The sequence below is a fragment of the Podarcis gaigeae genome, assembly GCF_964106915.1.
Source record: "Podarcis gaigeae genome assembly, chromosome: 8".
NCBI lineage: Eukaryota > Metazoa > Chordata > Lepidosauria > Squamata > Lacertidae > Podarcis > Podarcis gaigeae.
In genome coordinates, this window is record NC_139684.1 from 4872688 (window position 1) to 5012727 (window position 140040).

The window sequence follows — 140040 nt, forward strand, 5'->3', positions numbered from 1 at the left end:
TATCATACCTGCTGCTCGATACAGATTTGCAACTTTAGCCACTCATTCCTGGAGGGGCTCCCCTCTCATGTCTCACAGCCATACTGCCTTACTGTCATCGTTGACTCATCGCCTACCCTTCGTGCAGCCAAGTTGTTGTCCAATATTTGCTTTCAACATCTCCACTTCCTGAGTGCCCGCCGGGGGAGACCTCACCCATGCCCTTTCATCTCCTTTCACCCACAGCAGCCTTCCGGACTACGACTCCCGTCATGCAGCTGTTCTGGGGATAACAAACGGCCAGGCAGAGTGGTTGCTGCAGGAGACAGTTCCAGAAGAGGAGGGGCCTCAATGGCGGCTGATTGCTGGCCAGACCGATGGAGGGGGTCTTGCTGTCTCGTGTCCCCCTCCACTGCAGCTAGGTGGACTGGTCCCAGTTCTGGCAAATGGCAGTCCCTGCCAGTTTATCAAATGCTTTATTGAGGGGGGGTCCAAGCCCCAGACCGTTGATGCCAGGCCATGGATCTTGTCCTCCTTTCACAGTATTGGGACCTCAAGGGTCATCCTGTCCAACCCCCCTGCAATACCAGGTTTCTTTCCTCATAAAACAATTACAGTGGTACCTCAGGTTACATACGCTTCAGGTTACATACGCTTCAGGTTACAGACTCCGCTAATCCAGAAATAGTGCTTCAGGTTAAGAACTTTGCTTCAGGATGAGAACAGAAATCGTGCTTCGGCGGTACAGCGGCAGCAGAAGGCCCCATTGGCTAAAGTGGTGCTTCAGGTTAAGAACTGTTTCAGGTTAAGAACGGACCTCTGGAACGAATTAAGTACTTAACCCAAGGTACCACTGTATCTTTTCTTTTTCTTTCTTTCTTTCTTTTGTAATTTTTAAAATTAAGTTTTACATAACAAATTTAAATTCAAACACCTCAATCACCTCCTCATTTAGGATTCTCTGAATCCCTTGACTTCCCTCTGCCCTTCCATGGTTACCATTATCAATCCAATTTTCCACCTGCTTATCTTATTTCCTCTAAGTTGTTAAAAGAATATTGTCCATTTTTTCCTTATTTTTTTTTTGTCCATTACAGTGATACCTCTGGTTGCGAATGGGATCCGTTCCAGAGCCCCGTTCACATCCAGAAGCAAACACAACCCACTTCTGCGCATGCGTGTGACATCATTTTGACTGTCTGCGCATGCGCATGCGCGAGCGACGAAACCCGGAAGTAACACGCTCCGTTACTTCCCGGTCGCCGCAGCGCATAACCCAAAAATACTTACCCCAAACTGTACAAGCATTACTCAAATCCTGCCAAAGTTGTTAGTTGTTTACAATGGTCTCTTAAATACATTGTGATTTCCACACACACACACACACACACCATTCCTTCTTAAAATTCTTCTCTTCCTGGTTTCTGATTTTCCCAGTCAGTTTCTCCATTTTGGTGTTGTCCATCACCTTCATCAGCCATTCTTCTCTGGTTGCAACTTTCTCTTCTTTCCATCTCTGGGCCAGAAGTACCCTCACTGCTGTCATCGCGTACATGAATAAGTACATAGATTCCGAGAGAGCAGAAAAGACTATTCATGATTATTTTTTCCTCAAAGGGTTGCTGCTGGTGTTATAAGAATGTTAAGGTCATTCATATATATAATGTTCATAAATGTACCAAGCAAACACATACATAAATATATGAATCACATGTCTGAAACCCACAGAAAAAGTCCTGAAACCATTTTGTCTCTCCCCAAATTGACCTCAAATATTTCTCTGCAACTTTGAAGGAAATGGGAAGCCTCCCCATTGTCTCTTTGTTCACAAATCCTGCTTCAAGGGCACATTTAAGGTGTGAATAGGGTGAGCCTGTGACCTGTGACCTGGATTCAGGAATTAAGTAGTTATCATAACAAAAGAGTGGCCAAAACCCAGGTGATGCGATCAGGTAACTTGGCAGACAGGAGATGAGCATCACACTCAAGATTCTGTTTTAGACCGCCCCTTCTCTGATGTATGTATGATGTTTCTGGGGGTGGTCTTGGGCTCCAGGGCGGGCCATTTAAAATGTCTATATAAGGGCTTGGTTCGGGGTCCTCCTCTCTCCTGTGTGTGTGGGGAGCATCCTGTTGCAACAGCTTTAATAAAGATCAGGCTTACTAGCTGCTTTGCTTCTCAATATTCTCTGGTTGGCCTCTGTTATTTTCTCCTACCGAAAGAGAACCTACAAAGGACTATATAAGGGCTCCTGTGTACCCCATAAGGGAAAAGGAGCAGTTTTTGTTTACAACACTGGGAACACGGAGAAGCACAATGGTTTTGAGGCCTCCTCAGCCTCCTGCCACCTTAATTTGTCCAGAGGCGTCCACTGCCCTGTGCAGATTTGTGCCACGATCTTATGCCCTGAGTCCTTTAAGTCCTTTAAGCAGCTAGCAATGCTTAGTTGGATGAGGAGCAAAATATAACCAGCCAATTATATTTGCACCAGTATGGGAGCACCCTTCACCTCTGGCACTGATACGCCTCGCTTGAATCGGCATGTTTGCTTGAAGATCAGTCACTGAGTGTTCACGTTGGTAGTTCAGAAGAATTGCATTCATTGGAGTCTCCCAGGCAGGGTTTTCAAACAGAATCAATATAAATCGTTCTCTCGAGCCGACCAGCCTTCTTCCTTGGCTCCCTTTGAGTCTTTCCAGTGTGTAGTGAGCTGTGTACATCTGGAGTCTCTTAAACTCTTTGACCCTACCTTCACACACTGCGGCCTTTGAACGGGGGACTTTTCCATCCATTCCGAGCTGTCACCCCTTGTTTTATTTTACCGGGATGGAACTTTTGCAAATATCATGAATTAGTTCATGTCTGCAAGAAGTACTTGGAAGATGTAATGTGTTTTCAAGTAGCAAACTGTTCATGTTAGAGACTCAGAAATTGCTTTCTCTGTCAAAGCTTTGCAGAAAGAAACTTCTATTCAGGCTTGCTGGAAGGTAATCTGATTTTAATTTAATTTTATTATTTAGGAAAAGGTATCAGCCGCTCAAAGGGACGCAGGTGGCGCTGTGGGTTAAACCACAGAGCCTAGGACTTGCCGATCAGAAGGTCGGCGGTTCGAATCCCCGCAACGGGGTGAGCTCCCGTTGCTCGGTCCCTGCTCCTGCCAACCTAGCAGTTCGAAAGCACGTCAAAGTGCAAGTAGATAAATAGGGACCGCTCTGGCGGGAAGGTAAACGGCATTTCCGTGTGCTGCTCTGCTTTGCCAGAAGTGGCTTAGTCATGCTGGCCACATGACCCGGAAGCTGCATGCTGGCTCCCTTGGCCAATAAAGCGAGATGAGTGCCGCAACCCCAGATTCGGTCACGACTGGACCTAATGGTCAGGGGTCCCTTTACCTTTACCTTATCGGCTGCTCAATCAGAAGAATATCTATTGAGAGTAAAATAAATAATAAAATAATTATCAATAAAGCACAGTTAAAGCCAGCAGTCTTAAAAAACAAGAACAACCAAATACAGATGACTGAATTATATGCCTGAGTAGGCTGTATTCAGATATGTTTTACTCAGAGTAAACCTTATGGACTTAACTCAGTCACGGTTATTAATCTTAATGGGTTTACTCTGAGCAAAACTTAGTTGTATGCCACCCATATTCTTAAAAGAAGGGAGGCTTCGGCCCAGAATTGGTTGACCTTTTCCCTGAACGGGAGCAAAACCAGCTGGGAAGAGTCCTGTGAGATCCTGCAGAGGCTGCAGCGGGTGAAAGTGTCCAAGGAATGCCTCAGAGATGGGCAGCACAAAGCTGTTGTTGTAAGCAGCCCAGCTATTAAATCAGCCGTGCATCTGACTTCCTCCTACAGGTCTGCTGGAAATTCTCATGCCTTTGGACTCCCACTGACCGGCATCTGTTTATAAGCATTGGAGAGAGGATGCTCAACAAGTTGGAGGCTCCTGTCCTGGGGGGGGGGGGAGGTGAGAGGCCCCTCGAAATCAGTGCGTTCCAGGCCAGAGTGGGAGTGGAGCTTCAGGCTGCTGGCTTGGAGGTGGGCAGACATGCCTGGTCTAAGTGGGATTGGAAGTTTGGGGTTTTTCGGCCTCCAGTCTGAAATCCCAGAGAGTTGCTGCCAGTCAGTGTAGACATTACTGAACAGGATGCTCCAATGGTCTGAACTGGTATACTGATTCCTATACAGTGGATGCTCAGGTTGCGAATGTGATCCATGCGGGATGCACGTCCGCAACCAGCAGCGTCCGCAACCTGCAGCGGTGCGTCTGTGCACGTGTGGGTTGTGATGCGGCGCGCATGCGCAAGGCACGATTTAGCGCTTTTGCGCATGTGCAACCGCCACAACTGGAAGCAACCCATTCCGGTACTTCCTGTTTTCAGCAGTCTGCAACCCCAAAAAACGCAACCTGAAGCATCTGTAATCCGAGATATGACTGTATTGCTATGATTTCAATAGTGCGTCTTCCAGTAGAATTAATAGGTAAAGGTACCCCCCCTTGACCATTAGGTCCAGTCATGACTGACTCTGGGGTTGCGGTGCTCATCTGTCTTTACTGGCCGAGGGAGCCGGCGTACAGCTTCCAGGTCATGTGGCCAGCATGACTAAGCCGCTTCTGGTGAACCAGAGCAGCGCACGGAAACGCTGTTTACCTTCCCGCTGGAGTGGTACCTATTTATCTACTTGCACTTTGACGTGGTTTCAAACTGCTATGTTGGCAGGAGCATGGACCGCGCAACGGGAGCTCACCCCGTCACGGGGATTCGAACCGCCGACCTTCTGATCAGCAAGCCCAGAGGCTCTGTGGTTTAACCCACAGTGCCACCCAGTAGAATTAATACCTGCATCCAAAAAAACCTTACGCATGTAACAGGAGAGCGCCTCTTCAGGTGTGCTTGCCCCCTGTCCCAGCTCAGTCCCAAAATAACTAGTGTAAGCAGCAATGCCTTTCAGGGGGTGAGAACCAGAATGGCTGGTACTTAACCCTCATTTGATCCACTTTCATGTAAGCCTCTGCGCATCACCGAAACTACCAACATGAGCAGTCTTGTTGGAGGAGGAGGAGAACACCAGGGCATTGCCTTTGTTTGCAAAGTGCTTGACGTCAGCAAGTCGTGCTGTGGTTGGATAGATCACTGATCCGTGCATCACTTTCAGCAGAAAGCAAGCACATTTGCTGTGGAAAAAGGCATAGGGAGCTCACCTCTCTGTTGAAGTCTTTAGGACCCTCCCACCTAGTAGGCAGGCACGGGGCGGGGGTGTCAATCTGCTTTTCTGTGGACCACATCAGATTCCAAAGCACTTTGGAGCAGCCAACCATCTCAGCCAGCCTCAAGGAAGCAGTGCTGAAGGCAATGCAGAAATAGTACTTAACAGCAGTTAAACTTCCATATATGCATTAACACACCTCTCCTATGTATTCTGGCATTTCAGGGGGTTGGACTAGATGACCCTCAGTGTCCCTTCCAACTCTGCAATTCTATGATTCTATACACTGACGAGTGTGTGGGGACAGGGGCAGCCCAAGGCACATGCAGTGGGCAAGACTACAGGTGGCAAATTTTGGAGAAAAAGTGTCTAAGACATGAGTCAGCAAACTTTTTCAGCCGTGGGCCATTCCACCGTCCCTCAGACCACATGGTGGGCCGGACTATACAGTATTTTTTTTGGGGGGGGGAATGAACAAATTCCTATGCCCCACAGTTAACCCAGAGATGCATTTTAAATAAAAGCATACATTCTACTCATGTAAAAATATGCTGATTCCCAGGCCGGATTTAGGAGGTGATTGGGCTGGATCTGGCCCCTGGGTTGCCTACCCCTGGTCTAAGATAAATAAAATTATACATCAACATATCACGAAGTCTCCAGGGCTTGCTTTGTTGAATCTATATGTAAATGAGAATCAGGACTTGGTGGGTAAACCAGTAATTGGATTTCTCGTACTGGCAGCACATGGTTATAGCCACATTCAGGAAGGACTTAAAAGGGGCAAACTTGAACATGTGGTACAAGAGACCAGAGGAGGAATGGCCCCACTGGGAAGAGTGCAAAGAGAAGAATCATTATGGTGCATCTGCAGCAGCACAACCAGACACCGCCTCTCTCCCTAGCTCAGTCAGCTGAGCTTGGGACTCCTCATCTCAGGGTTGTGGGTTTGAGCCCCATGCTGGGCAAAAGATTCCTGAATTGCGGGGGGTTGGACTAGCTGACCCATATGGACCCTCCCAGCTCCACAGTTCTATGAAGTCATGAGAGGTGGTCCCCATTTCAAACTGCCTTCAACTCCAGAGGCAGTGTGTCCCATTTTGCTGCCACCCTGCGCCACCCTCACCTGGGAAGCTGAGGAAGCAGTGGCACCGGTGGGGACGTGGCACCAGCAGTGCTGCTGGTTTTGCGTGAGATCTTCCCAGAAACCAGTGGTGGAGGTGACTGGGTGGGGTGGCAGCAGTGCCAAATTTACATATAAGCTAAGCAAGCCGAAAAATATACTTCTTCTTATCTGTATTTCACTGTTAATATACTTCTTCTTAATTGTATTTCAGTTCCACAATTACTTTGATAAAATACGTATTTTGTTATGTGCAAATGGCTTTGTTGTTGTTTAGTCGTTTAGTCGTGTCTGACTCTTCGTGACCCCCTGGACCAGAGCACGCCAGGCACTCCTGTTTTCCACTGCCTCCCACAGTTTGGTCAAATTCATGCTGGTAGCTTTAAGAGCACTATCCAACCATCTCGTCCTCTGTCGTCCCCTTCTCCTTGTGCTGATACCTATTAAAGGTAAAGGGTAAAGGGACCCCTGACCATTAGGTCCAGTCGCGGCCGACTCTGGGGTTGCGGCACTCATCTTGCTTTATTGGCCTAGGGAGCCGGCATACAGCTTCCGGGTCATGTGGCCAGCATGACTAAGCCGCTTCTGGCGAACCAGAGCAGCACACAGAAACGCTGTTTACCTTCCCACCGGAGCGGTACCTATTTATCTACTTGCACTTTGACGTGCTTTTGAACTGCTAGGTTGGCAGGAGCAGGGACCGAGCAACAGAAGCTCACCCCATTGCAGGGATTCGAACCGCCGACCTTCTGATCAGCAAGTCCTAGGCTCTGTGGTTTAACCCACAGCACCACCCATGTCCCAGGGAGGAGGAGAGGCCGTAGCAAATTCCTCTCCCCTCTCCCAATGTATTACCTCATCTATTTATTAGGTCCATAAATTACCTTATAGCATATATTCAACACAAAAAACAGTGACAATTTGTTGTTAACAGAGGATAGCTGGACATATAAAGGGCACCATTACCTTCAGTAGCTTAGGGCCTCGTCAAACCTAAATCCGGCCCTGGGTGGCAGTCTCTTCCGCTTCCACCACCTGAGGCAACTGCTTCGCCCTGCAAGCCAGCCCTGTTCAACTCCCCCCTCCCCCGAGCGATTATGTGTCTCCAGTCTTTGGGTTTCTTCTCTGGACACTGAAGCTTTGGATCGCCCATGTGTGATGATCATTGTACATCTGATGCCTTGGGGACATTCCCAGTTAATGCACCTTTGATTTGACAAGCAGCAGCAGACCGACATCACACATCAAAAAGATTCTCTCTAGACAGCTTCCGAGATGCATCCAACCCAACATCTGGGCTCAGCGACTCAGCCGCTACGTACAAAGGGTGGAATTTGGAGTTCGGTCCTTTTCCACCACTTGTAACCCCAAGAAATGAGAGGCAATCTAATCTTCAAAGGATCCCCTGGGAAGACTTCCATCCAGATGTCTCCCTGACCTGATGAACCCTCTCAGGGCGGCTGCTTTTGGCCTCCTTCATCCTGTTTTTAATATAAAGTGCTCAACCAATATTGACTAAGATGCTGTCAATGTTGGCAGGTCCCACAGAGCAGAATTATCAGTTTTCATATCAGTCTGGCCCAGGGAGACACTTGGCATCTTCCTTCAGAGTCCCCTGGGGAGATAAAGAGCAACAGCTCACCCAAAGAAGATAACAAACAAGAAGTGAGGCACTGGGAGATGATCTCTCCCTGTAAGGCTCAAGTGATGGTGGAGGACCATCTTGGGGATCATGATCACCAGCCTTTGAATTCTGTCTGGAGATGTCTTGTTGGTTGCCTGCACCCTTGTAGCATGTGCTGGCTGCCAATTTGATCCCAGGCCAAGTAAAAGCTGTTACTATTAGCATATAAAGATCTTAGCAACTTGGGACAAGGTTACCCATGAGATCGCCTTATGGAAAGCGTAATGCTGGTGGTCAACAAAAGAAGTTTGAAGACTCTCGCAAGGCAAATCTAAAAAAATGTAGTATAACTGGGAAACACTTGCCTGCGAGTGCTCCAGTTGGAGAACAGCCTTTACCAAAGGTGTCATGGGCTTTGAAGACACTCAAACTCAGAACAAAAGGGAGAAATGTATTAAGAAGAAGGCAGGCTTGGCAAACCCTCACCATGATTAACTCCCGCCCAGAAACCTATGTCCCTTCTGTGGAAGGATGTGTGGATCCAGAACTGGCCTCCATAGTCACTTTATTTCTGTAATTTCTGTAATTTTCACTTAATTTCTGTAATTTTCTTCTACTATGGAACCCAAAGGAAGTGGGATGCACTTAACAATGCATATGAACCCCATGTTCATGAAATTTGTGCATTTGGACCTGATGCACATCACCAGTAATCAACAATGTCAGTTGGCTTTGTGATTATTTTTCCACGTTTAAAAGTAAAAGTAATAATATGAGAACTGGGTCTCCAGGAACTTACTAAGGTTGTGCTAAGGACACCCCCTTAAGCCAGTGATGGCCAAACTTGGCCCTCCAGCTGTTTTGGGACTACAATTCCCATTATCCCTGACCACTGGTCCTGTTAGCTAGGGATGATGGGAGTTGTAGTCCCAAAACAGCAGGAGGGCCAAGTTTGGCCATCACTTAAGCTATGAGACCCCAGGTTTCCTTGTTAATATGAGAAATCCCCCTGGTTAATTTTTTTGCTCCGTATTATAAAAATCATTAAGAGCAAGGACTTAATTGGTTTTCCAATCAACTGGTGGAGGGAAATATTTTGTGATATACAAGTAGTGCGTCCAGATTGAGAAAGAGCCCGCTATATTCAGGGAACAAAACCAAAGGGAACATAAAAAACTTTTGCTAACTATACCATCAAGGAGGATATAAAAAAAAACAGTGAGAATCAAGGGACAAGTTATATATGAAGAAAAACAAATAATGCTCTTGCTTAAAGGCTGAAACTCTAAGCAGAGAGTCTGCTGGATCAGGCCAGAGATCCATCTAGTCCAGCATCCTGTTCTCACACTGGCCAACCAGATTCCTGTGGGAAACTGGGAAGCTTAAATATGCATTGTGTGAAGAAGGACTTTCTTATCTGTCCTGAATCTTCCAAAATTCAGCTTCCTTGGATTTCCATGAGTTCTAGTTTTCTGAGAGAGGGAGAAAAACTTCACTTTCCTCAATTCCAGGCATAATTTTACATACTTCTATCACATTGCTTCTTTCTTGCCTTTTCTCTAATCTAAAATGCCCCCAGTGCTGAAACCTTTCTTTGTAGGGGGGAGTTGCTCCACCCCCTTGATCATTTTAGCCACTCTTTTCCAAACCTGTTCCAACTCTACAACAGCCTTTCTTAGGTGAGGAAAATTATTCAAGGGAACTCCATACCTAATCAGAGAAGCTGGGATGAACTCCAGGCAGGAATTTCCCTTTGCCTGGGAATTGATAGTGTACAACAGAAAGCACTGGTTTTTAAATAGACCTGATTCATATTCTCACCCTGTTGCAACTGCCCGTTCCGTGGGAAGAGGAAGAAACGGAAACGGAAGAGGAAACACTTGGCAATGATGTGGGAAAGGGACGGGAAGCAGCACAAACCAAAGATGGGGGGAAGAAGCAGCACTTGATTCCAGTGAAACAAGAATCACTAGATGGCTCTGGCCTGAATGACATGAGTGACTCATAAGGGATATATGACTAAATATTACAGAGAAGGAAGAAAATAAAAACAGAAGGGTACCAAATGGGAGGCAAAATAACTTTGGAAAAGGCAGGAAGGTCTGCTATACAACAGATTGTGAGTCGAGGACCCGCCACCCGCATAAGAGTATAATAAGACACAGAGACACATTATTTTAGGTTAGTGGGCAAAATTAGGCCACAACTTTTATTGGTTACAGCATGTGACCAATATTGGCATTGGATGAAACAGCAATACAAGACTCCACGGGAGTCATATCAGGGTTAACATCCAGGAGCTTGTTGATGCAAATACAACTGGAAGCTCCCCCATGACATCACCGGGGGTTGTGCCACGGCCCTGGCCACCAGCAGGGCATCGGACAGGATCCACGACCGCTGGATTCCTTTAACGGAATACCCAAAAGAGGAGGGGTAGATGATGGCCCATACTCAATCCTCCAACACAGCACACATATTCCAATGCCTAACCGCCAATACCAGAAAGTTGTGACGAATTGCTATGAGGTAGGCGGAAAAACCAAGAGGGTGGTGCCAATTTGCCAAATGGATAAAAAAGTCCTACCAGGCCCCTTGGGCAACCAAGGCAACCAACCGAAGTCCATAGCAAGGTCAATACGCAAAAGAAGAAGCTGACCTAAGAGGGAGGGAGGGCGGGAGATCCGAAGGAAGCAGGAACAGACTGGGAGCTGAGCGCTGCCGCGGCTGTTTAAATGCGGCTAGCCCCCCCCCCAGCTGGCCCCATTGGTCAGTTGGAAGGCTTGGCCGCGCCAGCAGAAGCAATCAGGAGCAGGGAGCCGAAAACGCCTCCCTGCCCCTGCGGGAAGCTGCTCCCGCTCACAACCCCTCCCCTCTGGGAGGAGGAGGTAAAGGTAAAGGTAAAGGGACCCCTGACCATTAGGTCCAGTCGTGGCCGACTGTGGGGTTGTGGCCGAGGGAGCTGGCGTACAGCTTCCAGGTCAAGTGGCCAGCATGACTAAGCCGCTTCTGGCAAACCAGAGCAGTGCATGGAAACGCCGTTTACCTTCCCGCTGGAGCGATACCTATTTATCTACTTGCACTTTGACGTGCTTCCGAACTGCTAGGTTGGCAGGAGCAGGGACCGAGCAACGGGAGCTCACCCTGGGGCAGGGATTTGAACCACCAACCTTCTGATCGCCAAGTCCTAGGCTCTGTGGTTTAACCCACAGCGCCACCCGCGTCCCAGGGAGGAGGAGAGGCCGTAGCAAATTCCTTGCCCCTCTCCCAACATATGACCTCATGGACAGTAGTACCACAGGAGGCAGCAATGGTCACCAACTTGGATGGCTCTAAAAGAGGATGAGACAAATTCGTGGAGGAGGAGAGGGCTAAAGGCTCCATGGTCAGGGGCAGCAATGCTTCTGAAGACCAGTTGCTGGAAACCACAGGGAGGCCCACAGAGGAGCGCTCTTGTGCTCAAATTCTGCTTGCAGGTTTCCCAAAGGCATCAGGCTGGTTATGGAGAGACCAGGGTGCTGGATTAGATGGGTCAGTGCCCTAATCCTGTAGGCTCTTCTTAGGTTCTTATCCTTAGAGGTGTGGAGCACTGAGGAAGAGCTCAGACACAGCTAAATTGTTGCATTGGTTGTGCTACCACCCCCTTTACACAAAGTGATGGAAGATGTTGATCACACCACAAGGTTCTCCACTCCCGTGGGGAGCCTTAGGGAGGGAGGCAGGGGGGGCAGGGGTTTCTTATTATTCCAGTAGGTTTCATCATTTCTGCATATTCCATAAGTTTTTGTATCCATTCTCCTTTTACAGGGACTTCCTCTTCTTTCCATTTTGGGGCAAGTAACATTCTTGCTGCTGTAGTAGCATACCTAAATAAATTTCTATACAATTTAGGTAGTTCTGTCCCTATAATTCCCAAAAGAAAGGTTCTGGCGTTTTTTTAAAATAAAAGTTATTTTGAACATCTTTTTCAATTCATAATGTATCATTTCCCAGTAAGCTTTAACTTTACTACAAGACCACCACATCTGATAAAAAGAACCTTCTTTCTCTTTACTTTTCCAGCATTTGTTTGATTTAGGTTTATACATTTTTGCCAATTTACTTGGTGTTAGATACCAACAATACCTCATTTTCATATAATTTTCTCTTAAACCATAACATGCTGTAAATTTTATATCCAAATTCCACAATCGTCCCCATGCTTCCATGTCTATATTATGACCAATCTCTATGGCCCAGTGTATCACTGAGGATTTGAAACACCGCCAGTCTCTGCCCCTGGTGCACACACAGAGCAGCCTTTTTTGGAATTTGAGAGCCTCAAATACAAAGGGCAGGCAAGAAGTGAAAGTATTGAAGGCAAAATTAGGAAGAACTTGAGTATGCTAAGGAGTTCCTGCTCTGCTAAGGAGTATGATTCAGGAGTTCCTGCGATTCTGCATGGCTCACATTTTCTTCTCTTCCGCTCATCTCACTTGAAGCAGGAACCAAAACCTTTCCTAGAAAGAGGAAAGCTTCCTCTAGATTTAGGCAGCTGATTCAACCTGTCTCTATTTTAGTCTTGCTCAGTCTGTGACGCAATGTGGGGCATCCACCTCTTCCTAGTTAAGTCTTTATTTGATCATGAAAACATGCATTTGTGATTCATTCCTTCCTTTGTTCGTTCATTCATTCATCCCCTTCTGTAGTATCAGGCTCTTTTCCTTTGACTTCATTTCCTCTGCCTATCACATAGTTTTCTGACTAATGCCTTTCCTGAAATCCCCACTACTGGAATCCCTGAGCAGAATCATTATTTTGCATGAGTGGCTCTTGTGACCCTGGAGTCTCACAGTGACCAGGACAGTGGATCGAAGGCTCCATCATTTCTGGCCTTTGCCCTGGATGCTGGTGATCAGGCGACCCCTGAACTGGAGGGCGGCAGGCAAGAGGCCAGGAGCACAGGAGACGTGCCCTCTAGGAGACTCTAGGGTCACATCCACACCATAAAGTTGAAGCACATTAAAAGCACATGGTGGGATTTTTTCTGGGAAGGCATGCGCTTTGAATGTACAGTGTAGATGTGACTTGCTCTCCAGACTTGGTCTTTTTTAGCTGTGACGCGGCAGCTAAAAAAGCCAATGCAATTCTGGGCTGCATCAATAGGAGTATAGCATCTAGATCAAGGGAAGTAATAGTGCCACTGTATTCTGCTCTGGTCAGACCTCACCTGGAGTACTGTGTCCAGTTCTGGGCACCACAGTTCAAGAAGGACACTGACAAACTGGAACGTGTCCAGAGGAGGGCAACCAAAATGGTCAAAGGCCTGGAAACGATGCCTTATGAGGAACGGCTAAGGGAGCTGGGCATGTTTAGCCTGGAGAAGAGGAGGTTAAGGGGTGATATGATAGCCATGTTCAAATATATAAAAGGATGTCACATAGAGGAGGGAGAAAGGTTGTTTTCTGCTGCTCCAGAGAAGCGGACACGGAGCAATGGATCCAAACTACAAGAAAGAAGATTCCACCTAAACATTAGGAAGAACTTCCTGACAGTAAGAGCTGTTTGACAGTGGAATTTGCTGCCAAGGAGTGTGGTGGAGTCTCCTTCTTTGGAGGTCTTGAAGCAGAGGCTTGACAACCATATGTCAGGAGTGCTCTGATGGTGTTTCCTGCTTGGCAGGGGTTTGGACTCGATGGCCCTTGTCGTCTCTTCCAACTCTATGATTCTATGAACTAGGAGAGATGAATTTGTAGGAGGCAGAGGCTCAAAAGGCCTCAGTTCACTCCCAACTCTGGTAGGAGCAGGTGGATCACTTGGCGTTCTCCATGGTGCCTAGTTGTTGCCCCCTGGCCCAGGGGGATCGGACCAGGCCAAATTCCTTGTGACTATAATCGTTCCCTAGCCTGGTGCCCTCCAGGTTTAATGCTGCTGGGGCTGATGTGAGCCGTAGCCCAAAACATCACCATGGTACCAGGTTGGAGAAGATTTTGCAGCAAAAACACACACATGCCATCCCCTCTGCAGTTTACAGAAATTAACCTGCAACATCTTTGCAAATCAGATTTGCTGAGTTTGTTGTTTTGTTTTACAGTGCTGCCCCCATGGCAAGAAAACACACCCACCCACCACACTGGAAATAATATTTAGCCAACCTTCCAGCTTCTGAAATTTTGGCATGCGCACTCTCAGGTCTATTAGCATCACACCCATGAGGGCTAGAAACTAGACTGTCAGAAAAGAAATCAGGAGCGCTATTATAGTATAAACCACCCGCCATTTGGAAATGTTATGGTTAGAGTATTGGACCTAGGTGACCTGCTCAGCCACGAAGCTCACCTTTGCCTCTCAGCCCAACCTACCTCACAGGGTTGTTGTGAGGATGAAGTGTGTGTTGCGGGGAAGAGCCATGCACACCCCATTTGAGCCCCTTGGAGAAAAAAGGTGGGCTTATAGATGCAGCAAATAATAAATATATAATAACGTAGATAAATAACTCCGGGCAAATCAGTGTGAGTTGAATGAATATGGGCACACACAACTTGTGAGGTGCAATATATGTGTAAAAAGCATTTGCAGCTGGACAGAGAGGATGTTTCCAAAATACTTGAGAGGAAGAGGCTGGGTCTCTGGCCCTTGATCGCTTTCCTCGTTTTTTCTACCTTTTTATTCCCAGGGCAGCCTAATCCTCTCCTTGGAACGCAGTTTATGGTAGGAACTCAAGAGGAAAGCCGCTCTGTGCCTATTTCAGGGCAATCCTGCCCCCCAGTGGGAGACTGGTGTACAATGTACTTTCAGTCCTGAGTTCAGGGTTGGCTTCATCAGGTAGCTGGCACCAACAGAAAGGAAGTTCACCCTATGCAGCCAGATATTTATTTCTGTGCCTAAATTGGTGGGGTTTTTTTTGGGGGGGGGGCAGAATTTAGGTCACAGCCACTGGCTTTGCACCTGATGTCCAAGGGGTCATTTGCACAGGGGTCTAAGCACAGACATCCAGGTCTCGTCCAGATCCCCACTTGTCCCAGGCTCCCTAGGGTTGGGTCCAAGCATTCCGACTGGAAGAAACAACAATCCATGGACAACCTGTTTGCCATCTGTTCCGATTCAGCAGGAAACTGAAGTGTGGATGAGTCCTAAGAGAGACATGTTGCTGTAATACGTTGTAAACACACACACCCTTTTTCCAGTGTATGTGGGGAGCCTACCAGATGCCTTGTCAAAAGATAGTGCAGGAGGTAATCTCTAAAAAAAAACTGGATACATAATACAAAACATAACAAAGATAAAACTAAAAAGTTAGAACATCAACACCAGTCAAATGTACGGGACAGTCATTGCCATCTCCACCAATAATGTTTTTTGTTTTATTTGTAGCTATCTATCCATTTTATTTGTTCATACATTTCTATCCCATGAGCTCAAGCACAGGGTTCACTGTCCATCTTTTTTCTTTTCTTTTTTAATTTTTTTATTTGCTCAACACATAACAACAAAAACAACAACAAAAAGACATATTACACCATAATAAGAATATCATCAGTCGCACATTACAAAGAATATAAATTCTATAATCCATAAACTGTAATGGTCTCTTCCTTTTAAATCTGACTTCCTATCTACTCCATAAATCTAATTACCATTCTTTGCTGCCAATACATGCTATTGCTATCATCTCAAATCAGTTCAAAATGTATTATATCATACACCTATTGCTGGTATCATTCAAATGCCACAACGGATATATTTTAAATGCTTCCCATTTTGAAATAAATTCTTTCCTTGGTTTGTTCTTTAATTTTTCGGATAGGCTATCGAATTCAGCATAGTCAATCATTTTTTGGACCCACTCTTGTTCAAGACAAGAGTGGGTTCACTGCTCATCTTCACCACAACCTTGCAAAGTAGCTTAGGGTGTGAGACGCGATGGGCCTAAGGTCGCCCCAGTCAGGTTCATGGCTAGGTGGAGATCTCCCTGTCCGCGTGACACTGAACCAGGCTTTGCCAACCTGGAGCTGGTGGAAATTGCAGTGCAAAGTCTCTGGAGGGCACCAGGTTGGGAAAGGCTGCCCTGGCCACTGCACCCCGCTCTGCACCATGTGAAACATCCTGTGTGTTTGAGTGTGCACATGTGCAGTCTTGTGCAAATGATACTGTGAGAGGTCCAGAGGATGCCACTTCCATTCGACGCGCACACACAGAAGTCCCTTTCGAGCGCCTAAGCAAGGCTAATGACTTGGAGAGGTTTAAATGAGAATTGGACAAATGGGGGGGGGGGGAGAGAAGGCTATTGATGGCTGCTAGCCATGATCGCTATGCACAGTGCAACCGTCCTGTTCTCACAGTGGCAAGCCCAGGGTGGATTTGATTTAAATCAAATAGATTTAAATCATGATTTAAATTACTAGCCAGTAAGACTTGATTTGAATCATATATATATATATATATATATATATATATATATATATATACAGAAAAATGTTCCTGCTGGTATAATCTTAATATTTACAACCAGATGAAGGTTTCATTTTTGAAACAGTAAGTTTCCAGAGTAGTTTTTACAGTTATATTAAAATCTACTGATTTGGTTATACCATTAGAAATACATAGATAATTATGAAATTATTGTTAGGCTTAACGAGTTAACTGTTTATATTTGGACAACTTTTCTGCTGTACTTTATTGGAAGGAGAAAAACAATCATTTCCTTAATAACCATTTCCTTAAAAACCAACTTAGGCTGAGTTTCAGCACACATGAAAAACTTAAAACAAATCCTTATTTCCTGATGAATAGTCTTTGGGCTATAATGTAACTGAAATAGAAAACAGAAATATTTTTTCCTCAAAAGCATTTTATTATAAAAATCCGATTTAAATTTTAAAAATATATATCCGATTAAAAATATATATCCGATTTCTTTTTTTCATCATTGCTTTTTATCCACCCTGGACCAGCCAGATGCATCAATGGGAGAGCCGTAAGCAGGGTCCCGGCACAAGAGCCCTCTGTCCCGCTTCGGTTTCCAGCAACTGCGATTCCGAAGCATTCCTGCCTCCGTCCTTGGATGCGGAGCGGAGCCATCGGACCACCGCGCTCCCGCTGCGGCAACGCCTCGCCTGGACCTCCCTTGCTCTGCTTGGGGCAGCAGAGCCCAGCTGGCAGGAATCCAACCGGCGCGGCTTTGGGCCAGGCGAGCGGCCTCCCCTGCCTGCCTGCCTGCCTGCCTGCCTGCCTTCCTCGCTGGGGCCGTGCAGTGCCGGGCGCCGGGCGCGCGAGGTTGCTGCGGAGCTGCGCAGGCAGGCGGGCGGGCGAGCTCCGCGGAAGCGCGGCGCGCCTTGACCCGGGAAGCAGTGGCCGGGGGCGGGGAGAGGGCCGGGCTGCCGCCGCCGCCGAGGCGACCTTCCTCCATGCGCGGGGCGAGGCGGCATGGCCGAGGCTCAGCAGCTCCGCGTGCAGGAGGCCATCGACGGCATGGTGCAGGGGCTGGAGCGGGAGAACATCCGGAAGATGCAGGTCGGGCCGCGCTTGGAGCGCACGTGGGGATGTGGGCCGCGGGAACTCGCTGCCTCAGGGCACCAGCCTAGGCTTGAATGGAGCGCTACACGAATTCATGGAGGAGGAGGGGGCTGTCGGGGGCTGCTAGCCAGGGAGGCTGCGCTGTCTCCATGGTAGGAGGCAGCGATGTTTCTGAAGCCCAGTTGCTGGAACCGCAGGAGGGGAGCTTCCCTTGTGCTCGGGTCCTCCTTGCGGGTTTCCCTTTGGGGCATCGGGGTGGCCACTGTGAGAACAGGAGGCCCCTTTGGGCCTGATCCAGCAGGCTCTCAAATCATCTGTGTTCAGAAATGGGAGTGTGCATGCGATGCATAATAGATATTGTGCTGATTTTAGGTCCCTCCCTGGTGATCTACTTGAAGGGGGCAGAGAGGCAGGGTGCGGGTGGGTGTTCTGCAATCCCCAAGCAACAGCCTTCCAACCTGATGCCCGCCAGGTGTTTTAAACTACAACTCCCATCAGCCGCAACAAGTGTGGCTGAACCATTCCAGATGGAAGCTGTAGTCTGCAAGTTCTGGAGGGCGCCAGGTTGGGCAGGCACCCCAGCAAGAATGGGCCCCTATTTGCCACATTTCTGTTAGAATTCCTGCTCCATGATTGCAGTCATGGGATTTTTGTCTTTCACATGGCAATGTATGATTTGACTCCACAAAGTGGGAGGTGACGGAGACAGGATGTTTGTGTTACTGTGTTCCTTTTTTTTTTTAAGTAAATTTTTATTGAGATTTTAAAGGTTACAGAAAAGAGTAAAAAAGACAATCAAAGAAAAAAGAAGAGAAAAAACAATGCATATAAAAAGAACATCATCAAAAAATAGAAAAATGAAAAAAAAAAATCATCCAACCTTAAACTCACTTGCATACATTCACTTATTTCCTTGACTTCCTCACACCTCCCATTTTTGTATTCTAATTCAATTTGGATATTTCAGTAAATCCTTCCAACTTTGTTTTTATCCTACTAATTTATTTTAACATACTATAATTCCCCTCTTTGTATTCTAATTCATATAAATATTTCAACAAATCCTTCACCTTGATTTTATCCTTATATCTTATCTTAATATACTGTAATTTTTCATTCTTTCTTTCACCAAATAACCATCCCTTTTACTTTATTTAATCTTATTTCTCATTAAAACTTATACATCTGTACTTATTCTTAAAACATTTCCCCTAGGGTCAAAGGAAGATTCAATTCCACGATTTCCCCATCTCTCTTTAACGAAAAAACAAAACAAATTATATTGTATACACTTTAAATTCCCCATTTTTCATCCACCAGATCCCCTCCCCGGTTTCGGCCCCTAGCAATAGTTCCATAAATCTCAGAAAACCATCAACCCGGAGATCTTAAATCCGAGGCTCTTAAAAAAAGAAAAAAGGGGGGGGGAAGTGTTACTGTGTTCCGTGAAGTGGGACTATTGTCCTTTTTTCTTTTTCTCTTTGCTTTCTGATGCTAGAGAGAGAGGGAGCCATGTTGCAGTGCTCCGTGTGTGTTTATATGCAAATAAAGTAGATTAGCCAAAATGCTGAGTTGCTGAGGTCTGTCACGCAAGCTGCGAAGACTCTGCGGATCCCTAAGTGTGCCGATGTCTGTTGGCATCGGTCGCTGTGATGTTCGGGCAGAAGAAAGCTTTTGAAGCTCCCGAACGATCGACCAGAGGGAGAGAACATGCCAGTCGGGCATGTGTCTCTGCCAGGGTCCTACTCGAGTGTAGGGTGAGCTCCTGACACTTTCAACCCTGCCCTTCCTCCAGAGTGGTTGTGGTGGTCTGTTTGCCCCCCCCCCCCTTACACCTTGCAACAGGCTCCCCAGTCGCAGATGGCCTCTGTGAGCTTCGCTGCTGGGGATAGATTTTAATACAGGCCAGTTTATATTTTTATATATATATATATATATATATATATATATATATATATATATATATATAAAATGATATTTTATTAAATTTTAACAATAAAGAAATTGTAAAACAAACAGTAGAGAAAACACAAGAAAAAATACAAAAACACAAAAGTACGAGAATACAAAAACTGTAGACAATTAACATAAAAAGGAAAAAAAACAGAAAAACAAAAATCCCTTTTTTTTGTCTTCACCTCTTTAGTTAACTTATTTTCCTGACTTCCTCACGCCTCCCTTTTTTGTATTCCACTTTAAAAATTAATTCAGCAAATTCGTTAACTTCAAACTTTCCTCTAACATCAGTCCATTCTTACATAATCTTTATCTTATTACTAGAACCCCTTCATTTCATTTCAATGTCATCAACATTCAAAAATTTTACAATGTTTCTGTAAATAGATTTTAAATTTCCTCCAATCTTCTTCCACCAAAATACAGGCCAGTTTATAGGGTAGGGGACACTGGGGATTGAACCAAGGAACTAAGGGGGCTGTGGCCTGAAAAAAGTCTGAGAACCATTGCTCTCAAAGCTGCAAACTAAGGCCTGGGGGCCAGATCTGGCCCAATCACCTTCTAAATCCAGCCTGCAGACGGTCCAGGAATCAGCGTGTTTTTACATGAGTAGAATGTGTGCTTTTATTTAAAATGCATCTCTGGATTATTGGTGGGGCATAGGAATTCGTTCATTCCCCCCCCCCCAATATATATATAAAGTCCAGCCCCCCACAAGGTCTGAGGGACAGTGGATCGGCCCCCTGCTGAAAAAGTTTGCTGACCCCTGCTAGTAGTCCCTCTGCTCACCCTGTGACCCTACTGTTCCACAAGTTCCTTTCCATTGGACTGTTTCTTTGAAAACTGGGCTACGGAGCAGGATTTTCTTCTTCCCTGCTGCTAGAGAGAGAATCTTGTGGACAAGAGAAGGATGACAAAGTGGAACCACCATGTTTAGAGGCAGTCTGCCTCTGAATATCAGTTGCTGGGGGGCAAACAGCGGAGGGCCGTCGCCCGCATCCCTTGCTGCTTGTGAGCTTTCCAGGAGCGCCTGGCTGGGAAAAGAGGGTCGCAGGGCCAGACCCAGCGTGGCTCTTCTGAGGTTATCTTACTGACACCTGGCTCTTTCCAGGGAATTATGTTTCGGTGCAGCGCGACCTGCTGTGAGAACAACAAGGCCTCCATGCAGCAAGTGCACCAGTGCATTGAGCGCTGCCATGCGCCTCTGGCTCAGGCGCAGGCAGTGGTCACCCAAGAGCTGGAGAGATTTCAGGTGAGGAGAAAAGGGGGGGTGGGTGTAGGTGGGAGAGTAGCTGGTCAGCGGGATGTTGGACTTTGGTCTCGGTTCTGCCAGACCCTCCAGGGTTGCGCTCTTATCTTTCGAGAGGGCAATGGTCTGGATTGCTCAACCACCAGATTCATGTGCTTAGCATCTTAAACAAATGCATGTCTTGGGTCACATTTGCAGCATACATTTGCAGCAGTATCATACCAGTTCAAACCGTCATGGCTTCCCCCGAAGAATTCTGGGATCTGTAGTTTGTTTAAAGTGCTGAGTTGTTAGGACAGGCATAGGCAAACTTGGCCCTCCAGATGTTTTGGGACTACAGTGGTACCTCGGGTTAAGTATTTAATTCGTTCCGGAGGTCTGTTCTTAACCTGAAACTGTTCTTAACCTCAAACACCACTTTATCTAATGGGGCCTCCCACTGCTGCTGCCACGCGATTTCTGTTCTCATCCTGAAGCAAAGTTCAGGTACGATTTCTGGGTACTATCCGAGGTACGATTTCTGGGTTAGCAGAGTCTGTAACCTGAAGCGTATGTAACCTGAGGTACCACTGTACAACTCCCATGATCCCTAGCTAACAGGACCAGTGGTCAGGGATGATGGGAATTGTAGTCCCAAAACATCTGGAGGGCCGGGTTTGGCATGTCCAAAGTCTGTTTTGGAGGCCTAATCCAGCCTGCTGGTTGGTTTAATCTGGCCCCTGTGGCATCTTATTTCCTGGGGTAAAATCCTAAAAAGAAACCTCAACAACCTCAATCCTTAAAAAAGCTCAATGACTTTGGGGTAAAATCAGAAAACAACTTCAGTCCTTAAAAAACAACAACAAATGGTTAATAACTTGGGTCGGCCCTCACAGCCCTTTACTTCATCAAATCTGGCCTTCTGGATACCTGTGTTAGGAGAACCCCTATTCCCCTAGGAGAGCTACAGTTCCCAGAGTTCCCCAAGAAGTGGTCCACCCTGAGAACTGTAGCACTGGGAGGGGACATGGGGTGTCCCAGCAACTCTCAGCACCCTTGACAAACTACAGCACTCAGAATTCAGGAGGGGGGGGGGGAGGCAGGACTGTTTAAAGTGGTGAATGTAGCCTTGATTTATTCCTGCATTCCCATTGCAGGGGGTTGAACTAGATTACCTGTGGAGATACCTTGCAATTCTACAAATCTATTGTTGTTGTTGTTGTTGAAACAATCATTTAAAAGCTCTTTCAGAGTCCTGTTTGGATGGCAGCTTTCAAGTTATTTTGTTCCACTGATGAAGGCTGTTAATGTAACTTATTCTTAGCCTTGCCCACCTCCAGTGGCATAGCGTGGGTTGTCAGCACCCGGGGCAAGGCAAGTAATTTGCACCCCCTAACCCGTGGATTTGCACCCCCTAACCCCCAGATGTTGCGGCCGGCCCCCCCTGCACCCCCCACGCTACGCCACTGCCCACCTCTGATTTCTGTGTTTGTTTGTTTTGCTAATTATAGGACCGCCTTGCCCGCTGCACGATGCATTGTAATGACCAAGCCAAGGACTCCTTAGATTCAGGGAGCAAAGAGAAGCAGATCAAACTGCAGCTGGACAACTGCGTGACAAAGTGTGTGGACGACCACATGCACCTCATCCCTAGCATGACCAAAAAGATGAAGGAGAACTTGGCCAGCATTGCCCAGTAAACGCCCTGGCTTTGCGGAGGAACGGGAAAGGGAGATAATCAAAATTAAGATGGGCATGATTAACCTTTCTGGAAACATAGAAAGAAAACATGGGGTGTGTCCAGAGTGACTTTTTTATGGTGTGACTGTATACTCATGGCCTCCTGAAGTGCTTGAGAATTTAGGGTTTGGTTTGGGAGGAAGGCTGTAGATTGTCAGATGGTGTAAAAGAAAACAGGCTCCTTTGGCATCAGTGATGTGTGTGTGCACAGATCCGTGTCAAACCCTTTTGTTCTGGTTCTTCCCCACCTTGTAGCAAAGTTGGGTGTGGGGAGGGGAATCCGGAAGGTGCTACCTGGTGTCTCAACAAGACAGAGCTACTGGCTGTCCGCCTCTTTCTTAAGCTGCCTTACAAATATAGACACACAGAAGTTCTGTCTCTGTGGTCTCTTCGGAAGGAGATGGTTTGATATTACATTTTTTGAAATAGCAGTGCTGAAACCAAACTGCCCCCAAATAGGAATTCCCCAAAGCTGAGGGGATTCTTATGCCTTCCGCAGAATCTAGTATTAATCCTTCTTCTGGACATTACCACTTCAGACTGCTGGTTCAAAGGCTTCCAGTGTGGAAGAAGAGCAAATTGGAACCATGCATATGAGGAAGGTTGGGAGAAGGTTAGGCTCAATTTTTCTCACTGAAATGCTAGTTTTCAGTGTGCAGGGGAAGTTCTACCGACCCAGTGAGGAAGGGGGCATTTATGACACCTCCCCACCATGTAAAATGCGGCCTGTAAAGCAAACCGCTTGGATTTTGCTAATTAAATCAGAAATGTGGCTTTCAATGGATTTTTAAACACCTCTGTGTGTTTTGTTTTGTTTTGTTGGGCATTGGAATGACACGGCAACATTTGCTTTTTTCTTTTTATTGGGCACTCCTCACTCTGAAAGTCAGCCCCAAACTAAACACTTATAAAACTTGATTCTTAAATTAAAACCTTGTATTGTTTCTCAGTTTCATTTGAAGTCTAGGCATGAATGCTTGAGCCATTTCCCAAGTTCATTTCAGCTGGGGGGAAATCCTTCATTGGCCACAAAGCACCCACAGTCCTTCAACTCCCTTCTCTCCTTCCCTGCTCAAAGACCTTCAGCAATTGTGAGGAACAGTTTCCCAGTGGAACCTACTGTGGGATCCCAACCCAAGCAAAATAATTATTCCATCCTTTTTTTCATTGGCAGCTATTGACCTGTGTGCTGTAGAAGCAGTGAATGTATTGTGGTAAGGCAGGGGCAGCCAGCGTGGTACCCTTTGGATATTGTTGGAATACAGATCCCATTAGCCCCAGCTGAAAGGGTGATGGGAGTTGTAGTTCAAAACATCTGAAAGGCAGGGTGCCCCTGTACACTCCTGTGAAATGTTACAATAAGGCAGACAAAATAAGCAGACAAAGTTGTCCCTGGGAGGAAGTTCTCATGGCCGCTTTTGCTATCTTGTAATATTTAAAATAACTTCAGATATATGGCTTTAAAGGTATATCATGGTAAAGAGGAGGTATGGTTAGGGGCCAACAGCTTTTTGTGTCTTCCTCTAAGGGATGCAGGGAACTGTAGAGGGCTGGAGCGCTGTAAAATTTGGATGGAGAAGCTTTGTTTATGGAACAGCCTTTGAAGACTCAGGTGTCACGTTCAGGTTTATGCATAACAATTCTACTAAAAGATGTCAGTGGGACAAGTACAATGTGACATATAAAAGCCCCACCTGGCTCCTCAGCACGCAAAACAATAAATAATTCCTTCCTACCCTTGCATTGAAAACATACTTTTTTGTTTTGTTATGCATTATAGATGTGATTAAATTTCTGTGTGCTGATCAACAGTATTGCTGCTGCGTTGAAACGGTTTCTCCTCAATTGCGTCTGAATTCTGTAACAATTTTAATTAGGGTTTGGATTCCCTGCTGCAGAACCAACTAGCACCACATCCTTCCAATCCAATAGTAATGTTTTCCCCTTCGGATGTAGGCGGTAGAGTTGTGAGTGCTTGGATTAGACCCAACAACCAGAAAAATGCTAACCAGCAAACCGCATTTATTGTGAATGTGGGTGTGCTCATTCCAATGACAATTACCCTTTGGGGCTGCAGGAATACTGTTCCAAGAATTAACAAAGCCCCAGCCCCCTATTTCTGCCTTCCTTTCTTTAAACTGTGAATTATTTTCTTAAAGTTGAATTAAAAATGGTTTGTAAAAATGAAAACTGTGTATTGTAGGTATTTTAGCTGTGTTGAAAAAGTGGTATGGGTACTGGGGAGGTGGATGCATGGGAGATAAACTATGGTCACATCCACAACATACATTTAAAGCACACAATTCCCCACGAAGAGGCCTGGGACTGGGACCTGGTTTACTTTGGGGAAAGCCATATGCTTTTAGATGTATGGTGTGAATGTAGCCTATTGCATTTAGGGGAATAATTATTATATTTATTACCTACCCCTCACCAGCAGATCTCAGGACAGGCTATAATAATTTAGAATTAATAACAGTTAAAACAGTTTACAATCACAGGAATAGGGACAGCATTTTAAGCATGGTAATTCCAGGCAGCAGCGGTAAAAGGATGCGATAATAGAAATGGCTTCTGTGTAAGTACATTTGCTTCTAAGTTTAACTTCCACCGCATGCAGCCAGAGATCCTGTGCGCTTTTACTATAAAGTACTAATTATGTCAATATGACTTGCTTTCAGAATAAGCATACTCTGTGCTTTTTTCCTAAAAATATATTTAGGGGTACCCTCATTTTGACTCAAGAAAAAGTATAGTTCAAATTGGGGAAAATAAATACAGTAAATGGACAAAAGTACAAAGATTCACAAAATGTTTCTGCATACCCCCAGAAAAAAAGCACAGAGTATAGTACTCAAGATTCTAGGCAGACTCGCTTCTCTGCCTGTCTACTCAGAAGTAAAACCCACTGCACAAATGAGTTTTACTCTCAGGTAAACGTGTGGCTTAATTTCCCAAGGGCATAATGGAGTCCTTATTTGTCCACTAGCTGGGATGCAATGGGAAGTCTGAAATAAAATACTTAAACCCTATACATAAACATATTAGCATATATGCAAATAAACCCTAAATGCAAATGAAGCATGGCCTGTTGCTTTACACGTGGTGGAAACGAGTCGATAAGACCCACCCGCAAAGGGAACAGCTCGGCCGCTGATTGGTTGGCGGCGGAAAACCGAGGGCAGACCGCGGCCTTCTACTCTGCGCTGATTGGTTGCGAGGACGAGGTAGTCCACGCCCTGCAGGCGTCCCTTGCGTTGAGCTAGTCCGCGCCGGCGCAACAGGCTCCTCCTGATTGGAGTAGAGCGGAAGCTGCGCCGTGACGTCATACGCCGGAACGGTGCTAAGGCGGGAGGAAGACGCTGGTCGCCGGAGCTGCCTGTGAGGAGACACGATGAGCAAAGCACACCCGCCGGAGCTGAAGAAGTGAGCGCGGCAGGGCGGCGGGGGCCGGGGAGCCCGATGGGAAGGAGGCGAGAACAAGCGGGGGGCGGCCGTCGTTAGCGAGCGAGCGAGCGAGCGAGCGCTTGGGCCTCCTCGCTCCCATCATGCACCGCACGCGTGTGTGTCATAGAGCTACGAAAAAGTAGAGCAGCACATGGCTCGGGACCGCCGTCGTTTTCCTCCTTAGGGCGAATTGATCATAGAGCTAGGGAGGCCGTATATCTATTTCTATTTTTCTTTCTAAAGACATATAACTCACCCTTTCCCTGTGTTGAGATGAATTTGACTGCAGTGATGCTTAATTATTCACTCTTATTTAATTTTCAGATTTATGGACAAGAAGCTGTCATGTAAGTTGAATGGCTTTTTTTTTTTTTTGCTCCATTTTGGGAGGAAAAATTTACTGGGACTTACTTTGTCTCTTGTCGTCTTAACTTGTGCTGAATGGCAACCTGCACTCACTTCCCCCATTCTTTGCTTCTGTAGCCGTACAGTCATACCTTGGGTTACAAACGCTGTGGGTTGCGCGTTTTCAGGTTGCAGACCACGCCGAACCCAGAAGTCCCGGAATGGGTTACTTCCGTGTATTGGCACATGCGCAGAAGCGCCAAATCACATCATGCGTGTGTGCAGACACAGTGCTGCGGGTTGCGAGCGTGCCTCCCACACTGATCACATTCGCAACCCGAGGTATGACTGTATCCCGTATGTCTAGTCAGGAGAGTAGCCTAGATTCCCTGTGATGCACAGCCAGCTGCCAAACAAACGTATGAAAGCGAGTTGTACATCTTTCCCCTGGTTTGAACTGGGTTCCACAATTGTGAGCAAGAAAGGCTAAAGACAGATTACCTCCACATCTGTCCATCTTAATTCCATAAATGTTGTCTTGGACATAGCAAACGTAGAATCAAGATAAAGTACCAAGAGGAAGTAAACTAACCTGACTGTTCCTTACAGTGAAATTAAATGGTGGCCGGCATGTCCAAGGAATCTTAAGAGGATTTGATCCATTTATGAATCTTGTAATAGATGAGTGTGTGGAAATGGCACCAGGAGGACAACAGAACAACATAGGGATGGTGGTAAGTAGAAATTAATTAACCTTTTAAAAGTACAGTGGTACCTCGGGTTAAGTACTTAATTCGTTTTGGAGGTCCGTACTTAACCTGAAACTGTTCTTAACCTGAAGCACCACTTTAGCTAATGGGGCCTCCTGCTGCCGCCACACCACCGGAGCACAATTTCTGTTCTCATCCTGAAGCAAAGTTCTTAACCTGAAGCACTATTTCTGGATCAGCAGAGTCTGTAACCTGAAGCGTATGTAACCCGAGGTACCACTGTAGTTGAAACCGAAAACGGCAGCTAAGCTAATGTCATCCATTGCACTTGAGAATTTATCAAAAGCATTTTCTAGAAAAATATCTTTGAGTTAGATTTTTTTAAAAAAAAATATATGCAGGAATTCATCTATGTGGTTTTGCCTGGTACTGTATCAAACTATAATCCAAAATCCTGCAGTACTTTTTTATTGTGTTTTACTGATTTTCAAAGCTTACAAAAGCTACTATAATAAAAAGAACAAGAATTAAACTAAAGAGGTAGACAAAATAAACCTCATAATTCCCCCACCCCACCCACTTTCACAGAACAGTTCTGAAGAATGCCAGGATACTGCTCCAAAGGCATGTTTGCACTGAAGGGAGGCAATATCCATATTCGTTTGTAAATGTCACTTGTTCACAATAGAGTATACCAAAGCTCTACTCATACTTGGCAAAAAGTGGTACAGTGGCTTTGGAACTCATACATCAAAGTAAGAATTTTAGGATCTGTTTGAAAGGCTTCTTCTAGATGACTATTCAAACTGCATTTCTTCATGAAAATATCTTTTTAGCCCCAAGGATTTTACACCACTTTTGAATCTTTGGCAACATCCTTTTCTTAAAATGAGGTCACCCAGAGCAGTCAGTGTGTGTACTTAAGAGTTATGAGGAAAATAAAGAGACCAACCTAAAATAATATTAGAGGCAGTAATCCTGAATACCAGTTACTGGAAACCACAGAAGAGGAGTGGGCTCTTGCGCTCAAGTGAGAACAGGATGCTGGACCAGACGCCTATTGGCCTGATCCAGCAGGCTCTTCTTACATTCTTAAGTGTAGCTGTGGATCTTTTTTAACCCTTGCAGAAGCCTCTTCTCTGACTTCTCCATAACTCCTTGTTTTCTTGTCCCGTATTCCTGGGACAGCTGGTACCTTGAGTTTGGCTAAGGTGTATGGTTTGTGTCTAGACTCCTTCAGAACTGCCTCTTTTCACATGAACTTGTCAAATCTTAGATGCGCCCTTTTCGGCTTTCTCTCCTCCCATTAGTTAACTGGGTAGGAACACGTGAGATAAACTTTGGTGGTTGCGCTGCAGTTTCAGATCTTTCTCCCTAAGGAAGCTCATCTGGCACAGAGTTTGTCCTTTCAGTATCAGGTGATGACTTGCCTTTTATTTTTGGTATTTTAAGTTAGAAGATTAAAGTGCTTTGGGTGATGTTCACTGTTAGTCATAATCATAAATAGACTAATTATAATGAATTGAGTTGTCAGTGGGTTAACTCCCGAGTATGATTATTATTTGTTATTGCCCTTTAAAAGGCTTTGAACAAATAATGTAGGAATAATAACAAAGCTTAAGCACTGAAGTGTAGTGACTTTCTGCAGCTGTCTTTCGTGATGTGGGAAACAGGTCCCTTTTGTGAGTCTGTAATATTCTTCCTTAAGCCACTCAGCAGTATTTGGTTGGTGTTTAACTTTCAGTGTTTTTATTTCTAGGTAATACGTGGAAACAGCATCATTATGCTAGAAGCTTTGGAACGAGTATAAACAAACCAGTGGGACAAGCTACAATGTGGACATTTGTTTTTGTATTGTAGATTTTACAGGCATGACACACTCTTTGTGATTTTTTTTAAATAAATTGTTAAAATTGGATCAACTTACTCTACTGTTTTGAACGTAAATTCAGGGTGGTTTGAAGTCTACATGGTTGACTTCTCAGTGCATTAACAGGTTAAAACTGAGGGCTTCTTCTGTTTTCTTCCATGTAATTCTTTCATCTGATAAACAGAACGAATTGTTGTAGCATGTAGCAGTAAACTAAACTTTTGGCAGTAAGGCTCATCAATTAAGGCACCTTCCCTTTTGAAGAGACTGTACAAGAGCACATTGGGATAACGAAGGTGAACCCATTACATACTTCCTTTTGCTGAGAGACTAAAAGAAATTGCCAGATTTCATTCAGAATTTCTGAATACTAGCAAAAGGTCAGTGCACATAATTTTATAGAATGGTATTCAGTGCTAGCTTTGTGCTCTTTTACCAGGCATGTTGTGACATTATTGTGCCCGATGTGCAAATAGTGGGCAGCATAAGCAGTCTGAAATACATAGGATCAGATAAACTGCATCTAAGCCGTAGGTGCATTTAAGATAATCAATTTCCTACAACGTACTTTTAGTGGATTTAGATTGTGCTTAAAGCAGTCTTGCGCCTCATGGCAAAAGGCTGTCAACTGGATCAACTGTAAGTAGCCTCCCTTAGTAAGCAACTAAATACACACAATCCCTTCTCTTGGGCTACATTTGTATTTTATATCAGACGCAGCTAAACATCAGAAACCTTACTTTGTCTAGCAATAATATGGCTTGAGTTATCCATTATCACAGTGTATAAGATTGCGACTTCTGAAAGGGAGATACATAATTGGACAGTATGACAATACACAATTCGTGGGCATCAGTATACTGATGGAAAAATCGTAACAATTTCATTTAATGTCAACCCTCCTTTTCTTTCAGCTACTTGCTGTCAGTTGCTAATCCACCCCAGCCCAGCACCTGATGGCTCTTGCATGTTGCTAACAAAGTAAAATCCTTAATTAAGCTGCATGGCTCAAAGACAGCTATTCTTTCACTCCACTGTGCCTTGTTGCTATCTTTTCCTGTAAATATAGTAAAAGAGCTTTCAGTAGATGATGCACCACATGGTCTGATACAGCTTGCTAAATCCTCAGATCCACTCTCTTCTCCTCTTCCCCCACCCCACCAAATACAGTATACCAACCTAGATTTCCTCCCCAGCCGTGTGTGTATTCTACCTCAGAGTTCTGTTTTGAGTCTCTCGTGCAAATCTTCTTGATCAATCATGTCTGCCTTATCATACCAGCGATGGTAGGCTAAAAGAGCAGCATTCTTGGCTGCGATTGCGCTCATTTCCATGGCACTTGCAGCCCATTCGATGCTGTTGAGGTAGTACATTTTGTCATGGAGAATGATAGGGGGGCATTTCTCTGGGGGGCTGTAGTGTGGGTAGGCAAGCCACGTCTTCACTTCAACAGAATCGTAAGACGAGAAAAGCAAATTCAGTTGCTCCTTGGTGAGAGGCTTGGGTGAGAACACTTTCCAAACAGCAGGGCTCAGAAGCGGCTTAGTTTTATCTTCAACTGGAGAGACAATGCCAATACAATTGATAAACAACTTTGGGTGCTCCATTGTGAAAATGGCAGTTAAAGAGAACTTTGAAGGATCCTGGTAGCCAAAGTAGGAAGTGTTAATGCGCCCATGGACAAACGTTGCCACAGTCTGATGGTAGGGCTGGGAGAACTCGGGAATGGGTGGCTTGAAGTTGCGGAAAGTTATGTTGGCAATTTTACGCTGCAACGGGGTGGCAATCAGAATGATGTCGTACAGCTCTGACATCAATCCTGACGTAGAATTGTAGGTGACTTCATACAGCTTCGCAGTATCTCCTGGGGGACAAAGAAAGTACTTTTTAAAAAGCAACACTATTTATTTAAAACATAATCAAGAGTAATCCGCCTGATGTAGCACTAGGCCAGTTTTCCAGCAGATTTCAGGTGGCTTTGAAGAGGAAAAAAGTTGTAGTTTCAAATACAAGTAGTCTGTCTGGCTTTTATTATTGACATCTATGCCCCTTCCTTTCATCTACCCAGCCAGTTTTGACTTCCCCTGTCCAAACCAATATATCTCAACCAGCAGATTCTAATGCAATTATTTTTTTCTACTGCATCCCAAGTGTAAGAATGTTGTAGCAAGCTCACCTAAGCGCCCCCTTTTCAGCGTTTTCTCTTCCAGAGCAATAACAGTGCCAGAAATCAGTTGTGCTTTAGAAGCATAAAGAAGGCCAGTGCATACCAGTTTGTTGCCACCTTCTACTGACCAAAGTCCAGAATCGGCGCCTGCCAAAGATACGGCACCTACCAGGGAGGCAATAATAAAATTTCACACAAACCTGCAGAACTCTACAACTAACAGTGAAGAAAAAAGCATTTGAAGATTGTATATCTAATATTAGAATATTTCTTTTTATTATTTCTTTATCACCAGAAGATTCCTGGGGGGAGGGTGTATAAAAGTGTGAATAAAACTTTACACAATGTATATAGTACATACACACACAAATAGGTAATCTACAATAAGCCATAATTTAAGACAGACAAAAAACAAAATAAGGAGCAGGGGCAACCCGTCCTGTTTTGCCACCTCAGGCAACAATGGGAAGGTGCCACCACCACCAAAGCCTCGCTTGCGGAGGTTGCACAGGGGCTTCCAGTGAAGTGTCTTCAAAAGCCGCTGCTGCTGCTCCTTGTTTCCCTGTCAGGGGCGGGCAGGATACCTTCAGGGGGGTTGCTGCCCAAGGGATTCTGCCACCCAAGGTGGCTGCCTCAGCTCACCTCACGGGCACGCAGGCCCTGTATGGATGTCCTTGGGGACTACACACAGAGAGTGTAACTCACAGAGCAGCCTTCCTGGGTCTCATGCCCTCTGAATGACAATCTCCATCATTCCTGACCATGGTCCATGCTTAGAGAATGTCAGTCATATCCCATGTATGGGAGAGTAGAAGAAAGAGGATTGTAGAAAGTTGTGTGTATTTAACTAAAACTAGAATGACTAACAAGGCCTTGTGTCTTATCAGGCCTCTGTTCCTACTCACAGGACTCCTGCTGAATTCTCTGTCCTTCGTGCTTTTGACACCAAGACGCCACAGCAGGCAGGCTGGCTGGCAAGCAAAACTTCTGCTCACATAGCCAGCCCCCTGTTGCCATGCAAATCACCTCATGTACTTTGGGCATGTTTGCAGCAGGTCTGTTCTTGACTCGGATAGTGAGGCAGACAGATGCTGTATTTTTCTGTGTATAACACGCCCCTGTGTATAACACAACCCCTATTTTGGGGGAATCCAAATAAATAAATCCCCCATATGCACTATCCGTGTATAAGATGACCCCCAATTTTAAACTTGAAAAAACAGGGGGGAAATAATAGTTTTATACACAGAAAAATACGGTATTAGAAAGTGAATTTTGTCCGTGAGATCATCATTCAAACATCCCCTTCATGCAGATTATTTCAGGAAGCAAAATGCCTTTCATTTGGTTGTGGCCATCAGGAAGAGGAATTTGGGTATTTTTTATTAAAAGTTACAGAAGCGTCCCCATGAGAATTTGGCCCTCCAGCATCTTTCAATGAAATTTCTAAAGGCTGTGCTTTACAGACATATTGAGTTATTGTAATCTATCCCTGAATATAAGAAGAACCTGTGGATCAGGCCAGTACCCCATCTAGTTCAGCATCTTGTTCTCAAAGTGGCCAACCAGATGCCTGTGAGAAACCCACAAGCAGCACCGAGTGCAAGAGCCCTCTCCCCTCCTATGGCCTCTAGCAGGAGCCATTGGTAACCCTCTCCTCCAGGTAAAGGTAAAGGGACCCCTGACCATTAGGTCCAGTCGTGGCCGACTCTGGGGTTGTGGTGCTCATCTCGCTTTATTGGCCGAGGGAGCCAGCGTACAGCTTCCGGGTCATGTGGCCAGCAGGACTAAGCCGCTTCTGGCAAAGCAGAGCAGTGCACAGAAATGCCGTTTACCTTCCCGCCGGAGCAGTACCTATTTATCTACTTGCACTTTGACGTGTTTTGAACTGCTAGGTTGGCAGAAGCAGGGACCGAGCAACGGGAGCTCACCCCGTCGTGGGGATTCGAACCGCCGACCTTCTGATTGGCAAGTCCTAGGCTCAGTGGTTTAACCAACAGCACCACCCACATCCCATTCTCCTCCAGGAATTTGTTTAATTCTCTTTTAAAGCCATCCAAGATAGTGGCTATCCCTGTGGGAACGAGTTCCACAGTTTAACCATGCACTGCATGAGGAAGTCCTTTCAGGACAGATGAAAGAACATTGAGCTTCATTGGGTGTCCACAAGTTCTAGCATAATAATAATAATAATAATAATAATAATAATAATAATAATTTACTTATACCCCACCCTTCCCAGTTCAGAAAACCGGGCTCAGGGCAGCTAACAACAAATTTAAAACACTTAATTGATGCTACAAAAAACAGGCATACAGTATAAAACGTGAATAACAATAAAATAAAAAATCAGTTTAGGGGGAAAATCCATCCAATAAACATCAGATGATCACCAGGGCTAGCTGGCTAAATTAGTCCTATTTGGGCCAGCGAGGAGACCAGGGGAGAATTAGCTGTGGGATCCCAGAGCGGGTAATCTTCATAAAAAGGGGAGGGAGAGGGAAGGAAGGGGAATAAAAGATCAGGCTAAGTTCCAATTGAAAGCCAGGCAGAATAGTTCTGTCTTACAGGCCCTGTGGAAGGAAGAGGGAGAAAAACTTTTCTCAATCCACTTTCTCTGTGCCCTGCATAATCTTGTAACCTAAAAAGTCCCAAACGCTGGAACCAAGAGTCACTCCATCCCCTTGATCATTTTGGTTGGTCTTTTCTCAACACCTCTTCCAAGTCTACAACATCCTTTTTGGGGTGAGGTGACCAGAATTGCAAATGCAGACACACCATATGGATTTGTATAACAGCATTATGAAAATCAGCAGGTTTTATTTTCAATTCCTTGAACCTTCAAGATATGGCAAGGTACAAATCTGCAAAGAAGCACTGCCACTTACCCACAAAGCTATTGATGTTGGCACCTTGGCCATAGTTGACTCTCATAACTGGAGTCACCATCTCATTGATGAACTTCTGAGAGAAGCTGGTCTTCTGCATGGCCTCATCAATGGTAACATTTAGCATCTGAACAAAGTCAGCCCCTCCGAGGGCATGAAGTAAACCCTCGTTGCTACTGAAGGCATAGTCGTAAACCTGATACCGATAGATCCTTTGTGTAAAAGGGGGGAAAGAATTAAGGTATGTGAAAGCAAAGACTGTGCAGGAGGAAGACAAAGTTAGTGACCAGTATTATTTTTTATAAGACTTTACTTATACAGTGGTGCCTGGGGTTACATACGCTTCAGGTTACATACGCTTCAGGTTACAGACTCCGCTAACCCAGAAATAGTGCTTCAGGTTAAAAACTTGGTTTCAGGATGAGAACAGATGAGAATCGTGCTCCGGTGGCGCGGCAGCAGCAGGAGGCCCCATTAGCTAAAGTGGTGTTTCAGGTTAAGTACCGACCTCCAGAACGAATTAAGTACTTAACCCGAGGCACCACTTTATTGGGTGGTGCCCTTTCAGAAACTTTGCGTTGTTTTCAAACAGAAAATAAATTGACGTTCATTATTGCTTTGCTGAGTGCCACCACTATGCACAACCACATAAGAATACTGACCCTAATTTAATTGCAACTTATTCCAATGCACAGGACTGATAGCTAAGAAGCCTGCACCCCAGATTGCTTTGCTAGTGCTTCCACGTATTTATTTAGGAATCTGTGTGCAGTGTTGATAGGACAGGTTTTTTTTCTTTCTCCCACCTTGTACCTGATTGTAAATAGCAAATAAAAAAGGGGTCCTAATAATGCTGTTGCACACTGGCTTACTGAGACAGAAACTACTGGCAGTGAATCGAGGCTTAAGGGAGAGCATATTTTAACAGGCCTGGAGTAAAGCAATTGATTCCTTAAGAATATAATTTCTTCTTTGTAGGCATCTTCCATTTGGGGGCCCCAGGTAAAAACAGACTTCACTGTGCATCTGATCTTGTATCTAACTGCCTTGCTGGATACTCAGGTGGTTATAGTCATTGTGCAAACTTGTTCTTCTGCTTGCTCCTGAAGCTTTGAAATGGCTGTCAGAAACAGGTATCAGAGAGCGGCTGGGGAAACCAGCTTGACAAGTCCATAGTCTAGAGTGCATTGGGCAGGCAGTATCCTTTACATTTGTGTAATCAATAAATCCTCTTGATCACAGGATAAACCTATGAGATAACATTCCTAGCTTGGCTAGCTAACATGGTCACTGAGAATATGACAGGGGTCAACAACCTTTTTCAGCTGTGGGCCGGTCCACCGACCCTCACACCTTGGGGGGAGGCTGGACTATATTTTTTTTGGGGGGGGGGAATGAACGAATTCCTATGCCCCACAAATAACCCAGAGATGCATTTTAAATAAAAGGACACATTCTACTCATGTAAAAACACGCTGATTCCCAGACCATCCGCGGGCTGGATTTAGAAGGCGATTGGGCCGCATCCGGCCCCCGGGCCTTAGGTTGCCTACCCCGTTGGTACTCTTAATTATTATTATTATTTAGTAAAAGGTGGGCAACATCTAACTTCCTAGCCAGAATGAATAAACCAGGGGTCAGCAAACTTTTACAGCAGGGGGCCGGTCCATTGTCCCTCAGACCTTGTGGGGGGCCGGACTATATTTTGAAAGAAAAAAAACGAACAAATTCCTATGCCCCACAAATAACCCAGAGATGCATTTTAAATAAAAGCACACATTCTCCTCATGTAAAAACATGCTGATTCCCGGACCATCTGCGGGCCAGATTTAGAACGCGATTGGGCCAGATCCGGCCCCGGGCCTTAGTTTGCCTACCCATGGAATAAACCATTCCAGTTTGGGGTTAAGGCAGCCTTTGCCAGTCTGGCACCTTCCAGGTGTTTCAAAAGTATTGGCAAGGGCCGGAGCCCCACAGGTTTCAGGGAAAGGTGCAGTAGCTACAGGTGCCTTGCCAGGGTGGGTGGGGAGAGGGCCTGCATTGAGACAGGCAGACTTACCTCATAAATTTGTCTAGCACATCCTCTACCCACATGTACATCCGCACAGGATTCAGTCCGTAATGCCAGAAGAGCTTGAGAAAATTCCAAATGTACCAGCTGCTCTCCTCAAAGACAAACTCATCTCCATTGTAGATGCCCAAAAGCCCACCTTGACCTTGATGGACGTTAAGACCTGCAGGTTTGAAAGTGCAGCTTGTGAACTGGGAGAAAGTCTGAGTTGACATTAGGGCAGCAGGGTGAGAACTCTGCATCTGTTTGAGATTTGGTGGGTGATGGATGGGTGCACACAGGCCTCTCTATCAGACACAGGATTTGGTGGGAACCCGTATTTTTAAATCTGAACTCCAGTAAGTCTGCTGTTCTGGGACCCGGGTGACGCTGTGGGTTAAACCACAGAGCCTAGGACTTGCCAATCAGAAAGTCGGTGGTTCCCTGTGACGGGGTGAGCTCCCATTGCTCGGTCCCTGCTCCTGCCAACCTAGCAGTTCGAAAGCACGTCAAAGTGCAAGTAGATAAATAGGTACCGTTCCAGCGGGAAGGTAAACGGCGTTTCCGTGCGCTGCTCTGGTTCGCCAGAAGTGGCTTAATTATGCTGGCCACATGTCCCGGAAGCTGTTTGCGGACAAACGCTGGCTCCCTCAGCCAATAAAGTGAGATGAGCGCCGCAACCCCAGAGTCGGCCACGACTGGACTTAACGGTCAGGGGTCCCTTTACCTACGTCTGCTGTTCACTTGTGTCTTTTTCAGAAATCTTGAGGGGGGGGAATGTTCATTTCCTTTCTGCCATGTGACTACAGTCGTACCTTGGAAGTCGAACGGAATCTGTTCCAGAAGTCTGTTTGATTTCCAAAACATTCATAAACCAAAGCACGGCTACCGATTGGCTGCAGGAGCTTCCTGCAGCCAATTAGAAGCTGCGGAAGCTACGTTGGACGTTCGGTTTCCAAAGAATGTTTGCAAACCGAAACACTCACTTCCAGGTTTGCAGCACTCAGGAGCCAAAACATTCAAGCACCAAGGCATTCGCGATCCAAGGTACGACTGTATTGTGGAACTTGTCACACTTTACGTAGATCTGATTCAGATCTCACAAAACCAGTGTTTTAAAACAACAGCACTTGTTGCTGGTTTATTTCCGAGCCTAAATCAAGGTGCTCACAAGAGTATTTAAAGCCGTAAACTACTCACTAAACAACCCCAGGTACATGAAAGACTGTCTCCTTCTCTACTGACACACTTGGGTGCTAAGAATGGCATAGGGGGATGCAGTCCAGGAAAGGGCCTTTTCTGTGGTGGAGAGAAGCTTCTGGCAAGTGTGGAAGACACACCTCTTTACCTTGGCTTTTGACACCTGAGATGTACCCATCTTATTCTTGTGACTGTGGCTTACAGCTTACATTTTGAGCGGAAGTAAAGCAGCGATACCCAGGCTTGTCACACACAGAAACACAGGCCCATCTTACCCATTGAGGCTAGTGGTGCGGGGTGCCAGAGCGGCAAGTTCTGGATGGCGCTAGGCGAGAGTCAGGGGAACACCAAATGAGTGCGCTGAGTGAGCAAGGGTGCATGTGCCACTCCCACTGAGCGTCGGCTCTGTTTTTCCCCTTTTAGCCTGCAGGTACCAAATTCTGCAGGGCGCCAGAGGGCTAAAAGGGAAAAAACCGAGCCGATGCTTGGCAGGAGCGGCGCAGGCCAGCTTGCTCGGTGTGCTGCCTGCTGTGGCCACCGCAGCACAAAGCGTCCAGCTGAGCCAGGAAACACCGCGTTCAGCCTCCGCCTCTTCCCCGCCGGAGGAGCCACCTTCCAGCCGCTGCCCGCCTCCTCCAGCCCTAAAAAAAGGTCAATTCTGGGAAGGGATCTTTGCACCACGGCACCGGATATGCTTAAGACGGCCCTGCACAAACACCCCCAGAAAGAAAATGCCCCTCCCATTTCCTCCAAATTAATTATAGCAACCTTCCCAGACGTTGGGCCCTCCAGATGTTTTAGACTGTAACTGGCTGGAGTGGATAGGAATTGGGAGGTGGGCAGAATCTGGTGGGCAGAGAAGGCTGCACTATAGCCTTTTCACTGGTGTGAAATGGAACCAAAACAGTTTCCACTGGCATAAGAACAAAGGAGCAGGGATGAAACCTGCTCCTAGGGAAAATAAGGTGTCCATACCTAGCTCTTTCACAAAATGTTTCATGTGCAGATTAAGGGGGTGGATGACGGATCCTCCTGCTTCATAGTATTTCCCTTCCAAATTGATAGTAGCCGCACGGCCTCCGACTTCTCCTCTTTCAAAGATATCAATCTGGATGTCTTTACCAAACTTCTGGCGCAGGAAATAGGCTGCAGATGTGCCCCCGACGCCAGCTCCAATCACACCTGGAATTAAGTTAATTTTCCTGTATTTAATTCCTTTCAACAGAACTCAGAATAAGGTAACCTGCATAAGATTCCCTCGGAAGGCGGTGGACTCTCTTTCATGGGAGCTTTTTATGCAGAGGTTGGAGGGCCATCTGTCATGGATGCTTCAGTCGAGATTCCTGCATTGCACTGGGCTAGACTAGATGACCCTCGGGGGTCCCTTCCTCCTCTACAATTCTGTAATTCTATGAGAACATCAGAAGAGCCTGCTGGATCAGGCCCAAGGGATGTGTTTATGGAAGCAAGGGCACAGTGGCCTGAAAGAGTTTTGGAACCACTTAAATACAGTGGTACCTCAGGTTAAGTACTTAATCCGTTCCGGAGGTCCGTTCTTAACCTGAAACTGTTCTTAACCTGAAGCACCATTTTAGCTAGTGGGGCCTCCTGCTGCCCTGCACAATTTCTGTTCTCATCCTGAAGCAAATTTCTTAACCCGAGGTAATATTTCTGGGTTAGCGGAGTCTGTAACCTGAAGCGTATGTAACCCGAGGTACCACTGTAAACTGTAATGAGCAGTGGAAGTCCAGGCAGAAGCTTAATACAGGTGTACCATGGTTTGCAAACAGTCTGGTTTGCATACGTTTTGGGTTACAAACACGTCAAACCCGGAAGTGCATGTCCCAGTTTGCAAACTTTTTTTTGGATTACAATCCATTTTTTGGATTATGAACATTTTTTTTTGAAGGCCCCATTGGCGAAAGCGCACCTTGAGTTACAACCTGCTTTGGTTTATGAACGGACCTCCAGAATGGATTAAAATGTCTCTGGCAATAGTTTGTTTGATTTTTGTTAAAAAAACCACACACTCCTGGATACTTCACGGAAGAAGTAGATCTAGATTAAATAGCAGGGGGAGGGGTGCAGACTGACATTTTGATGCCAAGGGCACTGTGTGATCACTCTGAAAAACTTGCATACCATTTAGGAGCATCACCAATCTACCATAAGCGTATGTCACAGGAGTTCCTGAGAGTAATAATAATAATAATAATAATTTATTCTTTATATCCTGCCCATCTGGCTGGGTTTCCTCAGTCACTCTGGGTGGCTCCCAACAGAATATTAAAAAAACGATAAAACTTCCCTAAACAGGACTGCCTTCAGATGTCTTCTAAAAGTCAGATAGATGTTTATTTTCTTGACATCTGATGGGAGGGCGTTCCACAGGGCGGGCGCCACCACCGAGAAGGCCCTCTGCCTGGTCCCTTGTAGCTTCAATTCATGCAGAAGGCCCTCAGAGCTGGACCTCAGTGTCCGAGCTGAACGATGTGGTTGGAGACGCTCCTTCAGGTATACTGAGAGCTGAAACCTTTCTTTGATCATATCACAGATTTAGTAAACAAAGCTGGGGTGAAGTTGGAAAGGGGTGTTTGAGTAATTTGGTCATTTGTTGACCAAAGCACTGTCCAGAATTTGGATACTTGTGGGCAGTCCCGTGGAGGAGGGTGCCTCTTTCTCCACAGCCCCTCCAACTGGAGGAGGAGACTGCAATGTCATATGGGCAATCTGCACTGCTATGCACTGGTGTATGACTTCCATTCAACACTTGCTCACATAAGCTGAGACTGACCCATCACGATTTAGAACGGCCTCGGTCCAGTAGACCTGAAGGAGCGTCTCCACCCCCATTGTGCTGCCTGGACACTGAGATCCAGCGCCAAGGGCCTTCTGCAAAAATTGAAGCTACAGGGGACCAGGCAGAGGGCCTTCTCGGTAGTGGCACCTGCCCTGTGGAACGCCCTTCCACCAGATGTCAAAGAGAAAAACAACTACCAGACTTTTAGAAGACATCTGAAGGCAGCCCTGTTTAGGGAAGCTTTTAATATTTGACGGACTATTGTATTTTAATATTTTGTTGGAAGCCACCCAGAGTGGCTGGGGAATAAATAAATTATTATTATTATTATTATTATTATTATTATTATTATTATTATTATACATAGCATTTAAAATCCTTTATTTGGACGTGCAGGTCTTTCTCCCCTATAAGTTGTCCAACTGGTGTAAGCAGTTTGGTGTAAGCATTTTCTAAAGGAAAAACTGGACTAGCTTGTTTCAAAAAGCCACATGTGGGTTTCCAACTAGGGTCAGCACATGTTTCACAAGCCCATGAGTCAATGGCGCACACAAAGTCATGTCCCAATAGGGCCAGCGGAACTTTGTGTGGCAAAGCATTATTTGCTTCAAGACGATTTTTAACTTGACACCTACCTGAACTGAAATTTCATGTGAAATGCATGTCTGCACAAGCACATGTCGCAGCTCACGGTTATTGGGAATTGAGTTTCCTCAAAGGGTGAACTCCCAAGTACATGATGCCAGGCTCAGGAGGAGGGGGTGGCAAGAAAAACCCACTTCCCTATTTTCTGCTGGTTGCCATGGCCCAGTAAAAGGGCCTCCCCTTTTGCCTATGCTCTCCTAGGAAGGAAACTAGAATTTTAAAGGTGGCATTTTGTCTGCATTAATAAGATGCTGAAGCGATGTATGGATGTGAAAATTCACCCCACAGAGTTTTTCCTATCACAATGGGGCACAGGGCGGAGAATTTGCATCCGCTTGAAGTTCTCCGCAAGATCTATCTCAGGATCTCAAACTCAGTTTCCAAACTTAGTTGGGTGTTCCTGAAAGCAGATCCACCTCAAAGGACGAATGTGTGGCCAGGGAGCCAGCCCCCTTTGAAATGAAGGGACGACTCTGTTATATCTCATCTTTGTCAAAATCCGTGTGGGGAACCCCAACTTCAAAAACAAAGGCTATTGCAATCAAGATCATAAAGGCAAGATGCAGAGCGCCTTTCCCCTCTTATGCGTGTAGCACTCTGGAAGCTGAGCGCTCTGCACATGCTCCAAGGCACCTTTGCATCAATGCACGAGTGTGCAATTGCAAATATGTGTTTGCGTCTTTGCCCTTCAGCACCTTGTCGAAAAGTAACGAGGCGGCAGAGGGTCCCCTTCCTCCCCCCGCCGCCCCTTTCTTTCCTCCGGCCCCAGCCCCCCTCCGCCACTCCCTACCTATCCTGGCGGGCGGGGGGCGCAGCTCCTGGTTCCCCCGCGCGACTCCCTGCCACAGGGCGGCCAGGAGCGGCAGGGCGCGGAGCAGGCAGCGGGCGGCCATGGCGGCGGCGGCTCGGCGAAGATGGAAGGAGGGAAGTGGGGAGGGACTCTCCTGGGCCCGCGCCCCGCCCCGCGGCCTCTGGGCGGCGGCGGAAACGGGAGGCCGCGGCGCGAGGGAGGTGGCGCGGGCCAGAAGGGTAGACCACTGTTTCCCAACCTTCAGTCTCCAGCTGTTTTCAGACTACAATTCCCATCATCCCTGACCACTGGTCTTGCTACCTAGGGATGATGGGAGTTGTAGTCCAAAAACAGCTGGAGACCCAAGGTTGGGAAACATTGGGGTAGACTGCTGCTGCGCCGGGAGGATCCCTCTGGCAACGCGAGCCGGAGAGGAGCCTCCGGACCCGCGTTTTGGCCCGTGTCTCCCGCCCGCCCCCGCGGAAAAAAAGCCCGCAAGGGGGGGCTCCCTGCCGCCCAGCAGCTGCTCTTGGCGGGTAGACTGTCTCTGGACGAGGAGCTTCATCTCAACTGGCTGCTGTCATCATGCTTAGAGCGCCCGCTGTGGCGCATCTACTCCAGCCTCCTGTTCTCTCAGTTGGCCAAATACCCGCGAGGACCCGGTAGACTGCCTCTGGATGCCTGGATGCTGGATCGGGGCCCAGCCAGATGTTCCCAAGGGAAACCCCGCAGGCAGCATTCGAGCGCGAGAGCAACTCTTCGGAATCTCCCCTCCGGGGATCCAGACCCTGGAGGCAGAGCAGAGCCAAGTTGGTGGCCATCGGCACTGCCTCCTGCGGAAGCGAGTTCCCCAGATCATCATCATCATCATCATCATAAAATGTTTAATAGGTTATTGTATTTTAGTGTTCTGTTGGAAGTCGTCCAGAGTGGCTGGGTATAAATTATTATTATTATTATTATTATTATTATTATTATTATTATTATTATTACTACTATTTAATACAGTAATAATAATAATACAGTAATCAATTGTGTGCTGCTCAAGGACTTTCTTTTAGGTGTCCCGAACCTTTCAACATTCAGCTTCATTGGATGCCCATGAGAAAAAGGGAGAAAAACTTTTCTCTACCTGCTTTTTACATGTTGTTTAATTTTATAAGCTTCTATCATTTCACCTCTTACTTTTTTCCTTTAATAATAATAATAATAAATTTTATTTATACCTCGCCCTCCCCGGACAGAGCCAGGCTCAGGGCAGCTTACACCAATAAAATAAAATCACATTAAAACATAATGGGAGTGCCTGATCAGCTCATCTGTCTCCTGAGAAATCTCTATGTGGGACAAGAAGCTACAGTTAGAACTGGATATGGAACAACTGATTGGTTCAAAATTGGGAAAGGAGTACGACAAGGCTGTATATTGTCTCCCTGCTTATTTAACTTATATGCAGAATTCATCATGCGAAAGGCTGGGCTGGATGAATCCCAAATTGGAATTAAGATTGCCGGAAGAAATATCAACAACCTCACATATGCAGATGACACAACATTGATGGCAGAAAGTGAGGAGGAATTAACCTTTTAATGAGGGTGAAAGAGAGCACAAAATATGGTCTGAAGCTCAACATCAAAAAAACTAAAATCATGGCCACTGGTCCCATTACCTCCTGGCAAATAGAAGGGGAAGAAATGGAGGCAGTGAGAGATTTTACTTTCTTGGGCTCTATGATCACTGCAGATGGTGGCAGCAGCCACGAAATTAAAAGACGCCTGCTTCTTGGGAGAAAAGCAATGACAAACCTAGACAGCATCTTAAAAAGCAGAGACATCACCTTGCCAACAAGGTCTGTATAGTTAAAGCTATGGTTTTCCCAGTAGTGGCCAATTTGCCCTTTGGCCAATTTGGTTGCCGTTTTCCAAACCCTTTCCCAGCTGGACAATCTCCTTTTTCAGATGAGGGGACCAGAACTGCACAACTATCTCCCCTGGGTTTGATGAAATGGAGAGACACACATATTGGGGACATCTCAGTTGAACAACAACCCTATAGGGTAGGCCTGGCTAGACTGAAACTTAGCAACTAGCCCCAAGTCTCCCCTGTGAACTTGATGGCTGAATGCAGATTTGAAGCTGGGTATCACCAATTCTTCTTCAGCCCCACTCACTTCTACATAGGATTGCAGCCCTTGGCACATTTTGAAAATTTAAAATTTAGTGTGTGCCTGCAACGGAGATTGCTGTAATATATTAAACTATTCTGCATACTCAGTGAAAGCAAGTTTGAATAAGATGAACCATAGTGGCTGTTAGTAATGTTAACTGTTGAAGGTTCTACTAATGAAACCTACTGAAATAAATGGGGAAAACTTAGTGATTTCAGAATATTCTGGGTATTCTTAGAATTTTAAGATTTATTTCCTTTGGGTGCTTCTCAGAGTTTCCTTGTACTAGTTTAATTTTCTGCGCTCGTTTCATGCTGTTTTTGAAAAGTGTACAGTATTGGATTTTATGCTGGTCTTAATTTCATAGTCTTTTACCTTGCTTTGCATTCCTTTGTTTTGATTGTCAGTGGAAGCTGCACAGAGAGCTTATGCTACTGGGTTTGCATAAAAAGTACTGTATGCATTTTGCAAATAATCAAAGAACCAGATAAACACTGTTTTCCTCGTTTTGGGGGGTGAGACCCCCCCTGGATCTTACTCCAAATGTAGGATTGCAGATGTCTGCTCTGAAGTCTGTCCCATTTAATTCAGCGGGGTTTATTCCCAGGTACAATGAACGCAGGCTCAGAAGGGGTAGTATTGGCAAGAGAGTGGCGAGTGTCCATTGCCATTTTTTTCACCGTTCCTTTGCATACCTGTGATTTGTTGTTAAATGTTTTGCTTCCTAAGATCTATTTCCCACCCTTCTTCTCGTCAGCGCCGCTGGTGTAGTGGTATCATGCAAGATTCCCATTCTTGCGACCCGGGTTCGATTCCCGGGCGGCGCAAAAGCATTTTGTGTAAAAAACACACAAAAACAAAGCACCACCACAACTAATCAAAGCAATATTATTATTCAGTATTCCACTAGTTTGGCGGGGGGGGGGGCGGAGTTGCATTTCTTTTTATTTGTAAAGGAGACGTGAAGCCGGATTTGCGCGCGCGGGGCTGAGGGTTAAGCTTTCCTAAGATTTAAACCGCATCCTAAGACGCACGGACTGGCTTAGAAATCTCGCGAGAGTAAGCAAGAGAAAGAAGAAGAAGCTGCAAAGAGGCCGGCGGAGGATTACGTCGGGCGCGAGAGAGCGGCCGCGGTTGGCGAGGAGGCGCCAGCGCGCGTGCGCGTTTGTCGGCGGCGCCGCGGTTGCCTTCTTGCGGCGCATGCGCCGACGGTCCTTTCCGTCGGCCGGCCCGGGCCCTCTCTTTGCCCACCAGCGCCATCTTGAGAGGCCAGCGGCGGATTTGTTGTCCGCCGCGCCGTCGTCGGGGCTCCCCGGAGGCCTCCCGCCCCGCACCCCCGCCGCACCCCCGCGCGGATTTGGCCTGCGGCGAGCCGGGCGCGGCTGTGACCAGGCCTGGCTGGAGGGCTGAGGAGGGAGAGGAACCGCCGCCGCCGCCGCCATGGAGGACGAAATGCCCAAGACGCTGTGAGTTGGGCCGGCTGTGAGGCTGTGAGGAGGCCTATTGTGAGGGGGAGGGGTCGAGCCACGTTGCGCCCCCTCCCTCCCTCCCGCCTTCCCCTCCCCCGCTGCCTCTCTCTCTCCTTTTGTGCGGGCGAATATAACCCCTCGGCTCCCCATAAAAACCGGGGCGGGGGGAGGCGAAGGGGGAAGCATTCGCCCCTCTGGAATTATTATTTTTTGGGGGTGGCCTTGGCCTTTTCTCCTCTCAGGCAGCGGGGCGAGCTTCTGTGTTGAAAACCGCTAGTACCACAAATACTGTTAGATGGATCTTATGGGGCGAACGCAGTTGGACTCTGGTGCACAGTTCTGCTCGCCTCAACTCGAGAAAGGATGGGAAAGGGCAACCAAAATGATCAAGAGGGTGGAGCGACCCCCCCCCTCCCCAAGAAAGGTTGCAGCATTTGAGCCTTTTTAGCTTTGTGGCGGAAAGGAGAAGGAAAGAAGCGACAAGTTCATGAAGCCACGCATGGCGTGGAGAAAGCGGAGCGAGGGAAGTTTCCCCCCTCTCTCAACACGGAGAGAGCTCATGTACAGCCAGCGAAGCCTAATGTTGGCACTACGGAACTCGTTCCCGCAGGAGGCACCGAGGGCCACCAACCTAAATGGCGTTAAAAGAGTGGGACACATTCTGGGAGGAGATGGCTATTAACCAGCCCATGCTCTGCCTCCCCAGTTGGAGGCAGCAGTGCTTCTGAATACCCATTGCTGGAAACCACAGGAAGGGAGAGTTGCTCTTTTGCTTGGATCCTGCTTGTGGGTTTCCCAAAAGAGGCATCTGGTTAGCAACTGTGAGAACAAGCTGCTGGACTGGATGGGCCCACTTTGGCCTGCTCTTTTATGTTAATGACTGTTAATATATATACACAGTATTTTATTCTGCTGTTCTTGAAAGGAGCTCAGGGCAGCAGATATGGTTCTCCCACCCCCACACAGCACACTCATTTTGTCCACAACAACCCTGTAAGGTTGGCTAGGCTCAGAGAGAGAGCCTGGGGTGCATGTAGTGTGACTGGCTGAAGATCGCTCAGTGAAGCTTGATGGAGTGTGTGGATTTGAACCTACATCTCCCGGTTCTAGGATAGAATCTAGTATCCATTTCAGATTTGAAAAAACATTTCCTTGTGAAAAACAGAACAGCTGATAGCAGTACAATGAGTGTGTGCATAGCTAGAATCCTTGCACTGGTTATTATCTCTGTAGCACCGCATGCTCCATAGGCAGGATTACAAGTCTCTGGTCCCCAGGGAACTTAAAGAAGTGACTAGAATGTCTTATAGGCCTGCCTGAGGGTTTGCAAAGAACGTGTTGTTGCATATTACTCCAATCTTGTGAGTGGTGTGAGATTCTAGGGGTTCCAGACACTTACTCAGAGTTCGTGTTTTCTTTTGGAGTGAGGAACAGCAGAGACAGTGGCATCTTTATGCTTTATTTACGCAAATATACAACCTGAGCCTATGATGGAGGGGTTTATAGCGTTAACATCCCAAGAGAGTCCTTCTTCTCCCATAGCCACAGCCTGTGGGTAGAAATTAAACATGGCTCTCTCTCAGCAGAAATCAGGCCTGGCTCTCTCTGCCTTTCGAGTTTACAGCTTTTGCATCCAGTTTCTAAGCTCACATAACTCCACTCTCAACTCTGGCCTTTTGTCTTTTTAAGAAAGAGACAGTTGAGGGAGGTAGCGCCCCCCCATTTCCCCTCTGGCACAGAGCCACTCCCTTTGTTCCCTTAAGGACCCATCTTTAGTGGTGCGTGCAACTTACCCACCTCCCAAAACCTCATAACACCATGGACAGCTTCATTTCTGTGCTGAATACATTGGAGGAGGTTTTCCTTCTGATAGCCTGCTTGGTTTCTATGGTGGACACAGAGGTGGAGCATCTGAAACCCTAGAAAGCAACTGCCAGTCAGTATTGGCCAAGTATCTTCAAACTTTTAAGACCCAGGACCCACTTTTATCTCAAACATGCCTTTGGGGACCAATTTCTTAATTTTTTACAATATATTTGCAGGGTGGCAGTGCTACTGTTGTGACCCACCTTCAATTAGGCCACAAACCACTAGGGTCCTGACACACCATTGGAAGACCTGTGGTGTAGACAGTACTGAGCTAAGTGAACCAGTGGTCTGACTATATAAGGCGCTAGCCTGTGTTCCTATGACAGAGCTCTCCATCCTCCCTTGCTAGCCCACTCCTTATTTGCATGGAATTCCATTCACCTACTTGCACTTTTTGATCTCCTGTGGCTACAGCACTAGTAAACAGACTATATTTTCTGATAGAGAGCCAGTGGATGAAGGGGGTGGAAGGCAGGAGTAAACGGAGGAAGAATGTCAGATTAAATCTGTTGCCCATAGTTAGGTTTGGGTACAGTATTTGATGTTTTACTTGCACTTTAAAAACAAAATATGCAGCAGCATTCAAAAATGATACAGTGTTATCCACTTGTAGCTCTGAGTGGCAGAGGCCTCATTTTACTGCATAAGTAGAGCAGACCATCATCTTTCATCTCCCTCTCTCCAACAGTATGCAACCACCAATGGAAGGTGTTTCTTTAGTCCAAAATGTAGCTGATCAATTATTAACTGGGGCTTCCCCAATGGAATGGCAGGGAAGTGTCCCCTACTGCTTGTTTATTAATGTAATGATATTTTCTGGGTGCCCCCACCTTTTGAGGGTGAGGCAGGTCATGGCCATAGAGGGGGGGCTTTTCAGTTCTGCACCATTATTGGTACACTGTCAGGACCTTTTATATATATATATTATATTTGGTGTTATGAAATACCATATGAATTTTGCTAATTCTGTTAATCAACTATTTTATTACGCTGTCTGCTGTTTGTTTTGGTAGCTTATTCTGTTATTATAATTTGTCAGCCACTCTGGCAATAAATACTGAAGGGACATATTTATATTTTCTAAATAACATGAATAATCCTTAGAGACTAACTCTGTAAAGGAGATCTGTATTACCTTCATGCTGCGGATAAGGGTTGTGGCTGAACTACTAGTGGCTTGTTTATTGTCTTTTAACCTCTGTACTATATCAGCACTCTTCTCCACCATCACCATTTTCTGTTTTGCAGCACTATTGCCTTCCTCAGCCCTTTGGACCGTTTGCTTGCTTGCATAGTTTCTGGACCGCTTAATATATTAAATATATATTTAAGCATTATACAGAAAACTGAAGTGACAACTTTATAATATTACAAAAATAGTTACGTATAAAAATGTCACATTAATACAAAGTTCCTAATATATATCAATATCATTTCATTTTCCTTCTGACACCCTCCCTAACAGCCTCTTGAGTTCTCACCCAGGGTCCAAAACAAACTCTTAGTTCACCCACAAAAATCTCACAACCAGAAGAGTTCTTGGAAACAGTGGACATTGCCCTAGTCAGTCACTCTAGAAGACTTTCTTTTTATAGGCAGGCCCAAGGTGGATGGTACTTCCTCAGGCTACCAACATGGGAAAAAGAAAATTCACCCTCTTTGAATTGTGGTTTTACATACCAGGACATAAACATTTGTTCCTTAGCAGATCTTAAAATTAGGTAAATACAACCTCAGATGAACAAAACATGACATATTAAACCATGTAATGATTTATTTAACAAAAATAAAGCCAAAATGGAGAAGCCATGTGTGAATACCCAATGATTGTAGAACCACCTTTAGCAGCAATAACTTTCAGTACGGTAATTGTTTTCTGTATGACTTCATCAGTCACTCATCATTGTGGAGGAATTTTGGCCCACTCTTCTTTATAACGTTGCTTCAGATCATTGAGGTTTGCTGGCATTTGTCAATGCACAGCTCTCTTAAGGTCCCGCCACAGCATTTCAATTGGGTTGAGGTTTAGACTTTGACTGGGCCATTGCAACACCTTGATTATTTTCTTTTTCAGCCATTCTATTGTAGAGTTGCACGACTCAGTTTCGGCCAAGCTTCAGTTGTTGGGCAGGTGGCCTCACATTTGACTCTCAAATACTTTGGTATACAGTATTCATGGTCAACTCAGTGACTGCTAGGCTCCCAGTTCCTGTGGCTGTAGAGCCTAACTCTTGAGTTTCTTGCAATTTCTCTGAGCATTGCACAGTCTGACCTTGGGGTGAATTTGCTGGGGCATCTATTTTCCATTTTTGAATAATCTTTCTCACTGTAGAATGATGGACTTTACATTGGTGGGAGATGGCCTTATAGCCCTTCCCAGTTCCATGGGCAGAAATTATTGCTTCTCTAAGAGCACTGTGGATGTCTTTCCTCCTTGGCATTGTGTGAAAACACACCTGGGTGCTCCAGACCAGCAAACTGCTGAAACTTTGACTTTTATAGATGTGGCCACACTTGCTGATGATCAGTTAAGCAAGTGCATTTGATTAGCAGCACCTTCTGCTACTTAGCTTCTTTATTCCTATAGAAGCAGTAAGGGTGTACTTAGTTTTTCACACATGGCTTCTCCATTTTGGTTTTATTTTTGTTAAATAAATCATGATACTGTGTAATGGCATGTGTTGTTCATCTGAGGTTCTTTTACCTAATTTTAAGACCTGTCAGGCCGCAGATGATTGTTATTATGTCCTAATATGTAAAACTACATAATTCAAAGAGGGTGTACTCCCCCCCCCCCATGACTGTATGTCCCATTTCAATGGTCCTTTGCCTTACTTTTTTACACATTTTATGCACTTTTCTCTTTTTTACCTTTGGGGGGTGTATTGAAAATAGGTTCATAACAATGTCTTTCTTATGACTAGCACATTGTGAGGAAATGCAGGAACCATTGCACTGGACATTTTTGTCTTTTCTTCTTTCCAGTGGTGCTCCTTTCTGCTGCACTCTGTAGCAACAAAAGTTAAATGCCTAGGTCAAATGAAGGCCTGGTAGTTACTAGAGAGACTAAAGCAGTTTGTTTTCACGAGGCGAAAATGAAATGCCTATGTTAGTAGGTATAAATAATTAAATTTTAGGATTGATCATATTGATTCCCTATATAAAAAAGCCTCATTTAACTTAATATATTTGGTGGAAGCATTGATTTGGTTAAGAGAGTAATTGTATGACTGACATGCTTATATCCAGTTTATTTAATATTAACCTAATCATTTTAAAAAACAAAGCCATCGGTTTTGAACTGGGGGGGAAATAAACTGCTTTTATTTTTCTTAAACATTCAACACTGAAAAGAAGTTTAGGTTATATGGCAAGTATTGGCCTTCAAATAGTTGATTAATTATGAATCCCACTTCAGGGAAAGTACAAATTAAGGCATTTGAGAGAAGAGTATGTAAGTTCAAGTGTGTTGAGATCAGGATGCCAAGTGGGGGCTACAGAGTCTAGCTCATGAGCCAGTCCAGACTATGAGCCTGATGTTGGAGATCAGGGGAGCATTGAGGCTGGCAGGTAAGAGCCAACTGACCCAGCTCCCACAGCACCAGCTTCCATAGTGGTCTTTCACAGGAATATCCCCCTGGACCTGAGGACCTAAGCTACTCATATAGTACCTCACCATTCCAGTGATGCAGTGGGTGGGAGACAGGAGCACAGGAGAATTGCCAGAGAGTTGGCTCTTCAGGAGACACTGAGTTGCCAGGATGAGAGGCAGGTTTGAAAGCAGTGGCTCAAAGTTCCCCAGAAGGTTTGCAGCTCTTTTTGGAGCAAAATGTTCACTTGGAGCTCTCCATGGTGCTGGGACTTGCCTTGCTGCTCTATTAGTGCCAGTAGGAGGCAGGGTTGAAAGCCTATTTGTGGCATTGGAGATTGTTCTGTGGGTTGGGTTCCAGCTGCAGAAGAAAGAGTTAACCATCCTATCCACACTGCAATTAGGCTTGAAAGCAACCTTCTGTTGGTACCATTGGAAGGTTGTTTTCAAGCCTAATTGCAATGCAGGTGGATAATCTTTGTGTAACTGGTAAGAAAAGGGTTAACCCTCCCTAGTCAAAATCCCCATAAAAATTATATCCCCTTGGACAGTTGTTTGGGGATTAAGACTGGTGGGTTTACTTGGAGTGTGTGCATGTGAGAGGTCTCACCCATCATCAGCTTGCAGACCCAGAGAGGGTTGGCAAAGATGGAATGCAACTCTTGGTTTTCAAAACATTTTAATGCAGTTTTTCAATTCAAAATTATCAAAATGGTGAACAAAATAATATACACCAGCTTAAGTGTGCATCAGATAATAAAGCGGTGTAGGCTAATAATTCAACTCACAAAGGCAAAATGAAAAAGAGAAAGCTTTAACTTGCCTTTTGATAAAGAAGTAAAAATGGAAATCATACCAAGTTCCTGAGGATGTTTTGGCTCTGACCTCCTTAAACTACCGGTAACCCCCACATATGGCGGAATGTTTTAGCAAAGCCTCACTGGTAGTTCTTAATTCAGGTTAGGCACATAACAGACAAGGTGGCCTCTTAGATAATCAAAACTCATACTATCTTGGTCATTAAAGCTTAAAATCAATACTGTGATTTTGGTTCTGTAGCCACTGCTACTGTTTTAAAATAGGCTTTAGATATGAAAATTGTATTGATACCATTAACCATTAAGACAGTGCATTTTGTACCACATGAAAATTCTGAACCATCTTCAAAGGCAGTTATGTGTTGAATACATATACAGTAGTATCTTGGGTTACATACACTTCAGGTTACATACGCTTCAGGTTACAGACTCCACTAACCCAGAAATGGTACCTCGGGTTAAGAACTTTGCTTCAGGATGAGAACAGAAATCATGCGGCAGCGGCACGGCAGCAGGAGGCCCCATTAGCTAAAGTGGTGCTTCAGGTTAAGAACAGTTTCAGGTTAAGAACGGATCTCCGGAACGAATTAAGTACATAACCAGGCAAGGGTTGATTTATGTGCATTTGATTGACCCGCGATTGCACATGTGTGCCTGGGGTCAAACCCAGAAGTGACACTAAAATGCCACTACTGTAAAAGGGCAGCATGGAGGAGGGCAGAATGCTTTACGCAGGCCCCGCCAGCGTGTGGGGTTCCAGAACGTAACCCCCATGCATAACAAGGATTGCCTGGTGTCTAGAGGCAACCTAAGCATAAACAGTGGTGGATGGATCTGGCCCACCCACCCCAGGTCACTTTTGACATGTTGATGGGGTTGACAACTGTCAGTCATCTGACATCACATGGTTCATACTTTAAAGGAAGAATCAAGTACACAATATTAAGTGCGCTGTCTATTTTTCTCTTCTTCCTTGGTAAGCCTGAATTGAATTTATGCCTGCTGAAAATGGAGTTGCATTTGGTGCTGAATTTTAAATTTGGTCACTTGATGCTGATAGTGGTCAGGTAAACCTGGAGTCTTAGGAAGGATTTTGTGGAGGGATATAAATGGAGAAAGGGATACAAATACCTTACTTAGTTTTCTTATAAATGCACTGTACTACTGCTCTGCAAACTTTTTTTATAGCATTTGTAATTTGTGCAGCAAATATATTGAGTAATACTGTATTGTGGTTTCACCTGTTCTCAGCCTTTAGGTTTAGTAACAGTGAAAAAATCCTCCCTTGTTCTGCACACATTTTCAAGCCTGCTTCTCCCTCTTTTGTTAACTTCTGAGCATCCTGTTCTTGTGACTGAGTGCTTAGTTTTGTTTTAGCTTTGGAAGGTATAGTTACTTTTCTTTTATTAAGGAAGTCTGACTATGATGGTTAGTTTACTTACTACATTTCTGCCAAGGAATCCTAAGTGGTTTAAAATACGAAAACAAATAAAATGCAGTGTGACAGAGTCCTTCAGGCTATGTGTTGCTCACACAGGTCTTTCTTAGGTAGCTCCAGGGAAGATGGGTGAGGGCTGCCCCAACAATTCTCCTTGATAGTTCTGTCAGGAGCTAGTGGTATGGCCTAGACTTCCTCACTTCTCCCTTCCTTCAGGGCAAACAGGTCTTCATTGTTTGAGACTCAGACCTCCATGGATCTAAAATTTGGATAATTTTTGCAGGTATGTGGGGAATTTGTCAAGAGATGTTACCGAAGCCCTAATTCTCCAGCTCTTCAGCCAGATTGGACCATGCAAAAATTGCAAAATGATCATGGATGTAAGTTAATGCAATGGTTATGTTCTGCACAAAAAATGTATTTTAATATAAAAATTGTGGTTTTGAGGATGCTAACAAGGTTTAGATTTCTTCCCCCAGGAGTTTCACAGGTTGTTGCCCTCCCTTTAGAAATTTCAGTAAAACAAATTAAACTGAAGGGTAACTAACAAGTAAAAGAACTAAGAAAAAAGTAGTAAGCTAAAAGTAGTTTTCAAATTACTCTGTTTCCACTAAAAATCATCAGTGTATAATTTACAAGGTCTAAAGATTCAACCCACTTTTTTAACACTTTAGGCATAAAATCTTATTTATTGCTATGGAACTCTCTTTTTCTGCTAATCCTAAACACAAAATAATAGTAATAGTACCTAGGATTGTGGACTTAAATGATGCTGCTTGCTTGGGAAATATCATAAAACAAAACACAGACATTGAGATGGCTCAGCAATGGTTTCTGATAGCTTTCCTTTCTGTGTTACACAGACAGCTGGAAATGATCCATACTGTTTTGTGGAGTTCTATGAGCATCGACATGCAGCTGCAGCTTTAGCGGCTATGAATGGACGGAAGATAATGGGTAAGGTAAGCTCTCAGGTCTAAAGGGTGAGTTGGAGCAGAAGTGTGGCTTTAGGTTGTGGATGAAACCGCTTTTGTAAAAAGAAGAAGATCTAAAGGTAAACTTTTATCCTGTTGTATATAGTAGAACTTTAAATTAAAAAAACACACCATATAGATAAATATAAGTACAGTGAAAAGTTATCATGAAATTCTTTGCATTTTGCAAATAAAATAGCTCGGCAATTAATAAGGGTTATTTAATACCTAATATCACTCAACTTCATTAGGGTGGGAGCATATTTTGCATTAAATATGGCAAAATAATATAAAACATAAATCAAATTTGTCAAACACACTACATTTTGAGGGTTTGTGGGTTATGTAAACATAACTTCCTTGAATATAATTTTAGCAAATATTATTTGTAGGAGGTCAAAGTGAACTGGGCAACAACCCCCAGCAGCCAGAAGAAAGATACCAGCAGTAAGTTCCTTACAATTCTTAGTAATTACTCTTTATTTGCACAAAAGTGTTTTAAATGTTAAGCAATAAGCATCATACAAATATTTGCCCTATTGTTTTGATCATTATCCTAAGATATTATTTAATGTGTTTGTGTTAATAAACTTAAGAACAAATCTAATCTTTGTCATCAGGTAGTACCGTTGTCAACACACTGCGTTCACAAGGTAATTGTATCTTCTTAAACATAAAATGAAATCTCTCAGGGGTATTCACTAACCACCTGAAGCTATTTGGGGGGGTTGTTCTGTTGTCACAAGATTTCTCCCTCCTCTCTCAATGGATCAGGATGTGGACTGTTGCTGACTCTTAAGCCCTTTGACCCCATTAAGCTGCTATTGCTGTAAGAATTCTTTCCCTCTCTGTGAGGGTAAGATAACCAGCTTCCTTCAAGGCTGCTGGCTGTGCTGGGCCATAAGCCCCCCTTGTGGTATATCAAAATTGCTATTCCAATTGGATCATTTTCCCTTCTGCTCCTATGCAACCCAGTGTGTTGCTTCTCTACTTGTCTGGCCTTAGAACTTTAAAACTTTGGGGAAGGATTAAAGTAGACTTTCCAAGGTGGAGATGTAAAGTGTCATGTGTGCATTGAAATCAGTTAGAGGTGATGATAATTAAAATGGGCTTTATGTGAGTATGAAGAAAGTCCTTAGATATGAGATCTTTGTATCAACCAGTTCTTATGTAAATGGCTCTAACAAACTGTGAAGGGATTACTGTTTCCGTTCTGTTGCCTTCAGTCTTAGTTCACTTGCTCATGGATTTCACATACTTTGAATTCACATGGATTCACATGGTGTAAAGGCTGGGCAACCAAAACTGTTGGCTTTTCAGAAAACTGTCAAATACTTTAACATCAAACTGTTGCAATGCAAGGTATCTTTTTGACTGTTCTTCACCAAATATGACTAAGATTGAGCTGCTTGTAATTTATATTGTCCATACTGGTTTGTGTAAATCCTACTCTGTTCTGCTCACAGAACCAGTAGACATATTCAGCTAATTATTGTTAAACTTGTGTATAATTAAGGCTTAAGTCTAGCATTATTAAATAAGGCTGTAATATAATTTTTTGGCTTTGGACTAAATGGACTTAGCTCTCATGGAAGTATAGCTTCTGTTATGAATACCTACAGATATAATTTAATGAAAAATTCTAGTTATATGTAATTTTCTGTAATTGCGTACTATCATGTCTGTTCATGGTTATATATTAAACCATAATGTATTTTGTTATCTGTTAGGTAAAAAGATTCTAGTTCTCATGTAGTTTCCAGATGTATGGAAATTGATACAAGATTATTTTTTTAAAAAAGCAAACCTATCCTGTATTTCCATGAGTTCTCTGCAAACTTGTACATTTCTTTTTCTTTTTCTTGGTAAGACCACTTCCATGTCTTTGTTGGAGACCTCAGCCCAGAAATTACAACTGAAGATATTAAAGCAGCTTTTGCACCATTTGGAAGAATATCGTAAGTAATGCCTTATGAAAGATAATGGGGGCAAGAATTTGATGCTAAAACTAAGGAAAATGTGCTGATTAAGAGTGTCAGTATATTTAAGGATACCTATATTCTCTAAAGAGTTGTATCTTTTTGTAGTTAATCAGAGCTATCAAACAGTTCATCTTGCTTTATTTGAATGTGAATTTCTAGACTTTGGATTTATATTTCTGTATTTTAGACTTGCAACTTAATTTTAAAAACAGTATTGATTCATTTCATTATCCAATTACTAGATAATCTAGAAGGGGTTTTCTAAGGGAAAGCTGATTTCTGGGTGACTTACACCAATGAAAAGGCATTGCGTAGTCTTATAAAAGCAGCTTTAATAAATATCAGATTTCATAGAAGTTATGGCCTATAAGATTTTGGCTTTTTGTGAAATGGGTGCTCTATTAAATAAAATAAACTAGAAATCAGCCTCCAGTATAGTTTCTCGGTTTCAGTCATTGTCTTAGTTTGGAAGGCATGTGAAAGTGTGTGTAACATACCAGGGAACCAGCTGTATTGTTTCCGTGGAGAAACTTTTTTTTAGTTTTAGGACTTGGAAGTTTGCTGTTGACCAATTAGGCTGAGTTGCAAGGTAATATTTGTATATTGTAAGTACTTCATTGGTAGCATTTCCTGATAGATCTGATGTAAATCCTCATCAGTGACTGAATTATAATTGCAGCAACTTGAGAACAAGATTTCTGTATGGAGATCAGTGTAGCATGTTATGAATTACTTGTTTTAGTATGCAGGCAGACCTGCTTAAATGGAAGCAGGATGTAGTGCAGGGATACATAATGTGTCCTCCAGATTTTGTTGGACTACAACTGTCCTATTGGCTATGCTGGCTGCTGGGGTTGGTGGAAGTTGGAGTCCCAATATCTGCAGGCACCATATTGGCAACCCCTGACATAATGTACAGTGGTGCCCCGCAAGACGAACGCTTCGCAAGACGGAAAACCCGCTAGACGAAAGGGTTTTCCGTTTTGGAGGCGCTTCGCAAAACGAATTTCCCTATGGGCTTGCTTCGCAAGACGAAAATGTCTTGCGAGTTCCTGCAGGGTTTTCTCCCTCCCCCCCCCCTTTCCTAAGCCCTAAGCCGCTTATCAGCTGATCCGCTAAAAGCCGCTAAACCGCTAATAGCGCTAATCCGCTAAGCTGTCAATGGGCTTGCTTCGCAAGGCGAAAAAACCGAAGAGCCTCACGGATTAATTTCATCTTGCGAGGCACCACTGTATCTCTTGGACGTTTGTTCTTATCTGTCACTAATTCTTCCAAGTGTTGCTTACTGCTGTGAAGTATATCAACCAACTCTCAGAACTGGTTGGAAGGTAATCTCAAAACTGATAACACAATGAGATTGTAGCCTCATATGTATCAGTTTCCAGAGGGGTAATCATGTAAGTCTCTTGAAACAAAAGCAATTTAGAGCCTTGTGGCATCTTAGAAGATTCACGAATGTATTATGGCACAAGTGTGTTTGCACTCAAGCCAACTTTGTGAGATGCATTATTGTACATATGAGTCACATTCTATATGGCTGGTCAAAAAGGTTCCTTATCCTAGCAAAAAAGGGGGGTGGGAGGGTAACTTACCCTTCCAAAGCCTGTTGTTAGTACCTGTGTACATGATTTGTCCTTACAACCAAGAGCTAAGGAGTGTTACCAAGCCTGGGCCAAATGAAGGGGGAATGGAATTTCTTTGTTTAAAGTTCCTCCTCCCAAGAGGTTCCCTGGTTATACCTGTGTTTGAGGTGTTGGGACATGGAGGCAGGAGCCTGAATGTATTCCTGGATTCCCTAAGGTTTGACTTAGCCTAACAGCTGTCATGGTCACCTGGTCTGTTTCAATGTAATCAACAGCTAGAAGGGCTTGCAACTACTGCTGCAAGACTGGTAGGCCTTGGGGGTTTCCAAACACAGCAGGAACTTCAGGTTGCTGACATGTTTTGAGGAGAAGCATTGCTTCAGGGGAAGATCAGAAAAGCTGGACAATCATATAAAGAAATGTTGGTTAGTGGATATTCTTGCTAGCCTTCTTTGAAGAAGAGTTTTTGCTCAAAACATGTCTCAAACACTAAGGATCAGAAACAAGGAGGGTAAGTAAAGAAGTCCTAATCATACTCACAAACACTAAAACCTTTAAAGGGTGCTTGAGCATAGTAACTTGGAGTACTGTAGAATCAAGGCAATAGATGATAGCAGCCTTGTTCAAGGAAATAATACAGTTGATATACAAACTGTAAAAGTTATCAGTTTCACAGACCCTTTTATGAAACTCAACACTTGGCTCTCAGTACTAAAAGGTGGCCTACCCATATACACTAGTCATCTTATTTAAGGCTACATTAAATAGTTATACTTGCTGCCTCCTAGTAGGGGCTTCAGACCATAGGAGTGAAAAGGTGGGGGCAGCTGGGTAGGAGAATCTGGAATCCCTGCTCCCAAGAAATGCCACTGAGGCCAGCCCACTTCTGTGTAGCATCTGCCCAGAATGTACTTCCATATTTGAGTAAGACCTGAAATTCTCTGGGTTATAGCTGTCTGCTTATACACAAAGTGGTACAAGGTAGTTCGCAGAAGTCTTACCAGTGAAGGCCTAGGGCAGCAAAGGCCGTGATAACAAAGCAAGTGCTAAATATTTTAGTCCCATGAATTTTAGTTTGGCTTAAGCATCTGTGTGACTTTGAAATCAGAGTGCTTCTGGTATGCTTAATTTGATAAAATTAAAATCCACTTTGCTTGCATTAACAAGATTCCTTCTTAAAGTTAAGAGTTCTGCTAGTATTCTGATGACATTCTAGACCAGTGTTTCCCAACCTTGTGCCTCCAGATGTTTTTGGCCTACAACTCCCATCATCCCTAGCTAGCAAGACCAGTGGTCAGGGATGATGGGAGTTGTAGGCCAAAAACATCTGGAGGCACAAGGTTGGGAAACACTGTTCTAGACTACATTTCTGTTGGAATAAGTCCGCAAAACACTTAAGACCTTCTGGTTGGCTTCCTGCTTAGTGATGCAGCTGCATTGACTGGTTGCTGTTGATCTAAGCCTAATCTGTATGGTGGAACTAATGTGTGCTGATATACTAGGAGCAGGGAAGGCAGAGTTAATACTGGGTTGAAAAAAATGCCCACGGACTCTTCCCCACCCCTCCCTCAACCCTCCAAAAATAAGTTGGCCATGAGTGAGCCAAGTTTACTGCCTTGAATTAGGCACCAAGCCTAATCAGGGAGAATGGTTTTGTGTTGGCTCACTGTCTCTCATGAGCACTTTCTTACCTCTGAAGCAGCTGCTGGGAAAGGAAGAACTGGGACTTGACATATTTTTATGGATTCACAGTGGTTTGTCACTTAGATCATTACTTTAAGCCTATGAACTGTATCCTATCAAGTTAATCTCTAGAAAACAAACGTGACACAGATCAAAGTGAAAAATCCCTCATTTTAAAAGTTTTCCAATAGTAAGTGTTCAAAGTTGTTTTTTGAATAGCTGGTTTATAATTCTAAATGTTACAAATGGTCACACTGTTTAAAAGACAAAATATAGGCCAAAGTTTCTTTTCATTTTTAAAGCTGAGAGAAAATAATTGTTTAAGTTCTTGAGTCATTTTCAAGAATGACAGTTGAGGGGTAAGAATAGAGCCGGGTAGTGCTTTAGATTTTTCTGGACTACAACTCCCATCACCCCTGACCATTGGGCCATGCTGATTGGGGCTGATGGGAGTTGGTTATCCTTGGTATAGAGGATTCTCCCCCCCCCCCTTTAAGATGTGCAGAGAGAACCATCCATGTAATGATTAAAGTGGCTGTTCTCAGGCAATTTGTAACATAGCCTTAACTTAGACTAATGAACTCTTCAAAGCATATGTGCATTGTTAAAATTAGGTTATTTTCCATGGAGTGACATTTTAAAATTTTATTTGGGACTTTCAGTGATCTCAGCATTATTTAGCTCCCTTCGTTAAATCAGGTTTCTTCATACAGGATGCAATAGTAGCTGTGTTGAAATTCCCTTGATGAGCGTCTGACATCATACAGCCTCTCGCATTATTGCTGTATAGTGACACTAGTTACACTGCATGACTTTCTTACTATGTTTGTGTGTGTTTGTGTGTAATAAATGCCTGATTCTTGTGGGTTGGGGAGGGCAAAGTAGGCCTGTGTGTTTGAAAATGTTATTGACCATTTAGTCATGTATACAAATTGCCTGAGAAGCATATAGCTAATAGAAACAGAGTTTTCACCAGTGGGGTTTAGCTATTGTAGCTGGGTCTTTTGTCTTTTTTCACTCAATCTCAAATAATAGGGCTCTGGTTATTTTGCAGAATGTCTCTGAAGAATGGACAGCATTGCCATGGCTAACTGCAAGCTACAGTTCACAGTGGACAAACGTTGTAGTTTTTCTATTTACTTTTATAAATTTTTTACTTTATATACTTTGTAGTTTTCAATCAGTCCTGTATGATTGTTAATTACGAATGCAGTCTTTAAAAGATTATTTAATAGTGTATAGTAAAAAAGAAAAAACATGTTAGTGTTTATTTTCTTCCATAATGCAACCATTTCTGAAAATGTCAATTTCTCAAAATTTACAGCTGCCCAAGTCCAAAAAGGGGGTAACGAATTGACCTGAGAAAATTAAAGAATTCAGTTAACAGGCGACGTATGCCTTTTAATTCCTATTTTTTCATTTTTTCTATTTTCTATTTCTAATAAGTAGGTAGAATGTGTTGGCCAATAGTAAGTTTATAAATTGCATGGTTAAAGAGAGCCGTTCGCTAATATGCTAGTTAGCTACATGCCCTCAGTTATTCCTTTGAATAGCTGCTTTGACCATGCGTAGTATTTTTAACAGTATGTAAGAGCATTTTGAACTGTGAACCAACGACTGTAAAATACTTGTTTTAAAGAGCTATTGATTTTGCATGTTTACACAATTAAGTTTAATTTTTTTGCTATTGTGATAAAACATTAGTAAAAGGGAGAATTGCTTTGACTATGTATTGCTGGTGCATTTAAGAAGTTCATTTTATTAAAGGAGCTGCGTGTGAGACATTTTCACTTGGATTCTGTTCTCTTCATGTTTAACTGGCCTTCTCTTTGCTTTTTAGGGATGCACGGGTTGTTAAGGACATGGCAACAGGAAAATCTAAAGGATATGGCTTTGTTTCTTTCTTCAATAAATGGGTGAGTGCATGTTGATTCTTAAGAACCCTTCTTCCAGAAATGAACATTGCCAGACTCTAATGGAGTTCTTAGAGTTCTGAACTAACTTGGCAAGTTAACTCAGAATAAGATACAGATCCTGTGCTCAGGCTTGCATTCTAAAATATAAGAATCGCAAGGAAAGAGGACTGGATGGGGAAAGAAAGAGGATGGAGTTGGGTTTGATGATACCAGATGGGGGTTACCGGGCATCTGAATCCTGTTGATCTATTCTTCCTTGGAGGGAGATGGTACCAGAGTCTTACCCTTGTTTCCAGCAATCACTGTTAAATTCTAATGATCTGCAAGTATTAAATAGTTATGTGCTGGTGTAACAATCAGCATTCTCAGGGCAGCTTAAGATCATCCTATGAAATGGCTGAATAAGAATCTCTTTAGATGATTTCTGTTAACTGCTCTTGGGTTGTATAGGCTTTTTATTTACTTTAAAGTAAATATAAGAGCATCTTGAAGATACTTTTATTTCGTGAGCAAGATTTTTGTAAAGGAAAAACATCTTAGACTACATTTTCCACTGTCAGGACTTTTTTTTGTACTGTATGTAGTTCCATTAAATGGTGCATCTTTAATACATATGACACTTTTAAATCTTGCTTTTATCTTAGGAGAGCTAATTGAAAATATTCTGCCAATAATACTGAATGAAGCTTAATGAATGGAAGTGCACATTAACTTGAAATGCTAAAATAGTTGCTATTGGTATCTTTCAGTCATATCACCTTGTGGTGGTAAAAAATCTACAAAAGTGGTTATCAGCTCTCTCTGTCTTAAATGGTTTGCAGCAGCATAACTTTCTCAAGAGCAGTGAGTTTCTGAGTTAGATCAGTGGCGTAGTGTGGGGGGTGCAGGGGGGGCCGGCCACACCGGCCGCAACATCTGGGGGAGGCACGCTCGTCACCGAAGAGCCTCGGGCGCAGGCTGTAGCAGAGCCCAATGTCTCGCGGAACCGACGAGCTGTGCGCGCGTCCGGGCTGAAGGCGTCCGGCAGGTAGCCCCTCCTCACAGCCCCGCCGCCGCCGCTGCTGCAGCTGCTGGGCCATGTTGCATTTTCCTCGCCTCTCTGCCCTCCTCCTCCGGGCATGCGGCGTCGTTTGGGCGGCAGCGCCAGCGGCAACTCACCTCAGATCACCTGACACGGACCCGCCGCCGCAACCGTGGCTACCTTACCGTAAATACCCCAGCCCAGGCAGCAGCAAGAAGAAGCTGGCAGCGGCGGCAGGTTAGGGGTTAGGGGGCGCAAATTACCTGCCTTGCCCTGGGTTAGGGGGCGCAAATTACTTGCCTTGCCCCGGGTGCTGACAACCCATGCTACGCCACTGAGTTAGATCACTTGTTTCTCCATCTAGGAGCCAGTGCATGAGACTCTGTCCTTTTGATCTCTCTCTGGGAGGAGGTTACAGTCAAAAAACCTCAGCCTTTGTTCTCCATTTGTGGAACACATGCCCTAACGTACTGTGCTTAAAGTATAGTAAAACTGTAGTAACAGTTCACTTTTCCTGACAGCTAAGATTGGTTGAGGGGAGGCAGAATTGCCACATGTTAAAACAATTGTTTGACCCATTCGTATACAAAGCATGGTTGGGAGTACGCTTTACACAAATGTGGGGAAGCAGGAAAGTACAGTCTTCCCCCACCTTACATTCTGCTGCTTCTAAGCAGTTTCTCCCCGAGCCTTGCTTTGATACCAGCCACCCAGGGAGAAAACTGCTGGAAGTGTAGTAAGGTAAGGCAAAGGAACGGAGAGTGGGGAGCTTTGCTTCCACACCCCCATGCTCCTTTTTATGTGGAGAGTAGACCAACTTAACCCCATTATATATGTGACCAGACTAAATCAGAGTAGCATATATGCAGTTGCTCCGCATGTGTAATTTGGCCCTAAATGGCCATGGCTATGCATGGAGCTGCAGGTTCTTGGAGCACAACAGGAAAATTCACACAATGAGTACTATTTAGGTTTGGAGTCTAATTGTCGTCTTTCAGAATTTGATAGCTGATTACCTGTGAACGATAGAGCTTCATATATTTATACCTGCAAGTTGATATTTTTTATATTAAAATGGCACTGACTTAGGTTACTTCACTACAATGGATCCACACTGAATAAAACTTCAGATCCAGCCCATTTTTCTGGTTGTTCTAGGCACCTTTTGTCTCTATTTTCATTTGCCATTTAGCATTCATTTGCATAATGAAGTACTTGGAGCATCTGGAGAAAATTTATGGACAAAAGGGCTATTCACAGAACAGCCTTTAGTAAGCTGCCTTTGTATTTGGAGGGGGGTTTTTTGGTATTATTTTTTGCAAATTTAAAGAGACCACATATAATTGTTGATCTGATGCTTTTGCAGCCTTTGTGTAGTAAAGTGATTCTGTAATTGAAACAAATATTTTTCTATAAATTAGCATTGTTAGTAGTTTTTTTTCTTACAGAGCTGCTTTCTGAAAGTGTTTTGCTTTCTCTGTAGGATGCAGAAAACGCGATTCAGCAGATGGGGGGACAGTGGCTTGGTGGAAGACAAATCAGGACAAACTGGGCAACACGTAAACCTCCAGCTCCAAAGAGTACATACGAGTGTGAGTATTTTAGCTTCCAAAACACACATGGGGATATTTCCTCTCCAGCCTGGAATAAGCTTTTAGAACTGACAGTCTAGGGGTAGGGACAGCCAGTATATTTAATTGATGTGCTGCCTCCCATTAGGTGGTGAGTTTGATGCTCTGAATAGAATTTTGTTTGGGTGGAACACCTTACAATCAGGTTTCGATTGTCAATTGTTCAGGGACAGGAGCCCTGGCCACATAGAATTGTAAGCCTTTGGGGCAGAATGTGGCTGTAAATTGAAACAGTAATTATATATTGCAAAGCATAAGCCATGGTAGTTGCGGGGAATGGACAGCCAATTCTTTCTACAAATGTTTGGGTTTTTTATTTGTGGGCAAATTAGAGACTTGTGTAACCTTTTTTTTCCTAAACAGCAAACGCCAAACAACTATCCTATGATGATGTTGTGAATCAATCCAGTCCAAGCAACTGCACAGTGTACTGTGGAGGTGTTACTTCAGGGCTAACAGGTACGGCACCTCATGAGTTTTTAGTAGCCTTAGGAAGTTGTCCATAACTCCATATCCTGACATCCTTATTTCCGTCTTCTGATTTGCAGAACAGCTGATGCGCCAGACATTTTCTCCATTTGGGCAAATAATGGAAATTCGGGTCTTCCCAGATAAAGGATACTCCTTTGTACGGTATGATACTGTTTGTCTTTCCTGTGTGTTTTTTTAGCAAGCCCATGCCACAGTGTACAGTTTAATGTATTGCAATCCCTTTTTGAAACTGTGACTTAAAGTGTACTCCTTCCAGTGTCCTGCCATTTATGTTGATTATTTCTAAGAAACAGGAACCTGCAATCATTCACATAAAACTTTCATTTGCGTGTCTTGGGGCTGTTGGGTGTTTTGCACCTGATTTTGACATCACAGCTGCTACTCCGATGTTCTTTTTTCAGTATTCTGACTCAATACAGCGGCTGATGGTGGCCACCTTCATTCTCTTTCTGGAAGGCATTGTCTTGCACAAAGACCTTTTTTTTTTAAAAAAAAAAGCCTTGCTCCTGCTATGCCATGATTGCTGAGCAGCCCAATACATCAGGCCTGCAATTTTCCCTGGAGCCCTCACAAGTTTCTTGACTTACTTACATGTTGAATTTATATCCTGCCCTTCCTCCCCAGAGATGTGCCCCCCATGGCCTTGTGCATGTGTCATGCATTGTGAAGGATCTACACACGGTGGACTTGCAATATTGGATAGATTATCCCTTGAAATGAATTGTTGGATGGCTTTTTGGTGGGAGGGATTTGTATTACTTGGTTGTTTGACGGGGTTTTGTATTATTGATTAATTTTCTCAAATGGTTACAGGTTCAATTCTCATGAAAGCGCTGCACATGCAATTGTTTCAGTCAATGGCACAACTATAGAAGGACATGTTGTGAAATGTTACTGGGGCAAAGAAACACCAGATATGATAAATCCAATTCAACAGGTAAGTGTCTACCAAAAAAAAAAAGGATTTTTTTTCCTCCCCCCCCCCCCCCAATAATTATGTTCTGGTAGATTTCTTCATTCTAAATAGTTAGACCACAAATCCCTTTACTGGTTGTTCATTTCATTTATATGCATCATTTCCCACATGTTGCTTAACATGGGATCCAACTGTAAAACATCCACAAATAATAGGGGCTGGAGGTGTAAAAGGTCATTAGAAAATGTGTTGATCTTTCTTCAGTTATTGTGCTCTCTTTGCTGTGGAACGCTTGGAATAAAGGTATAAATTTAAGAGGATTTAAGGAAAATAATCTTAGGGTTAACCACAGACCGAGCAACACATCCTAAGGTGTGTGTACCATTGCTATAGCTCTGACACAAACTTGGGGTTTTTTGGAAAATGGGGAGTGGAGGTGGCATGCTGTATAGAAATAAGTGGGAGAGTGCCAAATCTTGGTGCCTCAGTTACCTAATTTAGCTTTTGTGGTCCAAGCCCCTGCTTGTGCTGCAGAGGTACCCAAGCACAAGCTAGAGTTATCAATGTATTTTTGTGGGCAGCAGAAGTTATGATGGCATAATAAGAGCTTGCTAGATCAGGTCCATGGCCCATCTAGTCCAGAACCCTCTTCTCAAAGTGGCCACCCAGATGCATATGGGAAACCAGGAAACAGGATTTGAGCATAGGAGCCCTTACCCCTCCTGTGGTTTCCAGCAACTGGTATTCAGAACCGTAGGAGGCAAAGCATAGCCATCAGGGCTAGTAGCCATCGATAGGCACCTGCTCAATGAATTTGTCTAATCCTCTTTTAAAGCTGTTCAAATTGATGGCCATCACTACCTCCTGCGGGAGCGAGTTCCACAGTTTAACTGTGCTGCCTGAAAATTAAGCTGTTTAGCTTTCTTACAATAGTTTTCCCACGAGAGGGCCAGAAATTAATGGTAGAGAACATATTTTGCATCTGTAAGATCCCCGATTTATTTTCTGTTACCTCTGACACTGGCTCTGCCTGAGGCCAATGTCAGAGCAGATGTGCCACTGATGTACCACTGCTCTGACTCCTACGGTTGAGTTTCATATGGAACAAATAACAAATTCTTCAGCTCCCCGACATGGTATGATTTAATTATTTAATGTTGTGAAATACAGTCCATACATGTCTTTGGAATGAGCTTTGTTGTATGAACTAAAACACTTTTGTGTTTGTGATTACATGAGCTTTAGGATGCAAAAGGCAAAGGGGCATGTGGCAGTGCAACTGAAAACCATCCACCTTTGCGTGTCTTCCCTGTACCAATGTACTTACTAACTTTGCTTAATTTGAACTTTTTCAGCAGAATCAAGTGGGATACCCACCGCCTTATGGGCAGTGGGGTCAGTGGTATGGAAATGCGCAGCAGATTGGCCAGTACATGCCTAATGGCTGGCAGGTCCCTGCATATGGAATGTATGGACAAGCATGGAATCAGGGATTCAAGTAAGTGTTTGCTGTTTTGTACAGGCTCTGTGCAAAGGAATCTTTAAGGCTTTAATTCTGAAACTTCTCATATGGACCATATTATGTTGGATTCTGAAACAGGCCATTGGACTTGCAGTTCTGTGTCCTTTCTAAGCAAAATATAGACCCTTTTGATCCACATTGCTGTGTGTAGAATGATAGAAGTCAGCCGTCACTCAAACTAATCTATCTTCATATATCTTAGAAATTATTTTGTACATTGTTTATTTGGTGCAGAAAATGGGAATGAATTTCTGAAGGCATCCTGTGTGGTCTAATTTTGTGGGCCTCCACTAGTGGTGGTGGATAAAGTGATAAAATATTTGGTTTAACATTCACTGTTGTCTTGATTCCAGTTCATTATGTCTGTGTAAACTTTCTAAGCTTTATTTCATTTCCTTTTTCATTCAGTCAGACACAGTCTTCTGCAGCATGGATGGGTGCAAATTATGGTGTGCCGCCCCCGCCCCCACCGCCGCCGCCCCCACCCCAGGGGCAAAATGGAAGCGTTCTAACTAGTCAAACTGGATATCGAATGGCAGGTTTTGAAACACAGTGAGAGGAACAGAGAAAGACTCTGGAATAGAACAACTGGTGGCTTTGAGGCTATATATGGAGCATTGTAAAACCCTTTGTTTACTTAAAAAAAACCTATCCAATCAAGTCAGTGCAAAAGTCAGAAAACAGTATTTATTTTTAATCATGAAACTATGTTGTCCACATTTTTTTTAAAACACACACACAGGAAATACTAGATGCTGGATATCTGCCAACTTTTGCCTTCTTTTCCTCTTTTGAGATGTGTTTCTTAAGATCCTTGTTTGAAACACAACTAATCCAGGGATTTCTGCCACTTTTAGATTGGGGCGGAATATTGCACAATATCAAACTTTTTTTCCACTGAAGTAGTGTGCAGTTCTAGTTGCATTCCTAGTATGACTGAAAATGTATATGAAAAGTTGTACAAAAACAAAACACGCCAAAACTGTGTGAGTTCTGAAGGTTTATTGTGATCTTCAGCTTGTGCACAATTCTGTTCTAAAGAGAGCCTATTGTATAAAGTGTCCCATCTCCTCACTTTTGTTATACTGGGGTTTCAAATATAACTTATTGGTTTACATTATTTTGTATCTAGACATTTTTCAAAAAGTGATTTTTGCCTTACTGTCAGCTGTTAAATTATTAAATGGAGGTGGCGGTGGGAAGTGGTGGTTGGCAGCAGTAGTTGTTCAGAGCTCTCCAACGGATCCAACTCTTCCTGTTGTTAGACGTGAGAAGGTGCCTGGGAAATCCCTGTTGGGTTTGTGCAAAGATCTTCACCGATGAACTTCAACCCAGTTTCAGATATTATTAAAAATGTGACACATTCTAATGAACCAGCTTTTCTACATCTCTCAGTTTTTACATTTACATGTATCCTATACCATGTAAACTATTTTAGCAAATTAATATTTTTCACAAAAGTTGGTCAGCTTTTGTATGTCTCCTTCTTTGAAAGGGTAAAAGGCAGAGAGGTCTGTGTGACTTAACGAGTATGATTCTAAACTTTGGCTTTTTGCATGTGAATATCAAATACATTATTAGATTTTGAATACACCAGTCATGCTCTCATTTTTCAAATATGTAGAGAATACATTGGTCTTAGCAACTTCTTACTCAAGTGGAGTAAATTTGACTTGATTTAGCATGTACAGGTAGAGCTCTGATTACTTGTAGCATTGTGCGGATCAGGCCAGGAGTATGAGGAATGCTCCAGTTAAGCCTGAAGGACCAGCTGGATTAAGCATTTTTAATTGTTCAGAGGCCAAAAAAAACACCTTGCTATCCTACCTCCTTGACCTAGCCTTCAGAGAGTGCAAAAAAGAAAGCTACCCCTAGGTGTAATATTTATTTATCCCAGTTCATGTCTGGGCCCATGGAGGTGTATGCTTTTTATTCTGCATTGGTTGTAGTGGAGCAATGTATCAAGGGATTATTGAGTTTATGATATATGGAGTGTCCTATGACAAATGTGTTTTATGGAAATAAGTGACCCTATGATAGAGGGTTGGCTTTGGAGATGTTAAAATCCTATTTGTCTTGATTTCAACGCCTCACCTTTGGGAAGTGTTCCATGATTTGCTGGGTGTGAATGGTGTTCTAAAATTTGAAAGTTTGCTACAAATATAATTTGCAGTGGGAGGGGGTAGAGAAAAAGACAAAAGAAAACTTATGGTGACTCTTGAGAAACTCTTGTCCCTGACTCTGTTTAACAACTGGAATTCTGTAAAGGAAGCAGAACCAGATGGCTTGAGTTCAGTGAAACCTGGCTGTAAAAAACAACAATCAAAAACCAGTTTTTACACTGAAAGCAGGGTCTGGCCCCCCATATGTTTAAAAAAGTGAAGTATACTGAAAAGACAGCTTTAACTCATAGATCACTCTTATTTCTGCCTCCTTGCTGCCTTTTAAACTTACATAAACATATCTTTAAAATTATTTTTACCACCTCTGCCTGTACAATTCTTTCAAAAGAGGACAGGAATAGGTTTGAGGTGAGTTTGGTGCCGCACTGGAATTTCTATGTGTGTATTTTCAGCAATAGAACTGCCCAGGTTTAATTGTCTTAAATAAAATTCCTGTCATTGGAACTGTCTGAGATACTGTTACCTAGTTTAAAAAACACACAAACAAGGCTTTTAATATTATGTCAGTGCTGGTTGCTTTTCCCCTACTCTCTGTTTGGGCATCCAGGAAAGACATGAATTTCAGGTTGTTTTTGTTGAGCATAATTAAAGGCTTAAAATTCTCAAGTTCCTCAGACTTAGAAATGCTTTTAGAAAAATGAATGGATGAGGCCCTTCCAGTTATACAATTGTTACTGCTAAGCTACTTCTGACTAGGATTTTTCATACTTTTCTGGAGGTCACTTCTGCTACATAAGCCACATTAAAAACTAGTTGCTTACCAAGTGTCAGCCTCTTCTGCTGTAACTTCTCCAGTGGCCCTACAAAAAATGTAGGTGAAGCATTTGAGCCTATTTCTTTCTCTCACTATTGCCCTTTTCCTTCTTGTTTTTAGTTCAAGCAGCCTTTCAGTTTTAAAAGGGAGTCTTCTTAAAATACGGTAAATGTAAAGGAGAGTAATGCCCCATACAGATAACAAAGGAGGATAAAGCTGCCTGGGGTATTGTTTTTGGGTTATTTTGTTTTTAAAAGTAGCAGCCCATTTTTGTCTCTGTATGAACATTGAAAGCTTCGTTTGAACTAATGTATTTTGATACTTGTGTTTAGAAGTTCAAGAACTTCACTCCAGAAACCGTGACTTTTGAAAGCCATTAAGATGTTAATAAAAGATGTGAGCTTGCATATTTCATCCTTAACCTTTCGTTTACTTTACTGTTCAGATATTCTAGCACAGGTTTGGGAGAAAAGTGGAACTGGAAAAGGTCTCTTGACTTGCCAAATCTAAATTACCTGCCAGCCTTTTTTCTCTTGGGTGATGAGACTCTGAAGGAGGCCTTAGCAAGAGCAACCAGTGTCTTGGGTAGCCATCCTAATCAATTGAAGGGCTGTTGAGACCTTATTTCACCACCTCTTATGTGTGTTAAGAAATAAAGAGTGGGTATTTGGCACTTGCCTGCAATTCTTCCTTGAGCATCTCTCACCAGGCATAGAGGTGAATGTCCAAACCCATAACTCCTTTGGTTTTTGATTGCAGCATCTTTACTTCACACTGGACAGGTTGTGTTTTTCCAACTCTGGGTGAACTCTTCAGTGACACATTGCTTTGTTTGCTGACCATCATGTGCAAATGTAATAAGGTCATATTTTTCAGAGATCATCAACCACTTCATAGAAAATGGGGAGTTGTGGCATATTATGAAATAGAAGTAGCTGTAACCAACCAAAGGCTCATATTCTCTGGAGCCTTTCCTAAGGGGTATTTCTGGTGTGCAGCCTCTTGGAAACTTCAGGACCTAGACCCAAAGAAGGCTACATACTGAATAGAGGCCTTCACTGCCTCTAGCAACCCATGCAGCTATTGCTTATTTCCTCTCAATAAGTTGCACTCTTGAGACTTTGCAGTTGCGGCCAAGCTTCACTTTATGGGGAGTGATATTGCCACTTTTTTTAACGACAAAGGTCCGTCTAGTTCAAGCTCTGGTTTTCCCAGTGGTGATGTATGGAAGTGAGAGCTGGACCATAAAGGCTGATCGCCAAAGAACTGATGCTTTTGAATTCTGGTGCTGGAGGAGACTCTTGAGAGTCCCATGGACTGCAAGAAGATCAAACCTATCCATTCTTAAGGAAATCAGCCCTGAGTGCTCACTGGAAGGACAGATCCTGAAGCTGAGGCTCCAAGACTTTGGCCACCTCATGAGAAGAGCAGACTCCCTGGAGAAGACCCTGATGTCGGGAAAGATGGAGGGCACAAGGAGAAGGGGACGGCAGAGGATGAGATGGTTGGTTGGTGTTCTCGAAGCTGCGAACATGAGTTTGACCAAACTGCGGGAGGCAGTGGAAGACAGGAGTGCCTGGCGTGCTCTGGTCCATGGGGTCATGAAGGGTTGGACACGACTAAAGAACAATTGCCACTTTAGTAAGTAGGTTTGACATCCTGCCTCGGTGCTAGTCACCCTGCCTCAGAGGGAGAAAACGGAGAGCCGTCCTTTAAAGGCGTGCCAGGGCTTGCCTGAGCGAGGGAATCGCAAGGGGGCATCCAAGCCGCCCTTCAGGGGCATTTTTAACACGAAAGAACATTAAGTAAACTAGGCGAGACCGTTGCAAAGCCCACGCCGCCCCAAAAGCCAGGTAGGTGCAGTTTCGTGCTACGCTTGTAAGGAATAAAGCGCAGCCCTGACCCATCGGCCTCATATTCCCCCCCCCCGCCCCATCCTTTCCCTAGAGCTCTCGGGTCCTTTTACATAAGGAGGAGCCCCGCACGGGACTTCCGCGACCCTGGGAGGCAGCCGGACTGCGTTTCCCGTCGTGCTTTGCGAGCCAGCGGCGCCTCCGCTGCGCCAATGGGAGCCGCTCTTACAGACGAGACCCGCGAGCCGTTTGTAAGGAGCCATAGCGGAGGCCGCTCGCCGACTTCCTCCGCCGGCCGGCCGCCCGCCCGCCCGGCTGGGGCCCGAGGCTGAGGAGGCCGCCCAGGTAAAAGGCGATGCGGCGGGGGCCTCGGCGGGAAGGGGAAGGGTCCTGCTGGGCGCCCGCTGCGGAGGGAGCGGCAGGAAGTGACGTTGGGCGGGCTGGAGGGAGACTCTCTGGCCTAGGCCTCACCTCTCCCGCCCCGCCCGCCCGCCCGCGGTTGCCATGCGACCGAGGAGGGGGCGCGGCCGCTGCCGGCCCGTGACGTCATCGCCGCACGTCGCGCAGCTGCTGCTGGTGACGCCATGCGGAAGGTGTCAAGCGCGGGGTCGGAGGATGGCTGCTTGTCGGGCCGGCTGAGCTGCGCGTCCAAGGGGGCGCAGGAGGGGTGGCCCGCCGTGGGGCCGCCTCTCTGCTTCTCAAAACGCAGTCTGGCTTCTGAGAAGGCAGGGTGCCTCTGAACATGGGCAGAGTGCTTTCTCCTGCCTCCCTGAAGAAGCTCGCACGGGCCACGTGGCCCTGAGCCTTCCCTTTGTGAAGGGAACGAATGCCTCCTCGCCTCCCTCCCTGCCCGGTCTCTGTCCAAGTGAGTCTCTTTCGCCCCTGGAAGCTGCTGCCACCGCCTGCTGGGGGGGCTGCACACGGCGGCGAGGGGGCAGGAAGCCGCTGCCCCGATTTGCCAGGCTGGCTCTGCTGTTGCCGCCGCCGAAGGCAACAATGCGTGCCCGTTGCTGGAGACCACAGGAGGGGAGAGGGCTGATCTTTGGGCTCGCATCCTGCTCGCCGCAGATTCCCACAAGCATCTGGCTGGCCACTGTGAGAGCAGAATGCTGAACTGGATGGGCCATTGGCCTGATGATGATAATAACAACCATGATGATGATTTTATTGTTTGTGCCCTGCCCATCTGACTGGTTGCCCCAGCCACTCTGGGTGACTTCCAGCAGACTCTTCTTATGTTCTTAAAAATGCCTGAATCACTGCTTTCTGGTTTGCTGCTTGTTTCAGGAGTACTACTTGCAAAGGAATGCTATGTGATGACTTACTGGGTGGCTAAAGAGGTGGAAACCTTTGCAAGTTTCACAACAAAATATGTGAATTGATTTGAACCTCTACAAATAATACATTGGAGACTGTTAGGTAGTGGTTACAGCACCATTCCGCAACCTGGTGTCTTAGAGATCATTTGCACTACAACTTCCATTAGCCCCAGAATCATATGGCTAAGCTTCCATTGCTGGGAGTTGTAGTCCAAAACATCTGGCCAGTTATTCTCTCTCAATGTAGCCCACCTCATAAGATTGTTCTGAGAATAAAATAGGTAAGAGGAGAGTTGTGTGTGCTGCTTTCTGGTGCCTGGAGGAAGAGTGGGCAAACGATTTAAAAAAACAAAAACTGCCACTCTCCTAGCTCTGAACTCTCATTTTAATGATCATTTGGCTGGCAGGTGACCAGACAACTTGATGGACTGTGGAATAGTTCATGAACTAGGAAGACTTCTTGGAACCATGGAATGGGGGGAGGAGAAATGAATTATGAGTTCTGGCAGATACTGGGGCAGGGCAGAGCAATCCTAAATGGGGTTGAGGGGATTGAGACAGCAAATCTACAACCACATTCTAAGCCCTCCTACTGGTTCATATCAGGTAGGGTGGGCATTTTGCAGTTTTTCAGTGCTGTACCTCAAGATTGGTGTGGCTTGGGGATCAAGAATCAGGGGCTTTCAATCCAGCCCTCTGTGCTGACTATGATCTGGGAGATTCCCACTCAGGAAGCTCACTTGGCATGACCTTGGGCCAGTCATTGCCTCTCAGTCTAACCTACCTCTCAGGGTTGTTGTGGGGATTAATGAGGAGAGGGGAAACAATATACGCCACCTTGAGCTCCTTAGAAAAAAAGGTGAGATATAAAAAAAATAATTAAATGATTGCCTCCCCCTTGAATTCACCTTTTTGTACTATTTATTGAGGAGTTTTGTTTATTTTCATGATTCTGCATTTGTTTATAGTTTGAGATGTGTTGTGAATAATCTGAAATGCAGGGCATCCCTTAGAGCTAAAAGTAGGCTGGAAGCGATGATGCATCTGGGTTGTGGGGGGTGATGCTTCTAAGTAGGTAAAGGGCCTGCCTGGCTGTCCACTGGACCTTGACCTAGACAGAATCTGATCAGTCCTTTCCTCCTGCACTATTGACAGAGATCGGGAGAGAGAGAGCAGTCCCCAAATCAACATTTGCCTTCCAGCAGCAGCAGCAGTGAGTTCCAATATGTGTAACTTCCTAAGACTCCTCTGACTCAATCTGAAAATGCAAGGGCTAGTGGCAAGATGCACATTTCACATGCATCTTTTCCCCTTTATGACCTCACTGGAACATCACAGCAGAGGTTCCTTGCCAGAAAATGCTGCATTGTGACACCACTGGGCTGATGGTCCGAGTTCTTGCCAGAATCTTGAGAATGATTCATGGCATCACTAGATCCCACCACTTCTGGTCCATCCTCAGTTCTGGGGTCATGTAAAACAGGCACCTAACAGATTATATTACTTTCAACATGGATAGCTGGACATTGGACTGAACAGCACTGGTTAATGATGTTCCATTGGACTTTGGGGGAAGCAGGAGTGGGGATTGGTATGTTTGATGCTGTGCATCAGGGACAGCCAACATGGTCCCCCCCTCCAGGTGTTGCCGGAGGAGAGCTCTTATCATTCTTGACCTGCTGCCACACTGGATTCAGTTGTTGGGAGTCAGGAGTCCAACAGCCTCACTGCACCTAATTTATTTATTTAGGTCACTTTATTCATTCTGCCGTCCTGTAAGGAAGGTTCCTTCCTCCCATTTTAGGAGGTGGGAAACCGAGGCTTTGATTTGCACAGTATAGATACCTCTCCACATACACACATTTTTTGTTGTTGATTGGTAATGTGGCCCACCAAGTCGAACTGGACTGAGATGCCCAAGTTTTGGAGCAGTTCTGCTTAATCTGATCCTCCTTGCAGGAAAGGTCACCTAAGGTTAGCAACCTGGAAAATGAATGTCTGAAGTGATTAGTGTTTTGAACGGAGTTCAGATGTTAATAGGGGTCCTTTGCTTCCAATGCCATATTTATCACTCCAGATTTAAAAGGGCATATAGGGAAAATGAAGACAAGATGAACCAAGCTGTGTGTGTTTCATAAGGTTGAAAAGGTCGGGTGTACCTGAGGGACAAACGAGACCTGACACCTCAGAAGCATTTTTTAATTTTTGTTGAAAGCAGAGTGTTAGGTCATACTGCGGTGGAGGGGGCTAACCTGCCCCCCGACACACACACACACACACACACACACACACATGCTGTAGTTGTATCTGCTGCTGAGATGTGAATATACAGGGAGCTATGATGTCTATATGGTTCTGTCTGTCCATAGCTAACCACAGCTCTTTTTTGTGCTTCCTGCACAGCTGCTCAAAACTGACCCCCTTGCAGCTTCTTTTTAGCAACAACAACAAACAGATCATCTCTGACATCATGTTTGCTTCTGAAAGCCCCTACAGAGCACCATTGCTTGAATGCACTTGGAGCGAGGCATTCCAATTGATCAGCTCTCTCATTTCTTTGTGCCTTCCTTTTGTCCAGGCTGCCTGAAGGATGGAATCAAACCCTGCCAGGAGTAAAGTCCCAGCTTTCTTATCAGACTTGGGGAAAGCTACCCTGAGAGGCATCAGGAAATGCCCCCGGTGCGGCACCTACAACGGCACCCGCGGGCTGAGCTGCAAGAACAAGACTTGCGGCACCATCTTCCGCTACGGCACCCGGAAGCAGGCCGGTGTCGACGCGGTCAAAATCAACACTGGCTCTGATCTACAGGTCTATTCAGTGCGGCAGAGGGACAGGGGGCCAGAGTACCGGTGCTTTGTGGAGCTGGGAGTTTCGGAGACCACCATCCAGGCAGTAGACGGGACCATCATCACACAGCTCAGCTCTGGGCGCTGCTACGTCCCATCGTGTTTGAAGGCGGCTGCACAAGGGGTGGTGGAAAACCAGTGCCAGCACATTAAGCTGGCTGTGAACTGTCAGGCAGAGGCCACCCCGTTGCCCCTGAAAAGCTCAGTCTTGAACTCGTTGCAGGCCTCTGCTGAGACAAAGCAAACCTTATGGCAGTTGGCCACGGAGTCCACAGGGCCCCTAGTTCAGAGGATTACCAAGAACATCCTAGTGGTGAAGTGCAAAGCCAGCCAGAAGCATAGCTTGGGTTACCTCCACATCTCCTTCTCCCACAAGGCTGGCCACAAGAGCAGGGCGGAACACCGTTTCCTCTGCTCCTGCCAGTCGCTGAAGTCCAGCAAGGTGGCCTCTGCTAAGGAAGAGGCAAGCCAGAAATGCAATCACTTCTTTGCCTGCCTCTGTGCCTTTGCCAGCGATGATCTCTTGGCCCAGGAGTTTGCAGATTTCCTCAGCTATGATTCCAGCGGTGGGTAAGGTCAGAGAACATGAGTGAGGCTGAAAGGATGTGGTCAGCAGACAGCTCAGGCCAAATGCATGAAGTAAAGAATCCCCCTGCCATGCCTGTATGTGGGGTGTGTGGGTGCGCAGACTGGAATACCTTGGAAGGGCTGGGCCCCTGCAGCTCACCCTGGGAATCCCACGGACAGTCCCTGTAGGCCAGGCTTAGAAGCAAAGGGAGCTCACTGCATTTAAGCTCACATTTTACGACGAGAAACGCAGAGTGAAGACTCAAACCTTCAACCTCTTCTCTCCTGCAACTCCAGGTCTGAAGTCAACAGTAGGAGCCCAGCTTCTCTGTCAGCCTGAATCCGCCTTGAGCTCTGGAGAGGCGGCTGCCTCCAAGGCCAAAAAGAGGAAAAAAGATGAAGGAATGGGTGAGAATATTAAATTTTGACTTGTTTGTGTTACATGTTCCACTTTGATACGGATGATTCTTACCTGCATTCATAGTGCAGAGTTTGCCTTTCGGGGATCATCATAGCTACTAGCAGCACTTGTTATAGTGCTAGAGCCTTCATTGAGTCCTGTGTGGCTTGGATACTCCCACAATTAGAAGAGACCCATGGGAAGCATTTTAAATGCATTGGGGTCACCAAGGCAATATCCTCCAGACATTGTGGACTACAACTCTCATCACCCTGCCCTGACCGGACCGTTAACCATGTTAGCTGGGACTGATGGGAGTTGTAGTTCAACAACATCTGGCCGGCACCATCTTTGCTTTCCCAGTGCTACTCATTCTAAAGCTGTTGCAACTTTTACTTTTAAGGCACACAAGCAAGTGGCCCCCTCTTGTCTCAAGAGGTGGCAAACACAAACCTGCGCAAAAGTGGATTGAAAAAGCCAGCGGTTGCTTCACTGAAAAGGCAAGGTGAGTTTTCTTTCTGCCGGCTCAGCAAGCTGCAAGGAACGCAAAGCAGACATGGACTGAGAGGGTTTTCCACAAAAGGCCAGTTTTGCTCAGCCTACACTCTACTTTCCAGCTGTGTTCTTTAGTTCCTTCAGCTTTTTGGTCTTCCTGCCTTATATGCATGTCTGGGGAACTGTATTACACTCCCTTTCCTCTCCACGAGGAAATAAATTAATATAAGAAATTGAAGACTTGAAACCTCAGCGCTGACCTTGTCTCTCTTAAGATTCTGAGCATCCTAAAGTGAAAGCTGGTCATTATAAGAACTTTGTAACATTAATAGTTGAGTGCCTGTGTTTGCTTGTTTTCTTTTCCCCTCTCTATCCCTTTTTCCTTTTGTGTCATTCACATATTTTTAGATTGTCTCTTGGTGAGTACTTGTGACCGAGTAAGATTGTCTTCCATGAACACAGCCTTAGGGGTGTGTCTGTAAAAGGCTGTGGAGGCCAATTCTGGATCTGCACATCCTTCCACAGTGGGGACATAGGTTTCCGGGTGGGAGTTGATCGCAATGAGGATTTGCCAAATGTACCTTCCTCTTAGTTTTTCTCTCCCTTTGTTCCCGAATTTGGGCTTCTTTACAAGGCCTTTAGTAGAGGCTGTTCTCCAGTGGGGGGGGGGGGGGGAGTTCAGGTCATAGCTGTCAACGTTTTTCCTTTATTAAGGGAAATTCCCTTATTCCGAATAGGATTCCTCGCAAGAAAAGGGAAAAGTTGACAGCTATGGTTCAGGTCCTGCTTGCAGGTTTCCCAAAAGAGGCACCTGGTTGGCCACTGTGAGCCAGGAGGCTGGACTAAAGACAGGAGACTGTGAGCCAGGAGGCTGGACTAGAGACTGTGAGACAGGAGGCCATTGGCCTGATGTGCTTAGGTGAAAAGTTTTCCTTTTCCTTAGCTTGCAGTCAGCTGCTTGATGAATCGCAAGTAACTTTGTCCTTCCAAGAGTGGTTGGCCAGTGTCACTGAACGCATCCACCAAGCCATGCATTACCAGTTTGACGGTAAGTCTCCTCTGATCTCACCTTTATCGCTTGAATCCTTGTTCATATTATAAGAGGATCATCGGATGGAATGCCCTGCAGTGTCTTGTGTGAGTGGCTTTTGTCTGCCTAAGGCTATTCTCCAGTAGCACTTAGATGGTACTGATATGATTGGAGTCAGGTTGCACTCGACACTGTTAATTTCTTAGGGGGGGGGGGGGAGAGAGAGAGCATTTATGGCTAAATGAAACTGGCAGAGAAGCCCTCTCACTATGTTTAATTTACACGCTGGGCTCAAATAAACTGGCAGCAGCAGAAACCAGATCTAGACAAGGTTGATTGACTGGAGCCAATCAAGAACCTCCTGCCACCTCCTCCTGTACTCCTATACTGCTTTCTGGAGTCACAGACTCAATCTTTAGTGGCACTCCTGGTTCCCAGCTGAACGTAGTGCTGTTGTGAACTGCAGACCCAAAAGAGGGCTTGTGGGAGTGGTTGGGTGCAGGAGTACCAAAGAAAGATGTCGAAAACATCAAAATGGCCAGTTCTAGTACTTCCTTAAAAATTGTGTACACTTACTGCAAATCAGCCTGACTGATCTCCCAGCCGTTGCAGGCGCAGGACCTGCAGCAAGGAGATGGCTTGTCCACCCCCAAGCAACCATTAATATATTCTTTATGCAGAAAGCAGAACACCTTGCTTTGGCCAGGACTTCCCATCACTTCACCTAGGCAGTTGCAAGCAGAATGCCTGCTAAATCTAGGAGCCAGTCAATAAAATATATATGTATGTGTTTGAGCATAGAAGAGAATTGGACTAACTGATAAAAACTGCCCCATATATCAGAACTTTGGGATGGTTGAGCTCTCTTGTCTCTCTCTCACACACCAGTCTCCATCTGTTCACTGGCTGCCCACAAAATATTCACCCAGAGGAAATCCTACATAGCTATCCCATAGCTGTGAGTTTTTCTCTCTTTCACTCTTAAACATCCAACCTCCTATTTGGTTATCTTTGTGAATTATTTCAAGAGTTTTCACCTCAATAGGTTCCCCCCCCTTCCTTTTTTATGATCTAGCTTGAGCCTTGGCCCTTGTTGAAATGTCTAAACATTATCATGTTGTTCCTCTCAAAAGCATTTCTTCATTTGTCCATGTTTTTACCCAGGCAAACCAGAGCCACTGGTGTTCCACATCCCCCAGGCTTTCTTTGAGGCTCTCCAGCAGAGGATTTCTGTTGGGAGCATCAAGAAGCGGATGCCAAATTCGACCACAGGTACTCAACCTTTAGAGCATCTTTTCTGTGGGAAGCCACTTGGGATATTAGCTGCACATTGATGCTTTGTAATAGAAAGGTTGCATTGAGGCGTAAGAAAGCTTAACATGAGTCAGCAGTGTGATGCAGCAGCAAGAGAAGCTAATACTGTTCTAGGCTGCTGCAGCAGAAGTAGATCAAGGGAAGTCATAGTCCCACTCTATTCTGCCTTGGTCACACCCCACCTGGAGTCCTGTGTCCAGTTCTGGGCACCACAGTTTAAGAAGGATATTGACCAGCTGGAAGGTGTGCAGAGGAAGGGGACCAAGATGGAGCCAGGTTGTTGTTTTTGCTGTTCCAGAGGAGAGGACCAGAACCAATGGCTTCAAATAACAAGCTTCTGACTAAACATTAGGAAGAACTTCCTAGTTGTAAGACAGTGAGACTGACTCACTAGGAAGCTGGAGGTTTCTAAGCAGAGGTCAAATGGCCACCTGTCAGGGGTTCTTTAGCTGTGATTCCTGCCTTGCAGGGGTTAGACTAGATGACCCTTTAGGTCAGGCTTCCTCAACCTCGGCCCTCCAGATGTTTTTGGCCTACAACTCCCATGATCCCTAGCCAGCAGGACCAGTGGTCAGGGATGCTGGGAATTGTAGTCTTAAAACATTTGGAGGGCCGAGGTTGAGGAAGCCTACTTTAGGTCTCCTTCCAGCTCTAAAATTCTGGGAACTCTCAGGGACAGTGGGAGCAGCAGCTGAAGGAAGCAGTCCCTTGTAACTGCATGCTGCAGGGCTGAAAGGTCTCTCTGAACAGCCTCCCCTTGTGGCCTCTGAAGAACTTTATGCCACAGTGATTATGACCCTTGTGGTCCCTTCCAACTCTACAACTCATCTGTTTCTGTGACTCCCTTGAGATCACATTTTGTCCCCTTTCTCAACACCATGTGAAAGGGACAGCCAACAGATGCCCTCCAGGTGTTGTTGAACGCCACCTTCCATCACTCTCAGCCAGCATGGCCAAAGGTCAGGAATGATGGGAATTGTAGGGAGCAGCAGCTCGAGGGTGCCGTGTTGGCTCCCTCTGCCATTGGAGCTGGCCACAGGAGGAGGAATGTGGCCGCCATCACACCACCTTGATGGGCTTCTTCCTTTCCAGCTTTTGTCCGGAAAGACGCTTTGCCCCTGGGCACCTTTTCCAAATATACGTGGCACATCACAAACATCTTGCAAGTCAAACAGATCTTTGATACCCTTGAGGTAAGACACACACACCCCCTTGCTCCTTCTTGTCTACGGGTTTTCTCTGTTTTGTGAACAGATGGGAGGGCATTCATTGGGGGGTTGGGGAGGAAGGGCCAGCGCTAGGCATAACATTTTATGTTGCATCCTGGGATTAAAAGTTCGAGGAACTGGCCTCTGGGGGTTAGCATGAGCTTCCTAGAACTATTCTCTTATGATCTACTAGTTGTGATGATTTTAGAAGAAGGTTAGAGAAATTCATGAATTCATGGAGGAGAGGACTCCTGGTGGCTGCTAGCCCTGATGGCTCGACTCTGCCTCCACGGTCAGAGGCAGCAATGCTTCCCAATACCAATTGCTGGAAACTACAGGGTTCCGCAGGCATCTGGTTGGCCACTGTGAGAACTGAATGTTGGACTAGATGGGCCACTGGCCTGATCCAGCGAGGCTTTTCTTAGGTTCTTACTCAACTCCCAGAACTTTGGCACCCTGGTTTCTGCAGGGTGAGGATCAAACTCTGGGCTTACAAAGGGCCTCTTGCAAAGGGATGCCGCTCCTCTCATTTGCCTGTTCAGAAATCCTGTGTTTTCATCTCCCATTCCCAACTCCTCTTCCCAGATGCCTCTGAAAATCACACGCAGCTTCATCCAGAACCAGGATGGCACCTACGAGCCCTTTAAGTGCCCCAAAGTTGAGGTGGAGAGCATCCCAGACACTTACGGGCGTTTGGAGAAGCAGCCAGTCCTCCGGCCTCTGGAGTTGAAAACCTTCCTGAAAGTCGGTAGGTGTATAAGCTGATCCCTTTGCACCTCAAAGGAGCCTTCTTTTCCCACCAGCTCACAGATTTGTAGAGTTGGAAGCTAATCCAACCCTCCTCTTGGAGAAACTTGGGTTTTTTTCACACACAATGGGGAAAGAAGGTCCAAAGTGCTCCTCTTTCTGCCTTCCTTCCTCCCAGGCAACACATCCCCTGATCAGAAGGAACCGACACCTTTCATCATTGAGTGGATTCCAGATATCCTCCCCCAGTCAAAAATTGGTGAACTGAGGATTAAGTTTGAATATGGCCACTACAGAAATGGTCACACCACCGACTACCAGGAGCAGCGCACTTCCCTTGAACAGACCCTGGAGCTTATGCCTCTCACCACCATCACCTTCCCTTGAACTCGTCATGCAGTTCTTGCACAGCTTGGTTTGCACAACCCCTGCCCTGTAGCTGGTCAGCCTTTGTGGGTATCAGCCAGCCATTTGACTGGGGAACGCGCCAGGAGCCGGAATGCAGCAGGGCTTCACTACAAATGACCCACTTCTTCTTTTTAAGCAGCTGCACTAGAAACTTCTGCCTCTTTCCTTTCAAACAGCATTTTCAGTCGCTTCTTGGGACAAAATTAATTCATGCACTCTCCACTTCTACTCTGAGACTCACCTGTGTGCCGACCTATGATTGCTGATTTTTCCCGCCACCCTATTTTGCACAGTTGACAGATTACAGGTGAGGGTGGAGCAGAGGGTCCAGTTGCTCAGCTGCCTTGGCTAATTACCACCCCCTTACTGGCATATTTTGCAATATATTTCTACAATAAACTAAATTGAACCAATTCCAATGTTTTGAGTTCAGTCTCTCAGATAAACACCAGCAAGCTTGAGCCTTCTCCCATTCACACAGTTTCTGCTTTGAGTCACCCCTAGAGTGTACAAAAACACAAAAGCAAAACTGAGGCTGGACTTTCTGGGTTGTTAGGGTCTGTACCCAGTAATTACCTATGCAATTACTGCAAACACCTGCAAGTGAACTGACTTTGCACAGGTTGAATGCATCAGCTGGTCTGTGCACCGGGAACCAAATTCAGACTTCTTTGTGGACAAAGGATGTGTGGAGTTTGCAAACGATAGCACTGCATTCTTCAGCACTTGAACAGAGACACCAAGCAGGGTCCAGGCAAAGTAGAGCACTAAGTGTTGCTCATGGTATGGACGTGATTTAAGCACACACTGCACCGTGGGACACGGGTGGCGCTGTGGGTAAGACCTCAGTGCCCAGGACTTGCTGATCGTAAGGTCGGTGGTTCGAATCCCTGCGGCGGAGTGAGCTCCCGTCGTTCGGTCCCAGCTCCTGCCCACCTAGCAGTTCGAAAGCACCCCCAAGTGCAAGTAGATAAATAGGTACCGCTTTATAGCGGGAAGGTAAACGGCGTTTCCGTGTGCGGCACTGGTGCAGGCTCACCAGAGCAGCGTCGTCACACTGGCCACGTAACCCGGAAGTGTCTTTGGACGGCGCCGGCTCCCAGCCTATAGAGTGAGATGAGCGCGCAACCCTAGAGTCGGACACGATTGGCCAGTACGGGCAGGGGTACCTTTACCTTTACCTGCACCGTGAGCAGCCAGTGGCATTTAAAAAGATATCAGGCAGAATTAGCACTTCCCAGCGACATCAACACCAGCCTCGGGGAAAGTCCCCTGCTTCCCGTTTCTCTAGTACAAATGATCTTAGACCATTCAATGTTGTGAAGCAAATTGATAGGAAAATAGGTGGCACGATGGCATTAAATGTTAGGGAGAGGAGAGGGAAGAACTTGACCAGTGTTAGAAACTGAGATATGAAAGCTAGCAGCTAAATGGCACCTTAAACCTTGGAGAGCCAGTGTGGTGTAGTGGTTAAGAGCTGTAGACTTGTAATCTGGTGAACTGGGTTCGCATCTCCGCTCCTCCACCTGCACCTGCTGGGTGACCTTGGGCCAGTCACACTTCTTTGAAGTCTCTCAGCCCCACTCACCTCACAGAGTGTTTGTTGTGGGGGAGGAAGGAAAAGGAGAATGTTAGCTGCTTTGAGACTCCTTAAAGGGAGTGAAAGGCGGGATATCAAATCCAAACTCTTCTTCTTCTTATGAGTGTAACAATGGAATGTCTAGCTGCTCTTTTTTTTATAACAAGAATACAAAGCTGGAAATGAATGAACTGCAGCTAAAACATTACGTTCATTTTTCACATGGTCTGGTCCTTCACCTGCCCACCCCCCTAATATTCTTAAGAGGGTCTCTTCTCCTGTCTTCAGAGAGTAGCTGGAAGTGGGGAGGCAAAAAACAGGTCCTCCTTCCACTCTGCAGTTTAAATCCGAAATGTTAGGCACAGTACTGCGCCCAGAGCTCAAATTGCTCGTGCTAATGAAATTCCCTGTTGCAAAATGTGCCTAGAACAATGGGAGTTTCGAACACTGAACTTGACCCAGGGGATACTGTTTCTGGCAGCAGCAGACCTTGGTTTGTAACAGGCCTTCCATCCCCTGCTGTTTGGACTGGGGTCCACTGTAAGCAAAATCAAGTTCTGCTTAGCAACACTAGGAGGCAGTGTTGCCCTAAGCAGGAACCACAAAGGCTGCAGTTGGAGGTACATTCAACATCCCAGGCTGCCTTTTTGATAAAAGGACTGGAAGAAGCAAAGGCTGCAATTCTTCTTTACTTCCTCACAAAGGATTGCTTGTCCCAGCACAGTACAGAAAAGAGCATGGTTTCAAACTTGCTGTTGAACAAACACCTCTAACTCTGCCATTTACACTATTTAAATGAACATACGACCACAGCCCCTTTTCCCAGCTCAGCATTGGTCCTTGGCTGCATAAATGGTCAAAGCCCTGCTGAATGTGTGGAATACCGAGGTAACAGTTCTGCTCCTATGCCTTGACGCTTATGCTTGTGGCTGCAGCTTCTGCTATATAGAAACCAGTCCTTCCGAATGCTGATAATGCTTTTTAGACTGAGGCGTTAGCTACTATTTCTGTAACAGGTCAGAGACTCGGTCCAATCATACCTGCTTTAGCCTCAAGTTAAATCTCTAAACTCTACAAATAAAGGTAAAGGGACCCCTGACCATTAGGTCCAGTCGTGGCCGACTCTGGGGTTGTGGAGCTCATCTCGCTTTCTTGGCCGAAGAAGCCAGCGTACAGCTTCCGGGTCATGTGGCCAGCATGACTAAGCCGCTTCTGGCAAACCAGAGGAGCGCACGGAAACGCCGTTTACCTTCCCACTGGAGCGGTACCTACTTGCACTTTGACATGAAAAGTCAAATAATTCTGTATTAATTATGTTATGTACTGAAGTTCTCACCCTGGGCCAGAGGGGGATACTGTAGATCGTTATGCAAATAAGGGATCGAAAGTGACGTTCAGTGATCGGATAGTTTTAGAAAATTGTTACAGTTACGTTGTACTGGAGCTCTATATAAGCAGGCTGACTGAACCCTTCAGTTCAGTTCTGTTCTGGCCTCTGAATAAACAAGAGCTGTTTGAAGCATCGCTATGTCATCTGATATGTTCACCCACAACTTAACAAATTACAAATCAGAAATAAAGTGAAGTTGCAAATAAGTCATGAGACTCGTGTAATCTTACTATGGGAGAATATTTTAATTTTTTTCATTCAGTGAACTTTCAGAGTGGGGAAAATGGAACACACAACATTAACCCTCACCCCAAGCATACAGAACTTTTCAAACTGCAGGTGCGATGCAGAAAGCTGAGCGTGCATATAAAGTCAAGCATTTAAACTCCAACATGTGGGGCAGGGCAGAGGTGGGGCTAGCTGTTTACTTGGGGGTGGGGCTAGACTCCCCGGGGGTGGCACGGTGATGTCACCCCCCTCAGGGATGACACCTAGGGCAGGCCGCCCACACCTGTCGCACCCCCTTCCTCTGCCAGTGGGGCAGGGTCAATTCCAGCGGAAGCAGAAGCATCAGATCTCACTGCAGACAAACCACTCGTCCTCATTTCACTTATGCCCCTTGAGACACAGGGAGGACATGGAGCAGTCGGCCTTGGGAGAGCAGAATCAACTCGCTTTGGTTAGATACGAAATGCAGAAGCCATCTCCATTATTTCCATGCCTTGAAGCCCGGGAGGGGTGAGCGCTGTTGCTTGCAGAATCACTCATCCTTGGTAAAAGGGTAGTGCTTATGGGTCCCCATCCTGCACGGAAAAGCAACACTCCTTAAATCACTGAAAGCCCTGCAGCATCTTCTACCTAAAAGCTTTGCTGTGAGTGCTGGTCGTTCCTCCAGGCAGAGGGCCTTCTTGGTAGTGGCACCTGCCCTGTGGCACGCCCTCCCATCAGATGTCAAGGAAATAAACAACTATCTGACTTTTAGAAGACATCTGAAGGCAGCCCTCTTTAGGGATGTTTTTAATGTTTGATGTTTTATTGTATTTTTAATATTTTGTTGGAAGCCGCCCAGAGTGGCTGGGGAAACCCAGCCAGACGGACGGGGTATAAATAATTATTATGATGATTCCAAAACAAAAAAACCGCTGGTTGTTCCTACCACATACAGCTGTTTCCAAATATAAACAATGCTTACAAAGCCTCGTGTCTGCGTGAAGATGCTAAAGTTAAGTGTGGCAGCATCTACCCTCTGGAACTCCCTGCCCGTTAATATCAGGCAGGCAACTTGGCTGTGCTCTTTTTGGCTCCTGCTAGAAACATATTTGTTTAGACAAGGCTAACCAGACATGTAGAATGTTGCTGTGCGTTTTAATCTGTTTTTGGTTTATTGCTGGTTTTATCTTATGAATGTTTTAAGGAGTTGTTGTTACTGATAGTTTTTTTTTTGTTTGTTTTCTCTCTCTTGTAAACCACTTTGAGGTTTTTGGTGTGTGTTTTTAACAATCAAGCGAGGTACAAAATTTATGAAATAAATAAACAAAGCACCCAACAAAGGTAGTGCTGCCTCCTGTGGTTTTGAGTTGCAGAACGCTCACCCAAAAAGTTGGCCACCCCATGTGAGTTCTGAGGTCGAGGCTCTGCTTAGTCTTTCCCAGCTGCGTTGCCCAGTGGCATAGCGTGGGGGGTGCAGGGGAGGCCGGCCGCACTGGACGCAACATCTGGGGGTTAGGGGGCGCAAATCCACGGGTTAGGGGGCGCAAATTACTTGCCTTGCCCCGGGTGCTGACAACCCACGCTACGCCACTGGCGTTGCCCGTGGCCTCACGTGAGGCCACTGAACACTTGAGTTGCTGGCTCTGGCAAATCTGATGAATGCAGTGGGTGGGTTTATCGCTAAGGAGCTGTGGCCCATCTTCATTGGCCAATCTGACTGTCAGCAACCTCATGAGCCAGAGAGAGCTCAGGAAAGCCACATTTCCCCCATTTACAGGTCAAACAGAGGCCAATGTGGGTGTTTCATCCACCTAGGCAGCACCTTTGCTCTCCATGTTGTGCTGGGAAGGCAATGTGGTGTAGTGGTTAGAGCGTTGGACTAGGACCTGGGAGACCATGGTTCAAATCCCCACTCAGCCATAAGTGACCACGTGCCAATCACTGCCTCTCAGCTTAACGTACCTCACAGGGTTGTTGTGGGGATTAAATGGGGATTAAAGATACTTTGAGCATCTTTAAGAAAAAGGTGAGATATAAGGCAATAAAATAATTACATGTTGCACACCCTAAAGTGTCTGATATTTTCAGCACACAGACTCACCCTAAGATGTCCCAGGCCACAGCTCGTGCCCCACAGTGCAGCGATTCCAGCTTTTTCATTTCTTCATCCGTCAGTCGGAAATCAAAAACCTGTAAAAGAAGAGAAGCAATGACTTTTGCTTGGAAATACTTGGCTTGGCACTGTGCAAGTAGGTGCAGTCTTTGAAAAGGAGAAAATCCCAAAGGATCTGAGGCCTGATATCCAAGACAGAAACTTTAAACCCCCTTACTTTCAAGTTGGTAGTGAAGATATTAATTGATTTTTTAAAAACAGCTTTCTCCTGCACCCCAACTACCTTTTGACACCAGTGTCAGAGGGAGGCAAATTATGCGGGGTTATAAGAGACTTTCACAACCCATGCTCCAAAACTCATTGAAAACTCAGTGTTTGCCCTTACATTTGGCTGAGGTTACAAAGGCGAACCCCTCTCTCTCTTTTGTAATATAAATAAATGGCCATTTTAAGTTGATATTGTTTAACTGTGATACTGGTCTTTTTGGGTGATAACCATCTAAGCAATTTCCACTAAAATTAATGGACGTACTTAGCCATGTCCATTAATTTCCAGTTTATCTGCTCGGAATACAAGATAGTTGAATTATGGATCATGGCATTTCAAGATCTAGCTTAATGCTGCATTTTTATATTTATTTTCATGCGAATTTAAAATATGTGGTATACTCTCAGTGCTTAATAGTCCAAAGGAACAAATATTTATTTTTTTATATATATAAATTTTTATTAAGTTTTTCTTTAACAAATAATTTTGACAACCATGTTTACCAATTTACAGTTTTTGAACTTCCACCAGTACCTCCTTCAATCATCAATTTTTCATATCTTTACACATTTTCTATGTAGTATTGCCGATTTGATAATAACCTTCCATCTCAGTTTCTTTCTTACAATATACCTTGGTTTATCACAAAGCCTCTTTAAAACCCATTAGCGTTGTCTGTTCATCACATACAGTTTTCAGATATTCCGTAAACTTTCCCCAGTTTGGGGGGAGGCAAAGGAACAAATATTTAAATAATCAAGTACACTTTTTCAAAAGAAGAGCTTTGATATCTATGGGCTTACTCGCTCCTTAACAGCAACACGATTCATACTTCAAGTAGCATCCTAAACTTTGGCCCTTTAAGCCTCCAGTCTGCAGCATCTTGAAGCATATAAAGGTGTTAGCAGAAAGAGCTTGACGTCTACTTTACCTTTGAATTCTCAATGATGTGAGCAGGTGTTTGGCTTTTTGGAATAGTGGCGATGCCACTCTGAATGTTGAAGCGGATCAGAATCTGTGGAGACATTGGCGATAAGGAGAGACTGGTCATCGTTTGGACCCTCCATGTACTTGCTGTGTCCGGGAACTGGCAATATTCATGTAATGGTTCTAGGGGTTGCTCGTGCGTAAATCGACGCCACACCTGGCTGGGTTACCTGAGTGAACCCTTTCTGTCCGGACAGCCACTCACTCGTGGCTGTCTCAATCGCTGGCAGAATCCATCAGTGGGCGTTTCTTGAACTTCTTCCAGCAAAGAAGCTCTTTGACGCCTAGTCGCCGCCTACTCTCCCTGCGCAGAAGCCTTCAGCGCAGGGAAGCTTTGGGCTGCGGAGGACCCATGCTCTCCCTGCTGGTCTCCGGCGAGGAGTCATGGAGCCTCCTCTCCGATTCCCCCATATGCCCCCCCTTTTCCACTGGTGCTACGCTGATTTCCTTCCCCAGAAGATGGGCTGCTTCTCTCCCTCCCGGGATGCTCTCCGGAACCCCTCTGGAGCCCTCCCTCTCCCTCTGGTTCCGATGGCAGTTCCCTGACAATTCATCATCACAAACATGGACACCTGCCTTTTTCAAGAGCCAGGACCACCAACCCAGTTTGCCTTGAACCAGCTGCCCTCACCCAGGGGACGGTCAGTGCCCCCCCCCACTGTCAACACTACAGCTACCACAAAGGCCTTGCAAATATTTTTACTGAGCCTTCACTGTAAGCACTTCATGTCTGTGTTTTTAAACAGAAAAGGGAGGTGGTTAGAAATAAATATTATTGATAATAATAATATAGCCTGCCAGCATATGTCCATGGATATTGTTAGTGATGCATGAATAGAAGCAGTCACTGTCTCTGTAGGTACAATCCCCGGCCTCTCTGGGTACAGCTGAGAGATACCTCTGCCTGGATACTGCTGGCCAGTGTTGCCAGTACAGTGGTACCTCGGGTTAAGAACTTAATTCATTCTGGAGGTCTGTTCTTAACCTGAGGTACCATTTTAGCTAATGGGGCCTCCCGCTGCCATCGCACAATTTCTGTTCTCATTCTGAAGCAAAGCTCTTAACCTGAGGTACTATTTCTGGGTTATTGGAGTCTGTAACCTGAAGCATCTGTAACCTGAGGTACCACTGTACTGAGCTAGATGGAGCAATGGTCTGACTCTGTGAAAGGCAGATTTGCTTATCTTCCTTTGTCAGTTGTAGAAAAAGCTTCCCCCACCTGGTGACCTGGGAGAGATTCTTACTCATGTCCCCGAGATACTGCAAGTAGCAGTTATGCAGTGCCGGTCAATTCCGCTTCCATGTAAGAATCTACCATCCCCTTCCTATCTTAGTGCTACAGCTTCTGTGCCCTGGTGCATCCTTGTGAATATTTGGAGCTGTTTTATATACAGGATCAGATGAGATGATGTAGCCCAATATCATCTGCTTTGCCCACAGAGTATTTCCGAGTTTTGCTATCCGATCTTTTAACTGAGGTGTCAGGGACTGAACATGGGAGCTTCTTCGTGTGTGAAATCTACACACATACAAAAAATGGTCTGAAAATGTTGTTTTTTTAAAGTGCTTTTAAAAATACATTGAATTTTCCCCAAGGCTCGTCATCGCCATCCAGTGTCACACTGTATATTGCACTTAAAGCACACTTAAAATGTTTTATTTGCAGCTGTATATCTGAGTCTATGGTCCCTCCCCAATCCTTAGACCAACAACAAAGGCCGTTCCTTGCCCCTGCACTGACTTCAGAGAGCAAAGGCACAAAGAGAGGGGGTTTAGGAAGGGGCCTTCTAGAGGTCCACCAAAGTCAGAGCCTGACCAACGTCCTGAAGCTGTTTATTAGGAGGCCATTCAGGAAGAAGCATTCTAAGAGGCATTATGGTGTTTTGTTATGTTTTTAAAAATGTTTTACTGGATTTTTTTAAATTGTTGTTTCTAACTCACGTGAAGCCCTAGAAGTAGCTCAAGAAAAACTGCACATGCAATAAGAACCATGATAAAAACAGCTATTTTGTTCAATAAACCTTGTGGACTCACGTATTCACGACACTTTTGCTTCCATTATCTCTATCATACGACTCTTTTAAATGTAATCAGTCGCATGCTGAACGAAGGAGAAACTGTCTGACTGGATGTTAACTCAGCCGACAACAGCTTTCAGCAATTTGAACCATCTCAGATAAGCAGGGCTTTGACTTTGAGGCGATCTCCTTCCCTTGGAAGTTACAGCTTGTCAAGGCAAGGACTGGTTGAAATTGCCTAGTCAGGGCAGTGGTCTTCCACAAAGGGCAACAGCATCCTGGTTATGCAATGTCAGCTTGCCGGCCACGTAACTTGGGCCTTCGTCAACAAAGAGACTTGGGCTGAACAACTAACGGCAGGAAAATGGTAAGTACTTTAGAGACGCAGACATTTTGAGGGAAAGGGCTCTGCAGACCCCAGCGAACTGCCCTCCAATGCCCTCCTCCAGCCATCCCTCTGGGCTAATAGGCTGGCTGGCTAGTTAGAGGAAACAATCTTTGCAGCGCTTGAGTGGCTGTGTTGCATGATTGGGAATTATTTGACAAGCAAAATTAATACAACACTTTCGAAACTGGTACCATTGCCTTGCTCTCTGTATTCCCCACCCACCTCTGATCTTGGGTCGTAACTCCTGATACAAGCAGCCAACTTGCAAAAAAGGAGAAGTTTTCTGTTTGAACAGGTACCATTTGCACACACCTCCACCCACACCTCCACACCTGGAACACTTTACCTGAGCTGGGGATTTCCCATGCTTCTTAGCAATCTCCTTCACCACAGGGTCCTCCATGCCATTCTTAGGATCCAGAGGACCTGGAGGGCTAGAGGGGAAAGAGCCTTTCAAACTAAGGCTGTTTTTCTTTTGCATTTTCAATCAATTCGTTTTTTAAGTGTCTATGCCTCCCTTCCAAAGGAGCCTGGGGCTATCAGCATGTGGATTAAGCAACCAAAGCTTTAGCTAATTAATCTGGAGGGGGGAGGGTTGAGAGAGGGGAAATATCTTAATTGATAGGTCTGGTTTTCAATCTACTCTGCTTGTGCTGAATGTTTGTAGCAATGAATTAAAGAGAAAATGAGGTTATTAGAGGTCTAACAGATGGTTGTTTTTGTTTATCAAATTACAAGTCATCTTCCCTTTCCTTGTTGTCTCAAGAAGAGTAATATGAACACACATTTGAATCTAATCAGCTGATTAATCATCTGCTTTTTAACTCAGTAAATCAAGTCACAACACCTTTGAGGAGTTGACTGCTCCAGTGATTCTGGTTTTGTAGCTTTTACATGCAAGAGCTGACCAGATTGGGGGACGGGGACACTTCCTTCACTCCCAACAGCTCAGTGCAAGCGAGGATGTCCTAAAGATGTCTCCACTCCACCTGGTCCTTTATTCTAGGAATGAAGCTCCACTGGAGAACTGTGTCCTGACGTAACTCAGGGTGCCTCCAGACTCTCGCTATTTTTCAGGAGGGGTTCAAGCACACCCCCAAACTGTAGGGGTGTGTCTGCACCATTAAAGTGAGTTGAAAGGTTCTGTTGCCCTAGCACAACAATCCACTTTAAAGCGGGGGGTTGTTTGCTGGGGGAGGTTTGCAACATGGTGAGGATGGGAAAGTGTGGCGTGACCAAATGACACGTGGAAAGAGGGACTGGGATGGAGGCAGGGCGCTTATTGTCATATAAATATCCAACCCAAAGAAAACAGAATGAATGCTCAATAGAGACTGGGTATAATCTATTCTCTGCCATAGGCTGTGCAGGGAAATCAGGACGCATGCCAAGTCCACAAGCCACCTGCAGAGGCCCTTCTTCGCAGGCTAGCCATCCCACCTCCAACCTGGTATTGCCTGCCAGAGGAACTACTGAAGATGCAAACAGGGGGCCCTTAAGGTACAAAAGACAGTGTCTTACAAGGGACGCTTGGGGGATGTCAAGGGGCTGTATCCTGTGAGGGCCATCTTTTTGGCCTTGGTGAAAGCAATCAGCGTGCACTGGACCTGGTATACGTGCCGCTCCACCTGTGGAGGAAAGAGAGAGAGCCTAGAGCATGGGTAGGCAAACTAACAGAAGAGGTTGCTGGACCTATCAGGCAAGCTTTTTTGTAAGACAAAGACCTTAGCTGGCCACTTAAGTGTCCTCATTAGCATCCCAAAAGAACGGGCTAGGTTGAAAGAACTACAAGTGATGGTGGGCCTTTCCTCCACCTGCTCACTAGCTGCTAGGTAAGAGAACAGTAGCCAGAGTGTGAGAGACAGAGCTGAGCTGGAAGCAGGCTGGAAGATGGAGAAACAGAGACCAGCTTGCTCTGTGCTGGATCCAAAGCTGTGACTCATGGAGAAGCAAGATCTGTTGGGGTGCTGATGCTGTGAGCTCCTCCATCTTATGCTCAGGTTGTATAGATGTGCAAATTACACCATACATCCTAAAAACACCACAAGGAAACCAAACCCGGGCTACGCACATGGAACCCCTGGAGTCTCTCCCTGCTTGGAGAGTGGGGTGGCACATATCAATAAAGCCAGGGAGCAAATGCTGGGAGCTTCTAAGGCCACCAGGTGCATCCTCAAGCAAGTGGGAATTTGAACCCATGGCCAAGGCTGTCTAACATGGCCTCCCTCTTATTGGATGCAATTCTGACACTTCCAAATGGAAGAAGAAGAAGGATACCTGGAGAACATCTGGCTTAATCCTTGCGATGGAGAGCAGCCGCTCCAACTGGCACTGGTTGAAGTTGGCCACCCCAATAGACTTCACCAGGCCTTCATCCACCAGCTTCTCCATAGCCTGCAAGAAAAGGGACAAGTCCAAAAGTTTAAGAGCAGTTGGTCCCTGGCTAAGGGTGATGGGAGTTGTAGTCCAAAACATCTGCAGGGCACCAGGTCGGCAAAGGTCACTCTAGAGGCAACAGGGACATGGGAGGGAAGAAGATCCGGTTGTGTTTTCTCTACACACGATGGCTGGTAGACAAAGGTGTGAAGTGGTAGCCCTGTGTGTTTTGAGGTTGCGTGGGCTGTGAAGAAAGGCCCCAACCTGCCCCCGCCATTTCTCTAGGCTAGTCTGTCACTTATCTCCTGCCAGTCTCTGCAAAAATGGTGCTTAGGAGGCCTGTGGGAGAGGTGCAGGACCTGACCAACAAACTCAGCGTCTTACTGGTCAGAAGTCACAACCCTCCAAAGATGGGGGGGGGGAGAGACTTTAGAAAGGTGAGCTGCCCTCGCAGCATTGTTCTCTCCCACCACCAGGGATCCAAGCTGGACTTTCTAAAAAGCCACCTGTGTTTCTTGCTTACTATGATTCTGTGTATGAACTAGTCCCTAGGACAGGAACAAGACAATGTAAGGCTAGCCATGACTACCTGGAAGTGAGGCCCACTGAATTCAGTGGGGCTTACTGCCAAGTCAGGAGCCCCTTTCCTTGGCGGTGTCTCTGTCAGCAGGACTCTGATCCAGCAGGCAACTTGTGGCAAGAGGCACAGTGGTTGTCGCTTACCTTCCACGTGTCCACGTAATCGACATCAGTCTGCAGAACCTTCCCATCCTTCTGGGGCAAGGTATCACCCTTGACGTTCTACACGAAGGAGAATGAGAGCATGAGGGGGGGGGGAGAGAGACTGTGCTAGCCATCAAAGCATGCCCTCCCCCCAGCAGGTGTACCTAAGTTCCCTTGCGCCCTTGGCAAGGAGACGTATCGGTGCCAGTGGCATAGTGTGGGTTGCCAGGGCTCGGGGCAAGGCAAGTATTGTTTCCCCCTGACCCACGGACCATGAGCACTCCCTGAGTCCACCAGTCCAGTACTGAATAAAGTCAATGAAAGACTCTACCACAAAGACTTCTTATCTTATCTTCAATGTGCACAGATTGAACCCCTTGAGACCTTTGCCCCAGCAGCACCCCCCACTCACCTCTGCAGCACCCCAGAGACCAGCAGCACCAGCTGGCAATGGGGGAGAGCAGTGTGGGGTGGAGCTCCTTGGCACCACCTGCCGATGGGCTGGGACGAAGGGGCAACGGCTCAGCAACCTACCCAAGGGGCAGTCGTGGTGCCCCATGAGCGTTGAGCATGGCAGAGAGCAGGACAGAGGATTGGTCAGCAACGGGTATCTTTCTAAAGCTCATGTGGAAGGTGCCCTAGCAACTGGGCACCGCCAAAATCCGCTCCTCAATCTGCCCACATGAACTTTGGGAGATGTTCTGCGTGAGGGGGAGAGTGCACTGCTTTTTATTATTCTTTATTTATTTTTCTTTTGAACTTTTGCACCCTGCCAGTGACTTCCTCCACAGCCATGGGGGGTGGGGCCGCTCTGCTCCCCCTCCCCTCCCCCTCCTCATCTGTCGGTCTGCTTGCCTGGTCGCCTGCCTTCCCGGGGCACCCCCCTCCCTAATGCTCCCACGCTTTGGCCCCCTATTGCCACCCGCACCCCCCGCTATTTAAAAGGACATTCCATGTGCTTTTAAATGTGTTTGTGGAGGGGCGTTATGGGTTTTCCTTGTTCTTGTCTTTATTATGTATTTTGTGTACTGCCCTGAGATCTTTGGATGAAGGGGCAGTATATAAATTTAATAGATCAATAATCAAATAGAATGTGAACTGATTGGAGCACCAATGTATTTGGTCATGCAAAATGCGGTACACAAACAGGCCACCGCCACCACGATGGAATGCAGCAGGATCATCTTGCTGCCACCAGGTGGCACCTGCTTCCCTCCTGATGAACCTGAGACACAGATTATTCCTCTAGCACAGAGCTTTCCAAGCTTCTCATGTCGGTGTGACACTTTTTAGACATGCGTCATTCAGTTTTGCATCATTCGGTGACATGGCAATTCAGTTTTACAAGCAAACCAGAGGTTAAACCCCTTTCCAGCCTCAGGAGCAGCACGGGGAGCATTCATGTGGCATATTTACACACTGCAGCCGACACACGAACGTGTCGCGACACACAGTTTGGAAAGCTCTGCTCGAGCAAGAGCCATACTGAAATGAACGGGACACGACTGCCGGCCTCTTGCACGGGTCCTGTTCATTTCTGCAAGGCTTGTGCAGAGGAGCCGCCCCATGGTTCACTCTCCATGGGGCAGATCTGCCTGCATATTGCTTCATTGCTTCAGGTGAGCCCCACCTGTGAATATCCAAACTTCCCACACCGAACCTGCCAGCAGACCAAAGGCAGCCTTCATTCTGCGTTGCAAGTCTCGGTGCTACTGAGACGTACGAAACGCAAATAGACATAAATGCCCCTGAGCAGATGCAGAGTGCATTTCCCTGACTCCTGTGTGTCCCCCCTGCCCCCACCAACTTGGCTCAGTCAAGGACTATTGGGTGGGGGGCTTCCAGATTAGATAGAGCAGGGCATTTCCAGAGAGATCTTTCTGGGGAAACAGCTGGAAGAATGAGCTGCTCAGCACAGCCAGGCGGACTTCCATTTCACCTTAATGCCCATGGGAGAGTGCATCAGGTACAGATCCAGGTAATCAAGGCGCAGCAGCTTCAGGGTTTCCAGGAGAGCTGGCTTCACATCTTCAGGAGCGTGGTAGCTATTCCACAGCTGCCAAAGGAAGAGCATTCAAGTGAGGCTGAGGAGATATGCAATTTAGAACATCAGAGGTGCATTGTGTCTGGATCAGGCCAGAGGCCCCTCTGGGACAGCAGCCCTCCTTGCTGTTCTTCTTCCTCAGAGCATCTCAGGACACAGGCCGTCTCCCCAACCAGAATTTGTGCATGTCTAAAAGTTTGCATGAATTCAAAATAATTGGAAATTTCATTTGCATATTGCTGTATTTATTTATTTTTTAAAGGCTTTTCCCCCCAAAGGCTTAAATACGATGGTGGGAGCTTCTCTGGAAAAACACGAGACAAATGAGGAGCAATAAACAAGGTAAACTTCCTTGCCTTTGTATCTACCAAATGATGGGAAAAGAACCATCTGAAGGCAGCCCTGTTTAGGGAAGCTTTTAATGTTTGACGGACTATTGTATTTTAATATTTTGTTGGTAGCCGCCCAGAGTGGCTGGGGAAACCCAGCCAGATTGGTGGGGTATAAATAATATTTTATTATTATTATTATTATTATTATTATTATTATTATTATTATTATTATTATTATTTTATATAACCAAGATGCAAATTTGGATATCCAGTCTCTGAAATTTGAACTTGAAGCTCTGAACTAGAAACTTCAGACTTTTGGATTTTGCTTTCAAAGCTTATTTCAGACCCAGCCTCCCCCAGGGACTTGTATTCATAGCTTCACAGCTTCTTGGCAGCGGCAGCAGCAGCAGCTCACCTTACTGACAATAAAAAGGTCCTCTCTCTTCACTAGCCCTTCCTTCAACACTTTCTCGAAAGCTTCCCCGATGGCCCCCTCGTTGTCGTAAAAGTAGGCACAGTCGATATGCCGGTAGCCGTTTTTTATCGCCACTTCAATGGCCCCCTGGACGATACCTGGAGGAGACTGACAGGAAGAGAAGACTTCGTTTGACCCTTGGAAATGCAGATATCATGCCCTCAACACCCACCTTTCACAAACACACATGGAAAGCAGAGGTGATGCCTGGAAGTGAGAGAGGAAGTCAGGGTTTAAGTGCAATACATAATAAATAAAAGCAGTAAAAAAAATTGATTGGAAATCATTTGGCATCTCAGACCGTCTTTCACAGGAGGTTTTTACACAGTGGTTGGATGGCCATCTGTCAGAGATTCCTTAGTTGTGATTTCTGCATCGCAGGGGGCTGGATTAGATGGTCCCTGGGTGTCCCACCCAATTTTAGGATTCCATGATGCTATGACTAATCTAGCACAGCACAGCACAGTTGCTGGAAAAGACAGAAAAAGCACTGAGTGGTCCACCAAGACCACTGAGCAAGTTTCAAGTGGTCTGAGACAAGGAGACTTCAAGAATTAAAAATCAACATGAACATTTAGCGTGATGGATGGGCTGCCTGCTGTCTCCAACCCCAAATCCACAGTCCCTATGACCACCTGAATTAAGCTCATGGGCAGCTGTTGCTGCTGCCTGGACCACAGCTTGGGAAGCCCTGTGCCAGGTTACAAACACGTGGGCACTGGCCAGCAACCATTAATTCTGAAATAATCTGGTTGATCTTTCAGGAAATTATGGAACAAACCTAAGCCTTTCCCTCGGTGAGTTGTATAAAGGGAGACACACAGCAGTCATTTGTTGGCCTAGAACCACACTTGCAGGGTTCTCCAATTCAACCCCTTGCAATGCACAGATCTCAGCTAAAGAATCCTGTTAAAGACTTAAGCAGTCAGGTGCTCTGTGGGCATGATCCGACATCCTGAGCAGCGTAAATGGACGTCTAAACTGGGGAGGGGTAAACACTGCAGGTAAACAGCCCTTTTTGTGGCCAGATTTAAGGGAACCACCCATGGTCTGTGGAGGAAAAAGAACCAGAAGAAGCAAGAGTCAGACTTGGATGAATTAACTGGACGCCAAAACACCTGTCCGCCCGTTGAGAGGGGTGTACACAAGGGCTGGGTACTATTTATTTTCCTTGTTAAGCAATAACTTGATAGCACAATCCATTATCTTGAACTCGCCCTTTTCCATTTCACGCCAACAAGGGCTGGATGAGAATTTGAGCTCTGCCTATTTGAACAGAGAAGAAAGGCTTTATTTGCCTTGTGGCCGAGTCCCTCAGGCAACCCCAGCTCTCAGGCAAGGCGAGGCGCAGGAAGGTGCTCTGAAGAAACACCCACAACCCCCTGCCCCAGCCAGGCTCCCTTGCTTTGCACCTTTTCTGGTCTTATCAGCCAGGCTCAGTTGTCCTGCCTCACAAGAAGGAAAGAGGCAAGAGTTCAAATGAAAGCCAATGTGGTGTAGTGGTTAGAGCATCAGACAAGGCCCAGGGCTTGAATCCCCACTCCGCCACGAAGCTCCCTGGGTATCCTTGGAGGCCAGCCACTGCCTCTCAGTCTAACCTACTTCACAGGGCTGTTGTGAAGAAGGGGAGAACTGGGTAGATCACCTTGAGCTCATTGGAGGAAACAGTGGTATATAAATGCAATAAAAAAAATAAAAATAAAAATAATATAACCCCAAGCCATTATTAGGCCAATAGGCTTAATTAGGTCAACCAAAACAACACAAAATAGTCATAGAATCATAGAATGATAGAGTTGGAAGAGACCACAAGGGCCATCGAGTCCAACCCCCTGCCAAGCAGGAAACACCATCAGAGCTCTCCTGACATATGGTTGTCAAGCCTCTGCTTAAAGACCTCCAAAGAAGGAGACTCCACCACACTCCTTGGCAGCAAATTCCACTGTCGAACAGCTCTTACTGTCAGGAAGTTCTTCCTAATGTTTAGGTGGAATCTTCTTTCTTGTAGTTTGGAACCATTGCTCTGTGTCCGCTTCTCTGGAGCAACAGAAAACAACCTTTCTCCCTCCTCTATGTGACATGTATGTATGAAACCTTTTGAGAACTCCAGAAAGAAGAGGTGTGACAGCCATCTTCAAATATATAAAGGGCTGTTACATGAAAGAAACTTGTTTTCTCCTGGTTCTGGAAGGTGGGACTTTAACCAATGGTTTCAAGTGACAAGTGTACAATAGTGGTTACTTGATGTGACATTGTAATGGGGGGCCCCACCAAAAGTTTGGAGAAAGTGCTGTAGGCGTCAGTCACAAAATGGCTGCCCTGGAGGTGTAGCACAGCACAAAATGGCTGCCACATGTGAAAGAGCAGAATAGAGAGACAGGAGGACCACATCTTTGTGTGGGCATGCTCTCCCCAGCACAGCCTTCTTCCTCAACGGGTTGGAAGGAACCTACATCAGCTGCCACACTTGTGGGAAGGTGGACACCCAGTGCCAATCCTGGCAACCAGTGAAAGGAAGGCTTCGCTAAGGGGGCATGCTGTTGGATTGGCTGAGGCTGTGCAAACAGGATCTGAGTAGGAAGAATAAATGACCTCTTGTGCATTGTGAATTTTTGAGGAGATATATACTAAGATGCATGAAACATGCTGCTTGGCACACTGGTGTCCATGGGCACTGTGTTGATGACGCCTGTTGCATGACCTCTGCCCAAAGCAATTGTTGTTCAATAAGCAATGGACATAATTGAGACAAGATGGCCTTTTGGCTCCCTCCCAACTCTACAATTTGATGTTTCTATATCCTCCTCAAAGACTTTGTGCAAACAAATGAGGATGAAAGCTCAAGAAACAGGTCATCTGGATGTGATCTAAGAGAGCTGGCTTCTGCCAAAGATTCTCTCATAGAGGTAGAGGACATTCCTTCCATGCCTCCCTCTCAGAACTCCCTGCTCCCCGGGGGAGAGGAAGGGTTAGGCCAATGTAAGTCGCTTGTGCAGATGTGCCCTCAGGTGGCTTTCTCTCAAGAAGTTTCACAGCTGGCTCAACGCTCCACTTAGCTTGCAGGGTGTGGATGGGATTAAGCTGGCAGAACAGTCGTCACATGCCTCTGCCTGTGGCTGTGATCTTGGCATGATAACGCCCAACGGAGATGGCTGCCAGCTTTGCAGAACAAGGAAGCATTGAGCGAGAGGTTGGGCAGGCTGGCTCTGTGTTGGAGGCACAGATGCTGCCCGTTCGAGGCAGCCTCAGGGCTGGCAACGTGGCCAGGGGCCTTGCGTGACACGGCAGAGGCCGCCTCCTGTAAACAACCAGGCTGGGAGGTTGGCCTTCATCTGCATTTCAACTTTTGTCTGAACATTAGTCTGGGTGGAAACTGAAATAACGGGGAACATGTGCCAGGAATTTGGGGTGCAGATTTAAGCCAAATGGTTTGAGCAAGAAAGGGGCCTTCACCCCGGAGGCACAGCTGAGGAAGCAGCTTGCAAGAACTAGCCATGGCAGATACCTCCTCCTTCCCAGCCCACCTCATTCTGACTGCGAGGGTTCTCCACCCTAGAGAGAGACAGTCAACTCATGACTTGCGCAGGGGGTTAGGTTTTGAGATTGTGTGTAAAGCTGAAATTGAGTGTAGCTAGAACCACTCCAGAACCGCCCCTGCATGACCAACCCTACTTTTGTGTAGCCAGTGCACCAAACAGGCCTTGTCCCACCCACCCCGGTGCAAAGCAGCAAGGTTTTAAGCTCTTCACCTCTTCACCTTGCTTCCCAGGCTCTGGGAAGCTCCCAGAGCCCAGTAAGCAAGCCTGAGAGATGAAAAGCAATCACTGTGGCAGGAAAGCCCACAGTGGAAAGAGATTTTAATCTTTCTGACCTGCCAAGTTTGTGAAGCTGCAATTGTGCAAGTCAAATGCAAGCTAGTTGCAAGCAAGGACTGTACATCATTTACAAAGTGCTGTGCATTAGACTTGCCCCACCCCACAACCCTGTGAGGGAGACTGCAACCGACTGGGTTGATTAACTTGATTTAACAATCTTATTGTCATCCTTTTTAAATGTTGTGAGCTGCCCTGGAAATGCTTGATAAATTTATATTTATCAGATGAACAAAAGAAGAAGAAGAAGTGAAATAAGCAATGAGAGGAGAGAGAGAGAGAGGATCTTGTCCTATTCTTACCAGAAGCCACACCATGTGTCATAAGTGTTTGTACCTCTGGGATACCTCAAGGAATCACACAGTGCATTGCTTATCAGGCTTCCTCAAACTCGGTCCTCCAGATGTTTTGAGACTACAATTCCCATCATCCCTGACCACTGGTCCTGCTAGCTAGGGATCATGGGAGTTGTAGGCCAAGAACATCTGGAGGGCCAAGTCTGAGGAAGCCTGACTAAGATTGTGTCCCACTTAATGGGCACTCTGGCAGATATGGCTCCCTTTCTGTTGAGATGGCGCAACCAACCGTTTCCTATTCTGCGGTGGGCGGACAGTTGGAGTCCTCTCATGAGGAAGCCACTGGAAGCATAACAAGGTTTCCCAGTTTGCAGAACCCAGCCTTGTATGACTGCAGCTGGCTTCACCTGCTGCACACATATAAGAACATCAGAAGAGCCTGCTGGATCGGGCCCATCAAGTCCAACATCCTGCTCTCACAGTGGCCAACCAGATGCCGGCGGGAAACCAGCAAGCAGGAATGGAGCGCAAGAGGCCTCTCCTCTCCTGTGGTTTCCAGCAACTAGTCTTCAAAAGCATTGCTGCCTCTGACCATGAAGGCAGAGGCTAGCCATCCTGGCTAGCAGCCATTGATAGCCCTTTCCATCCTGACTTTCTCTAATCCTTTTTTAAAGCCATCCAAAATGGTGGTCATCCCTGCCTCCTGTGGGAGCCAGTGCCATAATTTAACTCTGTGCTGCGTGAAGAAGTTTCCCCCCTCTCTGCATCTCAGCTAGATTAAATTGGTTATGCATCAGGGAACGGTGGGGGAGGGAACTGAAGCTTCCAAGCCTCCCATCTGGGCTTAATTTTGGGCTTGGCCTCAGGAAATACAACTCGAAACCTGTGTCAGTCAAGTGAATGGCATCTTAATTCTGAATTGTGGAACGGAGCCAGTGGAAGCCCTTTGTGTGGGAGGACAAGAACAAATACACAATTTTCTGCAAAATGCATAACATTAAGGCAGGCCCCTTGGCCGCAAAGAAAAAAGTTTTGCTGCTCATAATAAGTTCTTCAAAAGTCCAAATGGACCGTTTGGGAATTTCCAGTGTTTGTAAAATGAATTCAAGAGCCCTGTAGATTAGAACTTTCAAGGGGTTTAAAAAGAAAGGACTTATCTGCCTTTCTGTAAGAACTGGCACTTTGGAAAATTTGGACAACCTGATCTGCTCAGAAGTCAGTCCCACCAATTTAAATGATACTCAACTCCAACATGTGTATTTAAATCATAGAATTGTAGAGTTGGAAGGGAACCCAAAGGACATCTAATCCAACCCATTGCAATGAAGGAATACACAGCTTTAAAATCCCTGACAGAAGGCCATCCAGTCTCTATTTAAAAACCTCCAATGAAAGTCCACCACCTTCCTAAAGTTTAGTCAGAACCTCCATTCTTGTAATTTGAAGCCATTGGTTCTGGAGCAGCAGAAACCAAGCTTGCTCCATCTTCCGTCTGACAGCCTTTTAGATGTTTGGAGATGACCATCACAGCACCTCTCAGTCTTTTCTTCTCCAGGCTAGACATACCTAAACATACACCTGTTTTGCATTTCCCACGTGTTAATACTCATTGACTAGAATGTAAAATATGATTTTGCAAGAGGCCCTGTTCACCCTGCATTAAGAACAATCACTTGATTATGCAGGGAGCGCACAAGAGACTCATTGATACTTTGAGCATCATGGGTAAAAATATTTGTAAAAGGTTTTTTAATAATAAAACACACTACTATTTAATTAGATGTACAAACATAAGAAAAAGACCCGCCAATATAACCACAATCAGATTCTAAATATGTATCCTTAATGTACATAAGAAACCACTTTAGAACATACTTCTAAAAAACAAATGTGAATAGATTTACTGTGAAATAGATATTGATTATTGCCTTTTGGAACACCTGTTTGCAAACTCTGCACATCTGGTTTTTTCCTCTCCATTGTACATTTTGTATAATTCATTCTTCTTTTGCATTTTTTTTTTAAAAATAATGTGCTTAAACAGATTAGAATTTACCAGCTCTGTAACTTTGCAGTAACTTAAAGTTAAAAGCATTGAATAAACCACTGTTCTCTGAGTATCACCCAGACCCAAGAAACCATTCACTAACTCTACCCATTGTTTGTGTGTGTGTGTGTGTGTGTGTGTGTGTGTATACTGGGAATGTGTATGGCTGTGTGAATGTGGCCCCAACCACTTTTGGATCTGACTCTGTCCATCCCTATTCCATTCAGGTAATCTGACCCTCTGCCTGAAAGTGGTCCCTCTCCCTCCCCCCACCATAATCCTTTCACATATTTATTTCATTTAAGTTGACTGTAGCCCACAAACCGTAGTTCACCTCACATCACGCCCAGTCCCTGTTACCCTAAGCCTGCCCACCAAAAACTGCCCCAAAGCTGCCGCCATTCTTTGATGTCTTTGTTAAGAAGACCCTCTTTCTCTCTTTTTCGGATGTCCCAGCGAGCCTGACTTCAATTTGCCAAGCAGGCAAGACGTCTGCTTTGCGTTATGCTGTTCTCAAAGGCAGAACGTAAGTGGGTTTGTTTTTTTGTCCTGAAAGAAGTCCTGCCTGGAGCCAGGTTTATGCCGACTGGAAGAAATTTTGTGTTTGTGTAAACAAAGGAAATTGGTATTCTGGCAAGGAGGGGAGAGGAGTGGCTGGCGTAAATAATGCTGAGCTGGGGGGGGAGGCAAGGAGCCCATTTACTGAAGAACCCAGACTAAAACACCCCTCTTCTGCCAGAGTTTCTTCTTGAATTAAGAATGGCTTATTTATCACAGGATGACCAGGGGAGGAATGGACTTCTTTATTTTATGTTCTTGCCCTATAGATTTCATAAGGTTGTTCTTGCTGATTTTATATAGTTTAATGATGCAGGCTGCCCTGAAATTAGTTTTATGGTGTACAGTGGTACCTCGGGTTACAGACACTTCAGGTTATATACGCTTCAGGTTACAGACTCCGCTAACCCAGAAATAGTAGCTTGGGTTAAGAACTTTGCTTCAGGATGAGAATAGAAATCATGCTCCAGCGGCACAGCGGCAGCAGGAGGCCCCATTAGCTAAAGTGGTGCTTCAGGTTAAGAACAGTTTCAGGTTAAGAACGGACCTCTGGAACGAATTAGGTACGTAACCAGAGATACCACTGTATATCCGACACCCTCCACTATAAAAACTAGCAGCCTGGGCCTGAAAGAGATGCCCGCCCTTGTGCCACAAAGCACCTTAGGTTGGGCCAAATCAACTTCAGTGAGCAATTTCATGGCAAAGAAGAGGACCAGTGTCTGCCAGCCATGGTGGGCATGTGCTGTCTCCGGTATTGGAGGTGGGGTGCCTGTCTCTTCTAGAGAACCTGCCTTTTGTTCCCGCAGTGGTGTCCAAACCTTTTTCAAAGAGGGCCAGATTTGATGAAGTGAAGAGCCATGAGGGCCAACCAGAGTTGTTGACCTTTTTTTTTTTAAGGATTGAAGTTGTTGAGGTTTTTGTAGGATTTTACAGGGGCCAGATTAAACCAACTGGCGGGCCGGATCAGGCCCCCGAAACCGACTTTGGACATGCCTGCTGGAGGATTTAAAGCGTAAAGAAAAGTTATGGGGACAATGTGGCCTACCCCACAGGGCTGTTGGAGTATTGGAACAGCCTTGGTCACGATATAAGAGCTATCTAACTGCATTCTGAGCGGCTTGACGAAGCTGACCTTTGGGATTCTTTCCAACTTTACAGTTATATGATTCACGGTAATATTTGCTGGGGTCACCGCCAGCTGTCAGGGGTGTTGATGTGCCTCCTCTGCAATGCTGTGCTTGGCTGTTCCTTCCCCTAAAGGACGGGAGACAGGGAGGGTGGATGTTCCCGAGCTCAGCCGGGGCTTGGTCGCCTGGGGCGAAGTAGGGGCCTTTCTGTTGGACAAGGAAGGTGGCCAGCCGCTGGTTCCTCTCCTCGCCTTCCCCTGCCTTGCCCCAAGGCACTTCCCGGCTGCCCAGGATGGGATAAGATTTCCAGAGCGAAATGTTTCTTATTTCCTCTCTCCGTCCAGCCAACGGACTGCTCCCACCTGCAGAGGTCTGGCTCTTCTGGACAGGGAGAGCTGCTGCGGGGCAAGATGGGGCTGGTGAAAGTTGCCAACTTGCCCCGAATGCAGCATGTCTGGGAGGGGCCTGTTCCCCCTCCAGAGCAGTTTTTCCAAACAGGGCACCCCCCACCCAGATCATAGCTGTCAACCTTCCCTTTTTTTTGCGGGAAATTCCCTTATTCCAGCGGCGTTTCCCGCTGCTTCCCCGGATTGTTAGATATCCCATAGACTGTCCCCGGGACAGGGGAGGCTGCTGATCCCTCATTTTCAAGGCTGCTGATCTCCTATTTTCAAATCTGAAAGTTCAGAGCTTTGGCCCAGATGTGCTGTACTGTTTTTAACATCTGCATTTTAATAACAGGTAGGTAGCCGTGTTGGTCTGCCGTAGTCGAAACAAGCAAAAAAACCCTTCCAGTAGCACCTTAGAGACCAACTAAGTTTGGTATTGGTATGAGCTTAGTTGGTCTCTAAGGTGCTACTAGAAGGAATTTATTTTATTTTGCATTTTACTAGTTTGTTTTAGAGCTTGGTTACTTTTCAACGATCGTCTTCTATAACTTTTTGTCTTTTATCTGTGTCATTTTAATTTGGGCAAGTCACTTTGAGTCCCAGCCTGGGGGAAAGGATATGGATAATTATAACGGTGGTTACAATTGCAGCCCCAGCTTCCAACAGACCCATCTGGCAGGGCCAGGATGGCTAGCAATGGAGAGGTGTTTTAGTCCCCCAAACAGGCAGAGGGCATCCGATTGAGGAATGGGGGCGTGCTTGTAAGCCACCTCCCAAAGCGGATTCGTTTTGCTTTGCAATGCACCCCCCCCCCGCACTGTTATCATTAAAAACCACAACGCATTCTGTTCTTTAGGTTAAAGGACCACTAAGAAAGTTCTTTGTCACCTGTTATCAAAAGCTCAAAATGAGCATCAATAGCATGGGAACTGCTAAGCTGTGCTCACCAGCAAAATCATGCTTTGGGCATTAGAGATAGGATTCTCAGCTGCCACTTTGGAGATTGGGGGTGGATGGGATTCAACTTCAGATCATTGGTTCCCAAACTTTTTTGGGCCACTGGGCCCTTGGTTCCATGAACTCATCTCCCGTGCCCCCCACCGTGTCCTATAAAAATGCATGAAGGCAGCAAACCTCCTTTCTCCTTTCCTCCCAGCAAGTATTCAAAGGTAGACTGTCCCTGAACATGGAAGCTCCACCAATCCTTCATGAATTTGGGGGGAGTTTTTTTTTCCCTTACCCAAAGCTATCTAAGCTGGTGGCCTCTATTGAATCTTGTAGTAGAGTAAAAGCTCTGTCTTCCTACAATAAACCATCCAGATTTTTTCTTAGTCAACTTATTTGCTAAACTCAGAAGTCTCTCCCCTCCCTCCAAAGTTCAGAACAGGGATGGCTAACTTCTAGTCTGCAAGATTATAAAAATCATTTTTAAAAAATTATATACCACTTGGTTATAGTAAAGCTTCCAAATAGTTTACAAGGAATATTAAAATTATTAACAGAAAACAGTTTCCCTCGCAGCTAGCTCATCCCTTCACCACCCACAAAAGATCACAGCTACAGGTAAGAACTTGAGAGTCAGCGTGGAGTAATGGTTAGAGTATTGGACTAGAACCTGCAAGAGACCTGGGTTCGAATCCCCACTCGGTCATGAAGCTCACTGGGTGACTTTGGGGGGCAGTGACTGCCTCTCAGCCTAAGCTCCCTTGCAGGGTTGCTGTGGGGGTTAAATGAGGAGAGGGGGAACCACGCTCTGCCACCTTGAGCTCCACAGATAAAGGGGGGGGATATAAATGCAGTAAATAAAACAATAATAAGTAAGAAGATGGTGGCTGCTGGACCAGACCAATGGCCCACCTAGTCCAGCATCCCATTCTCCCAGATGCCTCTAGGAAACCCACAAGTGGGGAATGAGCACAAGAGCCCTCTTTCCATTCCTAATGCCCCCCAAGCATTTGCACTGGCTCCCCATCCTCCTGAACCCTCAAATCCCAGCTCGATCACTGAGATCATCTGCAGGAACATCACTGGCCATTCCTCAAGTTGGTGAGGTGCACCTGACAACAGCAAGGAGCTGAGCCTTTAGTCTCATTGGCCTGGTGCTGTGGAACTCTCTGCCACAAGAGATTCAGCAGGTGCCTTCTGTGCCAACTTCTAAGTGCCTGCTGAAAACTTTACTTCCCTGCCAGGCCTATGCAAGGCAAGTAAGAATCCTTATTTCCAAAACAGTTCACCGATTTCTGATTTAAACTTTTTAAAATGTGGTTTTGATTGTGTGGTTTAACATTCAATTGCTGTAAATGGCTCCGATAGCTTTTCTGGATAGTGGTATGTAAATGCCTTTGTAAATAAATAAAACAAACTGCCACTGACTGAGGAAAAGCGCATTTCTCTCAAGAGAATCCCATAGCCACCCCTAAATTGGGAGAAAGTTTTGAGAAGGTCTGGCTCTCAGCCTCCCAACCAGTTTCCTGACAGCGAGAGAGGAACAACAATTTGGATGCGCAAAGCATCTTTTTTGCTTACCAGCCAGGTGCCCAGGCCCAGCTGCGGCATCTTCCTGCCGGAAGGCAGAGTCAGGAACGTAGTGGAAGCCATTGCGACTCTTCGGAGTTTGGTTTCTCTCAGCTGTTGCCTTTCACCGTTCCAGGCGCTGGGTTTTTATGCACGAGATCCAGGAAACTGGGGGATTTGCAACACCCACATGCTCCCCAGTCATTGGCTACGTTTTCAGCCAATGCAAGGCTGGAGGATGAAAACTTTTACATAACTATCTAAAGCTGGACCGTGAAGCCCCACCCTTCAAAAAACATAAAGACCTTATACATTTTAGGTGGGATGTGTGCATGTGACGGCATGCCTGCGAGGGTCAGTGAATCATTGAATGGTAGAGTTGAAAAGGACCCCATTGGTCATCTAGTCCAACGCCCTGCAAAGCAGGAATCACAATGAAAGAGAGAAAGCTTTGTGCTTGCATGCATGTGTGTGTTTGCATTGGCCATGCAAGGCCAGCCCAAGACATTTTGCTGCCTGAGGCACAGTACAAGGCGACGCCCCTCATTATTCCTTGCACAGAAGCCAAGTGGATTGACAGCTGAGTCTTAATTCAGTACTGGGAATCGGACAGCATTTTCCACAGCTCTGACAGCCCTTGTACCGTAAATAACTCTGTCCTTTGATAGAGAGAGGAATGGCCCCAGAGCTTAGAAGGAGCAGCCAAGGGGCCGTTGTCCGTGTCAGCCACCCGAGGCAATCGCCTCACTTTGCCTTGTGGCAGAGTCGGTCCTTTGACCATAACTACTGTTGCCATGGGACGCGAGTGGTGCTGTGGGTTAAACCACAGAGCCTAGGACTTGCCGATCAGAAGGTCGGCGGTTCCAATCCCCACAATGGGGTGAGCTCCTGTTGCTCAGTCCCTGCTCCTGCCAACCTAGCAGTTCAAAAGCACGTCAAAGTGCAAGTAGATAAATAGATACTGCTTTGATGGGAAGGTAAATGGCGTTTCCGTGCGCTGCTCTGGTTCACCAGAAGCGGCTTAGTCATGCTGGCCACATGACCCGGAAGCTGTACGCCGGCTCCCTCAGCCAATAAAGCGAGATGAGCGCCACAACCCCAGAGTCGGCCACAACTGGACCTAATGGTCAGGGGTCTGTTTACCCTTTACCATTGCCATGAACTCTCCAGAAGGATGGCAGGCATCGGCTGTGTTCATTCAGTGCAAAGAATTCTGGTCATTGTGGTTTGCTTAAGGGTTGCTGGGAACTGTGACTCTGTGAGGGGTGAACTACAGTGCCCAGAATTCACTGCAGAGAAAAATGTGCCACAAATGTGATTTAAAGGGATCCCACCCTGCGACTCATTTAGATGTATTTTTGAGCAAATTCATGGAGCGTGAAAACCTCCATGTTCAGAGGCACTCTGTCTCTGAATACCAGTCGCTGGGGAACAAACAGCAGTATCCCTCAGGCCTCATTTGCAGGCTACCCAACTGCATCTGCCTTGCCACAAGCGGGGTGCTGGACTAGGTGGGCCTTTGACCTTATCCAGGCAAGTTGGTTGAGCACCAAGGGTGGTCCGTTCTCATGTCACCCTTTACCCTTTACCCTCCTGTCCTCGGTTACTAGTCTGAACTTGCAGTCCTTCATTCAGTGTTAGGCTTTGAAAGAGCCTTGTTACAGTAGAAATCTGTTGACAGTAGAAATCTGAACCCTACCCGAGTCACAATACTAAGCCGGTGGGAACCCAACCGCGCCCTCTAATCTGAATGCCTCCAAAGAAAGCTTAGTGCTTTCTTAGTGCTTAGGATTCTCAAGTTCTCTCTTGTGGGGTGCATGATTCTTGCCTGGGAGACGCTAATCCCTTTGTAAAGCGCCTTTAAGGTTCTGAATGTTGAAAGAACTGCCTGAGGAACTGTCATCAATGTGGAGGAGGCATGAATAGGTTGGATAAAACCAAGGGATCCTTTCAGGGTGGGACTCTGGTATTTTGCCAGACCAGGATAAACCATTTAGGCCAAGCCCAGATGGAAGCTTTCCCCAACCTGGTGCCCTCCATGTGCTGTTGGACGACACGTCACATCAGCCCTAGCTGGCGCAGCTGTATGGTTCTGGGGGTTCAGGGCTCCTGCATCAAGCAGGAATAAACAGATGCACAAATAGAGGGTGGGGGGCAGCTGGCTCGACAGTGAGAAAAGGAGCTAGGGGTGTGAGTAGACCACAAGCTTAACACGAGTCAACAGTGCCATGCAGCAGCAAAAGTGCTAATGCAATTCTAAATTACACCAATGGAAGTAGAGTGTCCAGGTCAAGGGAAGTCTATTCCACCTTGGTTAGACCCCACCTGGAGTCCTGTGTCCAGTTCTGGGCACCACAGTTTAAGAAGTATATTGACAGGCTGGAAGGTGTGCAGAGGAAGGCAACCAAGAGGATCAGGGGTCTAGAAACCAAGCCTTATGAGGAACGGTTGAGGGAGCCAAGTCTGCAAGGTTCAGTCCACTCCAAAGATCAGGCATATCTCAGTTCATGTAGTCAGACAATCTGGGGGTCAAGAAAACCGAGGGCCCAAGGTTTTGAGAAGCCACCAGCAGCAAGGTCTGGCCAGGAACAACGGGTGTTGTTTCCAGCAACTGACTGAGGCTGGAAACCTTGCTTAAGAAAGCTGGAGCCAGCTGGTTCTCATCATGGAACAAGAAGGCTGATCAGCAGCAGATGGAGTCACTTCTGCTCCTTCAGGCTGCTGCTCAACAGGTGAAGCCGACTCCTAGACACCGAGTATGTTTAGCTTGGAGAAGCAAAGACAGAGGAGATTTGACAGCCACCTTCAGATATCTAAGGACTGTCACATGGAAAGTGGCACAGGCTTGTCTTCTGCTGCCCCAGAAGGGAGATACTGAACCAATGGCTTCAAGTAGCAAAACATGAGATTCTACTACCACTACTACTACTACTACTACTACTACTACTACTACTAATAACAATAATAATTTATTATTTATACCCCACCTATCTGGCTGAGTCTCCCTAGCCACTCTGGGTGGCTCCCAATCGAGTGTTAAAAACAATGCAGCATTAAATATTAAAAACTTCCCGAAACAGGGCTGCCTTCAGATGTCTTTTAAAGAGAAGATAGCTGCTTATTTCCTTCACATCTGAAGGGAGGGCGTTCCACAGGGCGGGGGCCACTACCGAGAAGGCCCTCTGCCTGGTTCCCTGTAATCTCACTTCTCGCAATGAAGTGAAACTCACTTTTTGCAATGAACTAAACATTCAAAATAACTTTCTGAGGTTGGATGGCCATCTGTCTTGGACTCTTTAGCTGTGATTCCTGCACTGCAGGGGGTTGGACTAGATTAAGGTTACCAGATTTTCCCCAATGAATCTGGGGACACTTTTCAACTTCAATAGGAATGATAGGATTTTGTCAGGGGACTGATTTGTAAATCCAGGGACTGTCCCCGGGAAATGAGGACGTCTGGTAACCTTAGACTAGATCAGTGTTTTTCAACCTTTTTTGGGCAAAGGCGCACTTGTTTCATGAAAAAAAAATCACGAGGCACACCACCATTAGAAAATGTTAAAAAATTTAACTCTGTGCCTATATTGACTATATATAAAGTAATTCTCTTGAATAGGAATCAAATAAACACAAAGAATGTATTTTATAATTACTTTATTATGAAATAGTAAGTAAACAGAAATATGAAAAATTATAAAATACTTTATTTTTAAATCTTTCGAATTTTTCAACTTTTCCCACGGCACACCAGGCAACATCTCGCGGCACACTAGTGTGCCGCGGAACAGTGGTTGAAAAACACTGGACTAGATCACCTTCCGGGTCCCTTCCAAGTCTACAATTATTTGATTTTATGTATGTGGTACACTGGGGAAGCATCTCAGAATAAAGCTAAGGCATAATAACACCACCACCACTAGTGCACAACGATTGTGTTAAAACCAAGGCACCCACAATCAAACCCAGTCTGGGGGGCCTCCTTGCAGCCACTGGCGCTTTCCCTGAGCGAAGGTCTGGGTCAAAGGCATTTGCTTAAAACTCTCTTTTCCAATCTGTGTAAGAGCGAGCCATTTACTTTGCTGAGACTTCCACTCATTGCAGTTCTAAGCACTTTAGAGATGGAAATCAAAGCAGGCGAGGCAAGCCTGTGACCTTGTCAACATGAAGCTTTCTCCAGTGGCCTTGGGGGGAGGGAGAGAATACAGATTGCGGGATAATTGTGCCAAACGAATCGTCAGCCCCACCACGTTATTTGATCAAGATGTTGAAGCTAGCCTGTGGCAGTTTGGAATATTTCATAATAAATATCAAGAGCAGGCCTGCTTGCTATATTAATACTGTAGTGTCTGTAGAACAAAATTCACCTTTGATTCCCATTCAAATAGGCAGACGATTTTGACTCCTAGAGGAAATTTACATGAGAGAGGAATAGAAGAAAAGAGAAGGAAGAAAAAAGACAGGCTATGTTAAGATTTAAACTTTAAAAGCTCCGACCCACTCAACTGAATGGGTGAGAAACAATTAATAACTTTATTGCACTATTCACAGAACCATAGAATTGTACAGTTGGAAGTGACCCCGTGTACCATCTAGTCCAGCCTCAGTCTGCTGGAATCAGAGCTAAAGAACCCATGATAGATGGCCATTGGACCTCTGCTGAGAAACCTCCAATGAAGGAGGCTCCATCATCTTCCGACGGAGTCCATTCCACTATCAAACAGCTCTTCCAGTTGTGAAGTTCTTCCTAATCTACTTTCTTGACATTTGAATCTATTGGTTTGGTTCCTACCCTCTGGAGCAGCAGAAAACAAGCCTGTTCTTCCTTCCACATGGCAACCCTTCAGATATTTGAAGATAGCTATCCTATCCCCTTCTCAATCTTCTCTTCTCCAGGCTAAACATACCCAACTGCCTCCATCACTCCTCATGAGGCTTAGGTTCCAAACCCTTTGTCATCTTGGCTGCATCTGTTCCAGCTTGCCAATATCCTTCTTAAACTGATTCCCAGGATGCAGGTGGGATGCGACCAAGGCAGAATAGAGCGGGACTAGTATTACTTCCCTCCATCAGGACACTCACTTTTTGTTGATACAGCCTAGAAATGTATTAGCTTAGTCCTGTACAAGCAAAGCATGCAACCCCAGTGAGGTTCAAGTTATATTCTCCTTTCTCTCACTTTGCAGGATACCCTTTTCCCACAACGTATCCTGCAACTGCCTTGTTTTGTCTCTTCAGTTGTCCCCCCCCCCTCCAGCCGTTGCAAAGAGCCTGGCTCCCATCTTTCTCCCTCCAATGTCCTTCGTGACACCCCAAATCTGCCACTTTTGTTAGCCTCCGGAAGGATCCAGAGGCTTGATGGCTGGGAGCTGAGCACTCTGAGGAGTTGCAATAACACTGAATTGCTTCCTCAGCATTTAAAACCATTCAAGGGGATGCAGAGGGCATTTCTCTCTCCTCCTCATTCAAACGTAATTAGATTAGAAAAGAACAAGTGGATCACTGTGCAGCACAAGAAACCTACCAACACAGCTATTCCTTTCAGTGCCCACTCTGCACTTGGAGTTGAGATCTGGTGCATGATTAAAACTGTGCTCTCCAGGGGATCAATGATTTGTTTATCTCTTGCCAGGGCTAGGTGGGGAGAAACAGTATTACACACTGACGACTTTGCCCTTGATATTGCGAGGCCCCTGTACATACAGTGGTACCTCGGTGTAAGAACAGCCCGGTTTAAGAACAATTTGGTTTACAAACTTCGCAAAACCAGAAGTAGTGTCCCGGTTTGCAAACTTACCTCCGTCTAAGAATGGAAGCCGAACGGCGGAAGGGCACCAACAGCGGGAGGCCTCATTAGGGAAAGCACGCCGCTTCGGTTTAAGAACGGTTTCGGTTTAAGAACAGACTTCCGAAATGGATTAAATTCGTAAACCGAGGTACCACTGTATTTGGACCTTCTATTGCATGCCTAAGAATTGCAGCAAATTCATAGGGTTGTTGGGTTTTTTTGCACATTATCCAATTTGGTTCTCATCCATAAAAGTACACAAGGAACAGATTTGCAAGTCAAATAGGGAGGAGATACGCTAGAAATTTGGAACATGGGTGGTGCTGTGGGTTAAACCACAGAGCCTAGGGATTGCTGATCAGAAAGTCAGTGGTTCGAATCCCTATGACAGGGTGAGCTCCCGTTGCTCAGTCCCTGCTCCTGCCAACCTAGCAGCTTGAAAGCACGTCAAAGTGCAAGTAGATAAATAGGTACCGCTCTGGTGGGAAGGTAAATGGCATTTCCGTGCGCTGCTCTGGTTCGCCAGAAGCGGCTTAGTCATGCTGGTCACATGACCCGGAAGCTGTACACCGGCTCCCTCGGCCAATAAAGCGAGATGAGCGCCGCAACCCCAGAGTTGTCTGTGACTGGACATAATGGCCAGGGGTCCCTTTACCTTTATGCTAGAAATTGGACAAAATGAAGCAAGTTCTCTAATGTATGGGGGTCTGTAAAATTGCCAATGGGTATAGGGTTTGTTTGTTTTATTCCCCCCCCCCCTGGTTTTCACAATATTATAAACAAACAGGGTTGGTTTGTTTTAAAGGTGGTTTAATGATGTGTGTGACAAGACTGCAATAATATATGTACTAATCTCTAGTACATGTGCTAATTTTTAAACATCCCAACCAGTATTGAGATTCAAGGGATTCCAAGAGGTCTTTAGTGCACTCTAGCGGCCAAATGGAAGGATCGCCCAGCATCACATCTTGCCTTTTCCACCAACATCCACTGAGGGCTTGTCCACACTTTTCCTCTGCGCTGTAAAGCTCCATGGCCAAGCCTTCTTCTTTTTGCCCGGGAGCTTCCTCCACAAAACCCCGCTCTTTAACGCTGAATCAGAGCAAGCAGCAATCTGCAGGAAACCTGAATTGTTGTTTGTTGTGCTTTTTGAATTTATAATAGGAGGCATCACAGAGGAAGAGAATCAAGGATCCTGACTGGGGGCCCTAATCTCACTTCCCTGTTCTGCCTAGCAAAGCACCCGTGTTAAGGCTGGAAAATACATTTGTGATTCAATTCTGCCGCAGGCTCCCGACAGCGCTGGGTTTCAGGCATTAGTAGCAAATAGCCTGGCTCCCGTCTCCTTCAATTAGGCAGAGTCTGTGTGCATTAAACAGACTGTTTAGGGCAGGCTCCTTACTGCTTAGGAGAGGAAGAGCACATTTGCCTTCCCAGGCCTGATGTGGAAAAGAGTGGTCAATAGCAGGGAGAAAATGTATAAACATTGGGCTGCACACGGAGAGACGCCAGAAGCCATCAGGTTTTTACCAATTTCACTCTTGTGATATATACATACATACATACATACATACATACATACATACATAGAGAGCCAGTGTGGTGCAGTGATTTAGAGTGTCAGTGACCTGGGTTCAAATCCCCACTTGGCCATGAAGCTCACTGGGTGACTAGTTGGGGGCTAGTCACCTAACCCTACCTTGCAGGGTTGTTTTTGTTGTTAAGTACTGAAGTTCTCACCCTGGGCCAGCAGGGGGATACTGTAGATAGTTCAGGTCCACATATGCAAATAAGGGATCGAAAGTGACGTTCAGTGATTGGATAGTTACAGAAAGTTGTTACAGTTGCGTTGTACTGGAGCTCTATATAAGCAGGCTGGCTGAACCCTTCAGTTCAGTTCTGTCCTGGCCTGTGAATAAACAAGAGCTGTTTGGAGAATCGCTGTGTCGTCTGATATGTTCACCCACAACTTAAACAGTTGTGGAGATTACGGTAGGTGAGCTCCTCTGATGAAAAGGTGGGATACAAATGCAATAAAAAGTGTGTGTTTGCGGGGGGGGGGGGAGGAGGAAATAAATGAATAATTAAATATATGCAATTATCTATCTACTCTATCCAGCCCTGCACATACTTTGGCAAGCAGCTTCTACCATATCAATAATAGACTTACCTCCCTCATTTAATTAGCTGCCTCTCCTGGGCTGCTTTACCAATGGCTCATTGGGGGCCACTTTCTGATCTATTAGTTTCTGGAAAAGCACCGCCGGAGATGTATTTCCCTCTGCAGGAGTTATTTCATTAACGCAGCCTGAGTTTTAATGCAATAATCTTCAAAGAAGTTTCCAGTAACACAGGAATAATGCCAACACTATCTGCAATAGTTGCATTAGGATGTAAGAAGAGGCGGCTGCTGGATCAGGCCAAAGGGGCACCATCTGGTCCATTATGTTCATGGGCAATCAAAGTCCTGGCAGGGGATGTCAGGACTGGGGGGGGGGGCCAAGATGGTGGGGTGGGAGCAGGAATGGGGGTCTGGAAGCCAGGAATCAGGAAGCCAAGGGTCTGAGGGTCAGGAAACAAGGAGTTACAAAGTCAAGGGGTCAAGGATCGAGAAGCAGGGAGTCCAGAAGCCAAGGTTCAAGGATCAGGAAGCTAGAAGCCAAACGCAGCAAGGTAGGAAGTGTACTGCTGTGGCAAAGAGCCGAAGGGAAAATGCTGACCTTATATCCCTTCCCGGCTCTTGCCACCAGGTGCTGTGAGTTACCAATTGGCCTCACCTGTGCGGCCGCGCCTTGCCTCTTCAGAACAAACTTAGGAAGGCCCCAGTCCTGCAAAGTCCTATTGGTCGCAGGGCCTGGCTCCTGCATGCACTCCTGACACATTATCCTGTTCTCATAGTGGCCACCCAGATGCTGCCAAGGGAAGCCCAAAAGCAATGCTCTCCCTTCCTCTGGTTTCCAGCACCTGGGATTCCGAAGCATTGCTGCCTTCAACTGTGGAGGCAGAACACACTGACAGCCCTCTCCTCCTCCATGAATTTGTCTCTTCCTGTTTTAAAGCCATCCAAGTTGGTGGCCATCACTGCCTCCTGTGGCAGGCAGTTCCGTAGATTAACTAGGCGCCACCTAAACAGGCCCCATGAATGAACGTTCTGCACCAGGGTTGAGCCTCAATAACCATTCTAAATTCTGCCTAGATCAATTGAATTTCAGCGGTTAAAGCAGAAGGGGCATAATCCAGGGAAATCTAGGCAATTTCCAACTGTTGCTGATTTCAACATTTATCCAGCAGAACTTTAAAGCCCACCCCCCTTGAAACCAAAGGGATATTGATACTGGCAGCATTGAAACACGATTTCACACGGGGCAAATGAGGGAGGGGGGAAAAGGCACAATCCTGTTCATCGGGGCTTTTCGTTTCCATTTTATTTTTGCCTTCCAAATAAACAAACAAACAATGAAAATAAATATATAAATAAATAAATAACCATCACAGGACATCAACTGGAATGTAGTTTCATGCACAGGTAACACCAATGATTAAATAAGCAGCATCTGAAATGACTGTATGACCTTCCTTGACTTACATTCAATTTGCATTCCTCTACATTTATACACAGACACTTAAAACTCTCTATCTGGACATGCATTGCATTCTCTAATAGGCATTGCGTATTTCTGGACACTCAAAAGGGAGGCTGGGGCAGAATCTGTGGGGAGCATCTCATGGGTGAAAACGCCCAACCAGAGGAACACCTAGGACATTTAATTTCGTGCTGTTAAGATGAAGACCATGATCAACTGCAATCGCATCTTACGCAGAGTTTCAATTCCAAGGGTTTTGTGTATACCACAAAGGTCGCACATACCCAGCCCCCTGGAGCTGCCCCAGCTGGCAGGTGGGGGGGGGACTGCAGGACTCCTAGAGCGGGTGCGCTGAGCAGGCCTTGCCCCCCAAGCAAGGTGGAGAACTCAAAAGCTCTTTTCATTTTGGATTACCTGTTAAGATCTCCACCTTGCGTGAGGGAGCGGGGTTGGCAAGGCCTGCTCAACGCACCACTTCTGGAAGGCCAGGGACGCTCGTGGAAGATCTCACCGGACCTCAGATTTCCCTGCGAGATCTTGCAAGAGCATCCCAGAGCAGTGCGCTAGTGTCTGGGTCTTGGCCCCATCAAAGCAAGGCTTAAATGTTCTTTCCGTAGTGGGTAACCACAAAAGGACTTGGCGCAAAATAACGCTTTGGAGCTCTCCTCTTTGCTTGGATTTAACTTGCGCAATTTCAACTGCATATGGTTGAAATTGTGCAGGTTAAATGCACACAAGATGCCACTGTACTGTATTTAACTTTATGTGGCACCTTCACTACTACAAAATAAAAAAATTCCTTCCAGTAGCACCTTAGAGACCAACTAAGTTTGTTATTGGTATGAGCTTTTGTGTGCATGCACACTTCTTCAGATACTACTACAGCCGTACCTTGGAATTCGAACGGAATCCGTTCTGGAAGTCCGTTTGACTTCCAAAACGTTCGAAAACCAAAACGCAGCTTCTGATTGGCTGCAAGAAGCCCCTACAACCAATTGGAAGCCGCAGAAGTCCCGTTGGGCGTTCGGGTTCCAAAATAACGTTCAAAAACTGCAACATTCACTTCCGGGTTTTGATCGTTCGGGAGCCGATTTGTTCAGGAGCCAATGCGTTTGAGATCCAAGGTACGACTGTACAGGCAAGTTATGGCAGACTGACTATCCATCCTTCTAACATATCTATTTATTCTGCAACATGACTATGTTTTAGAAAGTTATAGGAACTTTTAGTAGAGCACAATGAAAACAAACTTTTCTTATTTAAATGCTTTTGGATATCTGACACCTTCCTATTTAAATGGCATTCTACAATAGGAATGTTTAATTCCAATTTGATCCTTGCCTCCCACTTTTTTGAGTTGCCACCGAGAGATGTTCCTTGCAGACTGCGCCTGCCACCAAACAGCTGAGAGGGATGACATTTGCCCAGTAAATGTCTTTGCCTAATTCCTTTCTCTAAAAAGGACCCAAAATGGGTGGTTTAAATTCTTCAACTCCTTTAGCAGCTCTCTAGTGTTGCTTGTGGACCAGTCACCACAGGCTTTACATTCAGAATACCCAACTAACCCTTCCTACAAATTGCTCAGCATGCAATGGGTACATTCCTAGAGCCAAGATACAAATGGCATTCAAACGTGTGCTTGCAAAGGGAAACACATTTCAAACTGTGTTTGTAAACTGCAACACAGGATAATGGTGGACAGGGAAAAGCTTAAACCCAGCTTCCTCAACCTTGGCCCTCCAGATGTTTTGAGACTACAATTCCCAGCATCCCTGACCACTGGTCCTGCTAGCTAGAGATCATGGGAGTTGCAGGCCTGGCTTTAAGCACACAAACACTCCTGCCTCTCTGCTCTTTCCCTGTTAAATGGGCAGGCCGGACTCAACAATGGGAATATCAAGGCAGAAGCATTACAGATGCTCAGGAACAATTCTTTTGTGCCATCCATATTCCTCTGGGTACTTACCTTCTGTTTCAGAATCACTTTACCCCAAAACTCCCTCCATTTTTAATTTTTTTTATATAAATAGATAACAAAGAATTAGAAAGTCAGAGATCGGTCACACCTTAGGAAGCCTAACAGGTAAAGAGAATAACTTCAAGGCTAGGACCGTTGTTAGAAAGGGCAAAACCTGTGGGAAAAACAAGAGCCCAGTGGTGGGTTTTAATTCCCTGACACTCCATGGCTAGAGGACCACCTGGGGCAGCTGTAGAAAGACGTAGGAAAAGTTTAACATGCACAGGTGAGGAGGGAGGGCTTCCTGTCTGCCCCACCCAAAGGCACTGTGCCTTTAACTGCAGGTAGGGAATCTACAAGTGCAGAGGTGGTGGGGTTTGGTGGGGAGGAGCTCATGGGATGTTTTCCAACTCTACAGTTCTACCACAAAGGATCTGAGTAACCCTAACCCTTTCCCTGCCAGCTGTAAGTCAGCACCCAGCCACTCTAAACTGCTTGTCCACCTGGAGAACAGGGAGGAAGACCAGTTTTGAATGAGTAAGAAGCTGCCAAGGAAAGAGTAAAACAGCCAGTTCTCCCCTGAGAACTGACTGCCACTCCTCCCGACTGCAGCTTTTCCTGAACAGACAGACAGACAAAGGGGTGGAGATCACATGACCACAATGATCTGCCCTGTGGCTTTTAGAGTCAGAGGTTTTGAATGAGAAAGAGGCACAAAAAGAGTAACTCGGAAGTATTAAATATATTCTAGAACAGCAGTTCCCAAAGTGGGTAGGATGACCCCCTGGGGGCAGTGGCATCTCCTGGGGGGGCACTAAGAGGCAAGGGGGTAGCAGGGGGTGCTGGAGGTGTAAATGACAAGCAGAAAAGCTGGTCTCACTGGATCCAGTTCATCAGTTCTGTTGAATCAATTTAACTACATAGTGATTTTCCCTAGTGGGTCATGCAAACCTCTATTCTGGAATAATGCTTTTTATAGGGGAGGGGGCAGCGGCCTGAAAAACATTTGGGAATCGCTGCACTTCAGCAGTCAAGGACCTTGTTTGAAGTCAGGTCAGCCTCAGAGCAGAAGTGGGCAATGCTAATGTAACCTAAGTGAGCCTTCCCCAACCTGGTGCCCTCCAGATCAGAAGACTGAAGATGGTCATCAAAGGGGGGGGAGGGCAGGCTAATCTTAAGAACACACATACACACCCCTGCCAAGTCTCCCTCTTGGAAGATTACGTTTTGCAGGAAGTGTTTCAGACAGGGGAAGGCTACTGTGTGTCGCTCACAGACAAACACAGTGGGATTTACTCCAAAGTAAACTTGCAGAGCTTTGTGATGCCAGAGAGCCAAGAGGCCCAGCTAGCTGCCCAAGAGCTCTAAAGCCTCTGCTTTTGATATGCAACTGAGTTCTGGGCAGATCTGTGTGGTGCTGGCTCCTGGAGAGTTGCCAGAGACTTGTGGATCTGTCCGGGAGTAATTTGGTGTCTGGTTATCGTGGTCGGCCTGACGAAATCATCCCGAAAGCCATCCCATGTCTGAAAAACCTGCAACACACTCACCCCATTCTGAGGAAATTCAGGGTGGGTGGGGAGGACTACCTTTGGGACACAGTTTTAGGTTTTGGGCACGCCCGTTGCAGACTTCTCGTCTCCAGAATCATCCTCGTCCTTGGACTCTCCCGAGTCATTGGACTCCTTGGGGCTGTCCTGGGACTCTGCCTTCTTGTCCTTCCGGACTGCCACTGTGCTGGCCGAGAACCCCTTGAAGCCGGCCAGGGGGCTGGAGGAGAAGGGGTAGCCCAGGCCAAACGCACTGCTGCTGCTGCTGCTGCTGACGGTGCTCAGGCGGGTCTCTTCCCCTTCCAGCAATTTTCTGCAGGGGCAAAAACACACAAACCACGTCAGAACAACACTACGGATCCACCACTGATGCTTTAGAGCAGGGGTGTCAAACTCAAATTCATCGGGGGCCGCATCAGCAGTTGTCACCCTCAAAGGGCCGGTTGTATCTCTAGGAGTATGTAAAGGGCATGTAAAGTGGAGGTTTCCTGTGTAGAACGGCCGGCGCCGCTAGAGGGCAGACGTTCTCTGGCTTGTAGGCTGCCGCGCATGCGCTGAAAAGGCGGCTTTCTTGTGTCCAAAAAAAAAAGTGAGAATAAAAGGCGAAGGCTGACGGCCGGCGGCGGCTACACGGGCCACATGACGAGGTCTGGCGGGCCGGATTCGGCCCGCGGACCTTGTGTTTGACACCCGTGCTTTAGAGCAGTGGCTCCCAAAGTGGGTGGTAGCGCCCCCTGGGGGCCGTGGTGTCAGGGAGTCATTCACCCAGAAACACGGAAAAGATTGCAGAACAGTTGTACATAAGTGGGAGTGGCACTCTGAGCATGCACAGCTTCAGCTGGAAGCGCTGATAAAAGGAGAACTTTTGTTTTAGCTTTTCGCAGACAACCGACCAACAAATGCTGTCTGCAAACTGCTGCATCCTGGCTGCTGATGGGCTGTGTCTGCCTACGTCATCGCTAAAGAGAAAGAGGGACTGAAACTTAAGTGTGCCGTTACAGCTATTGCTGTAACGATTGTAAATAGTGCTACCGTGATGCATTTATGACCAGTCAAGTGATAAATCACTGAGTTGCACAGTGTCTGGGAGTGTAACTTCAATTGCTAGCCACTGTTTCCAGAAACTCTGCTAAATGGACAAAAGCTTCTAACGAGGTGCCTACACACAAGTATTCTCATGCAGCGAAAGTGTGATGACCTGGGGGGGGGGTATGAAGGGGTAGGGGTGGACACTGGAGGTGTCAGTGACTATCAGCCTTTGAAAATCTGGATCAAGTGCATCAGTTTTGTTGAATTCTGGCTAGGTTTTTAGATTTTCTGTGAATCTTACTTAGTGGTTTGTTCAAGCTGCTATTCTGAAATAATGCTTTTAATAAGGTAGGGGTCACTGGGGATGGGTTTAGGGAACCAAGGGGGGTAGTGGCCCCCCAAAAGCTTGGGAACCACTGCTGTAGAAACCCAACCAAGTACTTCCTTCCTTAAGAAATAAACCCTGCAGCATGTTGCCAAGCCTGGCTTTCAATTTGAATTTAGCCTGATCTTTTATTCCCCTTCCTTCCCTCCCCCTTCCCTTTTTATGAAGATTACCCGCTCTGGGATCCCACAGCTAATTCTTCCCTGGTCTCCTCGCTGGCCCAAATAGGACAAATTTAGCCAGCTAGCCCTGGTGATCATCTAATGTTTATTGGATGGCTTTCCCCCGTAAATTGATTTTTGAATTCTGAATTTATTGTTATTCACGTTTTATACTGTATTTTATGCTGTTTTTTGTTGCATCAATTAAGTGTTTTAAATTTGTTGTTAGCCTCCCTGAGCCCGGTTTTCTGAACCGGGAAGGGCGGGGTATGTATGTATGTATGAATGAATGAATGAATGAATGAATTATTTATATTTTATTTTATTTTATTTTTATTTATTTATTTATTTATTATTTATTTATGGATGGATGATTTTAAACAGAGGTGGGCTAGCCATCTGTCATGGATTCTTTGGCTGAGATTCCTGTATTGCAGGAGGTTGGAGTAGATGACTCTCAGGGTCCCTTCCAGCTATACCATTCGATAATTCAATGATCTGTGCAGGGGACGTTCCTGGTGGATGGTTTCCCCTCCCCAAAATTAGCATGAGTTTATGTGGGGCCTGCATGTTGGAGACCAAAACGTTGATGCCCAACCTCCGTTTCTACCCCAAACAGCCCAAAGAATGGAACAACAGGTGAGCAGGAAGGGGGAGATGGCCCTCCTACCTGTACGCTGCTATTTCAATATCCAGAGCCATCTTCACATTCAACAGGTCCTGGTACTCCCGCAGGTGACGGGCCATCTCCCCCTTGGTTGTCCTCAAGGCATTTTCCAGCTGGCTGATGGTCTCCTGAAATGTATCACAATTTCTATGTAACATCAAATACCTGTAGCACTTTAAAGCATAACAAGGAAGGCGGATCCCCATCCTCGAGGTGCTGCCAATCAAAACCAGCCTTCCCCAATCAGGTGCTCTCCAACTGTGGACTCCAGCTGTGGACTACACATCCCATTAGCCTCAGCCAACTGCACTAGATGTTGGGAACTGTAGTCTAACCCAGTGTTTCCCAACCTTGTGCCTCCAGATGTTTTTGGCCTACAACTCCCATCATCCCTAGCTAGCAAGACCAGTGGTCAGGGATGATGGGAGTTGTAGGCCAAAAACATCTGGAGGCACAAGGTTGGGAAACACTGGTCTAACCTTCCTGCGTACGCTAAGATGATGGCTGGTTGTCAGAGGAGATCAGGGCAGGATGGAAGAGACAGGCATGGGGGGATGGGATCATGAGCTGTGGGCAGGGGGACTGTCTGGAAAAAGCAGATTTTAAGGAGAAAGGTGTGCAGAACTTTGGGACAGCAAGCGAGAATTGACAGAGGAAGACAGGGCTTGGAGAATGGAGTTCATTGTCAGGGAGAAGATGGGGAAATAAGGGCAGAAGGAAAACAATAGACAAGTAAAAGCAAGAACAATCTTTACAAATGTTCCCTGACTGATCTGTGGAGCACAACTCAACATTGAGGCTACAGGCAGAGAGTTATGCAGGTTAACTTAAAGAGGCAGCTGGAAAACGACCAAACCATGGTTTGTTAACACCTCTTAGCTCAACAAACCGTGGCTTCCGTGTGACGCACCTGCAAGTCACGCTTCTCTTTGCTGTTCCTCTCCTCGGCCTCCTGCAGCTGCCTCTCCAGGGACTCGTTGGCTCCGCGCAGAGACTCAATCTCGATGTTCCGGGCTTGCAGCTGCCGGCGATATTCGGAAATCTCCTCCTTGGCCTGGCGGATGCTGTCGCTGCTGCGAGCTGCCTCTTCAGTGAAGTTGGCAAACTTGGATTTGTACCACTCCTCAGCAGACTGCTGGTTCCGGGCGGACAGGACTTCGTACTGGGTGCGAATCTCTTTCAAGGCAGCCGTGAGGTCAGGCTTGCTCATGTCGATCTCGACGGAGACCTGGAGGGGAACAGATAGACGGAAGGCCCTCAGCGGCAGGAAGAGGTCCACTCTTCCTAATGAGAGGCCCTGGGAATCTGCTCTATTCATTATGATGGTGGCTGGGAGTGCAGTTATTATCATGCTTTACGATTACATGCTTTATGATTACAGTCATATCCTCTTTTCCCTCCAAGGAGCTTAAGGTGAGATCCGTGTGGATAAGCTCAGATTTTCACTAATATATGCATTCCTAAGTACACTTTCCTCCACTGTATGTATTTTGGTGAACATAACTTAGAGAACTGTAAGGCAAAATTCAGAGAGGTGCAAATTTCAATGGGTGGGTGTTGGCATATTTCGGCTGGCATACTGTTTCAGAAACGGTTACCTGGGCAATTTCACCTTTAACTGTGAACAGAATTAAATTTCTTCCAGAGGTCAAGAATGCCCCCGCTAACCCCTCCTGTTTCCACAGGGCTTGCCAGATTGGCTGCTCCGAGGCTTTGCACTTCCAATCAACTGAAACGCCCCCACCCCTAGGGAAGCGGGAAGCTGCCTTTATGAAGACCTTGGTCCACTGAGCTCAGTGTGGTTTTGTGAGGAGGTTTCCGGGGACATTTCCAGCCCTACTCAGAGATGCTGCCTGGAGCTGACCCTGGGGCCTTCTGCATGCAGAGCCACTGGACTACCAAGGAGCGGGGGAGGGGCACCTGGCACTCAGCAAGGGGTGATCTCCGCTGACCTGCAGCCTCAAAGCTGGGAGAAAGGCTGGCTGATTGCTTATCACATGTGCTTCAGGAGGCAGCAGAATTGCCACAGCCAGGGATCTGATGTCAAAGCCTGAGCAAATGTCAGGAAATGACTGGCAGAATCCGAGACCAGGGAGAAGAGTTGGTGGAAGAAGATTGGAAGAAATTTAAAATTTATTTAGAGAAATATTGTAAAATTTTTGAATGCTAATGGCATTGAAATGAACTGAAGGGGTTCTAGCAACGAGGCTAAAAATAAGATTAGATGGATAACTAGACAAATTAATTGGATATGAATTTGCTGAATTCATTTTTAACAGGGATACAAAAAAGGGAGATGCGAGGAAGTCAAGGAAATAAGTGAATCAAAGATGAGAAGTAAAAAGAGGGATTTTTGTGTTTTTTTTCTTCTTTTTAAATGTGTTTTTTCTTTTCTTTTTTGAAATTATTCTTTTTTTCCATGTATTTTATAATTTTGTATTTTTGTGTATTAACTGACGCGAAAGAAAGACGGGGCTTTGCCCTGCCAGACTTAAGGCTGTATTATGAAGCAGCAGCTTTCTGCTGGTTGAAAGATTGGCTGCTTCTCGAGGACACTGATGTACTAGATTTGGAAGGTTTTGACAATGCGTTTGGCTAGCATGCATATTTATGGTATGACAAGGTTAAGATTAATAAGAATTTCAAGAACCATATTGTCAGAAAAGCAGTGTTTAATGTCTGGACAAAATACAAAGACTTATTGGAAAACAAAACTCCAAGGTGGCTTTCACCATTGGAAGCTAAGGCCCGGAAAAGACTCAATATGGAGGCCAAATGGCCGAAGTATTGGGAAATATTAGAAAAAGATGGAGATAACTGGAAATTGCAGAGTCAGGAGAAAATGAAAGACAAAGTGCGAGATTGGTTACATTATGCTCAGATTAAAGAAGTTTTTAAACTTGATAAAAAGTTAGGATTCCAGGTGGAAAAATCGAAGTTAGAAACGGAACTGTTAGAGCCTAAGACTAAGGTACTCTCAAGAATGTATAACTTGCTGTTAAAATGGAACACACAAGATGAAATGGTTAAATCGGCTATGATAAAGTGGGCACAGGACATTGGGTATAATATTATGTTTGAGGACTGGGAAAAGTTATGGACTACTGGGCTGAATTTCACTGCATGTAATGCTTTGAAAGAAAATGTAATGAAAATGATATATAGATGGTACATGACCCCAGTCAAACTTGCAAAAATATACCACTTGTCTGATAATAAGTGTTGGAAATGTAAGGAAAATGAAGGAACGTTCTTTCACCTTTGGTGGACTTGCCCCAAGGTGAAGGCTTTCTGGGAAATGATATATAATGAACTGAAAAAGGTATTTAAGTATACCTTCCTTAAGAAACCAGAGGCCTTCCTTTTGGGTATTGTTGGCCAAGGGGTGTTAAAGAAGGACCAAACATCTTTTATGTATGCAACAACAGCAGCAAGGATACTCGTTGCTAAGCATTGGAAAACCCAAGATCTACCCACACTGGAAGAATGGCAGATGCAACTGATAGACTATATGGAACTGGCCGAGATGACTGGCAGAATCCGAGACCTGGGAGAGGAGACGGTGGAAGAAGATTGGAAGAAATTTAAGGACTATTTGCAAAAATATTGTAAACTGTATGAATGTTAAGGAGGATGCTTGATCACAAACAATTTGGCACCATTGAATCAGATAAAGTGAATTATGAAGATAAGTTAAATTTAGGAAAAAATCAACTTTTAGATAATGATTAGGCTAAATTAAACGTTTTAAAAAGTGAAATGAATATATCTAAAATGCAAGATATAATATTGGAAAATTAGATTGTAAGGTGGGGACAAGGTGATAAATTGCTGGATTAATTTTTTATATTTTGAAACGTAGGAGCGGGAGATGTGAGGAAGTCCAAAGAGGATAAGAAAATATGTTATAAAATGTGATATTTTTGTATGTTTTGTTTTTTGTGTTGTAATTAAAAAAACCATTAATAAATATTATATATAAAAATATATATATAATTTTGTATTTTTGTGTATTTGTTTTTCTTTTTCTTGTTTGTTGTTATCTTTAAAACTTAATAAAAATATTTATATATATAAAAAAAAGCCTGAGCAAATGTCTCATGAGGACGTAAGAAGCGCCTGCTGGATCAGGCCAACCTAGCCCAGCATCCTGTTCTCACAGGGGCCAGCCCGATGCTCCAGTGGGAAACCTGCAAGCAGGATCTGAGCACAAGAGCAACTCTTCCCCCGTGGCTTCCAGGAACTGGTATTCAGAAGCACTGCTGCCTCCAGCTGTAGAGGAACAGCACAGCCATAGTCTCTTGTTGCTGCTCTCCAAACTCCACTCCCAATAAGCTGCAGGCAGCCCTGTTCACCATGTATCTAACCCAGGACTCCCTAGTCCCATCGCTCCCAGCCAGCATGGCCAATGGTCACAGCTAGTTGGGAGCCACAGTCCACTACATCTGGAAGGCACCACTTCATTTCCAAGTCCACTTCAACCTACAGCCACAACCACACCCTGCAGCAGTGAGTTCCACTGATCAGCTGACACTTGAAGCCGCACTCCCAGTCAGACAATTCACTGCATAACCCTAAAGGGCAGGAGTTGTGCTCGCAAGCACACAATCTATGTTGCTTCCCAACTGTAAAGAAGGTAAGAAGAGCCAGGTTGCTGGATCAGACCAAAGGCCCACCGGGTCCTCTGCACCTGTGGACGATGTCCACGAACTGCTACATCTGGCAGCAGCAACCAATTCCCCAAATAAATGCACCGTGCGCAAAGAAGTTTTAGCTTGCCCTGACTCTCACACACAATTCCTTTAAAGCGCAATGATCCTTCTCAAAGAATTCCAGACACTGAAGTTTACTCCTTACAGAGTTACAGTTCCTGGCAACCCCGAAAAAACTACACTGCCCACAATTCTATGAGGAGGCAAAACTTGCCTTAACTGTTCTTTAAATGAATCGTGTGTAGGCAGACAATGGTAACTGGCTAACCTCAAGTCCTAGTATTATGCTTAGAGGAGTAAAATTAGGCCCAGGTTTTCCCGGACACATCTGGGAATCGGGCTTGAAAATGGCGCAAAGGTGGATTTTTGCTGAATTTGCAAAATGTGCAGGAAAACGCAGACACGTGGCAAGTAGGGTTATTTTTTTAAAAAAATCCCAAAATTTATTTAAAAGCGCAAAAATGTTTTGTTTGGGTTTTTTGGGAGGGGGGGAATTGTTCGCAGAAAAAGCTCAACAACTCCATCTGGATTTTCACTTTGGGGAAATGGCAACCCTAAGTAAACTTCTCTCCATCCATCTACTTTGTCCACACAATGGTTAGTTTTCTAAATCTTTCAGCGGATCCTTGGAAGCACCTCCTAGGATGTAGCCTTGACTCTTGGGAAAGGAGTGAGACTAGAACTCAGGGACATTCAGTGAAGTTAAATGCTGGAAGACAGATAAGAGTATTTCTTTAAACAGTAGGACACAGCTATAGGGGCACTCTCTCCCACAGGAGGCAGGAATGGCCACCAACCTAGATGGCTTTCAAAGTCAAGGAGGAGAGGGCCACCGATGGCGATGCTGTCTCCACAGTTACAATTTCTGTAAACGGCAGGAGGGGAGAGGGCTTTTGTGCGCAAATCCTACTTGCAGGTTTCCCAAAAGGGGCGTCTAAGTGGCCACTTTCCAGAACAGGATGTTGAACTAGACGGACCATTGGCCTGATCCAGGTCAGAAGGCTCTTCTACCTCCTCAAGCAGGACATTTTGGACGCTGCTTTCGCTACATTCACCTTCCCTCCTCCACCATCATGTCCTTTAGACAGGAGTGTACACCCGATGCCCTCCACTGTGCGCGCACGATGCTGGACCAGACGGCGCCGCCCCCTGCCCGCCCCCTCACCTGCGCCCCCTGGAGCTCGGCCTGCAGCTCGGCCACCTCCTCGTCGTGGACGTGGCGCAGGAAGGCGATCTCGTCCAGGAGCGCCTCCACCTTCTTCTCCAGCTCCAGGCGGGCCAGGGCGGCGCGGTCGGCGTCCTTGCGCGCGTCGCGCAGCGCCAGCTCGGCCTCCTGGCGCCGCGCCGCCTCGTGGGCCGCCTGCTCGCGCAGCCGCTGGAGGGCGCGGCCCAGCTGCTGGCTCTCCAGCGCCGCCTGGTCGCCGTCGTGGCGCAGCGCCTCCACCTGCGAGCGCAGCTCGCGCACCTCCTGCTCGTACAGCGCCTGCAGCCGCGACGGCTCGGCCTGCCGCTGCCGCAGCGCCGCCACCTCGGCCTCCAGCAGCCGGTTGTGCTGCTCCAGCTGGTGCACCTTCTCGATGTAGCTGACGAAGCGGTCGTTGAGGCCCTGCAGCTGCTCCTTCTCGTTGGTGCGCACGATCTTCAGCTCGTTGCTCAGCGCGCTCGGCCCCGACGCCGCCGCCCCCCCGCCGCCCCGCAGCGCCTCCAGGTGGTCCAGCGAGCTGCTCGGCGCCGGCAGCTTCCGATACGACGACGAGAAGGCCGAGGGGCCCGCGGCCCCCGACGCCCCCGCCCGGCCCGCCGTCGAGCCGTACGCCAGGCTGCGGCCCGCGAAGGCCTTCTTGCCGTAGGACGGCGCGGCGAAGAGCAGCTCCCGGCTGTAGCTCATGGCCGCGGCTGCGAGGGGCGTCGGGGGCCGCCGCGAAGGGGGCGATCCTGCCGGAGGAAGGAGGGTCGCGGCGCCGGCGGAGGCTCTTCGACAGCGGGCGGGGAGCGCGGCACGCCGGGGCTTTTATCGCCGGGTCGGCGCCAATCCTAGCGGCGCAGCGGCGACAAAGTCACGTCGGGCAGCCAATTGCAAAGGCGAGGAGGGGGGCGCGGGGGGGGGGGAGGAGGAGGACTTTTCTCGCCGGCTGCCGCCGCCAAGAGCTTCATCAGCAAATGTGGCGGAGATCAGCCTTGACCGAGCCCCGAAAACTAGATGGGAAGGGAGGGGGTCGTGGCAGGAGGCGGACGAGCCCTCGGGTCTCCCCACGCGGCTGCGTTGCGAAAGGCGGATCGGGCCCCGAGGCGAAAATCGCAACCGTGGGAGCATCGGGGGCTCCCTTACCGAATCAGGCTACGTTGGTGCGCCCAGCGCAGTGTCCTCTGCTCTCCCGGCTTGCACAACGGGGTTTGTCCACCCCGGGCTGCACCTGCCTGCCTGCAAAGCCGATGCTCTCCTGCTGAGCTGTGGTCCCTCCAGGGCACCCAAGACTTGACTCCCAGTGAGCCTTTGCATAGCGTTGCTCTGGCAGTGATAATAGCGTGGCAGGCATTAGTAATATTCCCAAGGGAACCTGCTTGTAGTTGCCACTTTTCCTGCCGTGAATCTGAGCTCCCCTAAAGCCCTGCTGGGACACAGGCAACAAGCCATCCTGCGGGTCCTGATTTCCTCCTTCTCCCAAGAGCTGCCAGCCGGGTGCCTCTGATATGTTCCGGGGAGGCAGGAATGCTGCCTGTTAAACGTTCTTTGAGGCTTACAGTTTGATCCTCTCCATCCCCTTCTTTGCTCATCTCAAGAAAACAGAGCCATGTGTAGTGCATCTGAGCATGTACAGAGTGTTGTTCCCACATCACCAATGGCTTGCTTCCACGTTAGGTTTACACAAGTACAAGCTGTCTCTACACATGTACAAATGTATGTGTGAAACACTTGATTTGGCCACCCAGCTGTTGTGCACACAGACTGTAAAAACATCTGTAGTCTGTTCCCAGGTGCTTAGAATGGAGCTGGGGGCATGTGGAAGGGAGGTGGCAAAGTCCCAATATACTACCAGCATGTGCCTAAGAGATGCCCCCAGCCCCTTTCCATGGGGCAGCAGGACCAAGGACATTGCCTGCCCCATTTTTCCATTGATGTGCCAACTAGTCAGCCAGGTTTTCCCTACTCACAAAACTGTCGGGAACCACTCCTGTGGTCTGAGAAGCCGGGGCCACCCAGGGGATTCCTCCACCACCTGTCCCCTGGGACGTGCCTTAGAAGCCTTTGCTCTGGGCTGCCAGATTCCTCCAGGATCTGCCGCTGGTTTTGCCCTGGATGCGTTAAAGGCCGTTTGTGGCCACCCAGTGGAGCTGAATGCCAGGAGATTCAGGACAGATGAAAGGAAGTCCTTCTTTACACCGTTGTTGTTATTGTTTAGACGTTTAGTCGTGTCCGACTCCTCGTGACCCCATGGACCGGAGCATGCCAGGCACTCCTGTCTTCCACTGCCTCCCGCAGTTTGGTCAAACTCATGCTGGTAGCTTCGAGAACACTGTCCAACCATCTTGTCCTTCCCTTCTCCTTGTGCCCTCCATCTTTCCCAACCTCAGGGTCTTTTCCAGGGAGTCTTCTCTTCTCGTGAGGTGGCCAACGTATTGGAGCCTCAGCTTCAGGATCTGTCCTTCCAGTGAGCACTCAGGGTTGATTTCCTTCAGTATGGAGAGGTTTGATCTTCTTGCAGTCCATGGGACTCTCAAGAGTCTCCTCCAGCACCATAATTCAAAAGCATCAATTCTTCGGCGATCAGCCGTCTTTATGGTCCAGCTCTCACTTCCATACATCACTACTGGGAGAACCAGGGCTTGAACTATACGGACCTTTGTTGGCAAGGTGATGTCTCTGCTTTTTAAGATGCTGTCTGGGTTTGTCATTGCTTTTCTCCCAAGAAGCAGGCGTCTCTTAATTTCGTGGCTGCTGTCACCATCTGCAGTGATCATGGAGCCCAAGAAAGTAAAATCTCTCACTGCCTCCATTTCTTCCCCTTCTATTTGCCAGGAGGTGATGGGACCAGTGGCCATGATCTTCGTTTTTTTGATGTTGAGCTTCAAACCATATTTTGTGCTCTCCTCTTTCACCCTCATTAAAAGGTTCTCTAATTCCTCCTCACTATGGAACCCACACCTGCAGGAGGCACTGATGGCCATAGCTGTCAACTTTTCCCTTTTTAAAAGGGAAATTCCCTTATTTCAAATAGGATTCCTCGCAAGAAAAGGGAAAAGATGACAGCTATGCTGATGGTCACCAAACTAGGTGGCTTTAATAGAGGTGGAGATGGCTTGGCTACAAGCCATGATGTCTGTGCTTTGTCTCCACTGTCAGAGACAGTAAATCCTTCTGAATATTAGTTGCTGGAAGCCACAGGAAGGGAGAAGGTTCTTATGCTTGGATCCTGTTGCAGGTTTCTCATTGGGGCACCTGGTCAGCCCCTGGGAGAACAGGATCCTAGACTAGATGGGCCACTGGCCTGGTCTGATGTTCTTCGCCCTTGCAGAGCCTGCTGGTGTCACTGTGTGTGTGTTTAATCTGTGGCCCGTTGTATCTCCTCATGTCCACAGGATCAGAGGAAAGATCCTGGGGGGGAGGGGTGTTTTCTTCGTTTGTGTGTGTGAGCGACTACAAATGATTTTACCATGCAACCAAGAAATCAATACTATTTAAAAATGAGGATGAAAAGATGGCTTCTTCACATCCTGCTTCCCTGCAGCGGCCGATGGTGCCTCCCCCACCCCCACGGCCCAGCACCATCTGTCCCTTCCCCATTTAATTTCCTCCTCTTTGTGCAATAAATCAATGCTCCTTTCAAGAAATGCTCTTTTCTAAAGCCTGGCTTTGGTGGGGGGGGGGGAGGGTTTAGCTAATGCTGAATCAGCCATATCCGTTGCACCTGCTCATTATGGCCGGAGCCTGGCCGGGGTGTGGAGGGGATGGACCAGTGATTTAATGGGCTGGAAAGCCAGGGAGCTCCTTGTTCCTTGGAATGGAAGAGTCCAAGTGAGGAAGCCTCATTGCAAGGAGACATGGCGGAACGGCAGCTTAACTCTCCCACCTTCCGCAGCCACCCTCGTCTCCCCCCCCCCCCGAGGCAGGGCATACACAGGAGTGGTGCTTGTGGGTCCATATCTGCCCCCAGAAGCCGTCCTTGGGGCCCCTAGAGTCACCCCTCCCTGATGAAATTAGGCTCAGCGGAAGTGTTTTCTGGTAGCCCAGGGTATGTGTGCTCTGCATTTCATATATAATATTAGTATATTTCTATTACAGTGGTACCTCGGGTTAAGAACTTACCGTATTTTTTGCTCTATAAGACTCACTTTTTCTCTCCTAGAAATTAAGGGGAAATGTGTGTGCGTCTTATGGAGCGAATGCAGGCTGCGCAGCTATGCCAGAAGCCAGAACTGCAAGAGGGATTGCTGCTTTCGCTGCGCAGCGATCCCTCTTGCTGTTCTGGCTTCTGAGATTCAGATTTTTTTTTTTCTTGTTTTCCTCCTCCTGCGTCTTGTGGTCTGGTGCATCCTATAGAGCAAAAAATACGGTAATTCGTTCTGGAGGTCTGTTCTTAACCTGAAACTGTTCTTAACCTGAGGTACCACTTTAGCTAATGGGGCCTCCTGCTGCCACCGCACAATTTCTGTTCTCATTCTGAAGCAAAGTTCTTAACCCGAGGTACTATTTCTGGGTTAGTGGCGTCTGTAACATGAAGTGTCTGTAACCCGAGGTACCACTGTATTCACGTTTTTTGTAAGCCATTTAGATCATTGGCTGTTTTAAAAAGCAGGATATACATAATTTAAATCAGCATCCTTATTGTCCTTTTCTCACTGGAAGCTGGGGTCACTTCTTATTTTTTATATTTAATAAGTGAGGGAAAGAATTCCAGCTTTGAACCAAGAGATTTTCTTTTTAGGGGGGAGAGAGAGAGAGAGAGAGAGAGAGAGAGAGAGAGAGTCAAAAATACAGAAGCAAGACATCAGCAACCAGACATGACCCCGTCTGCTGTCAGGTTGATGAATCTAAAAAGCATCAAAAGTGGATGTTGAAACAGCTTTGTTCAGCAGGGCAGGAAAATAAACTGCAGTGAGAGGGCAAAAGGATGAACTCGGCTATGTTTGGAATCCTGGTGCAGTTTCTGTGTGGGAAAGGCACCTGGAGCATCTTCCTGGAGCGCTGAGTGACTAAGCAGGAGGGGCAGATGGTGGGGTCTTAGCGAGCATTGATGGGCTGACCAGAGGTTCATTCCACATGCGATGAATCACTTGCAAATTATTAGACCAGGCTTTGCCAACCTACTCCCATTGGCCCAGCCAGCACAGGGGCTGATGGGTGTTCTAGATAATAATAATAATAATAATAATAATAATAATAATAATTTATTATTTATACTCCGCCCATCTGGCAAGAGAAACCAATGGACTATGCAGAACTGGCAAAATTGACACACAAATTACGGGACAAGGATAACTGTGACTTTAAAGATGAATGGGAACCTTTTACAAAGTATTTAAAGAAGCAACAAAGTGAACTGGACTCCTTGGCAGGCTTTGGATAAACACTCACAAACTTTTTATTGATAATAACCAGTCAGATAAATTAAGGATTAATACAATTTTGTAACATGCAGAGAATAGCATCTATAGAGAAAACAAGAGATTGGAACTGAGGGAAGTCAGGCGGGGAGGGGAGTTATGGGGGGAGGGGGAAATGGGGAATTAAGGATGATATGTTTTAAGATAATATGTTTTGTTTAAATTCCTAATAAAAAATATTTTTTTAAAAAAGTTACTTATATTTCCAATCACAGCAACCAAAATGTTCAGTTATATAGCGGAGATCCCTAATTCTCCTCTCTTGCGCTGCACATTATAAATGCTTTTTTTGTTTCATTCCCCTTGCTATTTCTAGTTCAGTGATTAGTTTTTCTATCAGCCATACATTGATTTTTTTACACCATGTGATCAATGGCACACCCTCTAAGAATTCCCAGAATCTAGCAATTAGTAGCCTATTGCAAGCAATCTTATTATAGCAATGTTAAGCAATCTCTGTCACCTCCAAAAAGCAAAAAAATAAAATAAAAATGAGAGGAGGGGCAGAGAAAAAGTCAACATGATTGACTTCCTTTAGTAATGTTCTCCTTTGAAATGTTTGAGATAATTGGTTAACTTCGCTGCATTAAATGTGCCTTCTGCATTTGACAGCCTTTGTAATGTTTTATTTTGAAATCGTCAAGATAATATTTTAGTTCCCTGTTAATTATGCTGCTCTGAATGCATAGTTTATACTTAGCTTCATCCAGTAATGTTTTATTCTGGATTTTTTTGTTCGATGTTTTAATGTGTTATCAACTGCTTTGAGATTTTTTCTTAAAAATATATAATTTACTGTTATTTTTCCATGTATAAGACTATATTCTTTCCCAATTTTTTAAAGTTTAAAATTGGGGGTCGTCTTATACACAGAATGTTGCAATTAAATATTTCTTAATTTTGGGCTCAAAAAACAGGGGTCATCTTATACATGGGGCTGTCTTATTCATGGAAAAATACGGGTGTATATAAAATGATATAGAAATTAAATGAATAATAATATCAGTCCTAAAACAAATGTGAGGAATCCCACAAAGGGCGTTGCGTCTTCTGTTGGAGTGCAGTGCCCCCTTCTGGTTTACTAGGAAGAATTTGCCTTTCTTAACTGCACTTTGTACGTTGAAGGGGAAAGGTTTCTGTTTTTGCTTGGTATTAGATGCCCTGCTCTGTTCCAGCTGGTTGAAGAAAGACTTGCAGCTTCTGTCAAGCTGTTCAAAGGACAGGAAATCTCTACTCCTTTGCAGCTGGTCGTCCTCTCCTCCTCTTTCCTAAAACAATTATTTTAATCTCATTTCTTTCCTTGCTGTTTCTGAAAGACAGATGTAACATCCTTTTCAGTATTAGTATTATGTAGCATCATGCATTTTTGAGATATGGTGAGTGAGGCCTTCAAAAAGATTTGTTACACATAGTTTATCGTTGAGGGAAATTGCAGTCAAACATGAGTGCATGAAGACTAACAACCTGCAGTCCTAGCAGTGTACTGCTTCTTGATTTTGTATGTTTAAACCCTTCTGTTAGGAGCTCGCTCCTGCTGGAGAGAGTGCAAAGACCTCCATTTTGAATCCAGGCCCCCAGCTAATTCTGTTATTATTTACGCCGCTGCCGCTGCCCATTCACACACGTGGGTGACGGGGATTCATATTTTCCTCCCACAATCTTGAGCAGGTACTTTGGAATTTCTTGGACAATTTCAGCATAAAGCACAAATGGCCCTGCATCCAAGAGAAAGATGAGACCCCAAAACTAGTCCTTCTTCATGGCAGCATTAAATCAAATGTTTTAACTTTACCTTCCCCCTAACAAGTCCTTTGCTCAATGCACCGGCTCTGGTCTACGGAAAACAACTTGTCTGTGAAAAAATGACGTTTTCCTTTCCCCCCAGCAGGTGATGCTGCAGTCTGCTATTTACGCATGTCCGGGTAAGAACATCAGCCCTGCATTTTTCAGGGGCTGAACCAGCTGGCAGCTTGTGTTGTGGCCAGGAAACCTCCTCCAAACAGAGCACTAGTCAGGGATTCCTCTTCTAGCAGAGGCAGAAGTGTGGACCTGCCAGGCAGCAGAACATGCCTAGAGTGAGCAAGGCGACCTCCAATTGGTGTGCTTAAAAATATCTGGATATTCTGGGAAAGGTTTGAGTTCCATTCATGTCAACACCTGACTTGGCCAACCTGGTGCTCTCCAGGTGTTCTGGACAACCCCTTCCATCAGCCACAACTGGAACCCAGTTGTGGGACCTGTTGTCCAAAATCAGGAGGTTGCAGGAGGCAGGTGTACATGGAGTGAGCTTGGTGAGCATCTTATTGGACCAGGAAACTTTCAGCGCTGGTTCGAAGATCTTGCTCTGAACCCTCAGTGTCCAATACAGTTCCCTGCATCCAAGCAATTGCAACCACGTTGTTTATTGTCAACATTCATCAGACAGCACCAGGGAGCTGCTGGATGGCTTGTAGGATTTCATGAGTTGAAATCACCAGTCTAATTTTCTGGGCAGGGCAGCACGTTGGGCTCGTTCCTCTGGAGCTTGCAACTAATTATTAAAGACAGACCGTGGGCACAATCCTGCAACCACCACAACCAGAAGAGGGCCTGCTGCCTAGCTTGACATTCCCAGATGCAGCAGGAAAGGAGGGAGAGCAGCTGCAGCCAGTGTGGAGTAGTGGTTAAGAGCGGTGGACTCGTAATCTGGTGAACCGGGTTCGCTTCCCCGCTCCTCCACTTGCAGCTGCTGGGTGACCTTGGGCCAGTCACACTTCTCTGAAGTCTCTCAGCCCCACTCACCTCACAGAGTGTTTGTTGTGGGGGAGGAAGGGAAAGGAGATTGTTAGCCGCTTTGAGACTCCTTCAGGTAGTGATAAAGCGGGATATCAAATCCAAACTACTACTACTACTCTTCTTCTTCTTCTTCTTCTTCTTCTTCTTCTTCTTCTTCTTCTTCTTCTTCTTCTTCTTCTCCTCCTCCTCCTCCTCCTCCTCCTCCTTCTTCTTCCTCCTGCTCTGGGGTCCACTGCTCATTTATTCAAACTCCAGTTTAAACCATTTAGTGTAATTAATTCAACAAACCTGATTAACTTGATCCAGCGGGGCCAGCTTTTCAAAGTCCAATAGCCATTTACACCTCCAGCCCCCTCCTGCCATCCCCTGACTCTTAGTACCCTGCCCCCCGAGTGATCCCACTGCCCCCCAAGGGTTGCTACCAGCCTCTTTGGGAACCACTGCTTTAAGCAGACATCTTCAAAGAGAAGACTGTCCTGTGAGGATGTGTGGGCACTTGATATGGGGCCTTGAGGCATTCTTGCGTAACAAAACCAGTGGCAATTGCAGCAAATTCACCCGGGGTTAGCGGCTGCTGGTTTTTGTCCTCACCTGTTCCAGCAGAGACTGCTCCATTGGGGCAAATAGGGCACTGCCCCACCAACCTCTGCCTGCCCTCCACCACACCTCACCTTATCTATCTCCTTGATGTCAACAGATCCAGGGTCCAGCACTGCCTGCTACCGGTTTCCTTCTCCTCAGCCTTGCCGTTGCCTTTTTAGAACTCAGCAGGGAGGAAGCGGATGGGGACAAAACCAGCAGAGTTGCCTTTGCCTAATGTTAGCTCCAGCAGTTCTTTGCTCTGGCTCCACTTGCAGTTGTCCTCCCTGGCCTCACGGTGAGAACCAGCCTCCACTGGCCTGGCCTGAAAAGCTTCCCTGGGAGTTGCAGGGCAGTGGTGACGGCGCTCAGCCCAGCACGAAGGAGGAGACTCCTGGGGAAAGCAGATGCAGTGCTGCTGGCATTGCAGGGCATTGAACTAGATCAGGCACGTCCAAGAGGTAGATTGTGATCTACTGGTAGATCAGTGGACGTCTGTGGTAGATCACTGGCTCCCCCCAAAGAAGCTGTACAAGTTTTGCTCCCCTAAAAAAAGCTCTGCACCCCCCCAAAAAAACATGGCTCCCCCCTCCTAGTTCTATGATGCTCTCTTCATTGTCTTCGGGGGACACCACAGGAGGGGGGGCTTCTGGGGGGCAGAAGGCCCTTCATCCAGGGGCCCTGGCCATGATGGCTGTGCTCTACTTTGCTTCTCAATATCAGTTGCTGGATACTGTCGGTGGGGAGAGCGTTGTTCTTTTGCAAAGATCGCCTCCCGTGGGCTTCCCATGGGGTAGCCACTGTGTGAACAGGATCCTGGACTACGTGGGCTGTTGGCCTGGTCTAACAGGTTCTTCTTACGTGTGTTCTCATGTCCCATCTGTCCTGGCCCTGGCTCTGTCTATGGTACCCATGAATCAGCCATCAATTGTTTGCACACAGAGCCAGTGTGGTGTAGGGGTTAAGAGCGGTGGACTCGTAATCTGGTGAACCGGGTTCGCTTCCCCGCTCCTCCCCATGCAGCTGATGGGTGACCTTGGGCTAGTCACACTTCTCTGAAGTCTCTCAGCCTCACTCACCTCACAGAGTGTTTGTTGTGGGGGAGGAAGGGAAAGGAGAATGTGAGCCGCTTTGAGACTCCTTCGGGTAGTGATTAAGCGGGATATCAATTCTTCTTCTTCTTCTCTGTCAGCTCCTGAATGATTTAAAAATTAGTTGCAAAGAATATTAGGAGGAATGGAAAGGTCAGAAAGCCGGATTGTTTTGAAAAGAACTGTGCCACTAACAGCTTAACATGAGTGAATGATGGTAAAAAAAAAAGTTATTCAAGGCTGCATCAGCAGAAGTCGAGTGTCCACATTGAGGGAAGTCATAGTCCCACTCTAGTCTGCCTTGGTCAGATGCCACCTGGAGTCCTGTGTCCAGTTCTAGGCATCACAATTTAAGAAGGATATTGACAAGCTGGAACATGTGCAGAGGAGAGCAACCAAGATGGTCAATGGCCAAGACTTATGAGGAATGGTTGAGGGAGATGGGGATATTTAGACTGAAGAATAGAATTATTATTATTATTATTATTATTATTATTATTATTATTATTATTATTATTATTTTATTTGTACCCCACCCTCCCTGGCCAAAGTCAGGCTCAGAGCAGCTAACAACAAGTAAAAATAGCACAGTGTACATAAAATCACACAGCCAATTAATTAAAATACATTCTAAAATCAATTCAGAATCAAATTAATGGCAACCATTGGGCTAGAGTTTTGCGAGGAATACCAAAGGCTGTGCCTTAGCCAAAGGCCTGGCGGAACAGCTCTGTTTTGCAGGCCCTGCGAAAAGATGTCAAGTCCCGCAGGGCCCTAGTCTGTTGTGACAGAGCGTTCCACCAGATCGGGGCCACGGCCGAAAAAGCCCTGGCTCTGGCTGAGGCCAGCCTAACCTCCCTGTGGCCCGGGACCTCCAAGATTCACAGCCAGAGCTGTGAATCAAATAATGGGTCTTTCTGTGGTGGGAGTGGCAGATTTGTTCCCCTGGGAAAAAAACAAGCAAAACCTTTTGTACATTACGTGCTCAGCGGTAAAAAAGGGCATGTGTCTGCTGCTGCCCGGCTACTTTGCAGGGTTCTTTGGGAAAGTGTGCGAAACCGCACAACTTCAAGAGAGGGTTGCATCAGCTAAAATGTGTTGCTCCATTTCTCCCATGACGCAACCCACAGTACGATCAACAAGAGCAGGAAGGAAGCCAGCTAGAGAGAAGCGGTGGATTTCTTGGCTGTGATGTCACAAGCCATTTCCAAGCAAGCTGACTCTGGTGACTCTCTCTCCAGCTGGGACATCTTTCACACGCTTGTTATCTCACTACCAAAAGTGCCACAACGTTGGTAAAGCGCTTGCAGGATCAGATCAAGAGGCAGCATCGTGTTTCCATCAGCCCCCAGCCTGATGCCTATAGGAAGCCCACAAGCAGACTGATCTGCTGTTGGGTCATTCCAATTTGATTCATCATTTGGGCCCAAATCTGATAAGCTAAATCCATAGGTCTGTTTTGCTCCCATTAACTGTAATGGGGAATCTAAAAACAACAGTATGTAACTATTTTCCTTTTCGTGCAAGTGGGTGAAATGAGCCCCTCCACATCTGATTAAGCCATCAGGCAGATCTGCCAAGGGGTTTTCAAGCAGGGAACATTTAAAAGTGTGGTGTTTTTTTTAAGTCTCAGACTTTTAAATTTTTGGGATGTGTACTACATCCAAGGTTACTCATTTTCAAGCTTTCAAAGAGATTGGCACAGTGGCAATAGCACAGAACTGTTTCGGAGTGGGAAAACTTTGAAATTACTCAGAACAAGTAGTTTTCTCTTTCAGGGCACTCCATCCCATCCATTACTCTGGTTTTCCATTTTTGGGCTCCTCACCTTTGAGGTGGTTTCCTGCAAAGATGCTTGTACATGGGCAGATGTTTGGGTTCTTCCCAAACTCCCCCTTGTTTGTGGCTGATACTGTTTTGGCACTTGGGAAATTGAGTTTGCCATTAGGGTTTGTAGGAGAGCATTGGGGAGAGAGAAAATAACAGTTGTG

General features: G+C 46.0%; 7 protein-coding genes and 3 long non-coding RNA genes across 27 annotated transcripts; 7 read left to right on the forward strand and 3 right to left on the reverse strand.

Annotated features, from left to right (window-relative positions):
• The first annotated feature begins 17269 nt into the window (after positions 1-17269).
• FAM136A (family with sequence similarity 136 member A) lies at positions 17270-24545 on the forward strand. Of its 3 annotated transcripts, XR_014567624.1 has the most exons (5): positions 17324-18147; positions 18863-19335; positions 19814-20639; positions 22127-23296; positions 23360-24545. XR_014567624.1 is itself a non-coding variant. In XM_083753479.1 (3 exons), exons 1-3 carry the CDS (start codon positions 17342-17344, stop codon positions 22313-22315), a joined length of 417 nt encoding a protein of 138 aa, XP_083609605.1. In that variant the 5' UTR covers positions 17271-17341; the 3' UTR covers positions 22316-24545. The 3 variants fall into 3 exon arrangements, 1 of the variants encoding a protein (XP_083609605.1); XR_014567623.1 differs by lacking the exon at positions 18863-19335 and having other exon boundaries at positions 17270-17428; positions 20499-20639; XM_083753479.1 differs by lacking the exon at positions 18863-19335 and having other exon boundaries at positions 17271-17428; positions 20499-20639; positions 22127-24545.
• Positions 24546-25649: 1104 nt separating this feature from the next.
• Positions 25650-28775, forward strand: SNRPG (small nuclear ribonucleoprotein polypeptide G). The gene is made up of 4 exons (XM_083753494.1): positions 25650-25781; positions 26127-26149; positions 26757-26881; positions 28617-28775. Exons 1-4 carry the CDS (start codon positions 25750-25752, stop codon positions 28665-28667), a joined length of 231 nt encoding a protein of 76 aa, XP_083609620.1. The 5' UTR covers positions 25650-25749; the 3' UTR covers positions 28668-28775.
• Positions 28733-41419, reverse strand: PCYOX1 (prenylcysteine oxidase 1). The gene is made up of 6 exons (XM_083753304.1): positions 41268-41419; positions 38008-38214; positions 35842-36016; positions 33783-33994; positions 30904-31059; positions 28733-30591 (listed from the first exon to the last, which is right to left on the reverse strand). The coding sequence occupies exons 1-6, from the start codon at positions 41368-41370 to the stop codon at positions 29942-29944; spliced, it is 1503 nt and encodes a 500-aa protein (XP_083609430.1). The 5' UTR covers positions 41371-41419; the 3' UTR covers positions 28733-29941.
• Positions 34446-35565, forward strand: LOC310851265. Its single transcript, XR_014567672.1, has 2 exons — positions 34446-34546; positions 34785-35565. It is a non-coding gene; the product is annotated as an uncharacterized lncRNA (long non-coding RNA).
• A 3089-nt stretch (positions 41420-44508) lies between the features above and the next one.
• Positions 44509-69695, forward strand: TIA1 (TIA1 cytotoxic granule associated RNA binding protein). 9 transcript variants are annotated; one of them, XR_014567590.1, is made up of 14 exons: positions 44547-44900; positions 52901-52997; positions 53481-53579; positions 53984-54038; positions 54212-54244; positions 55462-55549; positions 60164-60231; positions 60680-60755; positions 63260-63368; positions 63771-63866; positions 63956-64040; positions 64713-64836; positions 66171-66313; positions 66746-69695. XR_014567590.1 is itself a non-coding variant. In XM_083753341.1 (13 exons), exons 1-13 carry the CDS (start codon positions 44875-44877, stop codon positions 66891-66893), a joined length of 1179 nt encoding a protein of 392 aa, XP_083609467.1. In that variant the 5' UTR covers positions 44549-44874; the 3' UTR covers positions 66894-69695. The 9 variants fall into 9 exon arrangements, 6 of the variants coding, with proteins under 6 accessions (XP_083609469.1, XP_083609470.1, XP_083609467.1 ...); XR_014567591.1 differs by having other exon boundaries at positions 44549-44900; positions 59894-60231; XR_014567592.1 differs by having other exon boundaries at positions 44549-44900; positions 66174-66313.
• On the forward strand, positions 58234-59165 carry LOC310851249. The gene is made up of 2 exons (XR_014567650.1): positions 58234-58352; positions 58497-59165. It is a non-coding gene; the product is annotated as an uncharacterized lncRNA (long non-coding RNA).
• Positions 69696-71361: 1666 nt separating the features above from the next.
• On the forward strand, positions 71362-81875 carry LOC310851112 (uncharacterized protein C2orf42). 7 transcript variants are annotated; one of them, XM_083753285.1, is made up of 10 exons: positions 71362-71472; positions 73602-73712; positions 75025-75859; positions 76158-76268; positions 76664-76765; positions 77699-77803; positions 78950-79057; positions 80192-80292; positions 80893-81055; positions 81233-81875. In XM_083753285.1, exons 3-10 carry the CDS (start codon positions 75037-75039, stop codon positions 81439-81441), a joined length of 1722 nt encoding a protein of 573 aa, XP_083609411.1. In that variant the 5' UTR covers positions 71362-71472; positions 73602-73712; positions 75025-75036; the 3' UTR covers positions 81442-81875. The 7 variants fall into 7 exon arrangements, with proteins under 7 accessions (XP_083609411.1, XP_083609412.1, XP_083609408.1 ...); XM_083753284.1 differs by lacking the exon at positions 71362-71472 and adding an exon at positions 71681-71992; XM_083753281.1 differs by lacking the exon at positions 71362-71472 and adding an exon at positions 71698-71992 and having other exon boundaries at positions 73602-73990.
• A 2782-nt stretch (positions 81876-84657) lies between these two features.
• On the reverse strand, positions 84658-107656 carry LOC310851171 (aldo-keto reductase 1B-like). Its single transcript, XM_083753388.1, has 10 exons — positions 107187-107656; positions 96309-96476; positions 95454-95570; positions 93515-93592; positions 92693-92809; positions 91937-92043; positions 90762-90849; positions 87954-88037; positions 86743-86831; positions 84658-85234 (listed from the first exon to the last, which is right to left on the reverse strand). Exons 1-10 carry the CDS (start codon positions 107256-107258, stop codon positions 85192-85194), a joined length of 963 nt encoding a protein of 320 aa, XP_083609514.1. The 5' UTR covers positions 107259-107656; the 3' UTR covers positions 84658-85191.
• LOC310851256 lies at positions 88564-96368 on the forward strand. Of its 2 annotated transcripts, XR_014567657.1 has the most exons (4): positions 88564-90394; positions 91777-91915; positions 95837-95900; positions 96228-96368. It is a non-coding gene; the product is annotated as an uncharacterized lncRNA (long non-coding RNA). The 2 variants fall into 2 exon arrangements; XR_014567658.1 differs by lacking the exon at positions 88564-90394 and having other exon boundaries at positions 90856-91915.
• Positions 107657-116362: 8706 nt separating the features above from the next.
• Positions 116363-130389, reverse strand: LOC310851129 (low molecular weight neuronal intermediate filament-like). The gene is made up of 4 exons (XM_083753306.1): positions 128167-130389; positions 123200-123517; positions 122293-122417; positions 116363-120360 (listed from the first exon to the last, which is right to left on the reverse strand). The coding sequence occupies exons 1-4, from the start codon at positions 128887-128889 to the stop codon at positions 120102-120104; spliced, it is 1425 nt and encodes a 474-aa protein (XP_083609432.1). The 5' UTR covers positions 128890-130389; the 3' UTR covers positions 116363-120101.
• Between the last annotated feature and the right edge of the window lie 9651 nt (positions 130390-140040).

Bases quoted from the DNA above. Each gene is read 5' to 3' on its own strand.
- FAM136A (XM_083753479.1), top strand. From the start codon at position 17,342: ATGGCCGAGGCTCAGCAGCTCCGCGTGCAGGAGGCCATCGACGGCATG. The intron at 17,429-20,498 runs GTCGGGCCGCGC...GGCTCTTTCCAG, and splicing joins AGAACATCCGGAAGATGCAG to GGAATTATGTTTCGGTGCAG. The intron at 20,640-22,126 runs GTGAGGAGAAAA...TGCTAATTATAG, and splicing joins AAGAGCTGGAGAGATTTCAG to GACCGCCTTGCCCGCTGCAC.
- SNRPG (XM_083753494.1), top strand. From the start codon at position 25,750: ATGAGCAAAGCACACCCGCCGGAGCTGAAGAA. The intron at 26,150-26,756 runs GTAAGTTGAATG...TGTTCCTTACAG, and splicing joins TATGGACAAGAAGCTGTCAT to TGAAATTAAATGGTGGCCGG. The intron at 26,882-28,616 runs GTAAGTAGAAAT...TTTTATTTCTAG, and splicing joins AGAACAACATAGGGATGGTG to GTAATACGTGGAAACAGCAT.
- PCYOX1 (XM_083753304.1), bottom strand. From the start codon at position 41,370: ATGGCCGCCCGCTGCCTGCTCCGCGCCCTGCCGCTCCTGGCCGCCCTG. The intron at 38,215-41,267 runs GTAGGGAGTGGC...ACTTAATTCCAG, and splicing joins CCCCCCGCCCGCCAGGATAG to GTGTGATTGGAGCTGGCGTC. The intron at 36,017-38,007 runs GTATGGACACCT...TCAAACCTGCAG, and splicing joins ACATTTTGTGAAAGAGCTAG to GTCTTAACGTCCATCAAGGT.
- TIA1 (XM_083753341.1), top strand. From the start codon at position 44,875: ATGGAGGACGAAATGCCCAAGACGCT. The intron at 54,245-55,461 runs GTAATTGTATCT...TTTCTTGGTAAG, and splicing joins CAACACACTGCGTTCACAAG to ACCACTTCCATGTCTTTGTT. The intron at 60,756-63,259 runs GTGAGTGCATGT...CTTTCTCTGTAG, and splicing joins TTTCTTTCTTCAATAAATGG to GATGCAGAAAACGCGATTCA.
- LOC310851112 (XM_083753285.1), top strand. From the start codon at position 75,037: ATGGAATCAAACCCTGCCAGGAGTAAAGTCCCAGCTTTCTTATCAGAC. The intron at 79,058-80,191 runs GTACTCAACCTT...CTTCCTTTCCAG, and splicing joins GATGCCAAATTCGACCACAG to CTTTTGTCCGGAAAGACGCT. The intron at 80,293-80,892 runs GTAAGACACACA...TCCTCTTCCCAG, and splicing joins AGATCTTTGATACCCTTGAG to ATGCCTCTGAAAATCACACG.
- LOC310851171 (XM_083753388.1), bottom strand. From the start codon at position 107,258: ATGGCTTCCACTACGTTCCTGACTCTGCCTTCCGGCAGGAAGATGCCG. The intron at 92,810-93,514 runs GTAAGCGACAAC...CTTTTCTTGCAG, and splicing joins ATTACGTGGACACGTGGAAG to GCTATGGAGAAGCTGGTGGA. The intron at 92,044-92,692 runs GTATCCTTCTTC...TTTCCTCCACAG, and splicing joins TTAAGCCAGATGTTCTCCAG to GTGGAGCGGCACGTATACCA.
- LOC310851129 (XM_083753306.1), bottom strand. From the start codon at position 128,889: ATGAGCTACAGCCGGGAGCTGCTCTTCGCCGCGCCGTCCTACGGCAAG. The intron at 123,518-128,166 runs GTGAGGGGGCGG...GTTCCCCTCCAG, and splicing joins CCGAGCTCCAGGGGGCGCAG to GTCTCCGTCGAGATCGACAT. The intron at 122,418-123,199 runs GTGCGTCACACG...GATACATTTCAG, and splicing joins AAGAGAAGCGTGACTTGCAG to GAGACCATCAGCCAGCTGGA.